The sequence below is a fragment of the Adiantum capillus-veneris genome, chromosome 12, assembly GCF_014529385.1.
Source record: "Adiantum capillus-veneris isolate H3 chromosome 12, ASM1452938v2, whole genome shotgun sequence".
Taxonomy (NCBI): Eukaryota; Viridiplantae; Streptophyta; class Polypodiopsida; order Polypodiales; family Pteridaceae; genus Adiantum; species Adiantum capillus-veneris.
The window spans coordinates 95,511,904-95,633,799 of NC_140942.1; the positions used below are offsets into that span (position 1 = coordinate 95,511,904).

General features: G+C 42.8%; 2 protein-coding genes and 1 pseudogene across 2 annotated transcripts; 2 read left to right on the plus strand and 1 right to left on the minus strand.

The window, feature by feature from the left end:
* The first annotated feature begins 29,733 nt into the window (after positions 1-29,733).
* LOC147446166 (putative pre-mRNA-splicing factor ATP-dependent RNA helicase DEAH5) lies at positions 29,734-40,012 on the plus strand (annotated as a pseudogene).
* Positions 40,013-40,734: 722 nt separating this feature from the next.
* On the plus strand, positions 40,735-45,356 carry LOC147446167 (aquaporin NIP1-1-like). Its single transcript, XM_086526185.1, has 7 exons — positions 40,735-40,893; positions 41,808-41,871; positions 41,969-42,204; positions 42,460-42,684; positions 43,236-43,436; positions 44,123-44,184; positions 44,336-45,356. Exons 1-7 carry the CDS (start codon positions 40,744-40,746, stop codon positions 44,547-44,549), a joined length of 1,152 nt encoding a protein of 383 aa, XP_086382311.1. The 5' UTR covers positions 40,735-40,743; the 3' UTR covers positions 44,550-45,356.
* An 11,685-nt stretch (positions 45,357-57,041) lies between these two features.
* Positions 57,042-121,017, minus strand: LOC147446168 (uncharacterized). Its single transcript, XM_086525448.1, has 2 exons — positions 120,563-121,017; positions 57,042-58,018 (listed from the first exon to the last, which is right to left on the minus strand). The coding sequence occupies exons 1-2, from the start codon at positions 120,827-120,829 to the stop codon at positions 57,389-57,391; spliced, it is 897 nt and encodes a 298-aa protein (XP_086381574.1). The 5' UTR covers positions 120,830-121,017; the 3' UTR covers positions 57,042-57,388.
* Between the last annotated feature and the right edge of the window lie 879 nt (positions 121,018-121,896).

The following is a 121,896-nucleotide window of genomic DNA, read 5'->3' on the forward strand; positions in this document are numbered from 1 at the left end:
CTCTAACTTTGATGGATCCATACGAATACCATCGTGAGAGATAATATGGCCTAGATATTGAATCTCTTGAATGAAGAATTCACTTTTCTTTTGGTTGAGAAAAAGTTTGTTCTCCCTCAAGGCTTGAAAAATCACTTGGAGATGTTGCTTATGTTCCTCCAAAGACTGGGAGTAGATGATGATATCATCGAAGAACACTCCAGTGAATTTTTGATATGGTCTAAAAATTTTCTCCATCAAACGATTGAACGTAGCTGGTGCATTAGTCAAGCCAAAAGGCATGACTAGATATTCATAAAGACCAAATGTTGTGCGAAACGCGGTCTTTTAAGATATCCTCATCCACTATCCTTATTTGATGATAGCCACTCTTAAGGTCAATCCTACTGAAGTAGGTAGAGCCTTGTAGCTTATCAAACAGATCTTCTACCTGAGGTACGGGAAATCTGTTTTTGATAGTGATATGGTTTAGTGCTCGATAGTCCACACACATACGGTATGTACCATCTTTCTTTTGCACTAAAAGGACTGGAGAACAAAAGGGAGAGGAACTAGGCCTCACCATCCCTTTGTCTACCAGCTCTTGTACTTGCCTCATGATCTCCTCTTGTTGAGCTTGTGAGACTCGATAAGGAGTTTTGTTAGGCGGTGAGCTTCCTGGAAGGAGCTCAATACGATGGTCATCATCCCCTCGTTTTGGAGGTAGGTCCATAGGGATATCATCGATGAACACATCTTGGAATCCTTTTAGAAAAGTAGACAAGTCTAACTCTTCTTTATTCCTATCATTTTCATTTGATGAAACATTATTAGCTTTTAGAGACTCTTTGACATAAATCATGTACGCAGAAACTGAGCTCTTCATTGATTTATCAAAAGAAAGAGGATTTACAAGTGGAATAGTGCGACCACACTCACTAGCATCTATATACATGTTCTTTCCCCTGTAGGTGAAGTAAATTCTCCTTTCAGGGAACTTCATGTTGGCAGCCATGCGATCAAACCATGGTGCCCCTAGGATAACATCCTGATGTTGGAGGGGAGAGATGAAGAAGTCTTCTTTGTCGACATAGCTTTGGACATGAAGCCTCAACTTCCCAATCAAGGGAGTAACGGAGGCTTGTTGTCCCTTGAAAGCTGCATCAGCTGTTACTATATCTCCTATCTCAAAAGCTTGAATGCCCAACTTGGTGGCCAACTCTATTGATATGAAGTTGAGAGTAGAGCCAGGGTCAAACAAGATGAAGGCATCATGCTCTCTTACCTTTCCCCAAGCATAGGAGAGTGATGATCCTTTGCAATGAGCATCCTCTTTTGGAGCTTCGATGGTGGAAGCCCTAGGAGTCTCATTGCGAGTATTCTTCTTGGGGCAAGAACGATAGCCATGTCCTTGCTCCCCACACTTGAAACACTTATGGTCCTTGCGAAAAGCTTCAAGCTCTTCAGGAGAGAGTTTGTTTTTACCTTTGTAAACTCCCTTCTCCTTGGACCGATTGTTGTTGTTGTTGTTGGAAGTGCCTTGGGAATTATTTTGAGCATTGGATTTCCCCTTTGCATCATTTTTATCTTTGTTTTCCATGGGCTTGACATTACGTCTAGCCCCTTGATGGAAATTGATGCGTGAAGCAACCATGGTGTGGTGGATTACTTCGGTAATAGTACCGGGCCGTTGAGAGTTGATATATTCGGCCATCTCTTCAGGTAATCCCGCACAAAATTGTTGTCTTTGCTCGGCAAAGTCTATCTTTTGAAAGACAGTAGCTTTGAGATGTAAATCCCAAAACTTATCTACATACTTGTTGATAGACTCATGAGAGAGGAGCTTCAAGCCGCGCCATTCGGTAAGAACTTTATCTTTAGTATCGCTTGGAAGAAATTGCTTCATGATGGAAACTCGTAGAGTTTTCCATGTCTTTGGGGCTTCTCCATTGCCACGAAGGCTAGCCCACCATTGACGAGCTGATTTTTGGAAGTGCATAGCTACATGGCGTAGCTTGGAGGACTCTGTGAAGCCCTCGTCCCCAAAGGCCGCATCAAATTGGTGGATGAAGGCCAACACTTTGTCGGTAGCACCAAAGGTGCCATCGTAGGTGAGAAAAGAGATACTCTTTCCTCCCTCCTTGAACTTCTTTAGCTTTTGTGACCTTCGCCATGCAGGAAATGATTTGCGATGTCCTCCCCTCTTGTATTCTCTAGGAGAATAGCCGTAACTTTCATCGGAAGAGAAGGAAGGTGAAGAAGAAGGAGAAGAGGGTGACCTCTTCCTAGCCCTTTTCTTCCTTTGTTTCCTCTCTTGCCTTTGAGAGTGATGAGGAGAAGGACTATGGGTTGCTCTTTTCCTCTTGGGAGGAGTAGGCGATCGTCTGGACCGCCTTCTTCGTGGAGCCACATCTTCAGAAGAACTTAGACTTTCATTGCTTTCTTTCTCTTTGGATTCCTCCTCTCGAATGGGAGAGAGTCTTATTTTGGGGGTCTCTTCAAGAGGCCTCCTAAGCTCTCTCTCCTCTTGGAGAGGAAGGGAAATTCCATAGGCACGAAGTTGTTGAGTAACTTCGGCTTGCAAGGTAGGGTTGCCCATAGCTTGTTGCAACCTAGTCACAAGATAATTCACAAACATGGAAGCATCATCATTAGCACCTTCATGTGCAAAATCAAAGCTATCAATGTTCATTCTACTCTCTTGATTATTGTCATCCATGTTAACAAAATTTTATGTATGTACTTAGTGTATGCTTTGGCAATTCAAAACCTTAGTTGCCACTCCTCTTAGCCTTTGAAAATCGGCTCTTAAGTATCTACACCCACGGCTCAAAGTGGTTAATTATAGAGAGTAGAGGAGTAGGTCTAACATAGCAGAGTTGCCAAGGGCTAGCTCCTTTCGGACTTCTTATGGCTCAATAATGGTAAAGCCGTAGGCAAGTCTAAAAAGACTCCATTATTAAGTCCAAAGCTCCCGAGGTGTGCACCATCCCCCACATAGTGGGCTTAACAAAACCGGTATTAGATCCCAGTTCCACTTACTCTATTATAATTAACAACATCAACCATTTATAGGCTACTTAAGGACCTCTCTTCTTAAGCAAGAAAAGAGAAACCAAATGCTCTGATACCAATGTAATGGAATTTGCCTATTCAATTTGAGAATAGGGGAATTTAATGAGAGTACTTTCAAGAAATGATTTTGTGAGCATAGCGGGTAGACATAATTGAAGATAGCAACATAATCATAGCAATTAGTTAACTTGGCATAGACAATACTTTTGCAAGAGAGAGAGTTTAGAGAACATGACAACAATTGAGGACCGGATTTATGTGGAGCCGGTACCCCTCCAATAGGCATTTGTATTATGATTTCTCCCATAAAGAGAGACTTGTTACAATACAGTCTTTGTGTTCCTTGTGACCTAGGTGATGCCATGAAGATGGAAGGCTTCATGCACCACAAACATAACATAAACTTGAAGAAAGCTTTAACTATCCCAAGCCTCAGTCCCAAGACCTCAAACACCTTCGAAGGTGGAGAGAGCTAGCACGGAATGAGGGTAGGGAAGAGGAAGAAGAAACGTTTCGTAGGAGAAAGAATTAGTTCCTCACTTATCATACTCTTGTTGCTAGCATACATAATAGCATAGTAATGAAGAAGAAGGAGATGGCAAGCTTAAGCATTGAAGCATGGCTCTTGGTTGGATTTGCACTCCATAGCCAAGAGTGTTGGTGTAGGCTCTCAACCTCTACTTGCTTGGAGAGGGAGCTCTTGCACTTTGCATATCACACAATGAGAGTGCTTGTGAGTGTGTGTGGGTGAGTATACCCCCTAGGCACCCCCCTAGCTTGCTTGGGTCGACCCCCCCTTGTAGCTCATGCCTGAAGCTCATTGGACCCCTCCAGGCCTAGCCAATCACAAGCGAGAGCCATTACAAGCAACATGGGTAGCCTTGGGACAAGTGTCCCCCTTTCCCCTTTGAGAGAGAGGACTTGATAAATGAAAAATCAATTAGATAATTCAAGTAATTTATCATTGGACCCCTTTGAAGCTTAGCCAATAGGCTTCAAGCAACACATGAAGGTAACATGGGTAGGGGCTTGACATGTGTCCTTGCTGCCTCTTCAAGTTGGGGCTTCCCTTGTGTGTGTGAGTGGGTGTTCTCTCTCTAGCTCCTAGGAAAAGGGCTCGCCCCCCCTCTTGTAGGAATGATTTTGACTTTAGGTGATCACGCACCTTACTCATCAAGCATGACAAAGCACTTGAACTAGGGGGTGTTCCCACAAGCATCTCAGGCAAGCTTCTCAAGGCACCTCAAGCATGAAAAACACCTTAAGCATGACAAGCACCTCAAGCAGGACAAGCACCTCGAGCTTGGGCCGGGTTCCCACCTCAAGCTCAGGCCTAGCTTACTTAAGGTCAAAGGACTTTTTACATAAATTTATTGGAGGTCTTCAATGAAGCTAACCCTAAGGTCTTATGCTCCATTGGTTAGCCTTGCTCTTTGATAGACCATCTCCCTTTTGGGCCCCTTTACCATTGGCCCCGTGTTGAGATAGATCTATAAGCACACACCTATATCTTAACACTTGTTCCCGTTTATTCTCCCATATTAAGTGATCAATTTAATATGAGAAAATCATTTGGGTTAGTTAGATATTAGATTTTATGACATTACCTCTCTCTTGAAATCATAGTCGTCCTCGACTATGAGGTAGAATAGATAAAGTCTTAGTCATTAGTCAATCGTACTTAGCGGGTAAAGGATCCCTTTTTACCCTACGACATCTTTCCAAGATGGATGACTAATCCATTTGGTGCTTGGGAGACATAGCTGCCGCAAGCATGTCTGCTCTTTTAGTCCATTTCATTCTCCCATAGTAGAGTGACAAATTCTACTTGGTGTTTGAGAGACGTCGTCATCACAAACATGATTCTAAGCATGCATACTAGTTAAATTTGTGCACAATTAAAAAAGAGGACTAGTCATATAAGACAAAAACATGAGTTATTTAAAAGAAATTTGTACATTTGCTTACTCTAATGTAGCATTGTAAGCATTGACAAGGTTCATACTATCCTTAAGTTGTACTCCTTGCATCCATTTAGCATCTTCAAAAGGATAATTTTTGAACTTAATAAGATACCGTCGGATAATCTTACCATGTCGTAGTACTTTGTCTTCATGCCGAAGGATAGCTTCGGGTTGTAGCACCTCTTCTTGGTCTTCAACTTCGGGAGGGTCTTCAATAATTGGTTCAATTGGTGGCTCTCCTTTGTAGGGCTTAAGTAAGCTTACATGAAAGGCATTGTGTATAAGCCAATGGTTGGGCAACTTGAGTTGATAAGCCGTCTCATTGATAGGCTTCAAGATTTGGAAAGGACCATAGTATCTTTTTGCTAGTTTAGCATAATACTTTTGATGGCCCGTAGGATTTTTGCCCGTCGTTTGCCTTAATCGAGCCTTAGGAAACTTGAGTAAGACCCAATCATTTTCTTTGAACATTAAGGCTCTTCTGTGCTTATCAGCAGCAGCTTTTTGCCTTTGTTGAGAGATGGCTATAGCCTCCCTAATCTTTTGAAAAGATTCTTGTAGGTCACGGCTATACTCATCGGCGGCGAAGATCTTCCCATGTACTTTCAGTAGCAAGGGACTTTTAGGTCTTCCTTCTATGATCTCGAAGGGTGCTTTGCCCGTAGAAGTATGTACAGTATTATTGTAGGCATACTCTACTAGCGGTAAATACTTTTCCCATTGTGAGCGTTGATCTACTTCGGTAACATAAGTCTTGAGTAGATCGAGTATCGTAAGATTGGCTATCTCACTTTGGCCATCCGTTTGTGGGTGATAGGCCGAAGAGAAATTCAATCTTGTTCCTAGATTTTCAAAGAGACCTTTCCAGAAATTACTGGTCATTCTAGGATCTCTATCTGACACGATGGATGTGGGTAATCCATGGTGTTTGAAAATCTGAGATATGAAGAGAGTTGCCATTTGATGTGCCTTAATAGTCTTTTTGACAGGAATAAAATGTGCTTGCTTGCTAAACCTGTCGACTATTGTCCATATTCCTGTATTCCCATGGATAGACTTGGGTAATCCAAAGATGAAATCCATGGATATACTCTCCCATGGTGAATTTGGAATAGGCAATGGCTGTTGTAATTGAGGTTGCTTCCCTCTATCATACTTGGTCTTTTGGCATACTACACATTTTGAAACATACTCTTGTATGTCCACTTTCATGGTAGGCCAATAGAAATACGTCTCTACTCCTCGGAGAGTAGGTTGAATACCTCTATGCCCTGCATATCGAGGAGCATGGGATTCATACATAACCTTCTCACGAATCTATAATACAAATGCCTATTGGAGGGGGGACCGGCACCACATAGATCCGGTCCTCAACTATTGTCATTTTCTCTAAACTCAATCTCTCTCTTGTCATAGTACTTAGTTAACTTGTCATGTTCAGGCCAAGTTAACTAAGTACTATGTTTATGTTGCTACGATCAATTAAGTTCACCCCTCTATGCTCACAAAGTAATCTGAAAAAAGTGATTTTATTAATTTCCTAGTTCCGCTATTCTCAAAGTTCATAGGCCATTTCCATTACACAAGATGAGCATCCAAAGGTGCATTTAACCCTTGGCAGAATTGGGCCACTTGTTATTCGTTTGTCAAAACCGGTACATACCTCCTCAATGTAGAAAACTTGGAGAAATACTCCTCCAAGGTCAACTCATTTTGTTTTAAATCAAAGAACTCATTTATCTTCAAAGATTGGTGACCAAGGGGTAGATATCTTCCTCTAACTGTCTGTTTAATTTCATCCCAAGACTAGGAATCTTCCACAACACCCTTTTCATGGTAGTACAGTTTCCACCATAACTTTGCTTCTCCAATCAACCAAAACATTCCTAGCATGGATCAATTTTATTGCACCATCTTAGCGGCACTAAAGTAGTCATCCATGGATTCTATTCATGCCTCGGCATCCTTTTCAACATTAGCCCCTTCACCCTTGAAAGAAGGGGGTTGCATCTGCTTCAAAAGCAACTTCTTCTCCTGTACTTCCGTGTAGAGAGCCTCTTGTGCTTCCATTTGTCCTTGGTTCTACTACGCAAGATAGAAGTCAAGTCTTTCTTCAACGGGTTATCCATTAATCACTTCTAAAAATTGACCATCAGTGACGTAATAATTTTACTAAAGCTTGATACATCATTTCACATACATCAACAGGCTCTCAGCCTGCAGCATTAGTTGCACCAGTGACTATCTTAAAACATACAGGGATCACAAAATCCCAACAAGCTCATAAGTAAACCATTTATCACCACTCAAGAGAAAATTTACAAGAAAATTGATGTCTTATATTTATGTAAGAACCTTTTACAACGATGGGGTCCATGACCTTATTACAAAATTATAATACAAATTTTAATTTTTTGGCGTATAATCATAGCCATGATATTTTTGTGCCTCTTTAGATAGAAACACGGGGGTTCTCGAGCAAGGGCTAGGAATGGATAAATGGCGGGGAGTTACAGTAATCCTGTTGTCCATCCCTTGCCCCAGAAGTGGCTATTTCTCCCCATAACAACCACTCTATCTTCTAGAACGCTTGCAATGACCTTGTCATAGACCCATCGATTGAGGTTAACGCTTTCTTCTGTGATCATTTTCGTGAAGTTGGTTGGCCAAAAGATATAGTAATGGACGAGCTTCAGCTACCATTTGAGGCGGAGGAGATCAATCCTCAAATTTCCTAAGCTTCCGAACCTAATGGTGAAAATGCCTCCACGAATCCATTAGGTTCTGTACCATCCTTGCTGGATCCTGGTAAAATGTGGAGTGGTTAATACTTCTAGAATCCTCATGACTGCTTCTCAAAATTCATAGCCGTTTGATCGGCACACACTCAGATACATGATGTTGAATGTTTGAAATGGCATGTATGCCTCATGCTGATCATGAAATGTGTTATACATATATACGTAGGAATATGAAATCGATTCATTAGAGTAGTTTAGAAAACATAAGCAGACAATAGTGGTATTAAAATAATGCCTTTCTATCTACATCCTATCATTAACCTAGGTTTAACCTAGGCTCTGATACCACCTATAACTTCCTTGACCTTCTAAGATTGGTGACTGGGAGAGATCAGCACCTCCACTCCAACTCTCCAATGCAAAGAGGAGGAAGGATCAAGTGAGTTGTCCTAACTCTACGTATCCTTTAGCGAGGTAACCCTAAAAGGGGTTGCATATCCGTTTTGGAATTGCAAATAACTAGAATCCTTGGTTCATAGACTGATGATTTTTTCCTCATCGGGTGTGAGGCACAACCGTCAGTCGATCCCCTAAGTTTAGGACTTAGTTCTTTGTTATCTATCTAAGTCCACGTTCGTGGAGAGCACCGACTTATCGGGTCCACCCATCCAATGATTGGTTCAAGACCAATCCCCTGCTTTCTACCCCACACACACCCATATCTTTGTTTCCTAATTACTACCACATTGGTGAAACATTTACAAGCAATTCCTTAATTAAGTTTCCACATATTTTTGTTCTAATAGTTATTTTTTCAAACATCACCAAGAGAGTCTTTCATTAGACAATTCTACTAAAAACAACCTACTTATTCAACTTAACGGTTGATCATGGCCGGCCTGCAACAACAGGGTTTTCATGTGCACCAATAGAGTCTTTGTACAAAGATTTTCTTATTCATAATCAAGCATTCAGTTCATGGCAACAACCCTCTTTGGGCAGCAACCCAGCATGGTGCACCAACACGGCATCGCGCACCAACGTGGCATCAAGCTGCCATCCAATTGATTTAGTCTCTATTCCAAAAATTCAATCCAATTCTCTTTCACCCAAACTTGATGCCAATAGTATCTTTAACAAAAGAGAGTAATTCCTATTTAAGTTTCCATGAACAAAGCATGTGTTTTGGTTTATACAGCCAGTGTTTTGTTTATGGTTTCCAATGCTCATCTAAGTCATGCTTATCTACTATGCATGAATTTTAAAATAATTGGTACCTGGTTTGGATTTTTCAACATTTTGCTACTACGGTGGCTGGTTTGCTTCGGCTATTGGAGCATGGCTTGGGCGAGCTCCATCATTGTTCTTCTTTGCGACTTTCAGGGCCATCGCGCAGCTCAAAGATTAAAATTAGTAGGAAATTTTCTCGTGCTAAGCGCAAGTCCAAGGGCTTGTTTAGTCAACATCCAAATAGTTTGATAACCTTAAACTATAGGGTCTAGTGGACCTAATTTTCACAAAAATTACGTGAAAAGTCGATTTTTTATGTAATTTGATAGAAATTCATTTATTACAAATTATGCATTCACATAAAAATCACAAACAAAAATTCAGAGATGGAACAAGTCTGACAAAGTTCTATAAAATATATATATATATATTTACTAATGTTTTCTAATTATTTTAGGCTTAAATTACCTATTTTTAGTGTAAATTCTATTTATTTCTACCTAAAAGTTTTTTTTTAAAGCTAGAGAATCTCTTTTAAAAAATAGAAAAATCATAGTTACTTCTTCATTCAGGAAGTAATTTTAAAATTTATAATCTCAATGATACAAAAACTTTGATTGGATGCATATTTAACCCTTAACTAGCTATTGATTAGTAAAATTTATGGTCTTAGCTGATTTTATAGTGTCTACTTACTAATTAACTGAATCTAATGACTCATGAATTATTATGTTCAATTTGCTTGATGATAGAGCAACTATGAGTGCGTAATGAGCATGCATGCAAGATTTCTGAAATTTTCAGAGATTCTTATCATTCCTAGAGGCTTTATGCATGTGCGAATCATGCATGCAAGAGTTGCATGTTACATAACATGAAAGCTTACAAAAGAGAGAGAGACTCTCTCTTAGAATATGTGCAAAATTTAACTTGAAATATACCTCTAATTAAATGAGTAACTTCCCTCGTTGCTTTGTTTGTCGCGTTATCTTTGTCTCTTTTGTTGCTCGTGCGTCGCCTCATTCGTCGTGATTGCGTTCTCCACGCGAACTTCCTCTAGCTCAGAGAGAGAGAGAGAGAGAGAGAGAGAGAGAGAGAGAGAGAGAGAGAGAGAGAGAGAGAGAGACAGAGAGAGAGTCTACGTGTGTGCAAACCGGTAGTGTTTCCTTCTTGGACCAGCCGAGAATGTGTGGTAGCTTGTGAGGGGGAGGCTAGGTCTTTATATAAGGGGGTAGAGATGATGAGGATCTGCCAAATGTCAGGTGCAGGAGGAGGGGGCTCTCTCAATTAACTAAATTCGAAGTCAATGAACTAGGGTCTTTTATGCATGTCCAGATACTTTTCAGGTGAGTGCATGGCCCTTTAAGCCTTCAATTTTTTCATAATAATAAAAATTGTCAGCTTAAATGTGAGCTAAGGTGCACATTCCGGCCCTATTTTGGACGTCGTCAAGTGCGTTAGAAAGCTCTCTTTAGTGACTTCAAGATGCACATATTGTTACACATGTTTTGTTTATTACCTGCATCTAGACTAAAAAGTTTTACAAAAACGAACACGTAAAGCTTAGGGTGCTGCTCCTTCAATTAATGAACGAGGTACAAAACGTCGTTGAGGCAGGTACAGTACATGAGTCGTCTCCTCATGGTGTGATTGTTGATTTTGAGGGGAGTCCAGGATTAAATCTAATTTAGTTTTCTTTTGTCTCTTAGACTCCTCCTCTCTCTTCAACTTTTGCTTCAACATCTCATGGGTTCTTTGTCCAAACAAACCAATCAGTTTGATTTCTGCTTGAGCTTTTTGTCTTCTTTCTTCTTTAAGTTTCTTGAGCCTTGCATCTAGCTCGGCATCATCAGTGTCAGATGTGGAGGACTCTTGTTGTGTTTCTTCTTGTTTCTTCAAGCAGCAAGAATCATTTTAATTTTTGCTTGAGCTTTTTGTCTTCTTTCTTCTTTAAGTTTCTTGAGTCTTGCATCTAGCTCCGCATCATTAGTGACGGATGTGGAGGACTCTTGTTGTGTTTCTTCTTTTTCTCTGCCCTCTTTGCATGTCAGGCCAATGGTAGGACCGGGAAGAAGGCCAAAGGCCAGGGACTAAATGGATTAGTGCAACTAGGAGCCGAGGGCTAGGCATAAGTTAAGGGGTCCTACTTGCAAGTGCCAAGGTTTATAAATAGGGGGGTTGGGAGGAGAACAATATGCCAGTCCACCCTTTGGCATTTCACTGGTATTAGAGCTCGCTGGAGGAGGAAGATATTGAGGAAGGGGGAACGTATTGCATGCTCAATGCATGGCGTTGCATGTTCTCTCTCTCTCTCTCTCTCTCTCTCTCTCTCTCTCTCTCTCTCTCTCTCTCTCTCTCTCTCTCTCTCTCTCTCTCTCTCTCTCTCTCTCTCTCTCTCTCTCTCTCACACACACACACACACACACACACACACACACATACACAGCCAAGGAGGTTGAGGCTTTGGGAAGCGACCCTTGTCTGCACAAGGGAGAAGCAGGGTAACCATGTGCAGGGTCTCTTATGTCGAGAAGAGAGAAAGGGTTGATTGTGGCAGAACATGGCGAGCTTGGGCTTGATGGAGTTGCCATGCAATGCAGGTGCTTTTTTTTTCATACTCGGCCTACGAATGGAGAAACACGGAGTACCCTCTCTCTCCATCTCTCTCTCAGTGCATTATTTTTTACTGCTCGCCATCGTTGGACCAAGGGATTTCCACATGTGGGTACCCAAAGCCACCAACGTGAGGTAAAAAAAATACAATCGACACAGTTTTTCATAGCCCTCCGTATCGATTTCATAGCAATAGGTGGGAAAATTGGCAGCAAAAGCACATGAAGAAAAAATCAGCAACAACAAAAGCACATGAAGCAATTCGATTGCTTATGGAAGTTAGGATACTGTATTAGAAGGACATGGAAGCTCCCACACAGGGTGTGCAGCTAGCATGCAAGAGGCATTGGAATCAATCATCAATGCCAACGATGAATGACATTTTTCTATGACCTTCAAGAGCAAGGTGCATCAAGGGGTCAAACAGGATTTTCCACAGGTAAGATAACCCAAAAAAAAACCAAGATTGCATGCCTAATGCATGCGCAATCATGCATGTAGAGATTGGTTTCTCTACAATATACAATGAATGATTGGCACACGACTAGTGCCAAGGTTTTATAACTTTTCCAATCAAAGTGATCATATTTAGCAAGTGAGCACAATTCACAAGCAAGCACAACATATTCATGCAAGATGTTAACAACCTGAGTGGGTCCCGGGGCGGTCACTTTTTAGAATGTGTATGATATCACGTGAGTTAACCGGAGAGGATTATTAAAAGACCAAAATGTATAAAAATGTATACATACAGAGGGGGGTGGGGGTTTTTTAAATAGGCTCACAGTGTAAGTATAGTATGTATATTGGGGTATTAATTACCTCTTGAATGCACGTGATATAGGGGTCTTTTGATAAGTGACTACCCCGGGGAGTGCGTAAACAAGGTTGCCAATATGCAGATTTATTTAAAGCTAACTTGCTTCTTAGTTTTTTATGCAGAATCTTTTTCATTTGTAAAATCAAGCTTCAAGACCATGACTTATGGTGGAAGGGGAGTTTGTTCCAAGGGATGTTTGTCAAGGACAAATGTCACAGTGTTCAGGCAAGGCATGCGGCATGTAAGGAGAACGTTATTCGGCATGATGGACTCATTGTTTTGTGTTTACAAAACTGCGACAAGTAAAGGAATTTCAATAAAAGCATGCAAGGCATGCTCAAATTAAACCAAGCCACGACGGCAAGGCAAGTCGGTGCAAGTACTTTAGAAGGTATGTATGCTGCTGTGAAATTTTCTAAGTTCCATGCTTGTGCAATTTCAACACTTAAGGCACAAGCAAGGCTTGTGAGCATTACCAAAAGCATGATAATTTTAATTTTTTTTAACACACGGTGAGAAACAACCACTCAAAGTCAAGCAAGGCTTGAGTGAGCAATGTTCTCCTTTCAAAGCCATGCTTCTTCCCAGGTGTGGCAAAGGTCAAGGCATGGTAGTGCTTGAGAATCTCATGGAGATCGGAACGGCCTGTTGCTAGCCTTGACAAAGGAGGCATAGGTACCTCGGCAAGACCAACCATTACCTACAATTTGACAAGGTCGATTATCTAATGTGAATGCTCGACAAGGTCGACTTTCTTTTGTTACAACATTGTAAATTAGCAAGAGTGTATTAGCTATGAGCACCAAATTTGCAAAGATACTTATGTGAAGCAAGGCTTCCCTTTCAACATTTGGTATAGTGGTTTCCAACATTTAGAATATGCTAAGAGCATATGAACTTGGGGAAACTTGCCAAGATGTTTGCCGATTTTTAAATCACAAGATGGTTTATATGATACATACGCTAACTCACTTGAGTAGTGCATATGGCTATGAACCAGATTCGAGCGAATTACCAGAAACCTAGCCATGAGTGAGCGATAAGGTTACTAAATTTTTAGTTATGTTTGTTTTTCTCTATGTTTTACTTTTCACTTTGGAAAAGATCTCTCTGTTGTGCAAAGCAAAGTGCTAGGGCAGACTCCATAAGAAGCCACTATGCAAAGCAAAGTGCTTTGTCAGACTTCATGTAAAGCAAGGATTTTCTTAGGCCCCCAGGATATTATTAATTGACTTTCAATAAATGCCAATGGCATACATCTTTGGCACTATGTGGATATAAGCTCACAGTTTACGCAACGGCGCACTGTGATGTATCCATGCCAATGTAATCGTGTAAGGCACGTATAGAGGTGGCTCACATGGTTGAGACTATCATTGAAGACAAGGGCTTATTATTCTTTTTCTTTTTAGATGTATGCATGGCGTACTAGTATGATTAATGACATCCCATCATTATATACGCTTCTGCTATAAAACTAGCTACTCTGTCAAGGACGAGCTCAATTATGGATGTTTTAAAACATTTTCTTTTATGTGTATTCACACGCAAATTGCCATGCCTAAGTCACTCTGGTACAGTTATGACCACATATATGCCAGGTGAGTCCAGTTCTGACTTTAGTACCTCTCTCTATAAGAGCATTGTACATGCACCTTGTTGTATACTTATAAGATAATCTATGACATAGGCATGGTCTACACTGAAGCATATGCAAGGGGCATACAACACCTTAGCATAAGGGGTTTCCTCATCCCGGCAATCTCTCTTCTCTTTTCTTTCCACCTTCTCTACGAGAAAAGTGAAACTAGGCATGATTTTACTAAAACCTTTCTATGTCAATACGGTAATAGGAAGGTCTAAGAGCCATCTATTGCCACATATTTTGGAATGGATAAGAGTCATCTATTTGTAATTCATCAGTGATTGTTTCAAGATCGAACAATTCTATTCAGTTCAGTACCCATCGATTCTAATGGACAAGCAAGAGTCTTGCCATTAGCAATTTTTTGGGCATTATTTGTGCACTACACACTTTGAGTGTGAGGATCAAGTTGAGTTTTTGAACATATTAAACTCGTAAGGGCTTATCTCTACCATGGTGTATCGATGAAGCCAACATTTCAGACAACATGGCTGTTCACAAGAACCCAAGATTATGGATTTTTGGGTTTGGAAAAGATCTAGTTATGAATATGATTCCAACTTCAGTGGATCTCCTATTTTATCTATGGCACTAAGAGTGTCTATATGAGTACATTTTTGGGAAAAGACCCAACTGATGATTACAAATCACTTATTAAGTGTGATGGTCAATTCTTGGAATCTTTACACTTGCACTTTCAAGGAAAGAAGTCCATAAGTTGCCAAGGGCTAGTGGATAATTTCAACTTCCAAAGTTGAATTCAAATATTTTTGGCTGCTACTTGAGAAATTTCCCTACAAAAGTCTAACCAAGGGGTTTGGCAATGTCGATTTTAACCGAGGGGTTTGGATTTCCAAGGCAACACCCAAGGTTACATGTGCAATACTACTTGCATGTCACTAATTTTCAATTAGTGCTCCCAGGCTTTTGCATGTAAGAAATTTGGGTAGGTGCCTTTCACTATGGAGTGAACACTATGTTCAACCTCCAGGTATACATATGATTTGGTTTCATTTCTTTTTTTCTATTTGATTTTCCAAGTAGGATGCATAAACTTTTACGTTTTCATCCATTTTTGCTCTTTAGAGAAATGACAAGGTCGTGTAAGAGCCAAGAAATTTGGGTTGTAGTGTCCAAAATACGTTTCTGCATTACGCAGTTATAGACCCACTTGTAGGGTTGGATTTTGCACATGTTCTCACATGGGATACAACATGGTCTAGGAACTCAAGGAGTTCGGTTTAGACAGTGTGGAGTAAGGATAATGAGGGTCCCTCTCACTCATGTTGTGGAGTGTTTGCAGTTACCTCCAGACACAAGTACATCTCGTACTTAACGGATGTTTTTTTTTTAGACATCCTTACATGAGACATATTCCACATGTGGAGAATATGAATCTTTGGGATTGACACTGGCACCCACTATTTCAATTATGTGTCGCGACAAAGTCCCTAGGTGCTGGTTGAATCCGTTTTCTAGACCATTTTCAGCACCGTATCAAGAACAATTTCACTGGCCAAAAATTGTTGAAGACACACACATAACAACTTGTTAAGGTTACAAGTGCGGCTAAAAAACATTAACGGATGGTTGTTTATGCATATAGCAAGGGTTTCATTGTTTGTACCTAGAAGTGATTAATATTTCACCTTCTATTATGGTTCACACGTTTTAGTAAGGCTTGCAAATGATTGTAGCAAAAAGTAATTAGTTTCTTTTCAGAACTATTTACAATACGTATTAATGTGTGCTAGGAGCATCACATTTTCCATAAGTATTGGCAAGGATGATCATGGACATGTAGGTTTGGATGTGTTTTTGCTAAATGCATGCAGACTAGGTGTTATGGGCCCTAGTGTTTAGCAAAGGCTGATTTTGAGCGTAGTAAGGGCTCACTGTAGCAGGGTGGCTCCTATACCTTTAGGTGTTGCGAGATGAGTCTTAAGGGAAACTTTGTCTCTAAATATTTCAAATCTTTGTAATGCAGCTTGTGTACTTGTTGCTTTATGAAATTTTTGTCATTCTCTAGGGATTTGGTCTTTAAGAGCAAGTTGTGATTGCCTGCTGATAGATGGAATGCCTGGCCTATAAGGTTTCTTGTAATCTTTATTCGAACAGTGGTTTTATCCTTATCTAAGAGTGTAGCTTTGCCGCACTCTTACCTTCCTTGCCTTGATTGCTCATGGAATATCACCTACAGCTCAATGACTCGTCATTTGGACATTCGATCATTTTTTTCTCTCAATTCTATGAATTTGACATGTCCTCGATTGGCCAAAAAAATTGATTTTCATCTTCTTAACCTTGACAAAGCTCTTGCTTTGTTGATATGGAGTTTGCTTTTAAAACTTGATTTTGGCTCTCCTAGGTATTTTATTAATCTTTTATCCTTATTAGCTTAAAAAATAAGAAATATTTTTTAAAATTATTATTATTTGGCCAAAATTATTTCGTAGTCATATACACAAGCTCTCACCCTAGGCATCATGACTATCAAACTTTTTTCTCTCTATGGCTCATTGTTATGCCTGATAAGAGGTAAAAACTTGATAAAAAGCAAATAAAAGAAAAATTTAAGCAAAGGACCCACTTTATACACTATACACATGAATTCTCATTATCTTGCAACGCATCATCTTGTAATAGACTACTACTCTCTCCTTCTCATTTTGAGTCGTTGATTGGGGTCTGGTCGGATGCGCCAAAGGCATCTTCCGACTACCCCTCACTTGTACATACCTTATTCTTCACTAGATAGAATAATAAGAGGCTCTCTCTCTCCCATAGTGTAGTGAGTTTCTCCATCCACACAGTGTGCCTTCTACTCTTCTCCTCCTTTGCACTCTCCATGCATTGCACATCGCTTCCGCACTTAGTAAACTCACAAGTGGTATGAGAGCTTCGGTTTCATGCGGGTGTAGTGCAACAATCAAGTTGATGGCTTTGCAATGACAAGTGAATTGACATTAGAAAATTTCAGAGAAGGGGATAGATTGGCAATGTGTGTGCATTATAGGCTTGCAAACAATTTTTCTCTATAAACAGAAGCTTCTATATCGGCATTGTGTGCACGCAGATTGCAGTGCAAGAGAATCCCATATTACAAATCTGAGCTTAGGCATTTGCATTTAGCTTTATAGAGATTATGCAGCAATCCATTTCTGATTTTGGTAGAGAAGAAGCAGGAGCAAAAAGTGTTGCAGCTTGCTTTTGCTGTTTTTGTCCCTCAAACAGTGTTTTTTGCATATCTATGTCATACGGAGTATGATAGATATGATTAAAGAGTCTATACTAGGGATTTGCACGTTTGAAACACGTTGATTGTATTAAAATTTGAAATTTTTGAGCCTTGATTTTTCTGTAGCAATCTCAATGTATAGAAGCTTGGCAATTTGGAGTCCTACATTGTAGAGTATTCTATGGTTTACATCTCTGGCTATGTATGTTACTCTATGGTGCTATTTGAGAGAGAATTTACCTTGTTTTTTGTGTGCAAGTGATGTTTTGGGATGAGATTTTTGGATTGTTACACATCAAGATGCCGTTTTGTACGCATTGTGACTGTGTGAACTTTTTTGGAGAGATTTATGCACATGCTTTTGTGCAAATTTTATATGTATGCATGTACAAATATGAATTGAGCTATACATCTTACAAGTGATAGGTTCACAGTTATATAGTTGTTTCAAATAGGTGGAGTTTTCCATAGAGCTCCTCGTGTGGGACTGAACTCGATTGCCGTTGTGAGCAGGATTGGCCTCTATAATCACCCGACACACACTCTTGGGATAATACACACACACACACATACACTATGGGGCACGACTCTGCTTACACAACCCACCTGACCAAGACAAGAAACACATCGATGGAGTGAGAGGAGAGAGACATTCCATTTGTCCACTCAACACACACACACACACACGCGTGCACACACACAAAGCAGCTCAAAGGAGGAATATTTTTTATGCTTAGATATAATTGAGCTTGGTCCAACACCAATGGGGAAAATAGCTCACATCATATGGATGAAATATACCAGATACAATCCAAATTTGAGTAAAGGCTTCGCTCACACAAGAAACATACACAGCCAAAACAGAAGGAAAACGGTGAGGAATTTGGAAAAATGGACAAATTCATTGTGTTTGGAACGGCCAAAAACCCTCGTCTATAACATCAAAGTGCTCAAATCCGAGCTCGGAAGAGCAGTTTATGGCCAAACTAGGCTCGAAAAACAACAAAAACTAGGTAGCAGCTCTTCATCCTCTTCTCTCCACGTTTTTTTGGTTTTTTTCTCAGGTTTTTTAGTTTCTGCACTTCACTTTATCCCTTGGGCACCTTTGGTCTTTTGATTGACCTCATATGGACCCCGAACAGGCCAAAAAATGGCCACGCAGTGCGTTTTTGTTACCTATCTACATCCATTCACAAACCTAGCACTCAACTTTTCCCAATAATGCATTCCGCAATCACGTGAAGTGGCCTCCATATATAGTTCTCATGATGACCTTTATGCATAATTCATCAAAGAAAACACTCCCGTTGTGTCCTAACTTATCCACATGCAAGTCCTGATCTCATTTTACCTCTTGACACCACTGGATGTCATCTGACGCACCTGCTTACCTGATGGCGTGATCTCGCTGATAGCTTCCTCAAGAAGTTTTATGCTCCACCAACTGCTCATTATTATAGGAAAACACACTGATACTAATGAGACAATGAAAAGATGTACTATGTACACGTTGTCCTAGCTGTACACATATGGGCCCCATGTAACCACCTGGCTCTGGACAATGGGAAATTCTTTATTCAATGCACCATGCATGTGTATGTACATATGTGCAATAAATTCTTCCAAAAAACTCCTAACGTAAATTGCCCATCCCCTAGCTTGCTAGATCATTCATGATCAGCAGTATAGCAAAAAGAGATATGAGACTCGCCGCGTCACAGGTCTCCTCATCCCTTACAGACATTACTTGTTCTGCAGACAGCTCATTTTGCTCCACCATCATTAATCTAGCATGATATAATCTAAGACGCAATCCATTTACCCTTGACTTATGTAGAATCCCATCCAGGTTAGCCAGCTGATATGTACCATTTGAAAAACACTCAACTACCTTGAAAGGTCCTTCCCACTTAACTTGAAACTTATTTTGGAATGTCTTGTCCATTTTACTGTTGTAGCACAAAACCAAGTCATCTTTCTTGATACCCTTACTTTTGAACTTTTTTGCTAAAGCCTTATCTTGCATCTATCCATAATGTTCCAATGCGTTCATTCTATCCAGCTGAACCACTTGTAATTGTAAGAGCCTCTCATCACTGGGCTGCCCAAGCAACTTCTCTAACATCTTGACCGTAGGCAACTCTACTTCCACACAAAATAGTGCGTCCTTTCCATGTACCAAATGAAATGGAGTAAACCCTGTGCCTATCTTCACCGAAGTACGGTAAGCCCATAATGCACTAGGCAATTCCAAATCCCAATTCTTTCCTTGGTGCTCTATCACTTTCAAAAGAATTTGTAACAACTCACCATTGAATCTTTCATTTAAGCCATTACATTATGGATAATAAGGATTGGTATATTGGTGCCTAATCTTCATCTTTGCGCATAGAAAGTCTAATAGTTTAGCTCTAAATCCTGGCCTCTTATCCGAATGTAGCTCCAGTGGCACCTCAAACTTGCAACATATTTCATCATACACAAATTTTGCCACATCCTTTGCAGTGATTTGTTTTACTTCTGTAGTCTCTACCCATCTAGAGAGATAGTCCATTGCAGTCAAAATATAGCTTTTGCCCCTACTTGTGATAGGTAATGGGCCTATTGCATCAATCCCTCATTTTTCAAACACATCAAATGCCATAATAGTTTTTTGTAGCTCTAGCTTCAACACTTTCTTCCCAAATTCTTGACATCTACTGCAAGACCTACACCAATGGTGAACATCCTTGTGCAAACTAGGCCAAACATACCCCTCTTGCAAGATCTTTTGCAAGGTGATCTTTAGAGAAAAATGTCCGCCACATGCACCTTTATGATTCTCTTCCAACACTCTATAAATATCCTCTCGCCAAGGTACACATCTCAACACGAGATCAGCCCCTTTCATGTACAAGACATCACCAATCAATTTGTACTTGGATGCTCTACACACAAAACCATACTCCTTAGACTTTTGAATGTCCTTCGGAATGATCTCTGCTAGCAAAAACTCCTCTTCTTGAGCCAAACTTTTCTGGCCATGATAAAGAGGTAAATTAGTTCTTAACACAAATAGCTCCCCAATCATGCTTTGAGCCTCCATGCTTCGAACTTTTTTAACAGGCCTTTAATTTTGAAACACATTTCCTTCAATGAGGTGTTCTTGCTCTTCCACACACCCAACACTTGTTTCACAACTAACAAGGCATCACCTTTTATGCTCAACCTTCTAATCCCATGCTTCAAACAAATGTGTAATCCGTCTTCCAAAGTAGCATATTTAGCCTCATTGTTACTATGAGCATCCAATTTGAACCCTCTCTTGCATACTAGCTTCCCCTTTGGATCATAATGTGCTATACCCCCTAAAGCCAGATCATGGATCTTTTTGTATGATCCATCAAAGAAAAACACATATGCATTACTTATCTATGGCACTTCTTCAACTACCCTTCTCACCACCTCTTCCTTAACAAGAAGGGGATTCTCATTGTAAGTCAACAAATCAGCTAGGGTAGCTCTTGTACTATCTTCCACTAAAAAAAAGAACTCAAACTCTTGCAACTCAATCACCCATTTCTTGACCACATTTGACATGTTAGTGCCATTAATTAACTATGGCAAAAAGGCATAATTCGTTAAGAAAACAAAAGATCATGGTAGCAAGTAATGACAAAATCGTCCACAAGCAAATATTACACTTGCCATCACTAGCTCTACTTCCAACACTTTTCTTTTTGCTACCAACTTCACTCGGCTTGCACAATACACTGGCCTCATATAATGGTTGCCCTTTCCCTTTTGCAATAGCATGGCTCCAATGGCATCATCCCCTACTGATGGATTTACATGAAACACTTGCTCCCAATCAAGAGCCTGCATGGCCGACAACCCCCCTAACACCTCTTTCACCTCTCGAAGCACTTCTTAACACTTGTCATCCCATTGCAATGGATCGTGCTTTACCACTTGTTGTAATGGATAAAGGAGCTGTGAAGACAATGGGATAAATCACGCCATGTACTTCACTTTGTGTATAAAGGTTGCCAATTGCTTTGTACTCTTAGGTGATGGAAGAAGAATAATAGACTTAACCTTGTCTGGATCAGCCTCAATGCCATTTTTTGACACCATATGGCCCAATAACTTCACCCTTGGTTGTGCTAGACGATATTTCTTTGGATTTAGTTGTCCTCCACATTCATCATATTGAGCCAATGCCATCTGTAGCTTCTCATGGTGCTCAGTCCTACTGCTGTAGACACAAAAGTTGTCCATAAAATCTTTCACACAGCTACCAATGAATGGTGACAATACCCAATTTGCTCTCTCTTGATAGAAGGATGGTCCAATTGACAACCCAAATGGCAATACCGTGTAGCAATAACAACCCCATGGCATAATGAAACTTGTCTTTGTTCGGTCTTTAAGAGCAATCTTCAATTGAAAATAGCTTGAAAAACCATCACACACTGTACCTCTCATAACCTGCCATTGAATCCGAGATCTGATTGATGAATGGAAGAGGATATGGGTGCTTCTTAGTGGCTATATTTAAGGGTTTAAAATCTACACAAATCCTCCACTTTCCACCCTTCTTTGGGCTGACCACTAATGGACTCACCCATTTTGTAGTCTCCACTGAGACTATGAACCCTGCCTTCAATAACTTGTGCACCTCTTCCCGCAAGGCTTCCATCTGCTCTTGAATCATCCTTCTTAGATTTTGCCACACTGGCTTAGCACCTTCATTTAGCTCTATATGCATCTCTTCTCCTTTGAACCTCTAATCTCTTCATATTAAGTAATGAACAAATCAGGAAAACTAGCCAGCTTGTGAAAACATATATCTTCTTCTCCATAGCTGAGAGGTCTCCACTAATCATTTGTGTCATCAACTCCTTCATCTTTGAAAATTCAACCTTGGTTTGCATCAGCCCTTGAATCACTTTATAAGGCCCTTCACTTTCATCTTCAATCTCATTTGCAAATGCAACTAAACTAGACTCATGGATTTCGTTGTCCATCAGAAGAAATGCAACATCAACATCCTCATCACTACTGGTAGTACTATCACTGTCCTCGTCAGACACTGTGGAATATTCTTCATCACTAGACTCATCCTCATCCTCATAAAGTTCCTCCAATAGTTTCCTTGTGTCCATATTCTTGGCACATGTCTTTCCATAGAGGATAATCATACCACGTCTCCAATCTTGAACAGCTCCCATTGCATGTAACCATGGTCTACCCAATATAATAGGATATGATCCTAACCCTGCTGGCATCACATGAAAATCAACCACCACCTTTGCATCATATGCCTCCACTTCTAAGATCTTTACAACACCCAAACATTTTACTTTCTGATGGTTTGCCAATCTGATCCAAAAGCCTGACACCCAATCACTATAAGACCCATCTTCTCAACGCATGAGTGTGTTATGACACATATTTGGGCTCTGCCATCAACATAACCTGTCCCATATCTTTTCTTCTCTACCACACATGTACTATTGGGCAAATGTATGGTAGCTCATCCATTGTCAACACCTTCAATGAACCTCTCCCTGGTTCTTTCTCAATTGGGCTAACCATCATCTCCCCACGCAATGCATTTTTGCTACCTTTTTACATCCATCCGCACACCTAGCACTCAACTTTTCCCAATGATGCATTCCGCAATCACGTGAAGTGGCCCCTAGATATAGTTCTCATGATGACCTTTTTGCATAGTTCATCACAAGAAAACACTCCCATTGTGTCCTCACTTATCCACGTGCAAGTCTTGATCCCATTCAACCTCCTGACGCCACTGGATGTCATCTGACGCACCTGCTTACCTCATGGCGTGATCCCGTTGATAGCTTCGTTGATAAGTTTTACGCTCCATCAATTGCTCATTATTATAGAAAAACACACTGATACTGATGACAATGCAAATCGATGTCCTACCTATACGCATGTGGGACCCACGTAACCACATGGCTCTGGGCAATGGGCATTTCTTTACTTGATGCACCATGCATGTGTATGTACATATGTGCAATCAATTCTTTCAAAAAAAACTCCTAACGCCGCCATGTTTATGGTACATGTATGCCATATGTGGATATGTGTTTAAGATGGATTGGTCTCAGATCGGTTTATGTGCTTTTGATTATGACCCACAAATTTTGTCATGCTTCTCTTCATTGGTTTGAGAGCGTTTAATCACTTTTGACTTGGTGTATGACATCTATGGATGAGAGACCAAGTCTCTATTTTTGCGCATTGTCAGAACGGCTTCATTAATGCATTTTACACATTATTTGCGTTGTTGATTGTTTTTGGCTGAGATTATACTCAGTTTTTAGGGAAAAATCCACCAGATTTTTCCCAAATTCTTGCCATGTTTTATGTGTATATGCAGTTTACTCTCTGATGGTTTAGTGGTCGAACATGACGCCCACTTTGATAGTGATCAAGTTTAGACTCTCACTTTGACAGGTTTTGTCAATTGTATATGCTTGTGTGGCTACATATTACAGGTACTCATAGGCTTTATGGTTTTTTGTAGATCTTTGTAGATAATTTTCTTATGAGATGCGTTTTGAGCCTGTTGCTCACTACTGCATACATGGGTATGCGCTTTACGCTCAGTTGATTTTTTTGTCCTAGATTTGGTTCACTTGGTTTAGTGACATTATTTATGCCTGCAAATTGTAGAGCCATTTTATGCATATGTGACTATCAAATTTGATGTGATTCATCATGATTTTCATGATTGTATAGTGGTCGAGTGATCTCCCACTTTGTTGTTAGTTTGGCATAGTTTATGGTTGAGATTTTTGTCAATTTACAGATGAGACTCTACCATTTTATCCCAAGATTTTCTAGTTTTGGAACTATATTGCAAAAATGTGTGACACTTCAGAGTCAACAATGATGACTCATGAGAGACAGTAGCTTCATGGTTACAATATATGCGATGTTTGCATTGTGGTCACACTGGGCACATTAGGCGCTGATGTTTCAGATGTATGAGACAGTAGCCAAGATGTATGCGAGATGCAAATGAGGTTTTGATACATTCTAGAGTAGCGGCTTTATATGCAAGTGATGATGATGTCACATTTACCTTTAGAATTCCTCGTTTTTACATATCTTGGAGAGGTGACACTTCTCCTTGTTGGTTGCTAGATTAGGATGCAATTTTCCACGTCACACCACATCATGACTGGCTCCCACTTTCTCTAGTGGGATCTTTGGTTGTATGCACTTGGCTAATGCTTTAGAATTTGAAATTGGAGGTGCAAGAGATGTTTACTTATCATTTCCCAATGGTACATCCTATATGTTACGATAACTGGGAGATTGTTGGGGTTAAGGCAGTGTGCCTCTTAGCCCGATCGGATGTGCCAAAGGCGTTCGACTGCCCATCACTTGTACACACCTTATTCTTTACTAGATATAAGAATAAGAGGCTCTCCCTCACACATAGTATGGTGAGTTGCTCCACTTACACGGTGTATCTTTTGATCTTCTCCTCCCTTGCACTTCGCATGCACCACGCATTGCTTTTGCACCTAGTGCACTCACATCATCCTAGACAAAGGTTTGTGCAATGTGCATGGGCAATAACACAGTGTCTATGCAAGGCCATGTAATGTGGCCCTATTATGCCACTAGAAGAGATGCATGGGGTAATAATAGGTTATGAAAGGTGTGGGTATTGTATGGATTGTTCAATGGTTTTTGTTGACGAGACTCCATTTATAGTTGGTGGCTCGAACAAAGTATTTGAAGATATATGTCACGCTCTTCTTTGATTGGTTGTTGGAATACCATTGGCGTAATTTTCACATTGTATGGTTTCTTTGGTACCTAGTAGGACTTTGTAGTCGTGTTTGGTGGAGACAATTGATTAGCTTGTTGAGTTGGTTGTTTCGGTCTTCGTTGACAAGTTTTCTTGATTGGGTGGTTTGGTTTTTTTTTTAAATCTTTGGATACTTGTGTTGGCTTGCTGTAGGTTTTGGTTGTTGTTTGGGCTATAATTTCCAAGTATAATTGCATCGAGGTTGTCAATACGTTTTTGAAGAATGACGCCACTATGGTTTATAGTAGGCCCTTGTGGAGTTGGTGGCTTGGTATCCAAATCTGAGTAGGTTTATTGGCCATGATGGATTTCTTCCCGCATAATTGTCTTGTGGTATGTCCGTTGAAGTGTCATATAGGCATAGGCTTCACCACTGGTTGTGGTTTCATAACAATAGGTTTTACTTCCCACATGTGATCACTTTGTGCCAATGAAGTGACATAAGAGGTTTTAAGGCTAAACTTTAAAGTATCCTCTTGCCAATCTGGAATTGCCTTGTAAGTTCACATCCATGGAACACCTAGGATGACTACTTCATTGAGATCTATGTCTGACATGCCTCTAAGCTAGTTACTAGTGATTCTCAAGATATAGAGCCAATTGCTACTTAAAGTTCAATCCAAATTGATGATGGAAAAAAACCCAAGAAACATCATATTTTCAGTGTTGCAAGCCTCAACCAATGTAGACATGTGGCAGAAGATCAATAAGATTTTTGATGATAGAAGTTGTATTGGGTTAGCCGGACTAGTTATATATGAAAAGTATCATACATAAGGACTTTTGTACACAAAGGAAATCACAGTTGCCCTATGTGATTCGGCACTTGGTGCTTACAAATGTTGACCATTGTTAGAGAATGTAGAGACCAAGCTTGTAGAAGAGTTTGGGACAATGCTAAAGCCATGCTCCTTTACATGAGACCTTATGTCATATAATTCAGAGACAAAAGAACCAATTAAATTGAAATAATTTAAGGAGAAACTCAACAATACAGGTATTGGATTCTTGAGGATCAACACTCAATCATGGATACAAAGATTTTCACAAACATAAACGATCCTCAATATGCAGCACAAAAAACAATTTATCAGACACGCTTGGCAAGATTTGTGGTTGATTATCCACCACAATCTTGTGTCAAGATCTCTTTAATGGAAAATCTAGAAAATCAACCTCTTCTAAAACACAATCAGCCCTAGAACAGTTAAAGCATGTAAGGAGGCAATGGGAGAGTTTTGGATCATCCGAGAAACCTCCCGAAGGGATCGCAAATCAAGTTGCTTGTGGCAATTGGGACGTAATTACCTCTTTTGTATGTTACCTCTTAATTAATATTGTGATTTTTTGGATATTTTGTTGCTCATATGTGCTTAATGGGATCTTGCATGCTTGTACAAGATCTTCCAAAATAAGTCATTCATCCTAGCTCATAATTAGTAAAAGAGCTTGCACTTCAATTAGAAGATGTTTGCTCGTGTGTAATCTAGATTCAGCTTCTCTCCTTACCATGGTGAGCCTGTTGAACCATGAAAACACAAAGAATGAAGGCTACTACATATTTTATCAACTGAACACAGTAGTAGCATGATATGATGGCAAACAAGAGTCCTACAAAGTCCATATTCAAGAGCATTGAATGACTTTATGCATCTAAAAATTCATTCCTTTTGATGATGTTTTGGGCCTCGGTTGCACTCGCTTGATGGTATCCGCCTAACCCTCTAAGCTACCCTCTTCCCACTTCCCATAGTGTCTCTCCTCATATTCAAAGGAGATTTTGTAACTCAAGGAGATTGACTCCTCATGCTCTTATCACCTCAATGCCATCATCTTCAAGTGTCTTGAGAGTCACTCTTCATGAAGAGCACACATCACCAATCCCAAAAGATGTATGTAGATCTTTCAACCTGGTTTGGATATTGCTCATTACAAGATGTCTCCAACAAGACAATCTCCAATGAGACAAGCTAAGAAAAGGGCAAGCATTTTCACAATGGGATTGGGCCAAGCACAAGGTTTTCAGAAAATGATGCTATGCTTGGTATTTCCTTAGTTGACATGCATGTCAAATGTAATTTCTTCACAAAATCATAAAATGTGTTTCGTGATATCATTGCAAGCTATCCCCAAGAAGGGAAAGGTGAGTTCATGTAGAAAAAATATATAGTCCTTTGGTTGACATGTTTACGAGGTGTTCTTTATCATGACAAAAAAATAGCTTAGAATATTTGTTTAAAATTTCACCTTTTGCTATCTTCAATTAATGTTGTGCTTTGTGTGCAAGATATATACAACCAGGGCATGACCAGCCAGTTTCAAGCCTAGCTTTTAGAGGATGAGACATGAGAGGCTTTCTCCAAGTATGATCACTTTTTCTCACAACTTGGTATTTATTATGAGCAAAAAGAGCTTACAAGATTCTTATTTAAAATCTCTCCTTTTTAATCTTCAATGCATGTATTTAAAATTGTTTGCAAGATATATCCAACCAAGGCATGGCCTACCAATTTCAAAATTAGCTTTTAGAGGATGGGACATGAGAGTCTTTCTCCAAGTATGCACACTTTTTCTTACTACTTAGTAGCTTGTGGAATGACACAAGGTGGCAAAAGTAATCATATCCATGTTGTGATTATTCATCAAGGGAAATTGTGGAAAAAGACTTAAACAAATATGTTGCACATTTGAGCCATTTTTTTCTTTTGTAGTGAAACAGAAGCAATTCAAGCAACATGAGAAAATAGCAAATATTGACACTCACGATTAAACATGTACGCCTTAAGGTTTTTTATAGGCTTTTGAAAAAAATCCTCTTTCAAAATTGGAAGCCCAGACTCGGCTCTTAACACTAGGAGTCCCCCATGCTAACAAAAAGGAGGATGTGTCTTTTTATAATTATTTTAATAAAGGAGAATAGTGCCACCTCCCATCAAACACTCATCTATAACGATCATGTGTTCCATATGTCCATACTCACTTGAAGCATAAAATATGTCACACATGTGACTCTTATTTAGTATGTGTCATCAGATAAGTTCATAAATTGATATCTACTATATTGTTCATTGTTGTCCATGTGCAAGGACAATAACATACAATCCAAAGGACTTGAATCATATGGATCCCTTCTTCCAATTGAGAGATGACCTTTGCAAATTTATGCATAATCAAGGTAAGACAAATTACTACCTTTGTTCTCTCTCTCTCTCTCTCTCTCTCTCTCTCTCTCTCTCTCTCTCTCTCTCTCTCTCTCTCTCTCTCTCTCTCTCTCTCTCTCTCTCTCTCTCTCTCTCTCTCTCTGTGTGTGTGTGTGTGTGTGTGTGTGTGTGTGTGTGTGTGTGTGTGTGTGTGTGTGTGTGTGTGTGTGTGTGTGTGTGTGTGTGTGTGTGTGTGTGTGTGTGTGTGTGCGAAGAGATATCATGCCATCTTGGAGCTAGGATACATACTAACATTGACAATCATAAAAAGTTTCTAAGAAAACAGCAAAATCAAGGAGAACATTATTAGTAATTAGTGGGGCATGAGAAGATAGGCAGGGCAAAGAAGCTCTTCATTATTGTCATCAAGTAGATACCCAAGGCTTTTGACAAAGCCATTAAAGTACTTGAGATGATGCCACTGTCAAAATATCATTCAATTTGGTGTTCTGTTCTAGATATTTGGCATACATGTCCTCAAGAAACATACACATGATGCTCCAACAACCTTAGCACCCATTTTTTATCGTGAAATTCCTTTGCCCTTTTGAGTTATTTCTATAAATGCTACCATTGTTTAAAAGACTTTAGAACCAATTATACACATCTTATGATTCGTGCATTCCATAGGATGCATTTTTATTTACTTGGTTGGCCTAAGGCAATTTTGTGAAATAAGGCCTCACAATCGTCCATGTGGCCTAATAATCAGCCATCAAATTTACAAATCCTACAGATGGTCAGGATCTCATACTCAACGGTGCACAACAAATTATCGGGTTTACGCAAGTTCGCTTTTTAGACACTACTTAAATCACATATGTTGTAGAGTAGGAGAAACATAGGAAAATTATTTTTTTTGCTCTTGTTCACTTTTCAAACACTATTTAAATCACTCACACTACAAGCTAGGAGAAACATAAAGTAAAGCATTCAGATTTAGCTTTCCTTTGCCACCTAACTTCTTCAAAATTTGCCGGCGTGTGTGACAAATCTAAAGGAGCTCCACATACGTTCACCATCAGTGTCCAATCACCTTGCTGCACACAAAATAGTGCACCCTCATATTCATGGCTATAGATAATCCTCTCTCAACTCCAGCACGTGGTCACCCTCCCTCCCCTGATGAAAAAGGAGCTTGAGCATGAGGCTAAGTTGAACAAAGAAGAACAACTCAAAAGCAGTGGTGAAGGAATACATGATAAGTAGAAGTGAACATCACACTTGATACAATGGCAGTTCAACCACACAAGTGATGATGATGGAGATTGCAATGGACATGATCAACACAATGGTGGAGATCATGGTAGACATGATCGACATGAGAGAAGTTTGAAAGACGAAGAGAACATGACAAAGAGGATGAATATACAAGGGATCGTAGCCACATGGATGATCATCAAAGGACTCACAATGACCATGATTCTTGCAAGGATATATACAATGGATATCTTACGAGTGAGGATGATGATGATGAACATAGAGATAGGAGTAGGCGGGATTGAGATGATAGAAACCCTAGGTCTTTGAAAGGGCATCACCCACGTGATCTTGAGCTATAAGGTTTCACGAGTCATGGATCATAGCTTCTTTGTGAACTTGTAGGCTTTCATGATTGAAAGGAAGGTATTGTGCATGTGTCACAAATTGCCACATGTATGATTACTAATGCAAAAAAGGGTTGTCAAGAGAGATTACGAGGTATGGATTAAGATAATTTCCATGATTGAAAATAAAATTCTCCTTTCCATGACAGAGGTGGACCAAAAGATAGGGCAAGATTTTCTATTGATGAAAACCCTCTAGTATAAATCAGCCTTCAACAGGCTGCAAAGGGCTTTTTGGGACTATCGTGACATAGGAGGATGAAAATGGCTCTTCTAGGTGACCACTAAGGAGAATGAGTTCACCTAAGAGATGGGAAGCTAAGCAGGTAATAGCGTGAGGGGTCTTGGATGTGATGGATTAACCTAGTTATGAGCCTGATGGATGTCATAAAATCTAATATCTAACCAACCCAAATGATTTTCTCATGTTAAACTGATCATTCAATGTGGGAGAATAAACGAGAGCAAGGGTTAAGATATAGACACGTGCTTATAGATCTATCTCAACATGGGGCCAATGGTAAAGGGGCCCAAATGAAAGATGGTCCATCAAAGAGCAAGGTTAACCAATGGAGCATAAGACCTTATGGTTAGCTTCATTGAAGACCTCCAATAGTTAGTGTAAAAGTCCTTTGACCTTAGGTAAGCTAGGGTTGAGCTTGAGGTGGGAACCCGGCCCAAGCTTGAGGTGCTTGAGGTGGGAACCCGGCCTAATCTCAAGGTGCTTGAGGTGCCTGATGACTAAGATGCTTGAGGTGCTTGATGATTGAGATGCTTGAGGTGCTTGTCATGTTTGAGATGCTAGGGTTGTAGTTCAGGTGAGAACCCAGCCCAAGCTTGAAGTGCTTAAGGGCCAAGCTTGTGGTGGGAAATGGGCCTAAGCTTGAGGGGCTTGAGGTGTCAAAAGTCAAGATCCAATTCCTACAAGGAGGGGGCGATCCCTACATGAAGGGGGATGAGAGAGAACACACACACACACACACACACACACTGACACTGACACAAGGCATGCCTAGTACAAAGCAATCAAAGGGGACACTTGTCAATTTCCTCCTCATGTTGCCCTCATGGTGTGCTTGATACAGAAACACTCTTGGCTATGGAATGAAAATCCAACCAAGAGCCATGATTCAATGCTTAAGCTTGCCATCTTCTCCATCTTCATTACTATGCTATTATGTATGCTAGCAAGGAGAGTTATCATAAGTGAGGAGCTACTTCTTTCTCCTATGAAATGTTTCTTCTTCCTCTTCCCTACCCTCATTCTCTACTAGCTCTCTCCACCTTGAAAGGTGTTTCAGGTCTTGGGACTGAGGCTTGGGATAGTTAAAGCTTTCTTCAAAGTTTATGTTATGCTTGTGATGCATGAATCTTTCCATCTTCATTGCATCACCTAGGTCACAAGGAACACAAAGATTGTATTGTAACAAGTCTCTCTTAATGGGAGAAATCATAATACAAATGCCTATTGGAGGGGGGACCGGCTCCACATAAATTTGGTCCTCAACTGTTTTCATGTTCTCTGAATTCACTCTCTTGCAAAAGTATTGTTCATGCCAAGTTAACTAAGTGCTATTTCTATGTTGTTATCTTCAATTATGTTCACCTGCTATTCTCACAAAGTAGTTTCTCAAAAGTAATCTCATTAATTCCGCTACTCTCAAGTTAATAGGCCAATTCCATTACATTGGTATCAGAGCATTTGGTTTCTCTTTTCTTGCTTAAGAAGAGAGGTCCTTAAGTAGCCTATAAATGGTTGATTTTGTTAATTATATTAGGGTAAGTGGAACTTGGATCTATTATCGGTTTTGTTGAGCCCACTATGTGGGATATGGTGCACACCTCGAGAGCTTTGGACTTAATAATGGAGTCTTTTTAGACTTGCCTACGGCTTTACCATTATTGAGCCATAAGAAGTCCGAAAGGAGCTAGAGCCCTCGACAACTCTTCTATGTTAGAGCTACTCCACTACTCTCTATAATTAACCACTTCGAGTCGTGGGTGTAGATACTTAAGAGCCAATTTTCAAAGGCTAAGAGGAGTGGCAACTAAGGTTTTGAATTGCCAAATCATACACTAAGTACATACATAAATTCTTTTAACATGGCTAACAATAATCAAGAGAGTAGAATGAACATTGATAGCTTTGATTTTTCACATGAAGGTGCTAATGATGATGCTCCCATGTTCGTGAATTATCTCATTTCTAGGTTGCAACAAGCTATGGGCAACCCTGTTTGCAAGCCAAATTTAACAACTTCGTGCTTATGGGATTTCCCTTCCTCTCCAAGAGGAGAGAGAGCTTAGGAGGCCTCTTGAAGAGACCCCCAAAAGAATACTCTCTCTTATATGAGAGGAGGAATCCAAAGAGCAAGAAAGCAATGAAACTTTAAGTTCCTCTGAAGATGTGGCTCCACGAAGACGGCGGTCTAGACGATCGCCCACTCCTCCCAAGATGAAAAGATCAACACATAGTCCTTCTCCTCATCATTCTGAAAGGGAAGAGAGGAAACAAAGGAAGAAAAGGGCTAGAAAGAGGTCACCCTCTTCTCCTTCTTCTTCATCTTCCTCCTCTTCTGGACGAAATCTATGCTATTCTCCTAGAGAATACAAGTGGGGAGGACATCGCAAATCATACCCTACATGGAGAAGGTCACAAAAGCTAAAGAAGTTCAAAGAGGGAGGAAAGAGTATCTCTTTTCTCACCTATGATAGAACCTTTGGTGCAATCAACAAAGTGTTGGCCTTCATCCAGCAATTTGATGCAGCCTTTGGAGACAAGGGCTTCACAGAGTCCTCCAAGCCATGCCATGTAGCTATGCACTTCCCAAAATCAGCTCATCAATGGTGGGCTAGCCTTTGTGGCAACGGTGAATCCCCAAAGACATGGTAAACTCTACGAGTTTCCATCATAAATCAATTCCTTGCAAGCGATGCAAAAGACAAAGTGCTTACCGAATGGTGCAGCTTGAAGCTTCTCTCTCATGAATCTATCCACAAGTATGTAGACAAGTTTTAGGATTTACATCTCAAGGTTACTGTCTGTCAAAAGATAGACTTTGCCGAGAAAAAGCAACAATTTTGTGCGGGATTACCTGAAGAGATGGCCCAATACATCAACTCTCAATGACTTGGTTCTATCACCGAAGTAATCCATCACACCATGGTTGCTTCACGCATTAATTTCCATCAAGGGGCTAGACGAAATGTCAAGCCCATGGAAAACAAAGACAAAAATGATGCAAAAGGGAAAACCAATGTTCAATATTCTTCCCAAGGCACTTCCAACAACAACAAAAATCGGTCCAAGGAGAAGGGAGTTTACAAAGGCAAAAACAAACTCTCTCTTGAAGAGCTTGAAGCTTTTCGCAAGGACCATAAGTGTTTCAAGTGTGGGGAGCAAGGACATGGCTATTTTTCTTGCCCCAAGAAGAATGATCACAATGAGACTCCTAGGGCTTCCACCATCGAAGCTCCAAAAGAGGATGCTCATTGCAAAGGATCATAACTTTCCTATGCTTGGAAAGGTAAGAGAGCATGATGCCTTCATCTTGTTTGACACTTGCTCTACTCACAAATTCATATCAACAGAGTTGGCCACCAAGTTGGGCATTCAAGCTTTTGAGATGGGAGATATAGTAATGGATGACACAGCTTTCAAGGGACAACAAGCCTCCATTACTCCCTTGATTGGGAAGTTGAGGCTTCATGTCCAAAGCTATGTCAACAAAGAAGAATTTTTCATCTCTTCTCTCCAACATGAGGATGCTATCTAGGGACACCATGGTTTGATTGCATGGCTGCCAATATGAAGTTCCCTAAAAGGAGAATCTACTTCACCTACATGGGGAAAGAACATGTATATAGATGATAGTGAGCACGGTCATACTATTCCACTTGTAAATCCTCCTGCTTTTGATAAGTCAATGAAGAGCTCAGTTTCTGCTTACATGATTTTTGTCAAAGAGTCACTAAAAGATCCTAATGTTTCATCAAATGTAAATGGTAGGAATCAAGAAGAGTTAGACTTATCTAATTTTCTAAAAGGATTCCAAGATGTGTTCATCGATGATATCCCTATGGACTTACCTCCAAAACGAGGGGATGATGACCATCGCATTGAGCTCTTTCCAGGAAGCTCACCACCTAACAAGCCTCCTTATCGAGTCTCACAAGCTCAACAAGAGGAGATCATGAGGCAAGTACAGAAATTGGTAGACAAAGGGATGGTGAGGCCTAGTTCCTCTCCCTTTTGTTCTCCAGTCCTTTTGGTGCAAAAGAAAGATGGTACATACCGTACGTGTGTGGACTATAGAGCACTAAACCATATCACTATCAAAAACAGATTTCCAGTGCCTCAGGTAGAACATCTATTTGATAAGCTACAAGGCTCTACCTACTTCAGTAGGATTGACCTTAAAAGTGGCTACCATCAAATAAGGATAGTCGATGAAGATATCCTAAAGATCGTGTTTCGCACAATGTTTGGTCTTTACGAATATCTAGTCATGCCTTTTGGTTTGACTAATGCACCAGCTACGTTCAATCATCTAATAGAGAAACTTTTTAGACCTTACCACAAATTCACTAGAGTGTTCTTTGATGATATCATCATCTACTCCAAGTCTTTGGAGGAACATAAGCAACATCTCCAAGTGATTTTTCAAGCAATGAGGGAGAACAAGCTTTTTCTCAACCAAAAGAAAAAGCGAATTTTTCCTCCAAGAGATTCAATACCTAGGTCACATTATCACTCAAGATGGTATCTGTATGGATCCATCAAAGTTAGAGGTAGTAAAATCATGGTCTAATCCAAGGAATATACATGAGCTAAGAAGATTTATTTGTATGTGCACATACTATAGACGCTCCATAGAAAAATTCTCTCAAGTAGCAAGACCACTACATGACTTAACTAAGAAGAATGTTAAGTATGTATGGACTGGTAAGGAGAAAAATGCTTTTGATAATCTCAAGGAGAAGCTTACCTCCCAACCAATCCTCATGCTTCCGGATCTCTCAAAGCCATTTGAGGTCCAATGTGATGCTTGTGGTGATTGCCTTGGAGCAGTTTTGCTTCAAGAAGGGCATGCCATAGCATATGAGAGTCGAAGGTTCAATATGGATGAACGAGTCTTGGGCATTTATGAGAAAGAACTTTTAGCTGTTCTACATGCCTTACACACATGGAAGCACTATTTATTGGGGACTCCACTTATTCTACAAACCGACTACCAAAGTCTCAAGTATTTCATGACGCAAACCAAGCTTTTCGCTGAGGTGGGCAAATTTTCTTTTGCAATTTAATTTCCATATTTCTCACATTGCTCATAAGCACAATCAAGTGGCCAATGCACTTTCACGACGATCAAAAGTTAATGCGATGTCTATAGCTACTCACAAAATGATTTATCCTCTATGATAGATGAGTATGCTACTGACCCTAACTTTAGAGACATAATGTTAGCCCTTGCTTTGGGGAAGAAAGAGGAACCATTCACCTTGCACGATGGTTATTTTCTCCATGGCAATAGGCTATGTGTTACCCATTCCCTTCGTGAGAAAGTTATGTATGAATCCCATGCTCCTCCCTATGCGGGGCATAGAGGTATTTAGTCTACTCTTCGAGGGGTAGAGACATATTTGTATTGGCCTACCATGAAAGTGGACAAGCAAGAGTATGTTTCAAAATGCGTAGTATGCCAAAAGACCAAATATGATAGAGGGAAGCAACCTGGATTACTCCAGCCATTGCCTATCCCAAATTCACCATGGCAAAGTATATCCATGGATTTTATCTTTGAATTGCCCAAGTCTATCCATGAGAATTTGGGAATATGGACAATGGTCAACAGGTCTAGCAAGAAAGCACACTTTATTCCTATCAAAAAGACTATTAAGGCACACCAAATGACAACTCTCTTCATATCACATATTTTCAAACACCATGGATTACCAACATCCATCATGTCAGATAGAGATCTTAGAATGACCAGTAATTTCTGGAAAGATCTCTTTGAAAATTTAGGAACAAGATTGAATTTCTCTTCGGCCTATCATCCACAAACGGATGGTCAAATTGACATAGCCAATCTTACGATACTCAATCTACTCAAGACTTATGTTACAGAAGTAGATCAATGCTCACAATGGGAAAAGTACTTACCTCTTGTAGAGTATACGTACAATAATATTGTACATACTTCTACGGGAAAAGCACCTTTTGAGATCATTGAAGGAAGACCTAAAAGTCCCTTGCTACTCAAAGTACATGGGAAGATCTTCGCCACCGATGAGTATAGTCGTGACCTACAAGAATCTTTTCAAAAGATTAAGGAGGCTATATCCATCTCTCAACAAAAAGGCAAAAAATTGTTGTTGACAAGCACAGAAGGGCCTTAACGTTTAAAGAAAATGACTGGGTCTTACTTAAGTTTCCTAAGGCTCAATCAAGGCAAACGACGGGCAAAAACCCTATGGGCCATCAAAAGTATTATGCTAAGTTAGCAAAAAGATACTATGGTCCTTTCCAAATCTTGAAGCCCATCAATGAGACGGCTTACCAACTCAAGTTGCCCAACCATTGGCTCATACACAATGCCTTTCATGTGAGCTTACTTAAGCCCTACAAAGGAGATCCACCAAGTGAAGCAATTATTGAAGACCCTCCCGAAGTTGAAGACCAAGAAGAGGTGCTACAACCCGAAGCTATCCTTCGGCATGAAGACAAGGTACGATGACATGGTAAGATTATCCGACGGTATCTTATTAAGTTCAAAAATTATCCTTTTGAAGATGCTAGATGGATGCAAGGAATACAGCTTAAGGATAGTATGAACCTTGTCAATGCTTACAATGCTACATTAGAGTAAGCAATTGTACAAATTTCTTTTAAATGACGCATGTTTTTGTCTTATAAGACTAGTTCTCTTTTTAATTGTGCACAAATTTAAATAGTATGCATGCTTAGAATCATGTTTATGATGACGACGTCTCTCAAACACCACATAGAATTTGTCACTCTACTTTGGGAGAATGAAATGGACTAAACAGCACACATGCTTGCGCGGCAGCTATGTCTCCCAAGCACATGCATTAGTCATCCATCTTGGAAAGATGTCGTAGGGTAAAAAGGGATCCTCTATCCACTAAGTAAGATTGACTAATGACTAAGGCTTTATCTCCTCTACCTCATAGTCGAGGACGACTATGATTTCAAGAGAGAGATAATGTCATAAAATCTAATATCTAACCAACCCAAATGATTTTCTCATATTAAACTGATCATTCAATGTGGGAGAATAAACGAGAACAAGGGTTAAGATATGGACATGTGCTTATAGATCTATCTCAACACAGGGCCAATGGTAAAGGGACCCAAATGAAAGATGGTCTATCAAAGAGCAAGGTTAACCAATGGAGCATAAGACCTTATGGTTAGCTTCATTGAAGACCTCCAATAGTTAGTGTAAAAGTCCTTTGACCTTAGGTAATCTAGGGTTGAGCTTGAGGTGGAAACCCGGCCCAAGCTTGAGGTGCTTGAGGTGGGAACCCGGCCTAAGCTTAAGGTGCTTGAGGTGCCTCATGACTGAGATGCTTGAGATGCTTGTCATGCTTGAGATGCTAAGGTTGTACTTGAGGTGAGAACCCAGCCCAAGCTTGTGGTGGGAACCCAGCCCAAGCTTGAGGTGAGAACCCAGCCCAAGCTTGAAGTTCTTAAGGGCCAAGCTTGTGGTGGGAACTGGGCCTAAGCTTGAGGAGCTTGAGGTGTCAAAAAGTTAAGATCCAATCCCTACAAGGAGGGGGCGAGTCCTACATGAGGGGGGATGAGAGAGAACACAAACACACAAACACACAAGGCATGCCTAGTACAAAGAAAGCAAAGGGGACACTTGTCAAAAATTCCTCCTCATGGTGCCCTCATGGTGTGCCTAAAGCCTATCGGTTGGCCACCAAAGGGGTCCAATGATAATTTAGGAGATTTAATCATTGATTTTGCATTTATCAAGTCCTCTCTCTCAAAGGGGAAAGGGGGACACTTCTCCCAAGGCTACCCTTATTGCTTGGTATGACTCCTGCTTATGATTGGCTAGTCCTGGAGGGGTCCAATGAGCTTCAAGCATGAGCTACAAGGGGGGGGTCGACCAAAGCAAGTAGGGGACTTGCTTAGGGGGGTATACTCTCCCACACACACTCTCATTGTGTGAAGTGCAAAGTGCAAGAGCTCCCTCTCCTTCTCCAAGCAAGTAGAGAGGTTGAGAGACTACACCTACACTCTTGGCTATGGAATGCAAATCCAATCAAGAGCCATGCTTCAATGCTTAAGCTTGCCATCTTCTCCATCTTCATCACTATGCTATTATGTATGCTAGCAAGGAGAGTTATGATAAGTGAGGAGCTAATTCTTTCTCCTATGAAATGTTTCTTCTTCCTCTTCCCTGCTAGCTCTCTCCACCTTCGAAGGTGTTTGAGTTCTTGGGACTGAGGCTTGGGATAGTTAAAGCTTTCTTCAAATTTTATGTTATGCTTGTGATGCATGAAGCTTTCCATCTTCATTGCATCACTTAGGTCACAAGGAATACAAAGATTGTATTGTAACAAGTCTCTCTTAATGGGAGAAATCATAATACAAATGCCTATTGGAGGGGGGACCGGCTCCACATAAATCCAGTCCTCAAATGTTGTCATGTTCTCTAAATTCTCTCTCTTGCAAAAGTATTGTTCATGCCAAGTTAACTAATGGCTATGTCTATGTTGTTATTTTCAATTATGTTCACCCGCTATGCTCACAAAGTAATTTCTCAAAAGTACTCTCATTAATTCCGCTACTCCAAGTTAATAGGCCAATTCCATTACATGGATATGTACCCTTGTATCAAGATGAAGGCACTAAAGAGGAGCTTGAAATTGAGCTCAATGAGGATGAATTAGCATTCTTAAGAGGGCAAACAAGGTACTCCATTGATGTGTCACCCATGAAAATTGAAAAGGCAACAAAGGAGCATGCTTGATTCCATCCCAAAAGATCTAAATTATCTGTGGGAAGATCTCATGCCAAAACAGGAGAGTGGCATAACACTTAGGAACTTCGTGATGCCGGAGTAGAAGAAGGATACATTTGGTAATAAACCCACATTTTTCCAGGGTCAAAGCTATCAATATAGGAGTACAAACAAAGTTTTTCCATATACAAGCTCAAAAAGTGAGTTGGTTAGAGCAATCCATGAGAACCACATTTTAGTTGTGATCGAAAAAATTGAATCAAGGAAAATAGCACAAGTTACACAATATCTAGCAGAAGCGGGGGTCACAACAGAAGGAAAGATTGTCTACACACAACCTCGAAGAGTGGCCGTAATGATTGTAGTCGAGAGGGTTGCTCCAAAATTGGGTCGCAGGCTTTGTGAAAAGGTTGCTTATGTAATAAGGTATGAGAATTGCACGAAACTTGAGAGAGGTGCTTGTAGATAGCCAACATATATTGTAATCGTGCTTGATGAAGCACATGAAAGAATAATACACACTATTGCCCTCTTTGGGCTATTGTCAATTGAAGGACCTAGTAAGGCGGCAAATAGATTTGCATCTTTTATAGTCACCTTAGCTACACTTGCATTTTTTGGGTGTTTTTTTTTAATGCAACATTTTTACCATTCTACGATAAACATTTTCTGTCGATATTCTGTATGCAAAGCATTCAAAAATTTACTATCTAAATGTTGTACTTATTACTGGTATATGGATGTATTTAGGTGAGCCAGAAGGTGGTATCCTTCTCTTTTTAACATGACAAAAAGAAATTTAATTTCAACATGTTGTACGTATTACTGCTATATGGATATATTTAGTTGAGCGAGAAGGTGGTATCCTTCTCTTTTTAACAGGATAGAAAGAAATTGATACCATGTACCAACTTGTATGTTCATTTGGAGAAGTTTGCATTATGTACTTATTACTGTACGGATATATTTAGCTAAGCCAGAAGGTGGTATCCTTTTCTTTTTAACAGGACAGAAAGAATTTGATACCACACGTACCAAATCTTGTATGTTCATTTTGAGAAGGTTGCAATCCAAAATCTTGCCTTTGAGAAACGACACAAAAAAAAACCCACTTAAACTTGTCGTACTATGAAAAAATTTCGAAGTTATAAAAAAGTAGATAGTGCACAAATTAGGTGAGTTCTACAGAAGTATGGTGAAGAGCTGGCACAATGTCTCTCCAAAATTTATAAGAAACGGAAGCCATGCCTTGCCTCGTAGTCCAATTCCTATTTCATAGTCATGGTATGCAAGAACGAAGTTACAGACGTGAAATTCACGTTGATAAGTTGATTTGGCACCACAATTAGTTATTATTGTTAGTGCTCATGTCATTGCAATTCAATTATATAGCAAGCCGAGATTTGTAGATTGGGAGTATAATCAAGTCTGGAACATTGGAATGGACACAACCGCTTACGGTCAATGCTATGATCTTTTGATAGATAGATTGTGCTTGTTCTTTATGCAAAATTTGTAATGGATGCGTGTTCACGTGTACTTATGTTTGTCTGAGTTTACACCTCGGATGTCCGAGTTTACAAAATTTACTTTTTAAACAACCGATAACATGGCATGACCCGCCGTTGTTTTTTTATTCGTCGTCCGATCACCTCGAGGACCCCCCGTTTGCCGTTGATCCCATGGTGGGGTCTTTATTCAAGACCCAGTGCCATTTAGTCACGAGAGTAGTTTGTGACGGTGGGCACTTTTGCAGATGGGTATAGAAGGGAGAGCATCTTTTGGAGCAATGGAAACAACGCTGGTGAGCTTTGGCTGGTGGGATGGGGTTGGATATAGCAGGACGGCCAAGCACAGTACTATTCTATGCATCAAAGACCACCTGAGCCCTCCCCTATCAAACGCCATTCGGGTTCAAGGAAAGGAAGGCCAGAGAAAGGTAAGCCCGCTTCAATCAATCCGTTTATTTACGCTTATAACACCAGATGCAATACCTCAAACTTCAGCTTGTTGTGGGATATGGGTCAGCAAGCTGGCAAGCATTTAATGCGCTTAGCCTATTAATGCGCTTTTGTCATCCATTTCTCTGTTACCATGGTCAACATACTGTAATTTGTAAGCATAATTAAGCTGTATAGACCTCAATCATACTCCTGGCTTCAATAAGCTGTTGTAGAGAATGGGTCAGCAAACACTTATGGGCTGACAAGCATTTAATGCGCTTTTGTCAGCCCGTTTCTCTGTTACCAACCTCAAGCATCCACCATGGTCAGCACCAGCTTGTTGTGGAAAATGGATCAGCAATCATTCAATGGGCTGACAAGCATTTAATGCCCTTTTTTCAGCCCATTTCTGTGTTACCAATCACAAGCATCTACCGCGGTCAGGCTTCACTATTGCAAATCTAGTGTTGAAAGTTCTGGTGAACTTTTAGAGATGTTAAATCATTTTTTTCCTCACAAAAGACACCTTTTCTATCTGTGGGCCCGAAAAACAAAAAGACCTTGACAAATATGTAGATACAAACCAGGGGGGCACTCTACTATCAGCCATTGTGTGCTTAACGCGCGCTAATGGACCCTTGAACACTATTATATGGGTATTAATATGGCATTCCATGTTGTACTAGTGCACTGATTAATATCATGTATCATGTATTGTTTCATGTTAGAGCACTAATCGACAATTCACTATGGTATATATTCATTTAATGGACAAGTCTTCATTTGTTGATGCCTTAATTTGATGTAGGTGTTTTGACATTTTTCATGGTGGAAACTAATAAGTTTAGTCGTCTACATGGCATGACATGGTGCTATTATCTTCTCACACTTCTTTTATGTATGGTTAAAGCATGCTAGGTGCCATCATGACCATCTAGTTGTCTCCGAGAGCGGTGGCAATGGGCACTCGCAATGTGAGATTTACCATGGCAGATGTGCATAATCCCTCCCAAGACTCGATTGATGGTATGCAATCAGTGGGTACTCTTGGTGGAAAATATATCATGGCAGATGTACATAGGCCCTCCCCAGACTCGTTTGATCGCATGCTGAGAGCGGCCGCCATAGCCATGTCACCTGCAAATAGCAACACAGTGATGCAAAAGAAGCAACGCCTTGGTAATACTAATATTGAAATTGAGAAACTCAACCACTCCATGGATTCCGCTGCTATGGGAGCAAAATCCATGGAAGTTACAACCGCAACCGCAGATGCACCCGTGGAGTTACCTAATTTAGTCCAGAAGGTATGTATATTATAGTCTAGTACGTTGGAACATTTGAATTAACGGTTCATGATTTTGTATCTTTTGTATATCAAACGAGCTTCGAGGTATTGAAAAATGAATTTGTCATGTAAGATAGTGCTACCTATGGAGAAAAACGCACATGTATTTGCAGATATATAATTTGAGTGTAAATGTTACAAAGCTTTGTTAAAGAGGTATCCCTGTAAACATCATCCCACACAAGCTTTATGCTGAAGATGAAGGTCTTTGCAGGTGCTAGCGGAATTTGTCGCAACGTTCTTCCTGGTATTTGCTGGTTGTGGAGCGATTTTGGTTGATGTCAGTCATGGAGGAAACATTGCCCATGTAGCCATTGCTGCAAGCTTTGGGTTGGCAGTCATGATCATGATATATTCCATTGGGCATGTTTCAGGAGCACACCTAAATCCAGCCGTTACAATAGCTTTCGCATCGGTGCAAAGGTTTCCACTTGCCGAGGTCAGTTATCAGAATTTTAAATTTATAGATTCAAAAGTGCACCATGGCTCAAAAGTCATAGTCAGGCTTAATTTAATTACACCCACTCTGCATTGAATGCGCAAAGGTAGTCACACTTGAGCGTTCTCGGGAAAAAGTAGGTTTATTTCATGTGACATTTCAAATTTGAAGGTGAGAAAACATTTTCAAATGTAGAATTAACCTCTGAATTTTATTTCTATAATTTCAAACTTGAAGGTAAGGAAACAGATAAATATATTTCTAAATTTCAATTTGAAGGTGAGAGTACATGTCAAATTTAAGAGAAATTTAGCGGTAAACCCATCAATTATGGTCAATTTATCTCTAAAACTCAAATTTGAAGGTGATAAAAATTCAGAGAAATTTTAATGTCAAAGCTATCATTTATAGTCAATTTACCTCTACATTGTTCCATGTAAAGATTTTCTAAAGTTTTGGAAAAAAATTTATATGGAGAGCTGATGGATATTACAGAATATCTCTTATTATCAATTAGATTTCTGATTTTGAATCTTTAACGTGCTGTGCAGGTTCCAGCATACTTAGTCGGTCAAGTAGGCGGCTCTTTACTTGCCTCTGTGTTATTGAGAATGATCTTACATGACTCAGTGCTGATGGCAAAGGCTGTGAACCTGCCATCAGATGGGGATTTGCAAGCTTTCGTGGTTGAAGTAGTGATCACCTTTGTGTTGATGTTTGTTATCTCTGGGGTTGCAAGCGATTCTCGGGCGGTGAGTAGCTTCTCTGACATGCATGTCCTTTTGTAGATGCCACCAAGGATTCAAGTGAAGCCACTACCAATGAGCAATAGCCCACTTGAATGGGAATCTGTAATGAGTTTGGTGTGGTTGTAGGCAAGATTGCTTTTTCTTGGGCATTTTACCCAATTTTGGGTAATTTTTTCAGTTTTTCACGGGTCAGAATGCGAGCTGCCCTGAAAAAAATATTATCACTAAAATCATAAAATTATTGAAATTGGAAGGGCAAGCGCACCCATCAAAAATCAACCCTGTTGTGGGTTCAATCTATATAGCCTTGCAATGTCATAGCTTGGAGTGCTTCACTTTAAGGTCCAATGTTAACCTCAGGAAAGACAAAGACAACAAGTCTTGTTGTGGGGTGCAATGAAGGGGAAGGGTGTTGTAATCTATTCTGTGAAGTGATTGTGCGGCTACGTCGAGTTCGAGGTTTGATACCCAACTTCCTTTCAAGCTAATCAAAGGGGAAAGAAAAACCATTACTACTTCCTTTTGAGTGAATCAAAGGAAGAAAAAAACCATCACTACTAATGGTTTCAAAATGAGGTTTATTCCGGATAGGTTCATAGCCTAGTGGTTTAAATGATTGTGTATGTATTATATTTGCCAATAAAGTTAATATTCTATCCAAAAACCCAGAATCTGTAATGGCCATGCAGGTTGGAGAAATGGCCGGAATCGCAATCGGTTCCACAATTGCTTTGAATGGAGTGTATGCAGGGTAAGTCCAAAAATGAAAATGCTTGATTGGCATAAACTGACTAGAGAGATAAATCTACAAGAGGCAAGCGCATACACTTTAGCAATTACTTTCTTATTTTCAATGAGTTGATGTTCACTTTATTGATGTGTTGATGATGTAATATATGCAGACCTTTGAGTGGAGCTTCAATGAACCCAGCAAGATCAATTGGACCAGCAATTGTGGCACAAAAGTTCACATCTATATATGTGTATATAGTCGGTCCAATTCTCGGAGCGATAATCGGAGCATGGACATACAACACTATCCGGCTCCCTGGAGCAGCTAACAAGGATTTGCCTGTTAAGAAAAGCTTTCTTAAAACTTGCTTCAATTTCGGTTAACCTAATAATCATGGATTCACACATGCAACCCCATGCAACAAAAGTAGACCTTGGAGTAGCCTCAAGAGGGGGCTTTAGCAATTGTGGGTTGGAATATATACCTAATAATTAAAATTATACACACTACCAATAATTGAACTCTTTAGTTGTTAACACTTTTTTGAGAGCTACAAGTGTGTTAGCCCCTCCTCTTTAGGGTGAAAAGAGTGTTACAACTAAGCAGAGCTCTCTAGCTCTCGCTCTCTCGCACAATTCTTGAACATTGAGAGTTACTTATCAATTCCACACACCACATGATATGAATCTTTTGGTTCCCTAGGTCATATTTAACCTCCAAGGATGATAATGGAATCTCTTCTCCAATCTTTCTAGGAATACCAATATCAATGTCATCTTGAAGTGGAATGTACTGATAATAAAGTACGTGATTTTTTCTATAAGCCGACTTTGGCCTCAACTGGATGTTAGTAGAACTTTGTTTCTTTCTTTCTTCACTCCATTCTACACTCAATATGTGTCTCTTCTTACAATCCTTATTCTTCTACTTTCTCTCCAGGTACCCTTTCATGATCATGCACCCAATTGTGAAAGGTGCTTTGTTGCCATACATGAAGCACTAATCTAGCCACCCAATGATAAATACTAGGTGTCCAATTTCTCTTCCTTCACATTTTCTTGAATAAGAGAGACTAGAAGGGAGATGATCCAAATTTCCATCATGCAAGAATCAACTCTATTTAATCGAATACCTTGAATAGGATAGTGGCATTCTATCCAAAACAGAAGCCCTCAATCATCCCAATATCTATACCTACATATCCTAGTGATTCAGAAACAAAAAAAAAAAAAAAAAACTTAGTACATACATAGGTAGTGCAAGGAAACTCTAAAGCAAGAAAAACGCTAAAAGAAAGGTAAAGATAAAGAAGAATATAAAAGTAAAATCACACATACACACACACACACACACACACACACACATTGCATGAATGATCGACCACCTCTTTATATAGAAATGCAGTCTTTTGACTTCCACTTTCATGAGGCTTTTCATTTCCCAGACTCGAATGGCTTTAAAAAACTTTTAGTCTTTTGAAGTTGTGGAGACCTGATGAGAAGACCTCAATCATCCCACAATGAAATGTAGAAGAACCTGAAACCTTTGGTACCAAGTAATGGGCCACGTGGCATAGGGAGCATCCAACATTGCACATCTTGCCTCTATGCCCACCTATGTAAAGAAAGATGCCACAATTTGGTCCTTTTAAACCCAACCAAAAAAGAACCTTAGTAAAGCCTTAGGGTGGGTGGGTGTGAAACAACCTCATGGATTTCTCATTCAATCTCCACCCTGCACCATCATCTTCTACTTGGGTGAGAACTCTCCACCGCAAGGTGAAATTCTAGTTGTCAAAAGTTCATATGAAAATTCATTTATATCCATGTTATAGTGTTCACCTAGATCAATGATGCAAGGCATGATGTAAAAAGTGGTGATCGCATATGATGTCAAAAAGTGGGATAATATCTTGGATGGAATACAGCAAGCTTCCAAGCTTCAATGTCTCTATGGGTGATCATGCTTGTACGTGGCTATTAATGATAGGTGATCCTGTATATATTGTTTATAGCACTTAACTTCTCTCTCTCTCTCTCTCTCTCTCTCTCTCTCTCTCTCTCTCTCTCTCTCTCTCTCTCTCTCTCTCTCTCTCTCTCTCTCTCTCACACACACACACACACACACACACACACATTCATACATACATACATACATACATACATACATACATACATATATATATATACATATATATATATAAAAGGAAAAAGATAAGTGTTCATAAACATCAAAGTAAAATTCAATGTACTTTCTCAATTCTACGTGCTTTCTCTTATTCAACCTCTCTCTCTCTCTCTCTCTCTCTCTCTCTCTCTCTCTCTCTCTCCTACAGACACATTCACAACAGCATCTACAATTTCCAAATTGTGCCACTGACAAAAAGGAATGAAACACATATACTTACATGCTATGAGCTAATAAAAAAAACCCCTTTTTCTTCATAAAAAATCCCTTACTTTGAACTCACATGCCAGCCTCTTATTGCAACTTCAAACTGCCCAACATAGTGTAGCCTTATCACCTAGGATAAGAAGAAGTTTGACAATAACACCATCATAAGTGCTTAAAGTGGCTTGATACAAAAATTAAACAATGCTTGGGTAATGCCATAGTCGTAAGAAGGGAAGCAGAGGAGACCAATCACAAGCTAACAAAAGAATTGAAAGTTATGAAGCATGTGGTGAAATCCACCAAAATAATTATAATAATAAAGTGCTAACGAAACAAGGGCTACAAAGTGTTGACAGTTATGAAGCATGTGTTGAAATTCACCAAAATCATAATAATAATAAAGCGCTAAAGAAACAAGGGCTACAAGGGATTTAATAGATGATCTAAATGTAGATTCTTAAATGATGATGGCATGCCTCCTTTCATTATTGAAACGAAAAGTACTTTCAATGCTAATATTGAAAGAGAATGGGTAGACTGGAAAGCCACCAATCTAGCAAATGAGAGTGAGCTCGAACAGTCAAAATCTTGTAAATAAATAATGACCATGGATTTCAGACAGATGATGCCAGAACGGTGCAAGGAATGGTTTAATAAGCATCACAATGAAAAATACATCTCAATTGATTCACTAAATAATAGGAGGATAGATCCTACATTCTGCCTAATGAGAGAAGATGCTCCAAGCTATCTCATGACATGGACTTGAGAACAAGTTCCTAGTCTATCAATTTCTCGACTATTCCAAAGCGATCACGGAATGACCAATATTCTGCCTAATGAGAGAAGATGCTCCAAGCTATCTCATGACATGGACTTGAGAACAAGTTCCTAGTCTATCAATTTCTCGACTATTCCAAAGCGATCACGAAATGACCAACAAATGAAGCTTGAATGATATATGCAATGTTTAAAATACCAAAGATTCTTTTTTGGAGTCCCTAACATTCCTCTGCGGAGATACTTGTGAATTTCTTGAGGATATTACTCTTTTGACAAGTTTCGACAAAGTAAAGAGATTCCAACCAACCTTACATAGGTTCAATCAAGGCATAGAGTGCATGTATTTGCCAATTATCTTTTGGAGGCTTTGGAAAACATGACATAGACAGTTTTCATCACCATATTTGGAATTTCCATGACTTTATCCACATTTCAATACTGATGCAATGCTATATTGAGCAATAATGGCTAACAAATTTTGCTCCCAATGTTTTGAGGCATGGCATGCCTGAGCTAACAAGAAGGTACAAGAATTCCAATTGGCTATTGCTAGGTTACAAGAAGATATGCCCCAGGTAGTTCAAGTCTGTAACATTTAATGGTCTAGTAACTTGTGTGTAGCAAAAAAAAACATAGACATAGTGAGCATTTCATTAGAATAGATTCCTAATGAGCATAGCAAGAGTGCTTGGATGGAGAGAGCAACATTAAGCATAGCACCTAGTTAGATAGGCATGAACAATACTTCAAAAGAGAGAGAAACTAAGCTATTGACAATAGTTGAGGACCGGATTTACATGGAGCCGATCCCCCCTCCAAAAGGCTGTTATAGGTTTCCCCCATCAAGGGAGACATTTTACAATACAAGACTTTGTGTTCCTTCAATAACTTGCTGGTGCAATGAAGATGGAAGCTTCAAGCACCAAGATAACACTTGTAAAACACAACATCAATTCCCTCCCGGTCTCAGACCCAAGACCTCACACACCTTCAAAGATGGTGAAAGCTAGCGGGGTATGAGAGTAGATTGAGAGGAAGAAGGAGTATTCTTACGAGAAAGAAGTATGTCTCCTCACATAATCACTCATAATAGCTTAGTAATTATCATGATAGAGGAGATGAGCATGCATTGGAGCTTGGCTCTTGGTTGGATTTGCATCACAAAGCCAAGAGTTATTGGTGTAGGCCTCCCTTCTCACAAGCTTGGAGTAGATGATGAGCTTTCCATTAAAGCTTGAGAAGGAGAGAGAGTCTTCTTTACTTCACACATGAGATTGTGTGAGTGTGTAAGTAATAATTCCTTTCAAAAATCATCCCCCTCTCTCTCTTGGTCGACCCCTCATGATTTTTACTCATGCTGACATCCCATTGGACCCTGCAAAGCTTAGCCAATGATAATTAAGAAGCATAAGTGATAGCCTTGTGACATGTGTCCCCCTTTCCCCTTTTGTGAGAGCTTTAGGTAATTAAATAATGCAATTAAACTCTCATTGGACCCCTTAGTCTTGTGGCCAATAGGAATCAGGCAAGCCATTGGCTGTTGAATGCTCATTGGACCCCTTAGGAGACTGTCCAATAGTCTTCTAGAGAGCTTAATTTCTATTGGTTCTTTTATCAAGTGTTTTAAAATGAATTAAACTAAATGTACTCTAGCCTAATTCTCATTGGTCCACCTCTATGACCATCCAATAGGATTTGAATGCACCTTGGGGGCAACTGGGCTAGGGAGCTGACATGTGTCCCCTATTCTCTTTGTGTAAAGGGAACTGCTAGAGAGAGAGAGAGAGAGAGAGAGAGAGAGAGAGAGAGAGAGAGAGAGAGAGAGAGTGTGTGTGTGTGTGTGTGTGTGTGTGTGTGTGTGTGTGTGTGTGTGTGTGTGTGTGTGTGTGTGTGTGTGTGTGTGTGTGTGTGTGTGTGTGTTTCTCTCTCATCCCCTACTAAAAGGGCTCGCCCCCTCCAAGATAGGAATGTGAGAAGACTTTTGAGTCTTCCCACAAGCATCCAATCTTTCCTAGGTTTTAACCATTGAACTTAACCTTTGCCCATTGTTGCACATTGCTCTTTTGCAGATGGGCCCCTCTTTGGATCCCTATTTTCTCTCCTTTGGATCCTGCTGTGGCCGGTCTGCCAGCTTAATCAATATTCTAGCTTTTTCTCCCCTGGTACTTTCCCATATTAAATGATCAGTTTAACATGAGAAAATCATTTAGGAGAATCAGATATTATTTATTATGACAAAGTCACTACACAAGTAATGAAGGAGCTACAAGATTAAGTGTGAGAAATGCACCAAGACTAACCATGACAAGCTGCCAACATTAAAAAAATCATCCTTCCACCATGTTCTACAATAGGGAGTCTTAAGAAATGCACCAAGAGAAGTCCTAGCAAGCTGCCAACAAAGGCAAAATCATATGACCATCATGTGCTCGATTCATGGCATACCAAATATGTTGTACATAAGGGAGGAGGTGGAGTTGTAGTACATCAAAGACCTCCTCCCAAGGAGAAGGAGATGAAGAAACAACCTCCCAAGACATGCAAACCATCTCGCAATTGAATGGTGTGAGAGGACAGGACACCATGTCATCAAGGAGTTGTGAAACCACAAGACATATAAGAGCTTTAAAGGGTTTATGGGGTTAAGAGAGCCAAGGAAGAGACCTCAAATTTTGCAAATGTTGGCCTAAAGGCAAGAAAGCAATAATAATCAAAAAATACTCAGCAACAACTACATCATTGCCTTTATTTTGTAATTTCCTATTAGAAACCGAGGGAAGAAATCTACTATGGATTTTCTACCTCAAATACCCTCTATAAGTCTCATCTTTTGTTAATTCTTTGTAAAATTCCTCTTTTGATGTGACATGTCTGCCAAATTGTGAGCCATAAGGGAGGATTGTATCCATCTATAAAAGTGATTTTTACTGAAGAATTAGGGTTCTTCTTGTCATATCAAGCTAACTTTAAGGAGGCAAGGATTAAAAAAATATCTTTATAATGCTCTCTTATCCAAGCCTTCCATGCTTGTGAGAAGGTGATGATTCTAATGATGTTCTTCACTTGAATCTTGAATGCTTTGCTTAATATTGTGTGTAATGCCTAATCTTCATGCTTGTTTCTAAATTTTTCTTATCTATGCAAGGCTTAATGTGTAGATTGCAGTTGAATCGTGGAGGGAGTTGAGTTTGGGATTAAAAAAATATTTCTTTAGCTTGGGAAGGTACTACATTTCCTTTCTCAAGTGCGGTTTGAAGCTTACATTATTAACATATTACCTGCATCAGGTGGATTGACAAGGGTGGATGAGAATGGGGAATTTTTGTGAATGTAGATTATAGTGGGAGGGAGATAGCTTCCTTACCCAGTTTTGTCATGTTGAAGGGAGGACCTGACATAGCTATTTTGGGGTCACTAACTTCGGGTTCATAATCCTAGGAATTGAAAGGAAACCACGAGTGTATGCTATGTTACATAGGCGAAAATTCCCTGTGTCCTCACTACACAAGAAGCACCTTTAGCCTTACATCATGTCGCACCTAGGTGACCTCAAAGCAAGAGGATATGGCCATGGAAAACTTACCATACCACATAAGTGCAAGGGGGAGGGATCTTTTCTAAAGCCAAGTAAGTGTATACATTAGGGGTTGGCCCCTTTCCCCTTCTAGACTTATTTGGGGGTTTTTTTATTATAAAAATTTGGGGGGGGAGGGGTATAAGTATTACTAGAGGGGGGAGGGGAAGGAAGAAGGAGATAAGATAGATATGTACTGAAAAGAGAGGAACATATATTCTTTCTATATATTCTATAAATAACAGATTTTCATTGATATTTTACATATATCAATAAGAGTTTTATGCATACAACATTGTTAGAGAAATATTTGCAATTCCCACGTGATGTCATTTGCTAACAGTGCTAGCGAAATATTTGTAATGCCCATGAGATGTCATTTGAAAGTTAGTCTTTGAGACTACAAAACCTAGACCCTTCATATCAATCAACTCAAGTTTATGCATACTCACATGTTGCCATCAAGAATACCTAATGACTACTTGATTTGTAGTCCTCTTATGGTGTTATGTGTTAGGGTAACTTGAGGCTTAGGAATAAGAAGAATCCCATCAAGGTAATTTCCTCAACACTAACGCTAATTCAACACTAACGCTAAGAAAATGTGAGAGAGAGTTTTACTACACGGCAAATTTAGTCATAGTGTGTCTTCAAAGAACCATACAATACCTTCTATCTACAATTGTGGTATAATAATTTTTTTCACTACAACTCCTATAAGCGTAAGAAATTAATCATGATTACTACATAGTAATTGTAAATAGGGAATTTTCTAAGATTTTCCACTCGCAAAGTGGCATGCCCATTTCTATAAGGAGTGGATCCCTCAAATTGAAAGTCTCTCACTAGGGCTTTGACCTATTTAAGCCACTAACTCAAGGTGGATTTGTTTCGTTTGAATGTTCCTTAGGTTTGTCTTATTAGTAAGAGAGCACCTCTTGCATAAAAAAAATTTAAGCCAACCCATGAATGCTTATAGCCTAGGTTTTACATAAACAAACTCACTATCATTGTAAGGGTGAACATTTATCAAGGTAAAACTTTCATCGTCTTCTTTTTTGCACTCACAATTATTAGTCCTCCCATTGCTTTGTCATGTTGTCGACAAAAGGCTCCATCAAAGCACAAAGTATAAGCACCTTCAATCTGCACTCCCTACAATGATGTTGGACTCTTCTCTTCATTAGGAGAGGACTTCTCTAGTACTATATTCCACACAAATGAGTAATCAAATTCTTGAAACTCAAAAACCTACTATAGGGAACCTGATGTGTTGCATCGCAAATGTTTGATTCCCCAAATTAATAAAAAAGAATTGGTTATAGGAGATACGGTCTAAACTTATTTGTCGCAAATATGACAGAAAATACCACCTTCGCCATGTCAATGTAGCCCTTCTTTGTAAATTCGTCACTTTGCTAGCAAGCTTCGTGTACATTCTTGAAGATCCTTTTGCATGAAAAGTTAACCCCATGGCTTCATGCCTAACACTTACTGAGAAATAGGATATATTGGGATCTCGTGGCCTTATGTTTTGGAGAGAGCTAATTATACTTTTATCTCAAAAAAACATAATGCAAAATCTCCTCCCGATTCAAACATGGATTGATGTGCTAATTTGTGCAAGGGAAAAATTTTGTCGGCGTGAAGATGTATGAAGTGAGACATCTACCTAACTTAATGAATAAAGGTAATTAATACCTTTACTGACTTAGTTCTACCTTTGTCGACTTAAGATATAGGAGTGATAAGATGGCTCCACTTTACAAGGGTCTACTTGGATACCTTAAAAAGGAATATATGGCCAATAACAACACTTACAATCAACAATGTGTCACTTGTCTTCGGTTTGAGCTAGTCGGCACCATGGTGATGAATTTGCAGGAGAATTTCCTCCAACTTTTGACCGATGAAGCACGCTACCCCTATTATAGATGAGAACAAAGCACATGGCCCAATAACACCACATGCTATTGTGTAATACATCACTTATGTTGGGTTGGGTTGAGTTGGTTGCTATTACGGTGACGTACTTTCAAGACCTTCCTCCAAAGTACTTTGGAGACCTTCCTCCAACTTTTGACTAATTAAATGTCTTTTGTTGTTGTAGATACAAAATTAATCATTGACAAACATAGCTTGTGAATCTTTTAAAGTTGTTCGGACTACTAGTAAGCCCAAATGTTGTACCTTTATGTGCAAAATAGCCCCAAAATATTCTATACATGTTGTTGTGTTGGTCCCCTTCTATTATGTCAATTTAAAAATAGTCGGAGTACCTAGCACACATAGTGGTCTCTTTTGGTTGTGGCATCAAAGGGTTTGTAGTCAACACATACCCTGCATATGGGTTACCGAGGCACCTACTATCAGTTAGAAATGAAGTAACTATGTTTTCTCTCAGTAGTCTATTTACCTCTGTTAAGAGAGCCTTTTGTTGCATTCCTGACAATAGCCTTAGCTTTTTAATCATAGGGTTTCTATACACTTTTTGAATGCACATATTGTTAAAAAACGACGTACTTAACGACCATAATGTATGATTGTATGATACAACACCCATATGATATGAAATAGAGTCTTCAAAAAAACATACCATACGAATTTAAACAGTAAGATACGGATTTTAATGCATTGTATTTTCCCATACAAAGCCGTACTATATGACCAAACGATGGCAACCTCGTTCTGAACCACAAGCTTTAGCTCCTAGCATCAAAACAAAGTGCTTCCATCACACCCCCACATATATTTGTAAGTACTGAACAATAGAGACGTTGGGATACCTTTTGAGCATGTTGAATGAAATTCATCCTCTACAATAGCGTTTCTGTAGAAAATTTCAGCATGTGTAAAAGTTTGGAAGCTCCTGTTATTTGTGTGTAGATAACAAGTGAAAGGAGCAAGGAACATAAATATGGAAGCATTTGGGAGCATAGAGTTGGACATCCACTCTTTTGCAACGTGAAGAACCCTCTGCTTGAAATTTTACTTGAGAAATTGTTTGAGAACACTGTTGGAATTTGTTTGAAATAGAATTGATCTGTTCTGCACTTGTTTTGGTGCCGATTTGAGATTGCTTGATTTTGGTTTTGCTTAATGATTTGTAATTTACTCATGGCTCATGCTTTTCTTGGGAGGAGTTTTGAAGAGAAAATAGGTGTTTGTTAATGTCTGAATATCTTCGGCTCAAGATTTCCTAAGAGGAGTGTTCATGTTAGTTGTAGAACCTCGCAACAACATAAAACAATGGTCTCGGAAGTGTTTAGTTGTAAGCTAGTAACCTCAGAACGATGCATACGTGGTCTGTGGAGTGTTTAGTTGTACTTCGAGCCTCCATGCGATGCAAGCTACGACGGTCTGGGAAGCGTTTGGTTGTAGCAATCCTCTATATCTCATGGCCCGAATCTTTTTAGGTTATTTGCGGGAAGAGTGATGAGGTAGTCGTTGAATATCTTCATGCCTAAGACCGTTTGTTGGGATCGGCGTTGTTTGTTTTTATGTCATATAACATGCATCTATAAGTATTAATCTTGCATCATGATGTGTCCCCTAATTGGGTGAGATTGCTTGCGTATGTAACTTTAGTGCATCGAAACATCTCTTTGAAGATCAACACGGTCTAGGTATAATGGCTAATTTTGCTACACCAAAATATCAAGAGCTTTAATATGGAATGAGACAATTGAATGACCCTCATATAATTTTTTGTCTAACTTGAGTTGTTTTGAAAATATAATCTGTGAACGATTACTCTTCTTTCAAGAGAGGGGGATGTCACAAATTGCTCATGTGTCAACCACTGAAGACCAAGGGGGTTAAGACTCCCTGAGCCTAACCCTAGCCAACCTAGAGATCTCCACCGAGGGACCTAAACGCTAGCAAAAGAATAAAAGACCAACTTACTAAAGAGGGCCGAGGGGCCTACAAGACAAAGGTATTAGGCTTTGTAGTCCTAACCCAACCAACTTACAGATCATTGGCCAAAGGGCCTACCCTAAAATAAAGCAAGGTGCTTGCTTTTAGACCAAATGCTCTTAAAACTAACGCTTTTCGTGTGAGATGGCCAAGAGCCTTTAGATATGATGTGTGTGTTCTCGAGCTTGTACTTTGTGGAAGCAATATAAAGAAATACCGAAAGGGACGCAAGGGTTTGGGGCCAATGCTCTCTCTCTCTCTCTCTCTCTCTCTCTCTCTCTCTCAATTCACAAGTGTTTTGAAGTATTGAAAATTTGTCCCATTTTGTTCTTTTCAATTGGCACGTGGTACCCTCCCGTAACAATAGAGATCCATATAGGGAAGACCTCCATGTGCACAACCATCGGAAGGCTAAATACAGAGACAAAAAAGTCATGTAGCTTGAAAAGCAATCAACGTATCACCGCCACCATCGCTGAACCATTCATGGAGCCGGTGTAGACAATCGTCAAAAAGGTTAGATCCATCCCAAGCATATTTCCTATCCACCCTGAAACCTTGCATGAGGTGCCCTCTCCAGCTGCCAAGACGGAGCAAAAACTAAGAGGATTGTCCGACCGCAAGTCTAGAAGGGGAAACCGCAACCGGAGTCAAAGTCGCACTACGAGAGGAGGAACCCAATGGCAAGCTGCCTCGTCCATGACCAAAAACACACCGATAGAGGCTACAAGTCAGCCCACCAATTGTAGATCTAGAGGCAATGAAAAGGTGGGAGAGGGCAAGTAGGTCAAGCAACACCAGAAAAAACGGAACCAAGTGTCCAGACACCCCATCATATTTACTAACACTAGCAGCCAGAAGTTGAGCCGATCTGGATCGCAGGCTGATGTCTCCCTAACATTTTCTTTCAGGAAAAAAAGTGAGAAATCTGATGGGGAACATGGGATCACCTAGGAAAGGGGAAGCAACAGGGAGCTCTGATACCATGTGTGGAGACACAAACTAATCACCTAAAAATGCATCATGTGAGTGGAAAGCAAAAGCAAAATGGAGAAGAGAGACGTGAAAGAGAGGACATCAAAGGGAACAAAGAGCAGCATGCCCAAGACATGGTGAACCCCCTCTACAAACACAACCATATGTACAAGTTCTATGTAACCAGAAACATTTTGTGTGTGCCATCATTTCGTTGTTTCGAAAATGCGGAGACGAAACACAATATAAAACCTTTCGCGTGTTTCATTGTGTCGAAGCGTTTCGGTCTATTTAGTTTCAAAAATGCCAAGACTGAACACAATACGAGCAATAGGAAACCTATTTAGGAGCCTTGTAGGTGAATATATCATACACTATATGGCTAATTTTTAAATTTTTAAATTAGACCTTGTTTTTTGTTCAGCCTCAGACACGTTTTCGCCCCCCTGTTTGTTTCATGTTTTGTTTTGTTTCGAAGGGACAAAATGCGTATTCATGTGGCACTGCGTACAACTGACAAGGGAGGGGCACCTATAAGGTGTCAACAAGCCTCTTAAACGAACCCACACCCTCCAAATCCTGAAATGAGGAAAAATAGGGCACCTACAACAAAGGGTCCAATAAGGGTGGACAATGTCGAACCGGTCAATGTGGCCCAGATGCAACCTAAATATGCAAGAGCATGTGGGTGGCAGGCCCAAGAGCACAGTAGTCATACAAGTATACAAAAAATATGTGAAGCGGAAGAGTATTGTAACTCTTAACAAGCATGAAACACAAAGGGAGACCACACGTGTATGCTAGATAGGTTTTCGTATGTTCAACGATTTTCTTCTGATGAGGAGCCAATCTCATAAAATCTGTCCATTGTCACTATATCAATCTCTCAATTTTCTGCTCTTTAGACCAATTTTCTTGATGCTACTATTATTCTCATTGTAACAATCAATATTGTACAGGAAGTCTCCCAACACCTCTTTACCAATGACATGATTGTATCCACATATAGGTGTTCGCTCAAATAATATAGCATACCTTCTGCCCACCCCCGAGAAAGTCGCTGCTGGACAATTTCTGTAACCACAAGCAAATACATGGTAGGGGCAAGAAAAAACGAAAACAAGGAGGTACTCTTCTGTACATAAAACGTAGCTTTATGAATGTGATACTAATTGTGTTCGCCGAGTCTACAATATTATGAACCATAAGTCCGAAACAGATAATAAGATCATTCCACAGCAAATGTCTTTTAAATGGAAAATGCTCTGTCGTATATGTACATCATTGTGAAAGCTGTCTTAGGCCAGTGTCACAACCAGCAATAAAAAGGCATACAGGCCGATCAGTCGTAAAATTGACTGCCCTTCCAAGAGCATGCAGCTCACCATTGGGCAGTTACCTTGTCTGACAAGAACCTGAGTTGTGGTTTTCAAGCTTACACCATATTCATTACACAACTTTCATTGTCATACGTGTAAAGGTGAACAGGGAAGCTCAAGATAATATGCGCGCATACATAAAGAGTCAAGTGGAGGCTAGAATTGGACCTTTACTCTCAATAAACTTCTTAGCAAATTGTCAAGGGCACATTTCAAAGCACTCTAAAATCTCAAAGTGCATTTGTAAACTTGGCTTTCTAGCTTCAAGGTAAATTTTCTCAAAAACAACTAGTTTGGCACTACCTTCCTCTTCAGCCTTTGTTCTTAAATATCTGACACAAAAATCTTTTTCAGTAGCTATCCATGGGCGTTGTAGGTCTTTCCATTGCCTTGGAGTTCCATGGAATCCCAAAACCAAACCTGAGCTTGAAGCATCAGCTGCTTTTACAACATCTTCAAGAAGGCGAGTATTTGTTAGATAAGCACCATGACAATTGAGACCGACATCAAGAAAATGGAATTCCACAATGCTAGCCAGAAAATCACGAGCCGTTGTAGGACAAAAAGCTTGCTCTGGAGGACAACTTTCAGCTTCCTGTATTTCAATCCTGCATTTTGTATTGAGCAAAGAGTTGATCACACCTGGACCATGTTTTGCCATGTAAGACATCTCAGAAAGGAGCTGATTTAACACAATACCGCCCTTGCTGAAGCCAAAAAGTAAGGTCTTGGGTAATCTATGCCGAGCATCTTCTCTGTGGTCTTGTTGGTTTCTGTTTTCCTCATTACATTCTTGCGATCCCCTAGTTTGGGCAAGCTGTGTTCTTGCCTGCAATTTTGGTGTGAGCTTCTCTATGTTCCAGAAAATCTTTCAATCAATGTAAATTAAAAGAAACTTGCAGAACTGAAAAGGTCTTCATAGCATTACTTCTAGCTATCTAAACTATTCGCTTTGACCTGAAAAGGATAATTAACTACTCAAAACACATGCAGAAGTGTTTGCAATTCGAAGTAACATCAATGGGCTGGCAATGGGTTCTGAGAGAGATTTTAACACAAAATTCAACCCGTAGTTGCCTAATTTAAACCCTATATATGCCTAGAATCCTTACCAGGCGGGTGAAACAGTGGGAAACCCACAACCGAGGGCCGGAGTGCCTTTAGTAGCCTCAAGGAATAAGATTGAGGGAGCTCGCATTGGAGCTCCAGCTATACTAGATCATTTCTAGAATTGTACAGATGAGAAAACAATTTTAGACATGATCTAGTGTGTTGTGCCTCAGTGACCGGCTGCGTAGGTCAAAGTGACTGTGTCACAAAGTGATGACGTGGCGGACAGCAGAAACCCTAAAATTCCTGCAAACCCTAATTTTTGCCAAAAACCCTAAATTCCGGAAATCGCGGAGGCGGATTTTTTTTTTTTTTAATTATTTTTTTTAAAAAAAATAAATTTTTTTTTTTTTTTTTTTGGAAAATGATGAGCGACGCGAATTTTGCTTTTGCTTTTTTTTAAAAAAAAAGAGAAAAGACTCTCTAAGAGAGAGAGAGAACTGATGCTTTTGATTTTAAAAGCTTTTGGGGCTCTGCTTTTGGGCATCCCTTGTAACCTTTAAATTAGTGGTGAGGGCCTCACTTCTCAGAGCATCTGGACGCACTTCTCAGAGCATCTGGACGCAGAGTCTGAGAGTGAAACCCTAACCGCTCTCTTGTACTTTGATGATTGATTAATACAAAAAGAAATACCGAAAGGGGCGCCAGTCTTTGGGGCCAATATCTCTAGGCACGAAACTCCGCCGGGCCAGTGCAAATCTATTGTGATCTGTGAATTGTGTTGAAGTGGTTATTTGGTGCTGTCGCGGTTGATTCTTGACTTGGAGTGTCCAAGCTTGTTACAGTGGTATCAGAGCACGGCCGATTTCTCTTCTACGGGAAATCCGATCCCCAAAATTTTTTTCCGCGGCACCTATGGCTTCAGGCAATGATCAGTCGACTCCCTCTGCATCTGGAGATGCGGGCTGGGATCACAACGAAGATTCAGACAAAGAGTATGGCCCGCCTTGGCCTACTTAGGCGGAGCGGCGAGAGATAGAGCGTCGCCAGTTGATCGGCGATGCAACAAAGATGATGCTCAATTTTGCCAAGGACCCGAAGATGGCAAAATATATGAACCAGACCTCTTTGGAAGAGGTACAAATGAAGTGGCAGAGAACCACAACACCACTCCCGAAACCCGCTCTCAAGAAACCTTCTGCCTCCAAGAAAATATACGGAGCAGGAACTGGAGAACGTGGTTGATGCACAGATTGCTCAGCTTTTCGACGTGCAAAAGAAAGGCAAAAAGCACGGTAAAAAGCAGAACAAAGGTACTGACTTCCCGGGATATTTGGGTTGTCAGTCGACATTCGACAAGGCAAAGAAACAGAAGAAGCGTGTTCGATTTGAAGGAGTGCCCAGTTCTTCTTCTTCTTCTTCTGACAGTTCTTCTAGCTCCTCGGATTAGAGCGAAGAAGACAGAAAAAGCAAAAAGCGAAGCAAGACACAAAGCTTCGGAAAGGGCAAGAAAAAGGCAAAGAAGGCTACATCTCGCCCAGAGACTGACAGTTCTACTGAGGACTCGTCTACAGACAGCTCAGATTTCGATGACGGAAAGTTTTATGCGAACAAGAAGAATTTTTTACAAAGCCAACCAGTATGACTTTCTCGAAGATAAAAGCAAGAAAGTCCGAGAGTTTAAGGAAGGTGGCCACTCGATCAAGTTTGATACTTTTCATGATACTCAGATGCTTCGAAGGCTTTGTCTTTTATACAGCAGTTTGACATCGCTTTCGCGGGAGGACGCTATTTAGAGCACTCCAAGATTCGGAGAGCTGCCTCTTACTTTAAGGGGAATGCTCGTACTTGGTGGTCCACGCTTCTATTAAGCAAGACTGTGCCAGTTACATGGCTGAAATTCAAGAGGCTTTTTATTTCTTCTTGGTTGACTCAAGAGTTTGAGCGAGATATACGAGCTGCTTGGAACCATCTCCGGATGACCAAGAGCGATACAGTGAATTCTTATTGTGAAAGATTCTGGAGCTCTTTTCTACCCGCCTCTTCATTCAAGAAGATCTCGTTCAGAGAACAGATTGAGCGGTTTACCTTGGGTCTACCTACAGAGATCCGAGATCACTGCTTGGAACAGAAGTCAGCTTCTATTCAGGAGTTGATGAGTCATGCGAAGCGGGGCTTTGCCATTCACTCTGGCAGTCTGACCTACCCCACAGATGAGGCCATGACACAACGAGCCGAACAGACTTCTGGGAATGAAAGTAGAATGAAAAAGAGCAACCCAGAGAAAAAAAAAAGGATGCACGACCCAAGCTTACTCCTGAGGAGAGAGCTCGCTTCATCAGAGAGGGGAAGTGCTTTGGATGCGGGAAACATGGACATATTTCCGCAAAGTGCCCTGATAAGGCACAGAAAGAACAGAATGATAAAGACGACGACAGGTCTGAGAGTTCGAGAGCAGCTGAGGAATGTGGCAGAAAAGGCAGATAGAAAAGCAGAACTGGTACCACATAGCGTGGGACTTGCACCGAATCAAATGAATGAAAGTACAAACTTTGCCGTTTTTTTTTGGGGCAAAGTGAAGGATCAGGAAGCTCTTTTGAAGGAGCCAAGGCCAACTTCTTTTCACTTGGAATTGGCGGCTCAATTTGGAACTACGCCCGACAGACTGACGCCACAGGCGGAGGTAGTTCGACTGGCACCCGGATGGGATGTTGCCATTACACCGAGCATTGGCAAACTTTGTTTGCAATGACAGGGGTGTTCAGGGCACGCGAGTGACGTTCTACTCGGGATCCCTTGGTACCACAAGAACTACGCCGTGGTTGACTACCGGGCCGAGAAAGCGACTTTGATAAATGAAGGGCTTAGAGATTGTACTTGATGAACTTCAGTTTTCTTACTCATTCTTTTGGGAGAACTAAACGATGGATAAAGGTTGAATATGTTTTGACCTGAAGAAACGAACGCCAAGATTTTTTTTTCTCCACGCTCATGCCGATTGCTTTTGAGAGGGCCTGAAGATCATACCATTGATCTGAAATCTGGAAGCACGCCACCGAATCGGCCACCTTATCGTGTGAGCCGAGTACAGAATGAAAAGATTATGAATTCAGTGAAAGACCTCTTGGAAAAGGGTCTTGTCCAGCCTAGTACTTCACCGTATTGCTCTCCAGTGTTGTTGGTTTTGAAGAAAGACGGATCTTAGAGAATGTGCATCGATTATAGCACTCTCAACGAAATCACCATCAAGAACAGATTTCCGATTCCTAGGATCGATGATATACTCGACAGGTTACAGGGATCCTCGTGCTTTAGCAGGATTGACTTGAAGAGTGGATATCATCAGATCAGGATAGCGCCAGGAGATGTCTACAAGACAGCTTTTTGGACGACTTTTGGGTTATTTGAGTTTTTGGTGATGCCTTTTGGCTCCTGCGACATTTAACCGGATGATGGACAGGATTTTTCGAGAGTACAGGCTATTTGTTGGCGCTTTCTTTGACGACATCATTGTTTTCTCGAAGAATGAGGCAGAACACAGAGATCATCTGCTTCAAGTCTTTCAGGCAATTACGAGATGACACGTTAGTGATTAATGCTAAGAAAAGTGAATTTTTCCTACTAGAGATACACTTTTTGGGACACATTGTGTCAGCAGCAGGAGTGCGAATGGACCCGACCAAGATAGAGACTATCCGTGATTGGCCCGATTTGAGGAATGTCCATGAAGTTAGAAGCTTCTTGGGACTGTGTTCGTACTACAGGCGGTTCATACGAAAGTTTGCAGAGGTTACTTCCCCTTTGCATACCTTGACACAGAAAGGAGTACCTTTTTCGTGGGGACCCACAGAGGTGACTGCCTTTCGGACATTGAAAGAGAAATTGACTACGAGACCTATTTTGACTTTGCCGGAATTGCAGAAGTCATTTGAAGTATATTGTGATGCTTGTGGTCGTAGTCTGGGTGCGGTCTTGCTGCAAGAAGGCCATGTCATAGCTTACGAGAGCCGTTTGTTCTCTAGGCCGGAGATGACAACACAGATCTATGAGAAAGAGCTTTTGGCGGTTATCCATGCTCTTACTCAGTGGCGGCATTACGTACTCGGAGCGGATTTTACTGTCTTTACAGACCATCAGAGTTTGCGCTACTTCTTGTCACAGAAGCAGCTTTCGGAAAAGCAGATGCGGTGGGGGAACATCTTGTCACAGTTCCACTTCCAGATTGTCCATGTGCAGGGACAGAAGAATGTGGTGGCAGATGCTTTGTCTCGGAAACCGTTGGTTCTGGCTATTTCCGCGATACATCATAGGAGCTTCGAGGATATGGTCGATCAGTGTGCCACAGATACAGGTTTTGCAGATATTTTCACACGGATACGGGATGGGGAGACAGTAGCTGGATACACCCTTCGGGAAGGCTACTTGATGAAAAAGACTATGTTGTGCGTTACACAGCCGTTGAGGGAAAAGGTTATGACTGATTGCCACTGTCCACCTTTGACGGGTCACCGTGGCATTGCTACCACCATGAAAGGGGTAGAGAGAGATTTCTTTTGGTGGAGACTGAAGAAGGATGTGGAAGAGTTTGTGCGTAGTTGCTTGGTATGCCAGAAGGTCAAGTTTGACAGGCATAAAGCATAGGGATTGTTACAGCCTTTACTCATACCCACCCGCCCCTGGGAAAGTATTGAAATGGATTTCATTTTTTTTTTATCTCCCGAGAATACAGAATGATCACGATGATTTTCCGATTACATGGCACGCCTGAGACGATTGTCTCCGACAGAGACCCTAGATTTATGAGTTTGTTTTGGAAGGCAATTTGGGAGAACATTGGCACGCGGTTGCAGTTCTCGTCATCGTTCCACTTGCAGACTGACGGGCAATCTGAGATTGCCAATTCAGTGATTTTAGATTTATTGAAGTCTTGTATCTCGCATCAGAAGACTCAATGGGAAAAGAACTTACCTTTGGTGGAATTTGCCTACAATAACACGATACACTCTTCGACGGGGAAGACGCCATGAGAGATTGTTGAAACTGCTACGAAGGTTCCATCCTTCCTGAGCACGAAAGATTAGAAATTTGAAGCGGATGAATATTCGCGAGATTTGGATACGACTTTTGCCAAGGTTCGCGAGACTTTACAGAAGTCTCAAGAACGACAGAAAAAGGCAGCGGATCCCCATCGTCGCGACTTGAAACTGAAGGAGGATGATTGGGTGCTCTTACTTTTGAGAAGGCACGCCTAAGAAAGAAGAAGGGAAAGGAGAGGCTTTTTCCAAAGCTTAGTATGTGATACTACGGACCTTTCCAGATTACTGACAAGATAAATGATGTCTCCTTCCCATTGAAACTGCCAGATACTTGGAGGATTCACAATGCATTGCATGTGAGTCTCTTGAACCCTGTTAAGGGTGATGTGCCTGATGATGGGGAGCCTGATGAGCAACCCAAAGTGGAAGAAAACGAGGAGATCCTTGTTCCTGAACAGATTTTGGCACATAATGATACGAAGAAAGGTAAAGTCCGAAGGCGGTTCTTGGTTAAGTTCAAGAACTTTCCTGCATTTGATGCGAAGTGGATGGAGGAGGAGGACCTAGCAGATACTCCTCGGATTGTGAAACTTTACCTCGATGTTTTGGTTTAGCATAGTCTACTCCAAACGGAACCCAGAATTCAGCTTGGCCGGAGATCTGGTGCAGTGGGATGCACAAGAGGGGAGTCACTCCACTCCTTTGTCAACAGATGCCTCGATTTTGATACTAAAGTCACTGATGTCTCTTTGAGCTTCAGGGATACTGAGAGCTGACAGTATTCTGCTGGATGACTTTATGAAATGGAATTCCTGATTATGATACTGATTTGTTCTTGACTTCTTGTGAGTGCAGGAACTGATGCCGAAATGACTGCAGCATTTTGGTCTGATTGATCTCGAATAGACATGGTTGCAATAGGGGTTAGTCAATCGGACATCGATGAGGTCCCGATTGGACCTAGATGTGATTGCTAGCTACATTGCCGATAAATCATGGTCTAAGATCCGAATGAATGTTGAATGTCATGTGATGTCCTATGATGTCTGGTGATATCCTGTGATGTCGTGTGATGTGACTGTCGATTTTGTACATGTGCTAGATGTGCGTTCCTAGTACGTAGGTACTAACAGTCAGTGTCTGCTAAGACGGTTTATGGCTTTTGTCGGTTTTGCAGGCGTAATCGCGGTCGATTACAATGCTTTCAAGAGGGGGGTATGTCACAAAGTGATGACGTGGCGGACAGCAAAAACCCTAATTTCTGCCAAAAACCCTAAAATTCTTGCAAACCCTAATTTTTGCCAAAAACCCTAAATTCCGGAAATCGCGGAGGCGGATTATTAAAAAAAAAAAAAAAATTTGGAAAATGATGAGCGACGCGAATTTTGCTTTTGCTTTTTTTTAAAAAAAAAGAGAAAAGACTCTCTAAGAGAGAGAGAGAACTGATGCTTTTGATTTTAAAAGCTTTTGGGGCTCTGCTTTTGGGGATCCCTTGTAACCTTTAAATTAGTGGTGAGGGCCTCACTTCTCAGAGCATCTGGACGCAGAGTCTGAGAGTGAAACCCTAACCGCTCTCTTGTACTTTGATGATTGATTAATACAAAAAGAAATACCGAAAGAGGCGCCAGTCTTTGGGGCCAATATCTCTAGGCACGGAACTCCGCCGGGCCAGTGCAAATCTATTGTGATCTGTGAATTGTGTTGAAGTGGTTATTTGGTGCTGTCGCGGTTGATTCTTGACTTGGAGTGTCCAAGCTTGTTACAGACTGGCACTTGTTTGAATGATTTTGTATTGCTTTTGAATGTGGGATTTTATACACATCGAAAAGGGCTGAGCATGAGTTTCACAATCGGAAAATTGAAACAGCCTTTCTTGTTGCCATGGTTCCACACGTTAGGACCGTACGGAAGAGACTAAGTTGAAGTTAGTGCAACAAATACAATGAAAAAAAAATCAAGGCACCAAGTAATCGTTTCAGCCTAGACTTTTGACTCAGAAATCAAACTAAAAATCACCTTCATAACTCGTGAACTTTGAGACTTTGATTAACAATGGACAGGAAGTATGCAATGAGCAGTCTGGACAATGCGGGCAATTGGGCATCATGATTCATGTTGATCCAAGATGCTTATTATAACATCACATTGTTTGCCGCAGGGAAGATGCTATGAGTGGCAAGAACCAAGAAGAAGCTGGGCCTAGGCCCTTTTGACTCTTGACCCAAGTTGGCAAGGATGGCCCAAGAAACCATCAGCAAAACTACCCAATAGATCCTACCCTCCACGTGGCAAAAACATATGGTGTTGCAATCAATAGGCCAAACCAATCGGATGCCATCAAACAGATTACCTGGGATTATAGACCTTCATAAGGTTATATAAGTTTGAACTAGCGTATTATAAGAGTGGCTAAAACACTCACAAAAACGCAAAGAGCAAGGCACACAAGAAATTGAACAAAGCAAGCCCTCAAGTCGAGTGCCCTTGGCAGTATTTCCTTATTATATTACAAGAGAGTTTATGACTGTGTGCACCCATGCACTGATCTGAGTCATACAATGGCCTCATGCCTTTATTTATAGGCACCTAGCCTTGCAAAAGCGTCTTAAAAACACTGTTGAAACAAAGGCTCAGAAAGTCTCCTACTTTCAATAACAGCACCCAACAAGTACAATTTAACTGGTTCAAAAAATTGTCGCCCAAGAATCAGCCGAGTGTAAATAAACTGCCCCGACAGCCGCAGCTGCCGTACGGATTCATGTTTTGCAGCACGAAAATCCGTCGTGATTTGCGGCAGGTTTCACGAGCTGCTCAAACCGGACTTTGGTGCCTTGTCTCGGGACCCACCGGCTACACCTATGGCTGCTACTCTCACCTACAGCTCCTTTGGCTCCTAGCACCGGCCGGTTACCAAGCTTGTCACATACCCCTCTTATAAAGAAATAATCATCCTCGAATACACCTGCATACACTAACATAGCACCAATGTTGTTGGGGAGGGGGGGAGGATAAGATGCTACGAGTGGCAAGGACCAAGAAGAAGCTGGACCTAGGCCCTTTTGACTCTTGACCCAAGTTGGCAAGGATGGTCCAAGAAAGCATGGGTAAAACTACCTGAAAAAAGACCCTACCCTCTACATGCAAAAAACATATGGTGTTGCGATCAATAGGCCAAACCGATCGAGCGCCATCAAACAGATTACACGGGATTCTATACCTTCATAAGGAGAGAGCACCATGGGAGAATATAGGCACTCGGCTTAAATTCTCGGCCTCGTTTCATCCACAAACAGATGGGCAATCAAAGATAGCCAACGCAGTGGGAGAAGTACTTACCTCTGGTAGAATTTGCTTACCATAATTCATACGTTTACGAAGAAGGCACCATTTGAGATATACGAGGGCATCAAAAAGGTTATGCCCATTCTGAGCACCAAGGACAAGATTCTTGAAGCAGATCAATATACACGAGATCTAGACACTACTTTTGCCAAGGTAAGGGAGGCTTTGTAGAAGTCTCAAGCGCAATGTAATAAGGCAACGGATAAGCATCGACGTGACCTGTAAGCATCGACGTGACTTGCAATTGACGGAGAATGATTGGGTGCTACTTCGATTTGAGAAAGCACGCCTACGTATCCAGAAGGATAAGGAGAGGCTTTTTCCAACCAAAGCTCATTATGCCATACTATGGACCCTTCCAGGTATAGGAAAAGATAAATGATGTATCCTTTAGGCTGCAGGTACCACATACTTGGAAGATTCACAATGCATTCCATGTGAGTCTATTAAGACCTTTCAAAGGTGAAGTGCCAGTGGACAGGGAGCCAGATGAGCACAACCAGAAGTGGAAGAGACGGAAGAGATTCTCGTTTGTAAGATGCAACAGAAGTGAATGTTGATATTGCTCAAGATGAGTGCTCCGAACAGTGCTCAAGGGTTCCGGAAGGGAGAGCCTTCCGTTTCTTTAGAGAGAGTGCAATGATCACAAACAAAGTGAATGCTACTATGAATGAAAGTGCTGAGACTGAGAGAAAGAGAGAGAAGAATACGACACCAGACGGTTCTCAAACCCTCCTCCAAGGGCCCCCCTCTCTATGGCGAGAGAGGTCTATGCCATGGATTGCACAAATCTAATACAATGGTCTAGATGCAATGGTCTTGCCGACGATGTCGACAACAATGATGACGACGGCGAGAACAGGCGGAAATCTGAAAACGCTAGGCTTGAAATGCTGAAATCTGGAAACGCTGACTTTCTACTGAATACTGACACTGTGTCGGCGGGGATGGCGATGACGACGATGCGCTAAAAACGCAGATGCTGAAATCTGAAAACAGCGGGCTGAAACTGTAAACGTTGGCTGACTCGACGGTACGGTGAGGATCTACTGCAGGTAGGTGAGATTGCGAAGCTAGGGGCTAGGTCTGCAAAGGCTAAATGCTGAAAACTGAAACGCTACCTGACTTGGCTAATGTGGCGCCGGGAAATTGAAAAACGCAAGGCTAATCTGCTCTTGTAGGAAACGCTAGGGAGGATCTGCTGCAGAAAACGCTAAGGGATGGGATCGAAAAACGCTCGCTGCTTCTGTTGGCTGAAAACACTAGGGCCTTCTGCTAGTCTTGCTGAGAAGGTGCACTGCAAGTCGCCTGAGCTTCTCCTGCTGGAAATGGGCGCCCCTTATCTACTTATATACCAATCTCTTGCTGAGTCGAGCAAGCTCCCCTACAACCCCACGACCCTGGAAAATGATGAATTTAAATATAAAAATGCCAATGCCTGTAAAATGTTTTGTTCCCAAACTGACCGGGATTTGGACCTTCTGCTTAGATAATACATATGCTGGGTGGTACTAGGTGTGCAATCAGAGGATATGTAACTACTCTAAGTGCCTGGACATGCACGGCCTGCTCACAGGCTAACAAAGGTACCAGAACACTTCCTAGCCTGACCTGAACCCTAGACCTGAGATAGCTTGTCCACATGCACATAGGGTTACATGTGCACGTGACATCGTTCCAGAACACGTCCTAGCACATGAGGAGAGGAAAGTAAAAGGAAAGCTGGTCCGCCGATATTTGGTCAAGTTCAAGAACTATCCGGGTCGTAATGCAAAATGGATGGAGGATGAGGGCTTAGCAGATACTCCTCAAATATTGTTAGCTTTACCTTGATGCTTTTGGTTTGGCCCCGACCATTCCGAGAGTTACCAATGAATCAACAGGTTGAACCTGATGCAGTGCGGACTAGACAAGAGGATAGTCACTCCACTCCTTCGTCCCAGGTTATCTCGAATTGAATAAAGTCTGTCACGGGGATGAGGCACCACGTGCCGACGGAAAAGAACAGACTGAACAACTTAAGCACTTCAAATAACAACTGAAATAATAGATAGATAGTGCAAGACACACGAGACGGGAGTCGCGGAGTTCCACCCCAAGAGAGCCCTAGCCCCAAACTGTGTGAGTGCGCGTGTGCGAAAGCGAGAGAGAGAGAGAGAGAGAGAGAGAGAGAGAGAGAGAGAGAGAGAGAGAGAGAGAGAGAGATGGTGAAGAGGGGGCGATCAACCCCCCATGACTACCATGAGCAGAAGACCCAATACAATCAGATGTGTGATCTTTGTGAGATGTGGAAGTGGGTACCCCCCTGGCCCTATAAATAGGTGCCCAAGGGGAGGTAGGGCAAGGCCTGTTAAAATTCCCCACAACCCAACAAAAAAATGATATATGGAAATATATGTGGACGCCCGGACAAAAGTGGGCGATCGGCCCCAAACTCCGGCGGCCGGACCAACATAATCACCACCCAAAACGGAAACAAAAAAACCGGTGTTTCGGAGTTTCGCCCCAGGCAAAAACGGTTGAAAAACAACACTTTTTTTTCAATTTATAAACAATGTATTTCATAAAACAAGTAGCCTAGTGGGTGTATTCAGAATTGAAAAATGAGAAGACCTAATTCAAAGGTTTCAAACTTAATGCTCAAACACAGAAACGGTAAACCTACTAATTACAAGTTTACAACTTGCCACTTCATAGACTGTTTTCAAACTAGAACCTAGTACTTCATGGTGTGACGAGTCAAACCAAGATACAATCACACATATGATACATGTAAGTTTGTAACATGTGACATGTCAAAATGTCAAGAGCCATGACTTATAGTATCCATGATCCACAACATCAATGTTATAAAACACGATCAGAGGTGAGAGTTCTAATATGTCTAATACATATCACGGAAATCACTACAAACATAAGATAGGGTCCATAATCAAAATAGTAGTCCATAATGTGAATGATCATGCTAAATACTCTTTTTAAAAAATTCATACTCAAGAACCTTTTTAAAAAATGACATCCCGAAACGCCATTTCAACCTGTCCAAAACGATGGGGAACTCCGTTTCCGTTCCCCCCCCCCCCCCCCTCCCCCGAAACGCCGTTTCGTGTGACTATGCGGACCAGGTACAACCTAGACTGTGGGTGGCCAACCCGGAGACATACTAGCCGTACTAGCCGTACAAGTATGCCCTAGACTTGTGAAGCAGCAGAGTGGTATAAGTCTAACACCCCCTCAACACCTGATGCTGAATAAACCATGTGAAGCGGAAGATGTGAGGCAAATGATGAAGATGTCTGTTGCGATGTCCACTGAAAGACATTACTCTGGCGAACTCCGCGAGTGTAGCAGCAGTCTGGGGTGTCCCGATGTAACAAACTTGGACACTCCAAGTCAAGATTCTACTGCGACACAGCAGAGATTCACTTTTAAAACAGTTCACAAAAGACGACACGGCCCAACGGAGTTCCGTGCCTAGAGATAATGGCCCCAAAATCTGGCGCCCCTTTCGGTATTTCTTTTTATATTAATTGTCACAAACTGCTGACGTGTCAAAGCCCTGAAGAAGGGAGCCAACTTGCAGATGGCGGCCAAGGGGCCTAAACCCTAAGAAGAATAAGTAACAGAAGAAGAAGTCCTACCAACTTATGGGGACCCCGTCCGATGGGGCCCCAAGTGACATAAAGAATTAAAATAAAGCAGGACTCACACACACACACACAAGAAATTGCGAAGCGGGCTGATGACGTGGCAGATTTTCAAAAATCACACTGGCTGATGACGTGGCATGCTGTACGGATTTCCACATTTTGCGCTGATTGCTGACGTGGCAACTATACGGAATTCGGATTTTACGCTGGCAACTTTTGAGCATTGCTTTTGGACCATATGCTTTTGAGTTTAAAGGCTTTTCACTGTAAACTGTTTTTGGAGCCTAGTGCCTTTAAATACGAGGTTAGGGCTCATTCTCTGGCATGCTTCCTGGAGAAGGTGTAGAGTCTGGAGTACCGGCTTGTACTGAGTAGATGCAATCTACAGAAAAACCGAATGTAAGGTGCAGCGGAATGAATGTTGAACTTTGCTCAAGATGAGTGCTCCGAACTGTGCTCAAGGTTCCTTTTACTTAGGGAAGGAAGAGTATCCGTTCTTTAATGAGAGAGTGCAATGGACACAAACAAAGTGAATGGACACTGTGCGTGAAGGTGATGCGACTGAGAGATAGAGAGAGAGGAGAATACGACACCAAAAGTGTTGTCAAACCCTCCTCCGAAGGCCCCACTCTCTATGGCGAGAGTGGTCTACTTATGATTGCACAAATCTCTACAATGCTTTGGACTTGCCGATGATGTCGACGACGATGAGGACGACGACGAGACGGGCTGAAAACTGAAAATTCTAAGGGCTGAAATCTGCAAATTTTTATCTGCTGAATTCTGCGTCCATGTCGATGACGATGTCGATGGCGACGGTGCGACGACGACGCGCTGAAAACGCAGATGCTAAAATCTGCATTTTTCGGGCTGAAACTACAAACTATGCTGGATCTGACCGTGCGGCGAGGATCTGTTGCGAGAAGGTGAGATCTGCGAGGTTTGGGGGTTCTACTGCGGTATCTGACTGCGGAAAACTGAAAATGCTAGTGTTTCTTGATGTTCCGCCGCGGTGAATCTGCAAAACGCTGAAGTGTCTTGCAGATGCAAAAACGCTAGGGCTGAAAATAGTCTTGCTGGAGAATCTGCTAACGCTGGGGCTTCTACTTGGTATGTTGTCGCCAAGAATCTGCAAGAGAAAAAACGCTGGCTGATCTGGTCCAAAAACGCTAGCTTCTTGCTATGATGCAAAAATGCTAGGGCATTTGGGATTCTGCTGAGAAGTTGCCTGTTGAGCGAGTAGTCCTGTTGCCTCTTCTGCCAGAAAGTGCTAGCTCTAGAAAGTGCTAGCTCTGGTTTGCTTATATATTATCTTAGCAAAATTGCCCTACCTAGTTCCCAACAAAAGTCACTTAATAAATAAGTGAAAAATATCAAAAATAGGGAAAATAGGTTTTAATACACTAGAAAATTCCCCGGATGGATTCTGATGAATTCTGATGGGAATGCTTATGATCATGATGTGTGCAACCGGAGGATATGCATCTACTCTACGTGACTGGTCATGCACGGTCTGCGAACAGACTCACAAAAGTGCCAGATCACTTCCTAATCTAGACTGACTGGTCTGAATTGAACCCTGGTCATGCTCAGCTTGTCCACGGACGCACAGGGTTGGATGTGTCATGTCACATCCCCTCCTTTTCAAAATGAGGTACTGGTACCGAACTGTATGGCGTCGAGGGAGATCGCCAATACCATCCGGAATCCTGGAAAGGACTCTTCGCCAGCCCACTTTGATGCGTGGATCATGCGATACTTGGAATTCATGAAGGTCTGCAACGCTTGCTTCTTTGGACAGCACCGAAAGCGACACAAAGTCATTGGCAACTCCTTCAATGCTTCAACTTTGTCTATGGACGTAGGTCCACGTTCTTCAAGAATCTCCATGGTTGAAAATTCCTGAAACCACTTTCAACACAAAAACATGAGCATACCTACTCCATATAAAGTGACTGGAAAAAATATTGTCTTCCTAAAAGACTGTGCATGCAATGTAGATGAACAACAGACGGAGTGCCAAACTGTTCACCACACACACGCAAACAATGAGATCAAATCTTGTCTTGTTGATCTAAATCAATCAATTGTGACAATTCACAACGGAAATGTCCATGCTTGGTGCTCATACTTTCTTGTGCGCTTTCTACAACTGTGGCGTGCCAAGGAAGAGACATAAAATGTGACATCCTTGAATGCATACTTTTCAAGTTTTCATGAATAATCCGCATACATCCGTTCTCATTAATGAGTGAAACGTGCTCGACATACAATATGTCATCCCTAGGAAAATACAGGAAACGATCACGAACGAAACACTCGAACAATGCGTGCTGACGAATCATTCAAACACATAATACTTCCTGTAAGGGTTCTTTGGACCTAGGCTCGAGAGCCAAGATCGGTTCGTCGTGTTTGATCGAATATGCCTTGGGGGGTGTTCAATGTTGTGGACCTCGACTCGAAAGCCAAGATCGATTCTTCGTGATTGATCGAATCTGCAACGAGGTTAGGTTCGCTAGAAAAAGCATCAACTAAACCATCATCCTTGTGAACAATCGTGTCTTGATCATACAAATAATCATGCTTGTGAGAAATCACGTCGTGATCATCATGCAAATCATCATGCTTGTCGTTATCATGCAATTTATCATGCTTATCATAATCATGCAATTCCTGCAAAGAAGAGACTGAGAGAGTCTCCTTCTCCTGAATCCTTTCAATCTTTGCCTGCACATTAGAAATGAGAGATGGAGAATGAACAACTTGCTCTCCACGAATGACAATGGGAGAGTCACTTTTGGCATTGAAAGTGAACGTATTTTCCGCCCAATCAATGAGAGGGTTATGCTCACGAAACCATCGAATGCCCAAAATCGTATCACATCCTGAAAGAGGAGAGACGAAAAATTTTCTACGGAAAGCATCTAGTTGAACTGTAAACAACACATCAAGGCACTCTTTCGTGACGAGAGAATCCATACCGGGAGCGAAGCCAAAGACCTCGAGAGGAGATTTCTGACTAACCTCTAGGCAGCTCTCTCAACAAGAGAGAGACTAATCACATCGTGCATACTGCCTGGGTCAAACAATATGACAAAAAGCTGCCCCATCATATGACCATAACATTTAATGAGAGACTCATCAATGGGAGGGTCATGAGAAACTTGGGGCACACTCGTGTTGTCATTTATTGCATTGACAGAGGAAGTGGGTTCTCTGGATTCTTTAGATTCATTAGAGTCAAGCTTAGGACATGTTCTTTTTATGTGACCCTTAATGTGACAATGGAAACAACGACCTTCCTTAGAATAAGTGCTTTGCTCTTCCGACGTGATGTATCCCTTGTGCTACCTTTTCATCTGGAGAGAGCTTAGGTTTAGCAATTGTGTTAGCTTTACCCTTAGGTTCATTGAAAGAGTTCTTTTCTGAGACACTATTGGAAGATTGGTTAGAAGAGTTACCGTTCTTACCGTGCTTACCGTTCTGAGGGTTTTGAGAGGTCTGAGAGGTACTTGTCGAAGTCTTGTTTTCCTTAGGCTTTCCCTTGTTTTGCTTCATCTCCTGTGCGAAAGCAATCGCTACCGCCTTGAGATCGATTGGATCGAGCACCTCGACATCATACTTGATATACTCGTCCAATCCATAAAGGAATGCCTCCTTGCGCTCCGCATCCGATTTGCGTAATTGAGTGCCGAGCTGCAAAACATGATTAGAGAAAGACATAACTGGCATACCATTTTGCTTGAGACCGCGCCAATCGTCCTTCAATCGTGCGAGGTACTGAGGAGGCATAAACCGCACCTTGAGCTTGTCTTGGAAATCGGCCCAATTGAAGGAAAGGGGCGTGAATTCGCCGGCTTCCTCTAGGTGTGCGGCTAACTGTGCCTCTTGCCATGCGTGGTACCAATTGATGGCATCACCGGCAAGGTACATAGCTGCCGTCAAAACCTTGCTATTTCCTGTCTTCTTAGTTGTCACAAAATAAGCATTAAATTGATGCAACCAAGAATCAATAACCATAGCATCCATCTTACCATCATAATCTTCTTTGTGACTGGGTTGTTAGAGTTCGAATCTCGGCTTGCGCCACTTGATGAACTACCAACATCTTTGGCTGGTTCGGACTTCGAGGCGAGAACCTGTTGAACCAATTCTTGCGTGTGTGGGTCTCTCTGAACCTCACGATCGGCCTCCAAGGCCGCTCATCTTTCTTCGGCCGCGAAGCGCGCAGCATCGCGCTCACGCTCCAAAGCTGCCTTTCTTTCTGCTTTTCTTTCTTTTTGTTCCTTGTCCGCCAACCGCGCTTGTTCACGCTAGCGAATCATCCGTTCCTCGGAGCCTGCCTGCCGTTCTTGTTGTTGTGCCATCATGTCCATCATCGTCTTGACCAAAGCCTCCATAAGATTTGGTGCAATCCCTGGCGTAGATGGCGAAGGGGGAGGGTCAGGAAAACCTCCATGGTGAGGAAATTCTTCTTCACTACTTTCATGCCCATCACCTCCATGCGAAGTATCCATTCCACTTCGAGTGATGACCATCCACTGAAGTCGTGGGTTCTTGTGGGTTCTTGTGGTCTTGGGTTCTTAAGTTCACGAGGAACTTGGGTTCTTGGGGGTCTTGGTTCTTGGGTTCTTGAGGATCTTGAGGTTCTTCTTTCACTAGCAATCTGTGTTAGAGAAGGATCTTCTCTTCTCCCGAGTTCTGCTATTTTCTACGGGCGCACCCCTTGGCGGCCTTGCGCTCACACCAAAGTTGCTTTTTCCCACCTCACGTCGATTGGCCGGCCGCTAAGTGCACGGTCCGCTCTCAATGAGTGAAAAGAGGCACATGTGGAGGCTAGACAAGCCCTTCTTTCTTGGGTTTCCTATCACTCTTCAAAAACACGATTAGGAATCGACACGCCCAAGAGGTCTTGGGTTACGTGCGACCGCAACAAGCTGAAAAAATTCTTGTGGTTCTTTCCTTGAGTGATACAGAACACTGCCAAAGCTCTGATACCAATGTAAGGTGCAGCGGAATGAATGTTGAACTTTGCTCAAGATGACTGCTCTGAACTGTGCTCAAGGTTCCTTTTACTTTGGGAAGGGAGAGCCTTCCGTTCTTTAATGAGAGAGTGCAATGGACACAAACAAAGTGAATGGACACTATGCGTGAAGGTGCTGAGAATGAGAGATAGAGAGAAGAGAATACGACACCAGAAATGTTGTCAAACCCTCCTCCGAAGGCCCCACTCTCTATGGCGAGAGTGGTCTACTTATGATTGCACAAATCTCTACAATGCTTTGGACTTGCCAACGATGTCGACGACGATGAGGACGACGACGAGACGGGCTGAAAACTGAAAATGCTAAGGGCTGAAATCTGCAAATCTTTATCTATTGATTATGACTCTATGTCAATGACGATGTCGATGGCGACGGTGCGATGACGACGCGCTGAAAACGCAGATGCTGAAATCTGCATTTTCCGGGTTGAAACTGCAAACTACGCTGGATCTGATCGTGCGGCAAGGATCTGTTGCGGGAAGGTGAGATCTACGAGGTTCGGGGGTTCTACTGCGGTATCTAATTGCTTAAAACTGAAAACACTAGTGTTTCTTGATGTTCCGTCACGGTGAATCTGCAAAACGCTGAAGTATCTTGCAGATGAAAAAACGCTAGGGCTGAAAATAGTCTTGCTGTGGAGAATCTGCTAACGCTGGGGCTTCTACTTGGTCTGCTATCGCTAGGAATCAACAAGAGAAAAAATGCTAGCTGATCTGATCCAAAAATGCTAGCTTCCTACTGTGATGCAAAAACGCTAGGCCATCTGGGGTTCTGTTGAGAAGTTGCCTGTTGAACGAGTGCTCCTGCTGCCTCTTCTGCCAGAAAGTGCTAGCTCTGGTTTGCTTATATATTATCTTAGCGCCCTACCTAGTTCCCAACAAAAGTCACTTAATAAATAAGTGAAAAATGTCAAAAATAGGGAAGATAGGTTTTAATGCACTGGAAAATTCCCCTGATGGATTCTGATGGGAATGCTTATGATCATGATGTGTGCAACCGGAGGATATGCATCTACTCTACGTGACTGGTCATGCACGGTCTGCGAACAGACTCACAAAAGTGCCAGATCACTTCCTAATCTAGACTGACTGGACTGAATTGGTCATGCTGTAGCTTGTCCACGGACACATAGGTTTGGATGTGTCACGTGACACCGAAAGGGGCGCCAAGGCTTGGGGCCAATACTCTCTAAAGTGGAATTCCGCCACTCCGTGTCGCGTGTCGTCTCTCTCTTTTAGTTCAGTTGTTATTGAAGTGTTAAAAGTTTGTTCAGTTTGTTCTTTTCTGTTTGCACGTGCTGCCGGTCTTGTGACATTAATCTTCGAGCGAGGTACAACTTCCACGCGTACTCTCTATCAGACTCTGCGTCCAGATGCTCTGCAGGAGGGGGCCCCCTTGGGTTTCTTTTAAAGGTTACAAGGGATGCCCAAAAGCAGAGCCTCAAAAGCTCACTTTTAAAAATAGGCTTAAAATAAAGCAAAGCCCAAAAGCTTCTCAAAAAAATTGATTGCATAGAGTTTCTTGCACAAAAGCAAGTTCCATACAGGCCCGCAAATCACAGAATTCCGTATGCTCTGCCATCAGCCAGCTTTTCCGCTTTTCCCGGCGCAAATCACGGAGATCCATACGATGCTGCCACGTCAGCCATGTAACGTAATTTCCAGGACTGTTTTTCCGGCCAGCCGGGGTGTATATGCATCTGCTACCCATAGCCAAGCCATGCCACGTCACCCATTTGTGACATACCCCCCTCTTGAAAGCATTGTAATTGCCCTCGATTACGCCTGCAAAAACAGACAGAGGCCATAAACTATCTTAGCAGACAGTGACTGTTAGTACCGACGCACTAGGAACAACACATCTAGCACATGTACCAATCGACACTCACATCACAGGACACCACATGACAAATCACATTCAAAAATTCATTTGGATCTCAGACCATGATTAATCAGCAACGTATTTAGCAATCGCATCTAGATCCACACGAAACCTTAAAGATGCACGATTAACTAATCCTTATTGCAAACACGTCTATCGAAAACTTTCAGACCGAAATGACTGCAGCATTTCGTCTATCAATTCCTGTACTTAAACAAGTCAGTATCATGTTCGGAAATTCCAGTTCATAAAGTCATACAGCAGAATACTGTCAGCTCACAATATCCTTGAAACTCGAAAGAGACATTAATGACTTTAGTATCAAAAGTCGAGGCAATCTGTTGACAAAGGAGCGGAGCGACTCCCCTCTTGTGCATACTCGCTGCACCAGATTCCGCCCAAGCTGAATTCGGGGTTCCATTTAAAATAGACTATGCTAATCCAAATGCTTCAAGGTAAAGATTCACAATCTGAGGAGTATTTGCCAAGTACTCCTCCTCCATTCACTTTGTATCCAATGCGGAGTAGGTCTTGAATTTAACCAAGGACCGTCTTATCGCTTTACCTTTTATCTTTCTATCTTTCAGTGCCAATATCTGTTCTGGAACGAGTATCTGCTCGTTTTCCTTCAATTCGGGTTGCTCATCTGGCTCCCCATCATCGGGCACATCGCCTTTAAAAGGCTTCAAGAGACTCACATGAAAACATTGTGAAGTCTCCGAGTGTCGGGCAGCTTCGGTCTAAAGGAGACACCATTTATCTTTTTGGAAAATCTGGAAAGGTCCACAGTATCTCATGCTAAGCTTTCGAGAAAGCTACTCCTTTCCCTTTTTCTTTCTCAGGCGTGCCTTCCCAAAATGTAAGAGCACCCAATCGTTCTCTTTCAATTTCAAATCGCAACGATGTCGATCAACTGCCTGTTTCTGAAATTTCTCCAAAGCCTTCCGAACCAAGTCGGAGTCTCTCGTGAGCTGGTCGGCTTCAAAGAAAAATCTTATCTTTCGTGCTAAGGAAGGGTGGACCCTTCGTAGCAAATTCAATAATCTCAAATGGCACCTTCCCTATCAAAGAGTTAATCGTGTTTTTGTAGGCATATTCCACCAAAGGTAAAAACCTTTTCCCATGAAGTCTTCAGATCCAAAGAAGAAGACTTCAACAAATCTAGTACTACTGAATTAGCAGTTTCTGATTGCCCATCAACTGCGGGTGGAACGATGACGAGAACTGCAACCGCGTGCCAATGTTCTCCCAAATAGCCATCCAAAACAAACTCCTGAATCTGGGGTCATTGTCGGAGACAATCGTCTCAAGCATGCCATGTAATCTGAATATCTGGGCAATAAACAATCGTGCCCACGCTATGTTTTCGGGAGATCACACATGAAATCCATTGCAATACTTTTCAAGGGGCGGGTGTGTATGGGTAAAGGCTGTAACAATCCCTGTGCTTTATGCCTGTCAAAACTTGACCTTCTGGCATACCACACAACTGCGTACAAAATCGTCCACGTCCTTCTTGAGTCTTGGCCAAACAAAAGTATCTCTCCACACCTTTCAAGGTGGTAACAATGCTGCGGTGACTCGTAAAAGGTGGACAGTGGCATTCGGTTAGAACCTTTTCCTTCAACGGCTGTGCCACACACAACATCGTTTTCTTCATCAAGTAGCCATCCCCAATGGAATATTCCGCTACTATCTCCCTATTCTGTATTCAACTGAATACATCTGCAAAAATTTGTATCTGTGGAGTACTGACCGACCATATCCTTGAAGCTTCTATGATCTATCGCGGAAATAGCCAGAACCAACGGCTTCCGGGACAAAGTATCTACCACCAATTTCTTTTGTCCCTACACATGGACAATCCTGAAGTAAAAGTGTGACCAGATGTTTGCCCACCCCATCTGCTTTTTTGATAGCTGCTTCTGTGACAAGTAGCGTAAACTCCAACCATCTGTGAAAACCGTAAAATCGGCTCCAAGTAGGTAATATCGCCACTGAGTAAGAGCATGGATAACCGCCAAAAGCTCTTTCTCATAAATCTATGATGTCAATTCCGACCTTGAAAACAATCTGACTCTCATAGGCAATGACATGGCCTTCTTGCATTAAGACCGCACCCACACTTTGACCACAAGCATCACAATATACTTCGAATGACTTCTGCAAATCCGGCAAAGTCAAAACTGGTCCTAAAGTCAATTTCTCTTTCAATGTCTGAAAGGCAGTGACCTCTGTGGGTCCCCACGAGAAAGGGACTCCTTTCTATGTCAAGATATGCAAAGGGGAAGCAACCTCTGCAAACTTCCTAATGAACCGCCTGTAGTACGAACACAAGCCCAAGAAGCTTCTAACTTCATGGACATTCTTCAAATTGGGCCAATCACGGATAGTCTCTATCTTGGCAGTTCATCTACACTCTTGCTACTGAGACAATGTGTCCCAAAAAGTGTATCTCGGGTAGGAAAAAAATTTCACTTTTCTTCGCATTAATCACCAACTTGTGATCTCGTAATGCCTGAAAGGCCTGTAGCAGATGTTCTCTACGTTCTACCTCATCCTTGGAGAAAACAATGATGTCGTCAAAGAAAGTGCCAACAAGTGGTCTGTACTCTCGAAAAATCCTGTCCATCATCCGGTAAATGTCGCTAGATCATTGGTTAGGTCAAAAGGCATCACCAAAAACTCAAATAACCCAAAAGTCGTCCGAAAAGCTGTCTTGTAGACATCTCCCGACGCAATTCGGATCTGATGATATCCGCTCTTCAAATCGATCCTGCTAAAACACGAGGATCCTTGTAGTCGGTCAAGAATATCATCGATCCTAGGTATCGAAAATCTGTTCTTGATGGTGATTTTGTTGAGAGCTCGATAATCGATACACATTCTCCAAGATCCGTCTTTCTTCAAAACCAACAACACTAGAGAGCAGTACGATGAAGTATTAGGCCGGACAAGACCCTTTTCCAAGAGGTCTTTCACTTGGTTCATAATTTCTTCATTCTGGGCTCGGCTCACACGGTAAGGTGGTTGTAACAGACTTGGACACTCCAAGTCGAGATTCTGCCGTGATACCACAAAAATTCACTTCAAAACAATTCACACTTCACAATTAATTCGACACTGGCCCGGCGGAATTCCGTGCCAAGAGATATTGGCCCCAAAGACTGGCGCCCCTTTCGGTATTTCTTTTTATATTAATCTGTGTTCAAAGTACAAGAGAGTAGACAGGCGCTCAGTCTCAGACTCTGCGTCCAGATGCTCTGAGTTGTGAGGCCTTGCCCACCTATTTAAATGTTTACAAGGGATGCTAAAAGCAAAGCCCCAAAAGTTGAAAACCAAAAGCCTTGCCAACAATAAAGCAAAAGCTTTCTGTCTCTCACTATTCACAAGCTTAGTGGAAAATAAAGCAAAAGCTTTCTGTCTCTCACTATTCACAAGCTTAGTGGAAAATAAAGCAAGTCCCAAAAAGCCCCAACGTAGAGTTTTTCAGCCAAAAAGCAGCCAGTAAATTTCCGCAAAAAGCGGACGTCTGTACACGTTGCCACGTAGCTAGTCTTCCACATATTGCGCCGCAATTTCCGAGGGCTATCCATACGGTACAGCCATGTCAGCATTTCAACAGCAGCATTTCTGAAGGTCATTTTGCGGAGACTGTCTATGCCTAGGGGTAGCCACATCACCAGTTTGTGACAGTGGCCGGTTCGGTGGTGTGCTTCCAAGTATCAAATCAATGGTATGATCCTCAAGACGAGCGGGTGGTAACTCGCTTGGCAGGCCCTCAGAAAAGCAATCAGCATGAGTGTGGAGAAAATCTTGGCGTTCTTTTCTAGGTCAAAACATATTCGACCTTCAATCATCATTCAGTTCTCTCCAAAAAATCGAGGAAAGAAGCTGAATTTCATCAAGTACAATCTCTGTGCCCTTCATTTGTCAAAGTCGCTTTCTCAGCCCGAGTCAACAACGGCATTGTTCGTATGGTACCAAGGGATTTCGAGAAGGACGTCACAACCTCCCAAAGGCATTACGTAGAAGTCCTCATGCCCTAAACACCCTTGACATTGCAAACGAAGTTTGCCAATGATCGATGTAATGGCATTATCCCTTCCGGGTGCCGCTAGAACTACCTCCGCCTGTGGCCTCAACCTGTCAGGCGTAATCCCAAATCAAGCCGCCAATTCAAGTGAAAAGAAGTTGGCCTTGACTCCTCCGTCAAAGAAAATGAGGGCTTCCTATTCTTTCACTTTGCCCTAGGTGCGGCAAAGTTTGTACTTTTGTTCATCTGATTAGGTTCGGGCCCCACGCAATGTGGTACCAGTTCTGTTTATATCTGCTCTATGGCTTCTTGTTGTGCTTATTGAATCTTGCAATCGTGTTTGTTTTTCCTATTTTTGGCTGCATGTGCCCTTTCAATCATCTCTTGGGTCAGTGGCAAGTGATATTTTTTTAACCTACAATCATTGATCCAATTGGGCATTTCCTATTCACCAAATGTAGCAAGCTTAATGGCCCCACTTGGTAATATAGAATGAATCACAAATGGTCCCATTCTTCGCTTTTTTATTTTCTTTGGTTTTTCTTAAGAGTGTAAACAAGCACATAATCTCCTAGAGCAAAGTCTTTAGACTTCACATGCTTGTCATCAAACTCTTTCATGCGTTGTTTTTTAGCATATATTGAGACAATTGCCTTTAACTTAATTTCATCCAAGGTGACAATTTTTTATGGATTGCCAAAAATTTATCTAACAGATACTTGATTGTTAAGAAACGTCACTTGATTGCTAATTATTTCTATGGACAAGTTATCTGGTAAAGACATTCTCATACAAGAATTGTGGGTTCCTTCTTGCATCATTTTTTGTGTGGCTTTGGATTCTACCCATTTGGTAAGATAATCACCAAAAAAATAATGTACTTGGCATGCATTCAATATGCAGGTGGGCCTATGGGTAGTTCAAAATCAATTCCCCACTTGGAAAAATCTCTTGCTCCCATCATTCATCTTAGGGACATTTCATCTTTTTTAATTGGTATTTTGGTTTGTTGACATTCATTACACATTTTGACAATGTATCTTTCTTTTCTTTGTTCTAGGAACTCTTTCTCTTTCTACTTTCATTGTGAGAGGTTTGTTGGGTTCTCTGAGTCAAGATCTCATCCGTGGGGTAAGTCAAATTTCCCAAATGTATCACAAAAACCCCGTTTCACATGACCCATCAATTCTTCAAAAGAATTCAACTTCTGTTCGAAGCAGTAGTCTCGGATCTCTGTAGGAAGTCCGCAGCAAAACGGCTCAAACTGTTCCTTAAACAAGACCTTCATAAATGAAGAGGTTGTAACAAACTGTTGACGTGTCAAAGCCTAAAGAATGGAGCCAACTTACAGATGCCGGCCGAGGGACCTAAACCCTAAGAAGAACAAGTAACAGAAGAAGTCCACCCAACTTATGGGGACCCCGTCCGATGGGGCCCCAAGTGACATAAAGGATTAAAATAAATCAGGACCCGCACACACGCAAAAAAAAAAAAAAAAAAGATGACGTGGCAGATTTCCGAAAATTGCACTCGCATGATGACGTGGCAGGGGGTACGGATTTCCATAAATTACATTGGCAGCTTTTAGCATTGCTTTTTGGACCAGAAGCTTTTGAGTTTTAAAGGCTTTTTACTGTAACTGCTTTTCAGGCCAAGGGCCTTTAAATATGAGGTTAGGGCTCATTCTTTGGCATGCTTCCTTGCGAAGGTGTAGAGTCTGGAGTACCGGCTTGTACTGTGTTGATGCAATATAAAGAAATACCGAAAGGGGCGCCAAGGTTTGGGGCCAATACTCTCTAGGGTGGAATTTCGCCACTCCATGTCGCATGTCGTCTGTCTCTCTTTCAGTTCAGTTGTTATTGAAGTGCTAAAAGTTTGTTCAGTTTGTTCTTTTCTATTGGCACGTGGTGCCCGTCTTGTGACAGAGGCCGGTAGAAAAGAGTTCCAAAATCTCTCGCAATAAGCGTCCAAAGAATCTCCCTTGGTCATCCGAAGATGAGTTCAAGCAATTTGTATTATCTCGTTCGCACTCCCAAGTCAGCCAAGAAGAATAAAAAGCCTTTCAACCATTTAACCGGAGCAAAAGAGTGAACCGCCATGTTCGAGCATCACGGAACCCAAAAAAGGATTCAAATCAACTGTCCACCTTCTTTAAATTCTTTGACCTTCTTGCTTTTATCTTCGAGGAAGTTATATTGGTTGGCTTTTAAAAAATGTATCTTCTTTGCATAAAACATATGATTGTCGGAGTCCGAAGTATCTGAGGATGAGTCCTTGGTAGAACTGTCAGAAACTGGGCGAAATCTAGACTTCTTTGCCTTTTTCTTGCCCTTTCCGAAGCTTTGCTTTATGCTTCGCTTGTCCATGTCTTTCTGCGAGTACAGGTTCTGCTTTTTTGCACTAGTCTGTCTTTTCGGCTTTACTCCCTTCCTGAGAGAGAAAGCAATGGCCACACGCCATCTCTAGTAAATAGGATCAATCAGGTAATTCTTCAGGTGTATTACCAAGCTCGGGTTCCTGGAGTACTTAATCAATCTGTTCACACATATACCAATCTGCAATTGACGTTTATACTCCTTTTCTGGCAAACTTGTCCCAAAAAAATTTGCCCAAATCTTCATTCTTTTCTTCAGTTCCCGTGCCGAATCTTCAACTTTTCTTTGCCTTCCCATTGAGAGGTGTCATCTCTGTCAGATTCTTTACCAAAACCCATGTGTAATCTGGGATTTTTAATGGCTTTGTGCCTTGTAAGACAAAGCGATGAAGACGAGAGCGCGACCGATGCACGATGTATGAAGGGTGGCAGTGGCACGAATATTCTTTCCTAAAAGCTGTGTGAGCTGTAAAAGAAGATGAGATCCTCCGTAGAAGAAGAATATTTCTGCCCTCTGATACCACTGTAACAAACTTAGACACTCCAAGTCAAGATTCTTCTGCGACACAGCAAAGATTCACTTTTAAAACAATTCACAAAAGACGACACGACCCGGGCTCCAAAGATTGGCGCCACTTTTGGTATTTCTTTTTATATTAATCTTCAAGCAAGGTACAACTCCCGCAGGTGCTCTCTCTCAGACTCTATGTCCAGATGCTCTGCAGAGGGAGCCCCCTTGGGTTTCTTTTAAAGGTGTTAGGTGCATCGGAATGAAAGTTTGCGCTTTGCTCAAGATGAGTGCTCCGAACTGTACTCAAGGTTCCTTTTGTTCTTATGGAAGGTAGAGCCTTCCGTTCTTAGTGAGAGAATGCTATGATCACAAACAAAGTGAATGGACATTGTGCGTGCAAGTGTATGAGACTGAGAGATAGAGAGAGAAGAGAGATACGACACCAGAGACATTGTAAAACCCTCCTCCGAAGGCCCCACTCTCGTCGGCGAGAGTGGTCTACTATTGATTGCACAAAGTGGTACAATGACGATGTAAGGTGCAGCAGAATGAATGTTGTATTTTCTCAAGATTAGTGATCTTTATTTCTCAAGGTTCCTTTTAGTTCTTAGGGAAAGAGAGAGCTTTCCGTCTTATGGAGAGTGCTATGATCACGAACAAAGTGAGTGGATATTGTTCGTGCAAGTGAATGAGACTGAGAGAAGGAGAGAGAAGAGATACGACACCGAGAGGTTGTAAAACCCTCCTCCGAAGGCCCCACTCTCGTTAGCGAGAGTGGTCTACTTTGATTGCACAAAGGTGTACAATGCGTATGCAATGGACTAATGCAACTTGGACTATGCCGATGGCGACGACGGTGATGATGACGATGACTTGATGGCTGAAATCTGGGATCTTCTAATTGCTGAATTTCGGGACTGTTTCGGTGGCTGAAAATGACTGTTTTGACTGCGTTTTTATGGCGGAAAATGGGGGAACATCTGCAACCAACTTAGGGGGGATCTGCTACTGTGTCATAGGCTGAAACTGTGTGTATTCTGACTGCTGAATTTTTGATCCCAAAAACGCTGAGATGGCTGGTGCAATGCTAGCGTTTTTGGCTGGATTCTCTTCTGCTCTGCAAAGGTTGGAAACGCTGATGACTTGCAAGGAAAACGCTGATCTGCTGAGGTTTCTGCAATCCCAAAACGCTGGAATGGCCAGCATGCCCTAGCGTTAGTAGTTGCAACAAAAACGCTGAAGTTGCTGAGCCAGAACCGCTACAGGGCTGAGGTAGCTAAGGGAGAAAACGCCAGACAATGGGGTTTGATGACGATGGCTTGATCTGGGAAAACGCCAAGGATGGGGTGAGAGGTATGGCGAGGCTACGTGCTGAGGGAGGTACTGCTGAGAAGTTGCCTGTTGAGCGGGAAGCTTCTGCTGCCTCTTCTGCCAGAAAGTGCTAACTTGGGTTTGCTTATATATTAAATTAGCAAAATTGCCCTATCTACTTTTGTTGGAAAGTCACTTAAAAATAATAAGTGAAAATAACCAAAAATAGGAAAATAGGCTAAATGCACTGAAAAATTCCCCTAACTGATGCTAATGGATTCTAATGGATTCTAATGGGAATTCCGATGATCATGCTGTGTGCAACCGGAGGATATGCATCTATGCTACGTGACTGGGCATGCACGCTCTACGAATAGACTCACAAAAGTGTCAAATCACTGCTAATCTAGACTTGACTGAATTGACCGAACCCTGCTGTGGTGCAGCTTCTCCACGGACACATAGGGTTGGGATGTGTCACGTGGCATCCCCTTCTTTTCAAAGTGAGGTACTGGTACCGAACTGTATGGCGTCGAGGGAGATCGTGTTAGGTGCACCGGAATGAATGTTGTATTTTCTCAAGATTAGTGATCTTTATTGCTCAAGGTTCCTTTTAGTTCTTTAGGGAAAGAGAGAACTTTCCGTCTTGTAGAGTGCTGTGGTCATGAACAAAGTGAGTGGATATTGTGCGTGCAAGTGAATGAGACTGAGAGAAGGAGAGAGAAGAGATACGACACCCAAGAGGTTGTAAAACCCTCCTCCGAAGGCCCCACTCTCGTCGGCGAGAGTGGTCTACTTTGATTGCACAAAGGTGTACAATGCGAATGCAATGGACTGATGCAATGGGACTATGCCGATGACGACGACGGTGGTGACGACGACTCGATGACTGAAATCTGAGGTCTTCTAATTGCTGATTTCGGGGACTGTTCAGTGGCTTAAAATGACTGTTTTGGCTGCGTTTTTATGGCTGAAAATGGGGGATCATCTGCAACCGTCTTGGGATGGTTCTGCTACTGAGTCGCAGGCTGAAAACCTGAGTTTTCTTCAAGGCTGAACTGCAGATTTCCTAGCGTTAGTAGATGGGGCTGAAAACGCTGGAGAAGCTGAAGGTTGGGCTGGCGTTTTTGCATGAAAAACGCTGGCTGATTTGGTGCTTTTCTGCAAATGAAAAACGCTGGCTGAAATAGCATTGTAGGGCGATCATGCAAGGGGGGACAACACGCCAGAAGGTAGAAGCTTCTAGGCGATGCTGATGTTGTGCAAAAACGCCAAGGCTAGGCAAGGATGGCGATGGATCTTGATGGTGGGGGGTACTGCTGAGAAGTTGCTTGTTGAGCGGGAAGCTCCTCCTGCCTCTTCTGCCAGAAAGTGCTAACTTGGGTTTGCTTATATATTAAGTTAGCAAAATTGCCCTACCTACTTTTGTTGGAAAGTCACTTAAAAATAATAAGTGAAAATCCCACTAAATAGGAAAATAGGCTAAATGCACTGGAAAATTCCCCTAACTAATGCTAATGGATTCTGATGGGAATTCCGATGATCATGCTGTGTGGAACCGGAGGATATACATAGATGCTTCAACTTCGTCTAGAGTCCTGCTTCTTCCGTCTTCAAGAATCTCCATGGCTGAAAATTCCTGAAACCATCTCCAACACAAAACCATGAACATACCCATTCCATGTAAAGTGAAGGAAAAAATCTTGTCTTCTCTAAAGACTGTGTATGCAATGTAGACGAACATAGAGACGGAGTGACAAACCGTTCATCCAACACATGCAAACAATGCGATCGAATCTTTTCTGTGGGATCGAAATCAATCAACTGTGGCAAATCACAATGGAAATGCCCCTGTTTGGTGCTTACACTAGCATGTGCTCGTTCCGAAACTGTGTCATGCCAAGGAAGAAACATGAAATGTGACTTCCTGTCATGCAAACTTTTCAACTTTTCATTAACAATCCGCATACATTCGTGCTCATCCATGAGAGAAGCGTGCTCAACACACAATATGTCATGCCTAGGAAAAGGGATCACATAACGATGCTGACTAAAATACAGGAAACCTTCACGAATGAAACACTCGAACAATGCGTGCGTATCAATCATGCGAACACACAATACTTCCTCTGATGGTTCTTTGGACCAAGGCTCGAGAGCCAAGATCAGTTCTTCGGGATCTAGAAAATCTTCTTGCGGGGGATCTGTGGACCTCGACTCGAAAGCCAAGATCGATTCTTGGTGATTGATCGAATCTGCAACGAGGTTAGCTTCGCTAGGAAAAGCATCCACTAACACATCATCCTTGTGAACAATCACATCATCTTCATGCAATTCATCACGTTTGTCTTTTGCATCCAAATCTTCATGCAAATCATTATCAACCAAATCATCATGCTTCTCATAATCATGCAAATCCTGTGTGTCATGCTTTGGAGAAAAAGAGATTGAGAGAATCTCCTGATCTCGAATCCTTTCAACCCTTTCCTGCATATTAGCAATGAGAAATGGAGAATGAGCAATGTCCTCTCCAAGAATGACAATAGGAGAATCACTTTTGGCATTGAGAGTTATAGTGTTAGTCAGAAAATCCATGAGAGCGTCATTATCACGAAACCATCGAATGCCCAAAATCATATCACATCCTGAGAGAGGAGAAACAATAAATCTTCTAGTGAAGGCAGTCTGTTTAATTGCAAATAACACATCAAGGCATTCCTCGGTGATGAGAGCGTCCATACCAGGACGAAAGCCAGAGACCTCGATAGGAGATCCCGGACTAACTTCGAGACGGGCTCTCTCAACAAGAGAGGAACTGATCACATCATGCATACTACCTAGGTCAAACAATATGACAAAACGGTGCTCCACATACGACCATAACATTTAATGAGAGAATCATCAATGGGAGGGTCCTGAGAAACTTTGGGTACAATCGTGTTATCATTCATTGCATTGACTGATATAGTGGGTGTTGTGGGTTCTTTAGATTCATTCGATTCAAGCTTAGGACATGTTCTTTTTATGTGACCCTTAATGTGACAATGAAAACAACGACCTTCTTTAGAATAAGTGCTTTGTTTTTTCGACGTGATGTAACCTCCTACAATTCCTTGTGCTACCTTTTCATCTGGAGTAAGCTTAGGTTTGGCAGTTGTGTTAGCCTTACCCTTAGATTCATTGGAAGAATTCTTTGATGAGAGACTGTTGGAAGATTGGTTAGAAGAGTTATCATTCTTACCGTTCGGAGGGTTCTGAGAATTCTGCGAGGTACTTGTGGAAGTCTTGTTCTCCTTAGACTTTCCCTTGTTGTGCTTCATCTCCTGTGCAAGAGCAATCGCTACCGCCTTGTTGAGATCGATTGGATCGAGTACCTCGACATCGTACTTGATATACTCGTCCAATCCAAAGAGAAAAGCCTCTTTGCGCTCTTCATCCGACATGCGTAATTGGGCACCTAGCTGCAAAACACGATTAGAAAAAGACATAACCGGCATACCATTTTGCTTGAGAACGCGCCAATCGTCCTTCAATCGTGCGAGGTACTGAGGTGGCATAAAGCGCGCCTTGAGCTTGTCTTGGAAATCAACCCAACTAACAGAGAGGAACGTGAAATCGTCGGCTGCCTCTAGGTGCGCGGCTAGCTGTGCCTCTTGCCATGCGTGGTACCAATTGATAGCATCACCGGCAAGGTATATAGATGCCGTCAAAACTTTGCTATTTCCTGTCTTCTTAGTTGTTGCAAAATAAGCATCAAATTGATGCAACCAAGAATGAATAATTGTAGCATCCATCTTACCGTCATACTAACTGAAAGTCAACTTTTCTGTCACTGGATGGTTGGAATCCGCGTCGTGGATTGCGCCCCTTGACGAACTTCCACGATCTTTGGGTGGTTCAATCTTCGAAGCTAGGATTTTGGCAATAAATTCTTGATTGCGAAGCTCCCGTTGAGCTTCACGCTCGGCGTCCTTTTCTGCTTTTCGTGCATCTCGTTCATCGTGCTCGCGTTCGAGAGCAAGTCGATGTTCTTCTTGTTTTGCGGCAAGAGCAATGCCCTCACGTTCCTGAGCAAGTCGATTTTCTTCTTGTTGTGCGGCCAATCTTGCGTTTCTTTCGTCGCGCTCGCGATCCTTGGCTCCTTGTGCACGGTCCTTTGCTGCTTGTTCTTCTGCTTTGCTTGCGAGTTGTGCCAATGCAACTCGATTCGGTTCTTGTTGTTGTGCCATCATGTCCAACATCGACTTGACCATCATCTCCATAGGAGTGAGGACAACTCGTTGCGTAGATGGCGAAGGGGGAGGGTTGGAAAAATCTCTTGGTGGGGAGAAACCTTCGTCGCCTATCTCATGCTCATCACCTGAATGCGAAGTATCCATGCCGCTTCGGGTGACGACCATGCACTAGGATCTTTGGTTCTTAAGTTCACGAGGAAGTTGGGTTCTTGGGGGTCTTGGGTTCTGAAGTTCACGAGGAACTTGGGTTCTAGGGGATCTTGGGTTCTTGAGGTTCTTGAGTTCTTGGGTTCTTGAGGTTCTTGAGGTTTCTTTCGCTTGCAAACCGCGTTTGAGAAGGATCTTCTCTTTACCCGAGTTCTACCCTTTTCTGCGGGTGCACCCCTTGGCGGCCTTGCGCTCATACCAAGGTTGCTTTTTCCCACCTAACGTCGATTGGCCGGCCGCTAAGTGCACGGTCCGCTCTCAGTGAGTGAAAAGAGACAAGGGGAGGCTGGACAAGCCCTTCTCTCTTGGGATTTGTCACCATTGTGTGACTACTATCTATCCTTTTTGTTGATTTCTTTCTTATTATCTATTTACTTTCACTTTTTGGAAACACCCCTCGGGAAATCTAACTGCCCTGCATTGCATAGCTAGTGTGAAACTGTCCAGAGGGAGTCCAGGCCTGAGGGCAAGAGAGCACTAAAGTTGGACAAGGACTATGGTTAGCCAAGTGGGGTCATTGACTAGCCAAAGTGGAATCCTTTGCTACAGAGGCTACATTTCAGTTCTGGATGTGGCCGCAGTGTACAAAGACGGTTGGATGACCTAGAAAGATACAATGGCAGCATCTCCTAAAATTTAGGGAACTGCTATTTTGGGACCTGAAAATGTGTTGACGTCATTACCTCCGGAATGACAAAGGGAACATTTTCTTACTCTGCCGTGAAGTCAACTGGGCAGCCGGTTGGGAGATTTTTAGGCGGCAACCCCGAAACGGGAAAATGCTTGTAAATGTGCCAAGTGGCACCTTCTGGTGCACTTGTCTCATGCAACAAGAAGTGGCGCTGAATTTAGGAGGGGGAGAGCCTCATTTTCAGATTTGTCACAGGTTAAGAGCTATGGAGTGCTTGCTTTCCCTCTTATGCACAGTGCGGTGCCAGGAGTGATGCCCTGCACGCTACGCACTGCCCTCTCTCTCCCCTTTGGCAGTATGTTATGCCCCACTAGTGGGCTCTTCATTTGACCAATGTACAGTTGTGTGGGTTCATGCGCGATTGCCAAGGCAAGAGCCTCTTGCACAGGTACTGGATTAGCTAGCGGCTAATCCCCCCGCAGGTACAGGTGAATTCGGAGAGGTTTCACGCCAGAAATCTCGTCCGATTCAAAGGGCAACTAGCCCTACAGGTGCGGGAGCTTGAGGACTTGCTACGGATGCGACCGGCCCGCGAAACGGAGCCCGAAACAGTGAATTACAGCCTGCTGTGTATTTTTGCAGGTTTAGGGTTTTGGCCCTAAACGGACCCTGATACCCCCAGGAGGTTCGGGGACGCAAGGGGACCGTTGGACAGGTGATCTGGCGCATTTTCAGGGCTGAAAACAGAGAATTCAGCGTGCTGCAGATTCTCGCCAGGTTTTGCAAAGTGCCCGTATGCGTCGGGAAAGTCATTTAATGCGTGGGAATATTGACCGTGAAGGGTTCTAGTACAGTTATGCTGTCGAAATCAGGCTGGAACAGTGGAAATTCAGCCGAGTTTGTGCGGGGCAGCTTGTAAGGAACCACAACGTTTATTCCCTCTTTTGAACAATAAAGAAATACCGAAAGGGGCGCCTAAGTTAGGGGCCAATCTGGTGTCCGTCTACTCATACAGGTGCAATCTAGCAACCTGTATCCCTCTCCCCTTTGTTGTGTCTTGAAAGTACAGGTAAAATAGACGACTAATAATGGGTGAAAGCTAAATCAAGGTTTGAAGTGAAGTCTACCGCCCTTTTTGGATTGAACAGGCCGGTTTCATGGTTCCATCGACGGGATTAAATCACTTTTTCCCATAGAAGTGAGCCTTGGTCAGTGTTGGGCTTGAAGACACAGGGGATCATAGACCAGACACAGGGAATTGCAATTATGGCTGACAGACCAGATGATGTGACTGAAGAGGTTTCCTCTTCACAGGGTCAACAGACACATGAAGTGGGTGAGTCCTCAAGACCACCACAGACAGATGACGATATATTCAGGACCCAGTTGGCTACTGCTGTGGCTATGTTCACACAAGTAATGCAGAACCCGAGGTTTTTAGCCTTTGTGCAACCTCCTGTTCCGTCTCAACAAGTTGGGTCACTGGATCATATTCAAAAGCCTGTTAAGGCTCGAGCACAGGTGATTCATACCGCACAGTCAATGGAAACACCTGTACACTTGACGGAGAACATGCAGTCTTCACAACCTATGCCTAAGGTGCAAGAACAGGTGGCTAAGATGCCAGTTTTTCAAGCTGTACCAGTTCAGCCCGCCACCTTTCAGCAGCCTATAGTTGGTTCTAATGGGCAGGGAAGCAACCTATAGGCTATGCAACAGGTTTTCCCACCACCTTCAGTACACCCTAGCTATTTTGGAGGTGGATCGATATTCCAGAGCATGGCTGGTCATGCACCTGGAAATCAGTTTTACACGCCAGGAACAGTGTTTGGGGGTGCTCAAACGATGATGCCTAACCCCATGTATGGTGTCATGGGTATGCAACCAGGGTTTCAGAGCACTTAGGGCCAATTTGGGATGCCACAAGCAAATTTTGGTATGGCTGGAATTACAAATCAGCAGCCAAATATGGCGTTTCCAGGTCAAGTTAATAGCGGCCAAGGAACACAGATGAACCCTAATAGTGTTCCCATGTTTCAGTCACTTCCATATGACAATTTAACGCCGCTGGAGAGGCCAACTCCATACAAAGAAGGTGGCAAAGGTGTCATTCACGACCTTTACAGGGTTTGATGACAGGAAGAAGGCTCTCTCATTCCTCCAGCAGTTTGACAAGGCCTATGCAGGGGGAAATTTTACAGAGGCTTCAAAGGTCCGCAAGGCAGCCACTTTCTAGACAGGGAATGCGGGACAATGGTGGACAACTTTATTGCTTCAAGGGCAAGCTCCGTCCACATGGATTTACTTCAAGCAGATTTTTGCAGCAGCATGGTTATCTGATGACTTTGAAGCAGATGTCATGACAGAATGGCACCAGCTAAATGCTGCCACTTGCAGAAATCTGGATGATTACAATCGGAAGTTTTGGAAAGCTCTACTTCCAGTAACTTCCTATAGGTTTGTGCCATTGACAGAACAGATTGAAAAATACTGTTGTGGCCTACCCAAAGGATTGAGAAAATACTGCACGAAGACAAAAGTCACTACTTTGACGCAGCTCATCGAGGTAGCAAACACTGGCAATGGTTTGCTCAAGGGAGAAGATTGTGAATTTAACACTGGCATCAAGGCAGGATCAGGCAAGAAAAATTCAGCCAAGAAGAACGTTCCCAATGAGGCTCCTAAAGGGGCTCAGGAGTCAGCCAACGCAGGGAAAGACAAAGCTACGGCTGAATCAGAAAAAGGACCAGCAAAGAAATGGAAAAGACGTTTTCCTCGCAAGTCAGAAGAGCAAAAGAAGGTCCTGAGGACAGAGAACAAATGCTTTATATGTGAGCAGCCTGGCCACATTGCTTACAATTGTCCTACAAAGAAAAGGCCAGCTGATTCTGATGACAAGGAAGACAAGAAAGGAAAGAAGCCCATGGCTGGTCTAGTGCCAGATATGGTGGGCGACAAGCCAAATTCAGATGCAAGTGAGCTTTGCAGAGCATGGGGAAAGGTCAGGGATCAAACAGTGCTTATCTTCTTTGATCCAGGTGCCAAAGCCAACTTTATTTCCCCAGAATTGGCTTCAAAGTTGGAAATCAGACCTGAAGAGATGGGGTATACAGCAGAGGCAGGTTTGGCATGTCCTGGCCATACAGAGGCTGTGACACCCATCATTGGAAAGTTGCGTCTACATATCCAATCCTATGTAGATGCTGAAGAATTTTACATCATGCCACTGGACAGATGTGATGTGTTGTTAGGTATTCCTTGGTTGTTTCGTGTACAGGGAATCATGGATGCCTACAACAAAAAGATCACTGTACAGAGCAGGGGAAAGACTCACATTCTGGATGTAAAGCTTAAAGGGGAGTCTATTCCTACTGTATCAGCTTCTGCTATTACTTCTGTAATGAAGAAGCATCTTTCTGCGTACTTGGTTTTTGCACGTGAAGTGTCAGATTGTGATGAATCAAATTTATCTGTGCTAGATAAAGAAAGGTCAATGTTTTTACAAGAGTATAGTGACTGTTTTTCCGATTCATTACCGTCTCAATTACCGCCAGAGAGACCCGAGGACCATGCGATAGATTTGGTGCCAGGCAATAGCCCACCAAATAAGCCTCCGTACAGGGTTAGTGCGGCTCAGCAGAAAGAGATAATGGGCCAAGTACAGGAGCTGTTAGAAAAGGGGCTGATTCAGCCCAGTTCATCTCCATTCTGTTCTCCAGTGTTGTTGGTGCAAAAAAAGGATGGCTCATGGCGTATGTGCATCGACTACCGTGCACTGAACAAGAATACCATCAAGAATAGGTTCCCTATATCTAGAATTGATGATATTATGGACAAATTAGAAGGAGCAGCTATGTTTAGCAGGATAGATCTAAAGAGTGGGTACCATCAAATCCGCATTAGATCAGAGGATGTGCACAAGACTGCTTTTAGAACGACGTTTGGCCTTTACGAATTTTTAGTGATGCCCTTTGGTCTCACAAATGTTCCTGCTACGTTCAATAGGATGATGGACAGAATTTTCCGTCCACACCAGCAGTTTGTTGGTACGTTCTTTGATGACATGATAGTCTACTCAAAGAATGAAGAGGAGCATAGGCATCACTTGGCCATTGTGTTCAAAGAGCTACGCAGTCATAGGTTGCTCATCAATGCAAAGAAAAGTGAGTTTTTTCTGGAAGAGATTCACTTTCTGGGACACATTGTCTCAAAGGATGGTGTCAGAATGGATCCTGCAAAAGTTGAAGCGATCAAGTCATGGCCAAATTTGAAGACGGTGCATGATGTCCGAAGCTTTTTGGGACTATGCTCCTATTACAGAAGGTTTATCCGAAATTTCGTTGAGATTGCTTCACCTTTACATGCTCTTCAAAAGAAGGCAGTCACCTTTAGATGGACACAAAAAGAGATTTCAGCTTTTAATCTCTTAAAGGAAAAGATGACTTCAGATCCAGTCATTGTGTTGCCAGATCTTAGGAAGTCATTTGTGGTCCAGTGTGATGCCTGCGGTAGTAGCATTGGTGCAGTGCTAATGCAAGATACCAGGGTAGTAGCCTATGAGAGCAGAATTTTGCAAGGGCCAGAGATGACCATGCAGGTCTATGAGAAAGAGTTACTGGCTGTGATTCATGCGCTCTTAAGTTGGAAACACTACCTGCTAGGTGCAGACTTTGTTGTCCAAACGGACCATCAGACCTTGCGATACTTCTTGACACAGACAAAGTTATCTGAGAAGCATATGCGATGGGCAAATATCTTGTCCATGTTCCATTTTCAGATTGTGCATGTGGAAGGCAAGAAGAACGTTGTGGCTGATGCCTTGTCAAGGAAGCCACAAATTTCAGCTGTGTCGATTCCTTATCATCATGAACTTGATGATATGAGAGAACAGTATGCAAATGATGAAGATTTTGCAAGGGTCTTCGAGCAACTAATGGATGGACAACGTCATGAACACTATCTTCTTAAAGACGGGTTCATGATGATGCATGGCAGATTGTGTGTCACAAAGCCATTGCGACGCAAAGTTATGGAAGAGAGTCATGTCCCACCGTATGCAGGGCATCGTGGTATCGATGCTACAGTTAAAGCGGTTGAGACATTCTTCTGTTGGCCTACATTGAGAAGGGATGTGGATGCCTTTGTGCGAGAATGCCTAATATGCCAAAAGGTCAAGTTTGATAGGCAAAAGGCACCAGGGTTATTGCAACCACTACCTATTCCAGATAAACCATGGGAAAGTATTGCTATGGATTTTATCTTTGATCTTCCGAGAACACAGACAGGAAACGATGGTATTTGGACCATTATTTGCAGATTCAGTAAACAGGCTCATTTTATTCCTGTCAGGAAGAAGATAAAACCAGATCAGATGGCACGCTTGTTTATGAGCAATATTTTCAAGTATCATGGCATGCCACAGTCGATTGTTAGCGACCGTGATCCACGCATGACAAGTTTGTTCTGGAGAGGCTTGTTTGAGAATATGGGCACCACGCTCAAATTCTCTTCGTCATTTCATCCTCAAACAGATGGGCAGTCAGAAGAGGCAAATTCTACTGTCCTAGATCTGCTGAAGTGCTATGTGTCAGAGCATAAAGGAAAGTGGGAGCAGTATTTGCCATTGGTGGAGTATGCATACAATAATACAGTGCATTCATCACCTGGCAAGGCACCCTTTGAGATAGTTGAAGGTGGCAAGAAAGTTCCTCCCATACTACATACAAAGGACAAGATATTTGAAGCAGATAAGTATGTTCAGGACATGGATGAAATGTACAAGAAGGTCAAAGTGGCCTTAGAAAGGACTCAGGCAAAACAAAAGAAAGCAGCTGATCGTCACCGTCGTGAAGTGGTATATTCACTTGGTGATTGGGTGCTTTTACGCTTTGAAAAGGCAAGGTTAAAGAAGATGAAGGGCAAGGAAAGACTGTTTCCAAAGCTCAGCATGCGTTACTATGGGCCTTTTCAAGTGTGCGACATAATCAGTGATGTTGCATATAGGCTGAAATTGCCTGACAGTTGGAAGATTCACAATGCGTTTCATGTGAGTCTTCTCAGACCCTATGTGGGTGATGTGCCAGAAAATATGCCAGCTAAAGATCAGCCAGAAGTCGAGGAACTTGACGAGATCTTGGTCCCGGAACAGATTTTGGCACACAAAGAAAGGAAAGTGAAAGGCAAGGTTGCTAGGCGTTACTTGGTAAAGTTCAGAAACTATCCACCAATGGATGCTAAGTGGATGGAAGAAGGTGAACTTGCAAAGTCACCAACTGTGTTATCACTTTACCTGGAAGCCTTCGATTTGCAACCTACCTTGACCCCTTGAGTTTCAAAGCTAAATGGATTGTCAGTGTGACAATGGCTTCTGAAACAAATGATGTACATGGTATTTAAAGTGAGTTCAAATCAAATACCTGTTACATGAATGTTAGAGCTGTACAGATTGTCAGTTTGGCAATTGCTCTTATGGAATGTCCAAAAGTTTGGTTAGTGCTATAGAAGTGAGTATTTCTTGTCAGTTTGTCAAGGATACAGTAGTTGCTTCTATTAAAGAGTACATGTGTAACTGCATTCTTAACTGTCGGTTTGGGTATGCTCGAAAGTGTTACTGGATCAAACGTGTACTATAAGACAGTGGCAAAATGTGCAGCTACCATTTTGTCATTGGAAAGTTAGTGACTCAAAGCAATGGCAGAGTGCGAAGCTACCACTATGTCATTGGGACAGGGTTCACACGCAAGCAATACATGAGTCGACAAGGTGTTCAATACACCAGGGTTGACAATGAGCATGTATGTGTCGTACATGTGTCGACAGGTGTTGAATACATCAGTGTTGACTAGGAGCATGAACGACATAGATGCAAACGAGGACGTTTGAGATTTCAAGAGGGGGGTATGTCACCAGCGTGTGACTACTATCTATCCTTTTTGTTGATTTCTTTCTTATTATCTATTTACTTTCACTTTTTGGAAACACCCCTCGGGAAATCTAACTGCCCTGCATTGCATAGCTAGTGTGGAACTGTCCAGAGGGAGTCCAGGCCTGAGGGCAAGAGAGCACTAAGGTTGGACAAGGACTATTGTTAGCCAAGTGGGGTCATTGACTAGCCAAAGTGGAATCCTTTGCTACAGAGGCTACATTTCAGTTCTGGATGTGGCCGCAGTGTACAAAGAGGGTCGGATGACCTAGAAAGATACAATGGCAGCATCTCCTAAAATTTAGGGAACTGCTATTTTGGGACCTGAAAATGTGTTGACGTCATTACCTTCGGAATGACAAAGGGAACATTTTCTTACTCTGCCGTGAAGTCAACTGGGCAGCCGGTTGGGAGATTTTTAGGCAGCAACCCCGAAACAGGAAAATGCTTGTAAATGTGCAAGGTGGCACCTTCTGGTGCACTTGTCTCATGCAACAAGAAGTGGCGCTGAATTTAGGAGGGGGAGAGCCTCATACCAGATTTGTCACAGGTTAAGAGCTATGGAATGCTTGCTTTCCCTCTTATGCACAGTGCGGTGCCAGGAGTGATGCCCTCCACGCTACGCACTGCCCTCTCTCTCCCCTTTGGCAGTATGTTATGCCCCACTAGTGGGCTCTTCATTTGACCAATGTACAGTTGTGTGGGTTCATGCGCGATTGCCGAGGCAAGAGCCTCTTGCACAGATACTAGATTAGCTAGCGGCTAATCCCCCCGCAGGTACAGGTGAATTCGGAGAGGTTTCACGCCAGAAATCTCGTCCGATTCAAAGGGCAACTAGCCCTACAGGTGCGGGAGCTCGAGGACTTGCTACGGATGCGACCGGCCCGCGAAATAGAGCCCGAAACAGTGAATTACAGCCTGCTGTGTATTTTTGCAGGTTTAGGGTTTTGGCCCTAAACGGACCCTAATACCCCCAGGAGGTTCGGGGACGCAAGGGGACCGTTGTACAGGTGATCTGGCGCATTTTCAAGGCTGAAAACAGAGAATTCAGCGTGCTGCAGATTCTCGCCAGGTTTTGCAAAGTGCCCGTATGCGTCGGGAAAGTCATTTAATGCGTGGGAATATTGACCGTGAAGGGTTCTAGTACAGTTATGCTGTCGAAATCAGGCCGGAACAGTGGAAATTCAGCCGAGTTTGTGCGGGGCAGCTTGTAAGGAACCACAACGTTTATTCCCTCTTTTGAACAATAAAGAAATACTCATACAGGTGCAATCTAGCAGCCTGTATCCCTCTCCCCTTTGTTGTGTCTTGAAAGTACAGGTAAAATAGACGACTAATAATGGGTGAAAGCTAAATCAAGGTTTGAAGTGAAGTCTACCGCCCTTTTTGGATTGAACAAGCCGGTTTCAGGATTCCTGTCACTCTTCAACAAAACACGATTAGGAATCGCCACGCCCAAGTAAACTTGGGTTCATGCAATCGCAACAAGCAAAAAAAATTCTTGTGGTTCTTGTGGTTCTTTCCTTGAGTAATGCAGAACACTTCCAAAGCTCTAATACCAATGTTAGGTGCAGCGGAATGAATGTTGTATTTTCTCAAGATTAGTGATCTTTATTGCTCAAGGTTCCTTTTAGTTCTTTAGGGAAAGAGAGAACTTTCTGTCTTGTAGAGTGCTCTGGACACGAACAAAGTGAGTGGATATTGTGCGTGCAAGTGAATGAGACTGAGAGAAGGAGAGAGAAGAGATACGACACCCGAGAGGTTGTAAAACCCTCCTCCGAAGGCCCCACTCTCGTCGGCGAGAGTGGTCTACTTTGATTGCACAAAGGTGTACAATGCGAATGCAATGGGACTATGCCGATGACGACGACGGTGGTGACGACGACTCGATGGCTGAAATATGAGGTCTTCTGATTGTTTTGGCTGCATTTTTATGGCTGAAAATGGGGGATCATCTGCAACCGTCTTGGGATGGTTCTGCTACTGAGTCACAGGCTGAAAACCTGCGTTTTCTTCAAGGCTGAACTACAGATTCCCTAGCGTTAGTAGATGGGGCTGAAAATGCTGGAGAAGCTGAAGGTTGGGCTGGCGTTTTTGCATGTAAAACACTGGCTGATTTGGTGCTTTTCTACAAATGAAAAACGCTGGCTGAAATAGCACTGTAGGGCGATCATGAAGGGGGGACAACACGCCAGAAGGTAGAAGCTTCTGCAATGCTGATGCTGTGGAAAAACGCCAAGGCTAGGCAAGGATGGCGATGGATCTTGATGGTCGGGGGGGTACTGCTGAGAAGTTGCCTGTTGAGCGGGAAGCTCCTGCTGCCTCTTCTGCCAAAAAGTGCTAACTTGGGTTTGCTTATATATTAACTTAGCAAAATTGCCCTACCTACTTTTGTTGAAAAGTCACTTAAAATAATAAGTGAAAATCCCAATAAATAGGAAAATAGGCTAAATGCACTGGAAAATTCCCCTAACTGATGCTAATGGATTCTGATGAAAATTCCGATGATCATGTTGTGTGCAACCGGAGGATATGCATCTATGCTAAGTGATTGGGTATGCACGGTCTACGAATAGACTCACAAAAGTGCCAGATCACTGCTAATCTAGACTTGACTGACTGACTGAACCCTGTTGTGGTGTAGCTTGTTCGCGGACAGATAGGGTTGGGATGTGTCACGTGACACATCGCCAACAGCATCCGGAACCCTGGAAGGGACTCTTCTCGGCCCACTCTGATGTGTGGGTCGTGCGGTACTTGAACTTCATAAAGGTCTGCAACGCTTGCTTCTTTGGGCCACGCCGAAAGCAACACAAAATCTTCTGAATCTCCTTCCTTGCTTCAACTTCATCTAGGGATCTGCTTCTTTCGTCTGCAAGAATCTCCATGGCTGAAAATTCCTGAAACAATCTTCAACACAAAACCATGAACATACCCATTCCATGTAAAGTGAAGGAAAAAAATATTGTCTTGTCTAAAGACTGTGTATGTAATGTAGATGAACAAATAGACGGAGTGACAACCCATTCATCAAACACATGCAAACAATGAGATCGCATCTTTTCTGTTCGATCGAAATCAATGAATTGTGGCAAATCACAATGGAAATGCCCATGCTTGGTGCTCCTACTATCATGTGCTCGTTCGGAAACTGTGTCATGCCAAGGAAGAGACATGGAATGTGACTTCCTTACATACATACTTTTCAGCTTTTCATGAACAATCCGCATACATTCGTGCTCATCCATGTGAGAAACGTGCTCAACATACAATATGTCATGCCTAGGAAAAGGGATCACATAACGATGTTGACTAAAATACCCGAAACCGTCACGAATGAAACACTCGAACAATGCGTGCGTATCAATCATGCGAACACATAATACTTCCTGTGATGGTTCCTTGGACCAAGGCTTGAGAGCCAAGATCGCTTCTTCGCGATCTATCGAATCTTCTTGTGGGGGATCTGTGGACCTTGACTCGAAAGCCAAGATTGATTCTTGGTGATTGATCGAATCTACAACGATGTTAGCTTCGCTAGAAAAAGCATCAACTAACACATCATCCTTGTGAACAATCACATCTTCTTCATGTAACTCATCATGCTTGTGAAAAATCACATCTTGATCATGCAAATCATCATGCTTGTCATTGTCATCCAAATCATCATGCAAATCCTGTGTGTCATGCTGTGGAGAAAAAGAGATTGAGAGAATCTCCTTATCCCGAATCCTTTCAACCTTGTCCTGCATATTAGCAATGAGAGATGGAGAAGGAGCAATGTCCTCTCCATGAATGATAATAGGAGAATCACTATCGGCATTGAGAGTTATAGTGTTAGCCGAAAATTTCATGAGAGCGTCATTATCACCAAACCATTTAATACCTAAAATCATATCACATCCTGAGAGAGGAGAAACAACAAATCTTCTAGTGAAGGCAGTCTGTTGAATTGCAAACAATACATCAAGGCACTCCTCTGTGATGAGAGCGTCCATACCGGAACGAAAGCCAGAGACCTCGATAGGAGATCTCGGACTAACTTCGAGACGGGCTCTCTCAACAAGAGAGGAACTGATCACATCATGCATACTACCTGGGTCAAACAATATGACAAAACGGTGCCCCGAGGTACGACCGTAACATTTAATGAGAGAATCATCAATGGGAGGGTCCTGAGAAACTTTGGGCACAATCGTGTTATCATTCATTGCATTGACAGATGTAGTGGGTGCTGTGGGTTCTTTAGATTCATTCGATTCAAGCTTAGGATATGTTCTTTTTATGTGACCCTTAATGTGATAATGAAAACAACGACCTTCCTTAGAATAAGTGCTTTGTTCTTCCGACGTGATGTATCCTCCTACAATTCCTTGTGCTACCTTTTCATCTGGAGGAAGCTTAGGTTTAGCAATTGTGTTAGCCTTACCCTTAGATTCATTGGAAGAATTCTTTGATGAGATACTGTTGGAAGATTGGTTAGAAGAGTTATCATTCTTACCGTTTTGAGGGTTCTGAGAGGTCTACGAGATACTTGTGGAAGTCTTGTTCTCCTTGGGCTTTCCTTTGTTGTGCTTCATCTCGTGGGCGAGAGCAATTGCTACCGCTTTGTTGAGATCGATTGGATCGAGTACCTCCACATCATACTTGATATACTCGTCCAATCCGTAAAGAAATGCCTCCTTGCGCTTTGCATCCGATCTGCATAATTGAGTGCCGAGCTGCAAAACACGATCAGAGAAAGACAAAACCGACATACCGTTTTGCTTGAGAGCGCGCCAATCGTCCTTCAATCGTGCAAGGTACTGAGGTGGCATAAACCGCGCCTTGAGCTTGTCTTGGAAATCAGCCCAACTAAAAGAGAGGGGCGTGAAATCGTCGGCTGCCTCTAGGTGCGCGGCTAGCTGTGCCTCTTGCCATGCCTGGTACCAATTAATGGCATCACCGGCAAGGTACATAGCTGTCGTCAAAACTTTGCTATTGCCTGTTTTCTTAGTTGTCGCAAAATAGGCATTAAATTGATGCAACCAAGAATGAATAACAGTAGCATCCATCTTACCGTCATACTTACCGAAGGTCAACTTCTCTATGACTGGATTGTGTGAATCCGCATCGTGGCCTGCGCCACTAGACGAACTCCCACGATCTTTGGGTGGTTCGGTCTTCGAGGCAAGGACTTGGGCAAGCAATTCTTGAGTGCGTAGCTCTTGTCGAGCTTCATGCTCGATCTCCATAGCCAATCTATGAGAGGCACGATCGGCCTTCAATGCCGTGTTTCTAGCCGCCGCTTCCTCCTTCCTTAGTTCTTTTCTTTCTTTTCTTGCGTCGCGCTCGCATTCTAAAGCAAGGCGCTTGTCTTCCTGTTTATCCATCATGGCCATCATCTGCTTGACCATTGCCTCCATAGGGTCAGGTGCACCTGGTTGCGTAGATGGCGAAGGGGGAGGGTTCAAGAAACCATCTCCGGGTGGGGACGAGTCTTCGTCGCCTCTCTCATGCTCATCACCTGTATGCGAAGTATCCATTCCGCTTCAGGTGACGACCATGCACTATAATCTTGGGTTCTTAAGCTCGTGAGGAACTTGGGTTCTTGAGGGTCTTGAGGTTCTTGAGGTCCTTGATTCGTGAGAATCTAAGGTTCTTCAGGTTCTTGAGGTTCTTGAGTCTTGAGGGTCTTGGGTTCTTGGGGTTCTTAAGGTTTTCTTTCGCTTGCAAATCGCGTTGGAGAAGGATCTTCTCTTCACCCGAGTTCTACTCCTTTCTGCGGGCGCACCCCTTGGTGGCCTTGCGCTCACACCAAGGTTGCTTTTTCCCACCTCACGTCGATTGGCCGGCCGCTAAGTGCACGGTCCGCTCTCAATGAGTGAAAAGAGACACAACGGGAGGCTGGACAAGCCCTTCTTTCTTGTCACGTGACACATCCCAACCCTATGTGTCCGTGGACAAGCTACACCATCGCAAGGTTCCCGTCAGTTCAGTCAGTTTAGATTAGCAGTGATCTGGCACTTTTGTGAGTCTATTCATAGACCATGCATGCCCAGTCACTTAGCATAGATGCATATCCTCCGGTTGCACACCGCAGAAGCATAAGCATTTCCATTAGATTCCATCAAAGTCAATTTGGGAATTTTTCAAGTGACTTTATCCCATTTTCCCTATTTTTGACATTTTTCACTTATTTATTAAGTGACTTTTGTTGGGTAGTCAGTAGGGCAAATTGGGTAAGTTAATATATAAGCAAACCCAAGTTAGCACTCCACAGCAGAAGAGGCATCAGGAGCTCCCCGCTCAACAGGCAACTTCTCAGCAGTACCCCCTCTCAGCACCCTAGCGTTTCCAACCTAGGCCATCTTGTGCGTTTTCCCGCGACCAACCACCCTCAACCATTAGCGTTTCAGCATTCCCTAGCTCCAGGAAACCTCAGCAATCCCAGCGTTTCCACCCTCAACAGATACAGCACCAGCCAGCGTTTTCATGCAAAAACGCCAACCCTAATTGCAGACATCCAGCGTTTTTCAGCATGTGCAAAAACGCAGATTGCAGCTTTTGGAAAACACAGATTTCAGCCTTTGCAAACGCAGGTTTTCGGCATAAGAACAGTAGCAGAACCACCTCAACTTGGTTGCAGATTGCTCCCCCATTTTCAGCCATAAAAACGCAGCCAAAATAGTCATTTTCAGCCACCGAAACAGTCCCCGAATTCAGCAATTAGAAGATCCCAGATTTCAGCCATTAAGTCGTCGTCGCCATCACCGTCGTCGTCATCGGCATAGTCCCATTGCATCAGTCCATTGCATTCGCATTGTACACCTTTGTGCAATCAAGTAGACCACTCTTGCCGACGAGTGGGGCCTTCGAAGGAGGGTTTTACAACCCCTCGGTGTCGTATCTATTCTCTCTCCTTCTCTCGGTCTCATTCACTTGCACGCACAATATCCACTCACTTTGTTCGTGACCACAACATTCTACAAGACGGAAAGCTCTCTTTCCCTAAGAACTAAAAGGAACCTTGAGCAATAAAGATCACTAATCTTGAGAAAATACAACATTCATTCCGCTGCACCTAACATTGGTATCAGAGCTTTGGAAGTGTTCTGCATTACTCAAGGGAAGAACCACAAGAATTTTTTTTGCTTGTGATGATCGCACGAACCCAAGTTTACTTGGGCGTGGCGATTCCTAATCGTGTTTTGTTGAAGAGTGACAAGAATCCCAAGAAAGAAGGGCTTGTCCAGCCTCCCCTTGTGTCTCTTTTCACTCATTGAGAGCGGACCGTGCACTTAGCGGCCGGCCAATCGACGTGAGGTGGGAAAAAGCAACCTTGGTGTGAGCGCAAGGCCACCAAGGGGTGCGCCCGCAGAAAAGGGTAGAACTCGGGTGAAGAGAAGATCCTTCTCCAACACGATTTGCAAGCAAAAGAAACCCTCAAGAACCTCAAGAACCCAAGATTCTCACGAATCAAGGATCTCAAGAACCTCAAGACCCTCAAGAACCAAGTTCCTCGCGAGCTTAAGACCCCAAGATCATAGTGCATGGTCGTCACCCGAAGCGGCATGGATACTTTGCCTTCAGGTGATGAGCATGAGAGAGGCGACGAAGGATTCTCCCCACCAGGAGGTTTTTTCGACCCTTCCCCATCTACGACAAAGATTGCACTAACTCCTATGGAGAAGTTGGACCAAGAAAGAGAAGCAGAAAGAAAAGCCTACGAAGAAGATCTGGCAGCCATCGAGCGTAAGTACCAAGAAAGAAGGGCAGCCATAGAAGCAGAATTTTATCGCGAGAACAAAGCACAAATGCTAGAGTTATTGCGACTCTTTTCTCAAGCTCAGGCACAGATGCAACAGAATCGGAAAAAGGAGACTCTCTCAGTCTCTTCTTCTCCAAAGCAAGATACACAGGATTTGCATGATTGTTTGAAGCACAATGATAAGCATAATGATTTGGATGACAATGACAAGTATGACGATTTGCATAATCAAGATGTGATTGTTCACAAGGCTGATGTGTTAGTGGATGCTTTTCCTAGCGAAACTAACCTCACAGATTCGATCAATCACGAAGATCCAATCTTGGCTTTCGAGCCGAGTTCTAAAGAACCCCCACAAGACGATTCGATCATTCAAGACGAACCGATCTTGGCTCTCGAGCCTTGGTCCAAAGAACCATTACAGGAAGTATTATGTGTTCGCATGATTGATACGCACGCATTGTTCGAGTGTTTCATTCGTGACGGTTTCCTGTATTTTAGTCAACATCATTATGTGATCCCTTTTCCTAGGCATGACATACTGTATGTTGAGCACATTTCTCTCATGGATGAGCACGAATGTATGCCGATTGTTCATGAAAAGTTGAAAAGTTTGTATGTCAGGAAGTCGCATTCCATGTCTCTTCCTTGGCATGACACAGTTTCCGAAAGAGCACATGATTGTATGAGCACCAAGCATGGGCATTTCCATTGTGATTTGCCACACTTGATTGATTTCGATCAAACAAAAAAGATTCGACCTCATTGTTTGCATGTGTTTGATGAACGGGTTGTCACTCCGTCTCTATGTTCATCGACATTGCATACACAGTCTTTAGAGAAGACAATATTTTTTTCCTTCACTTTACATGGAATGGGTATGTTCATGATTTTGTGTTGGAGATGGTTTGAGCAATTTTCAGCCATGGAGATTCTTGAAGACGAAAGAAGCAAGACTCTAGACGAAGTTGAAGCAAGAAAGGAGATTCAGAAGACTTTGTGTCGCTTTCGGCGCGGCCCAAAGAAGCAAGCGTTGCAGACCTTTATGAAGTTCAAGTACCGCACGACCCACACATCAGAGTGGGCCGGCGAAGAGTCCCTTTCAGGATTCCAGATGCTGTTGGCGATCTCCCTCGACGCCACACAGTTCGGTACCAGTACCTCCCTTTGAAAAGGAGGGGATGTCACGTGACACATCCCAACCCTATGTGTCCGTGGACAAGCTACACCATAGCAGGGTTCCCGTCAATTCAGTCAGTTTAGATTAGCAGTGATCTGGCACTTTTGTGAGTCTATTCATAGACCGTGCATGCCCAGTCACTTAACATAGATGCATATCCTCCGGTGGCACACCGCAGAAGCATAAGCATTTCCATCAGATTCCATCAGAGTCAATTTGGGAATTTTTCAAGTCACTTTATCCCATTTTCCCTATTTTTGACATTTTTCACTTATTTATTAAGTGACTTTTGTTGGGTAGTCAGTAGGGCGAATTGGGTAAGTTAATATATAAGCAAACCCAAGTTAGCACTCCACAGCAGAAGAGGCATCAGGAGCTCCCCGCTCAATAGGCAACTTCTCAACAGTACCCCCTCTCAGCACCTTAGCGTTTCCAACCTAGGCCATCTTGGGCGTTTTCCCGCGACCAACCACCCTCAACCATTAGCGTTTTCAGCATTCCCTAGCGCAAGGAAACCTCAGCAATCCCAGCGTTTCCACCCTCAATAGATACAGCACCAGCCAACGTTTTCATGCAAAAACGCCAGCCCCAATTGCAGACATCCAGCGTTTTTCAGCATGTGCAAAAACGCAGATTTCAGCCTTTGCAAACGCAGGTTTTCGGCATAAGAACAGTAGCAGAACCACCTCAACTTGGTTGCAGATTGCTCCCCCATTTTCAGCCATAAAAACGCAGCCAAAATAGTCATTTTCAGCCACCGAAACAATCCCCGAATTCAGCAATTAGAAGATCCCAGATTTCAGCCATCAAGTCGTCGTCGCCATCACCGTCGTCGTCATCGGCATAGTCCCATTGCATCAGTCCATTGCATTCGCATTGTACACCTTTGTGCAATCAAGTAGACCACTCTCGCCGACGAGAGTGGGGCCTTCGGAGGAGGGTTTTACAACCCCTCGGTGTCGTATCTCTTCTCTCTCCTTCTCTCAGTCTCATTCACTTGCACGCACAATATCCACTCACTTTGTTCGTGACCACAACATTCTACAAGACAGAAAGCTCTCTCTTTCCCTAAGAACTAAAAGGAACCTTGAGCAATAAAGATCACTAATCTTGAGAAAATACAACATTCATTCCGCTGCACCTAACATTTCTTGGGATTCCTGTCACTCTTCAACAAAACACGATTAGGAATCGCCTCGCCCAAGCGAACTTGGGTTCGTGCGACCGCAACAAGCCAAAAAAAAAAATTGTGGTTCTTGTGGTTCTTTCCTTAAGTAATGCAGAACACTTCCAAAGCTCTGATACCAATGTAAGGTGCAGCGAAATGAATGTTGTATTTTCTCAAGATTAGTGATCTTTATTTCTCAAGGTTCCTTTTAGTTCTTAGGGAAAGAGAGAGCTTTCCGTCTTATGGAGAGTGCTATGATCACGAACAAAGTGAGTGGATATTGTGCGTGCAAGTGAATGAGACTGAGAGAAGGAGAGAGAAGAGATACGACACCGAGAGGTTGTAAAACCCTCCTCCGAAGGCCCCACTCTCGTCGGCGAGAGTGGTCTACTTTGATTGCACAAAGGTGTACAATGCGTATGCACTGGACTAATGCAACTTGGACTATGCCGATAACGACGACGGTGATGATGACGACGACTTGATGGCTGAAATCTGGGATTTTCTAATCGTTGAATTTCGGGACTGTTTCGGTGGCTGAAAATGACTGTTTTAACTGCGTTCTTATGGCTGAAAATGGGGGAACATCTGCAACCAACTAAGGGGGGATCTGCTACTGTGTCATAGGCTGAAACTGTGTGTATTCTGACAGCTGAATTTCTGATCCCAAAAACGCTGAGATGGCTGGTGCAATGCTAACGTTTTTGGCTGGATTCTCTTCTGCTCTGCAAAGGTTGGAAACGCTGATGACTTGCAAGGAAAACGCTGATCTGCTGAGGTTTCTGCAATCCCAAAACACTAGAATGGCCAGCATGCCCTAGCGTTAGTAGTTGCAGCAAAAACGCTGAAGTTGCTGAGCTGAGCCAGAACCGCTACAGGGCTGAGGTAGCTAAGGGAGAAAACGCCAGACAATGGGGTTTGATGGCGATGGCTTAATCTGGGAAAACGCCAAGGATGGGGTGAGAGGTATGGCGAGGCTACGTGCTGAGGGGGGGTACTACTAAGAAGTTGCCTGTTGAGCGGGAAGCTCCTGCTGCCTCTTTTGCCAGAAAGTGCTAACTTGGGTTTGCTTATATATTAACTTAGCAAAATTGCCCTACCTACTTTTGTTGGAAAGTCACTTAAAAATAATAAGTGAAAATAACCAAAAATAGGAAAATAGGCTAAATGTACTGGAAAATTTCCCTAACTGATGCTAATGGATTCTAATGGGAATTCCGATGATCATGCTGTGTGCAACCGGAGGATATGCATCTATGCTAAGTGACTGGGCATGCACGGTCTACGAATAGACTCACAAAAGTGTCAGATCACTGATAATCTAGACTTGACTGAATTGACTGAACCCTGCTCTGGTGTAGCTTGTCCACGGACACATAGGGTTGGGATGTGTCACGTGACAGACGATGCATGGAACTGATGCAACTTGGGACTGTCGGTGACGACGACGGGGATGGCGACGACCACTTAAGGGCTGGAATCTACGGTCTTCTATCTGCTGTCCATAAAAACGCTATGGCTGAAAATCTGGGACTGTTTCGGGGCTGCTGAAAACTGCTGTTTTGGCTGCGTTTTGAGGGCTGAAAATGGCGATCTTCTTCAAACATCTAGGGCTGAATCTGCTGTTTTCCTAATGGCTGAAAACGCTGGTCCATCTGCTGTAAATGCGGCTGAAAATCAAAAACGTTGATGTTCCTTGTAGCGTTAGTGAAGACGTTGGGTCCTTGGAAGTGTTGGCGATGAGAGGAACTGAAAACGCCAGGCTAGGGGCTTGAGGTTGACCAAAACGCTAGGCTGAATGTGGGTGTTGAAGGTATGACCAAAAACGCCAAGGGGTGTAGGTTTTCTTGCTGAGAGAGAGGGAGTACCTGCTGCCGGGGGGCCTGTTGTGCTCCTTGCTCATCTGCCAAAGATTGCTAGCTTTGGTTTGCTTATATATTTTCTTACCCAATTTGCCCTACCTACTTTTGTTGGAAAGTCACTTAAATTAATAAGTGAAAAATGTCAAAAATAGGGAAAATAGGCTAAATGCACTGGAAAAATCCCCTAACTGATTCTAATGGATTTTGATGGGAATACGGATGATCATGCTGTGTGCAACCACAGGATATGCATCTATGCTAAGTGACTGGGCATGCACGGTCTACGAATAGACTCACAAAAGTGCCAGATCACTTCTAATCTAAACTGACTAGACTTGACGGAAACCCTGTTATGGTGTAGCTTGTCCACGGACACATAGGGTTGGATGTGTCACGTGACAAAAGGTTACAAGGGATGCCCAAAAGCAGAGCCCCAAAAGCTTTCACTTTTGAAATAGGCTTAAAATAAAGCAAAGCCCAAAAGCTTCTCAAAAAAATTGCTTGCGTAGAGTTTCTTGCACAAAAGCAAGTTCCGTACAGGTCCGCAAATCACGGAATTCCGTATGCTCTGCCGTCAGCCAGCTTTTCCGCTTTTCCCGCCGCAAATCACGGAGATCCGTACGGTGCTACCATGTCAGCCGTGCAACGTAATTTCCGAGACTGTTTTTCCGGCCAGCTGGGGTGTGTATGCATCTGTTGCCTATAGCCAAGCCATGCCACGTCACCCATTTGTGACACCCGACCGCCAAGAAATCTCCTTGGTAAAGTGCCGTCACGAGCAGTGTAACAAACTGTTGTACTCCGCCCGAGCAGTGTAACAAACTGCGTGAAGGTCCCGAGCTGAGTGTGAAAACAACTCCTTGTCATAAAAGAAATGCCAATAGACGTGCAAGTGTCCCACCCAATAGGGTCTGTGGTGTCTATAGTCAAAACGTCCGAAGCAAATGAGGAAAGCCCAGAAACCGTCATGAGAATGACAAGAAGCCTGTCAATGCATAAACCTGCAACCCAAGGTGGACAGATGGCTAAGCTGTGTAAAACTCCAGGAAGGCTAGATGTAGCAATCTGCGCCGTAAATTCCTCCGAATCAAGGAAAACCAGATTAAACAGTCTGCACTGTAGAAGCTACCGTAAGCTGCAGCAGTCACTGGGAGACTGCACGGACCACCACCGGATGGTGTCCTGTCAGTAGGTAGGGTAATCCAAGATGAGGGAAAGCCAAACTCAACACTCTCTGCTGTGAAGTGCCTCTGAGAAGAGGGGTGGTCAGACCAAGCTGTCTGTACCATAGTCATCCTATAGAAGTAGGGGAGCCAGACTGAGAAGGAGAATCTAGGAATCAGTGGCCAGACCAAGATGTCTGCGCCGACCTGCGTGTGACTCTCCCTCCAGCGTTTTCGGCGCGCGTGGGCAACTGTACTACCGTCCAAGCCAAGCTCCGGGTGACTTCAAATGTAGTCGCGTAATGCCTGATCTCCTACATCTCGCGAGTAAACTCTCCAAGAGAGTCCAAAGCACTGAAGTCCAACTCCAGTTTGTAGATCCAAGCAATGAACCTGTCCAAGAAGAGATCCAAGATCCTCTCCCTAAGTCCATGTAGATGCTCATGTGTAAGCAAGTGATCTGACGTGTCGAGGTCAAGAGGTAAGTGTCTCCACCAAAGTTGGTGGTGTCTTCTCTGGGAATGTCCGAATCCCATATGCCATGAGCATGTCCATATCTCATGTGACAAAGGTGTGTCCAGCACAACCCACAAGTTGCCACCCCCTATGGAATGCGCAACCACCGAATGATGGCTGGAATGAATGGATCTCCCAAGGATCGTACGTCTATAGATGATTAAGCCGATGTCAAAGATACCATTTACTGCATCAGTCACTAAGAGACCGCACGGACCACCACCGGATGGTGTCCTGGCAGGAGGTAACTTCATCCTCTGTGATAAGCACAAGCCAAGAGGCTGCTGTCCACCCAAAAACGCAACTGCGAGGTGATGAAAACGCTGCTGTCCAATGAATTTCAGCGTGCTCGTACGCTCCCGGCAGAGGGAGGGTGAGAAATCAATGTAGCAACCCAAAACAGGTTGAAAACAGAGAAAACAGCAGGGGTAGTGGCTGAAGACGGAGAGGATACTCGCCGGCAATGCACCAGATGCAAAGCTGGGTAGATGGTGGCGGGATCCGGGGTGCGTTGCCCTCCTGCTACAAAAACGCAAGTCAATTTGTAGCCCACTTTAGCTGCACTTTTTGGCACCAAAAAGCTTCTGTTTGCTGAAAAAACAAAGGCTTGACGGGTACCCTAAGTGCCTAGCAACTCGTGGAAGGTGTCAACAACACAAAGTGACCAATAGAACCGCCGAAAATGGGTTGAAAACCCAAAAACGCAGATCTGGCTGAAAAACGCAGATGGAGCAGAGGAGGTTTCCGACGATGAAATGATCCTAGATGTAAAGCGCTGGCAGCCTGATGCAAAAACGCTCACCTAATCTGCAAAAAACGCAGGTAGAGGGGAATCCTCCGCCACGAGAAACGCAGATCTCATCGCGCACCTAGTTGTTTGCAAAACCCCTGGCAGAATTTGCATGAAAACGCTGGCTATGTGGATCTTGGGAGGAGAGACTACTGCAGAGATGCGCTCTCCCAGGCCATGAAAAGCCTAAGCTGCTGATACCATGTGCCCTGGCGACTGATACCACCTGAGCGGGGCTCTGATACCATGTGAGTGCGCGAGAGAGAGAGAGAGAGAGAGAGAGAGAGAGAGAGAGAGAGAGAGTAGACACAAACGCGAGAGATGGTGAAGAGGGGGCGATCAGACCCCCATGACTACCATGAGCAGAAGACCCAATACAATCAGATGTATGATCTCTGTGAGATGTGGAAGCGGGTACTCCCCTAGCCCTATAAATAGATGCCCAAGGGGAGGTAGGGCAAGGCCTGATAAAAATCCCCACAACCCAACAGAAAAATGATATATGGAAATATATGTGGGCGCCCGGACAAAAGCGGACGGCTGGCCCCAAACTCGGGCGGCCGGACCAGGTACAACCTAGACTAAGGGTGGCTAGCCCGAAGACATACTAGCCATACAAGTATGCCCTAGACTTGTGAAGTAGCAGAGTGGTGTAAGTCTAACAATCTCGTGTCGTCTCTCTCTCTCTCTCTCTCTCTCTCTCTCTCTCTCTCATGCACTATTGTTTTGGTCATTGCACATTCTCTCACTAAGGAAGGTTCTCCCTTCCTCTTAAGTAAAAGGAACCTTGAGCACTCACCGATCCCTCATCCTGAGCTTACACCATCATTCACTTCCGCTGCACATTATATCCATGGCGTGCACAGTAAAAAGTCGGACCGAGTCTTCTCTAGAAGAAGAATCGACTCAAGCTTTGATACCACTATAACCGGCAAGACACATGCAAGGTGGCAAATCCACAACAGACACACGAACAGAACTGAACTTAAACTTGTAAACAATGTAGCAGTCAAGACACAAAGGAGTAAAGTTCCACTTCTTGATTCACTCATCCTATGCGCCCCTTTCCATACTTTTTATATTAATAGTCACAGAGTCCAAAGTATAACTGCCAAGGAGTCACTCTGCAACTATGCAACCATCTCTCTCTCTCTCTCTCTCTCTCTCTCTCTCTCTCTCTCTCTCTCTCTCTCTCTCTCTCTCTCTCTCTCTCTCTCAGCGCTGTCGAACCTCTGCTGGGGTTCTCCTCAAACCTCTTGTCACGTGACACATCCAACCCTATGTGTCCGTGGACAAGCTACAGCACGACAAGGGTTCAGTCAGTCCAGTCAATCTAGATTAGCAAGTGTTTTTGGCACTTTTTGTGAGTCTGTTCGTAGACCGTGCATGTCCAGACACTTAGTATAGATGCATATCCTCTAGTTGCACACAGCATGATCTTAAGCATTCCCATTAGAATCCTTTAGGGGAATTTTCCAGTGCATTTAGCCTATTTTTCCTATTTTTGACATTTTTCACTTATTATTTTTAAGTGACTTTTGTTGGAAAGTAGGTAGGGCAAATTGAGTAAGTTTGTACATAAGCAAACCTAAACTAACACTAATTGGAAGAAGAGGCAGCAGGAGCACCATCGCTCGGCAGGCAACTTCTCAGCAAGAACCCTTGGTGGCGTTTTTCCTCCAAGCAAGAGGACTTCACATTCTAGCATTTTCATCAACAAATCACCCTCGCCATAGACCCCCCAAGCATTGACGTTTTCCGCCATAGCATCATCGCAGACAACCACAGTATCTAGCATTTTTCCTCCAAGTCTGCATTGCAGCCTAGCATTTCCAGAATCCCCAGATCGCCCTCCCATTGCATGGCGATTTTCAGCATTTGACAAGATAAGTAACCAGCAGATTTTCAGCCATTAAGAACCAGCCATATCAACGTTTCTAGGAGCAGAATCTTCAGCGATTTCAGCCAACAGAATTCAGCCTATCAGTGTTTTTGGACAGCAGTACAAGAACAACAAATTTCAGCCCTTAGATCCGTCTCGTCATCCCCGTCGTCGTCGTCGATCTAGCCTAGACTTGCATCAGTCACATGCATCCACTTTGTACCCGTTTGTGCAATCAATAGTAGACCACTCTCGCCGACGAGAGTGGGGCCTTCGGAGGAGGGTTTATGTTAAGTGCAGCGGAATAATTGTTTGCGCTTTGCTCAAGATGAGTGCTCCGAACTGTGCTCAAGGTTCCTTTTGTTCTTAAGGAAGGGAGAGCCTTCCGTTCTTAATGAGAGAATGCTATGATCACAAACAAAGTGAATAGACATTGTGCGTGCAAGTGTATGAGACTGAGAGATAGAGAGAAGAGAGATACGACACCAGAGACGTAAAACCCTCCTCCGAAGGCCCCACTCTCGTCGGCGAGAGTGGTCTACTTATGATTGCACAAAGTGGTACAATGACGATGCAATGGACTGATGCCACCTGGGACTATGTCGGTGACGACGACGACTTTAGGGCTGAAATCTGTGGTCTTCTATCTGCTGTCCATAAAAACGCTATGGCTGAAAATATGGGACTGATTTCATTGGCTGAAAATGACTGTTTTGGCTGCGTTTTTGAGGGCTGAAAATGACGATCTCTTCATGCATCTAGGGCTGAATCTGCTGCTGTGTGGAATGCTGAAAACGCTGCTGCAAAGGCTTCACTTCAGGCTGAAAATGAAAACGCTGGCAGATCTGGGGATCGTTAGCAAAAACGCTAGGCAATCTGGGAACTGCTGGCGATGGTGGTAAACTGGAAACGCCAGGTCAGGGGGAGGTGCTAGCGATCTGCAAAAACGCTAAGGCTGAGTGGGAAAACCAAAAACGCCAAGGGGTGCTAAGGGTACTGCGGGGTTCTTGCTGAGAAGATGCCTGTTGAGCGGGGAGCTCCTGCTGCTTCTTCTGCCATTTAGTGATAACTTGGGTTTGCTTATATACAAACTTAGCAAAATTGCCTTACCTACTTTTGTTGGGAAGTCACTTAAAAATAATAAGTGAAAAATGTCAAAAATAGGCAAAATAGGCTAAATGCACTGGAAAAATCCCCTAGCTGATTCTAATGGGAATACTGATGATCATGCTGTGTGCAACAAGAGGATATGCATCTATACCAAGTGACTGGGCATGCACGGTCTACGAATAGACTCACAAAAGTGCCAGATCACTTCTAATCTAGACTGACTAGACTGATTGAACCCTGATCATGATGTAGCTTGTCCACGGACACATTGGGTTGGATGTCACGTGACATCCCCTCCTTTTCAAAAAGTGAGGTACTGGTACCAAACTGTATGGCGTCGAGGGAGATCGCCAATAGCAGCCGGAATCCTGGAAGGGACTCTTCGCCGGCCCACTCTGATGTGTGGGTCGTGCAGTACTTGAACTTCATAAAGGTCTGCAACGCTTGCTTCTTTGGGCCGCGCCGAAAGCGACACAAAGTCTTCTGTGGCTCCTTCAATGATTCAATATCATCGAGAGTCATGCTTCTTTCTTCTTCAAGAATCTCCATGGCTGAAAATTCTTGAACCCATTTCCAACACAAAACCATGAACATACCCATTCCATGTAAAGTGAGTGGAAAAAATCTTGTCTTCCACAAAGACTGTGCATGCAATGTCGATGAACAAAGATACGGAGTGCTAAACCATTCACCACATACACGCAAACAATGAGATCGAATCTTTCTCTTATGATCTAGAGCAAGCAACTGTGGCAATTCACAACGGAAATGCCCATGCTTGGTGCTCATACTTTTATGTGCTCTTTCTTCAAATGTGTCGTGCCAAGGAAGAGACATGGAATGTGACTTCCTTACATACTTTTCAGCTTTTCATGAAAAATCCGTGCTCATCCATGAGAGAAACGTGCTCAACATACAATATGTCATGCCTAGGAAAAGGGATCACATAAAGATGCTGACTAAAATACAGGAAACGATCACGAATGAAACATTCGAACAATGCGTGCATATCAAGCATGCGAACACATAATACTTCATGTGAGGGTTCTTTGGACCTAGGCTCGAGAGCCAAGATCGCTTCTTCTTGAATGCTGAACGAATCGTCCTATGGGGGTTCTTTGGACCTCGACTCGAAAGCCAAGATTGGTTCTTCGTGATTGATCGAATCTACAACGAGGTTAGCTTCGCTAGAAAAAGCATCAACTAACACATCATCCTTGTGAACAATCACACATCTTCATGCAAATCATCATGCGTGTGAGAAATCACATCTTGATCATGCAAATCATCATCCTTGTGAGAAATCACATCTTGATCGTGCAAATCATCATGCTTATCATTGTTCTTCAAATCATCATCATGCTTCACACAATCATGCAAATCTTGTGTATCATGCTTTGGAGAAGAAGAGACTGAGAGAGTCTCCGTCTCCTGAATCTCTTCCATCTGTGCCGGCACTTGAGACAAGAGTCGCAAGAACTCTTGCATGTGTCGATCGCGCCGTTCTTGTCTTGCCTTTCTTTCGGCTTCTCTTTCTGCTTTGTCTTCTGCATGTCTGCATTCCATTTCTGATTTTCTTTCTTTGCATTCACGATCAAATTCTACCATTCTTTCTGCATTTCTTGCTTCGCGTTCTAAATTCTGTTTCAGAAACCATTGCTCCAAAGCCTCCATAGGAGTTAGTGCAATCCTTGACGTAGACGGGGAAGGGTCTCCTGGTGGGGAAAATTCTTCTTCGCCTCTCTCATGCTCATCACCTTCAAGCGAAGTATCCATTCCGCTTCGAGTGATGACCATTCTGAAGTCGTGGTTCTTGTGGGTTCTTGGGTTCTTGAGGGTCTTGAGGTACTTGAGGTTTTCTTTCGCTTGCAAACCGTGTTTGAGAAGGATCTTCTCTTCACCCGAGTTCTACTCCTTTCCGCGGGCGCACCCCTTGGCGGCCTTGCGCTCACACCAAGGTTGCTTTTTCCCACCTCACGTCGATTGGCTGGCCGCTAAGTGCACGGTCCGCTCTCAATGAGTGAAAAGAGACACAAGGGGAGGCTGGACAAGCCCTTCTTTCTTGGGATTCCTGTCACTCTTCAAAAACACGATTAGGAATCGACACGCCCAAGCGAACTTGGGTTCGTGCGACCGCAACAAGCAAAAAAAATTCTTGTGGTTCTTTCCTTGAGTGATACAGAACACTGCCAAAGCTCTGATACCAATGTTAGGTGCAGTGGAATGATTATTTGCGCTTTGCTCAAGATGAGTGCTCCTAACTATACTCAAGGTTCCTTTTGTTCTTAAGGAAGGGAGAGCCTTCCGTTCTTAATGAGAGAATGCTATGATCACAAACAAAGTGAATAGACACTGTGCGTGCAAGTGTATGAGACTGAGAGATAGAAAGAAGAGAGATACGACACCAGAGACGTAAAACCCTCCTCCGAAGGCCCCACTCTCATCGGCGAGAGTGGTCTACTTATGATTGCACAAAGTGGTACAATGACGATGCAATGGACTGATGCCACCTGGGACTATGTCGGTGACGATCACGACATTAGGGCTGAAATCTGTGGTCTTCTATCTGCTATCCATAAAAAAGCTATGGCTGAAAATCTGGGACTGATTTCGGTGGCTGAAAATGACTGTTTTGGTTGCGTTTTTGAGAGCTGAAAATGACGATCTCTTCATGCATCTAGGGCTGAATCTGCTGCTTTGTGGAATGCTGAAAACGCTGCTGCAAAGGCTTCACTTCAGGCTGAAAATGAAAACGCTGGCAGATCTGGGGATCGTTAGCAAAAACGCTAGGCAATCTAGGAACTGCTGGCGATGGTGGTAAACTGGAAACGCAAGGTCAGGGGGGGGTGCTAGCGATCTGCAAAAATGCTAGGGCTGAGTGGGAAAACCAAAAACGCCAAGGGGTGCTGAGGGTACTGCGAGGTTCTTGCTGAGAAGATGCCTGTTGAGCGGGGTGCTCCTACTGCTTCTTCTGCCATTTAGTGATAACTTGGGTTTGCTTATATACAAACTTAGCAAAATTGCCCTACCTACTTTTGTTGGGAAGTCACTTCAAAATAATAAGTGAAAAATGTCAAAAATAGGAAAAATAGGCTAAATGCACTAGAAAAATCCCCTAATTGATTCTAATGGGAATACTGATGATCATGCTGTGTGCAACCAGAGGATATGCATCTATACCAAGTGACTGGGCACGGACGGTCTACGAATAGACTCACAAAAGTGCCAGATCACTTCTAATCTAGACTGACTGGAATGACTGAACCCTGATCATGCTATAGCTTGTCCACAGACACATTGGGTTGGATGTGTCACGTGACAGTTTTACGTCTCTGGTGTCGTATTCTCTTCTCTCTCTATCTCTCAATCTCACACATTCTCATGCACAGTGTCCATTCACTTTGTTTGTGATCATTGCACTCTCTCATTAAGAATGGAACGCTCTCCCTTCCATAAGAACAAAAAGGAACCTTGAGCATATTATGGAGCAATTATCTTGAGAAAGAACAACATTCATTCCGCTGCACCTTACACCTCTGCTGCCACAACTCCCCGCTGGGCGCAAGGCAGAGCCTTGTGGGGGGGTTACATTCTAGCCTCTGTCCTCCTCACACCAACGAACAGTAATTCTGCCAACTCTACCCAGCTCGTCACTGCCGACTCTGCCCAGCTCATCGACGACAAGGCAGAATCTCCACAGCTCGTTAGTGGCAACTCTCCCTAGCTCGTCAGTGGCCACTCTGCCCAGTCCGTTGATGGCACCGACTCGGCCGATTAAACTCTGGTGACTCAACTAATTCTGCTCGAGTTCACACAGAGAACATAAGGAGAACAAGGGTAGTGGTTTTTCATTAAAGATCGATCCCACAGGGACCGACAATGGGAGACATTGCACTCTGAAGCTCACCACTAGGCCAAAACCTAGATTTGCCGCTGTCCTAGCAGCCCCAAGCAAGTTCAATCGTATCGAACACTTACAGACAGCTCTTGATCGAGTGATGGAGGAAAACCGAGAACTCAAAGAACGATTTAACAAATTGGAAGCTCGCTTCGATTCAATGGTGCAATCGACAAAGTAAAGGAGGTCGAAACAAAAGTCACCCAAGCTCATACGGTGGCACTTGCCAAGGTACGAACATGCGAGATAAAGGAGCTCCGAGAACGACGGCTTCAAGAAGAGAATGTCCTCAAGGTTCGCATTAAAGGGTTACCTCAAGTGTGGGACACGTACAAGGAACACTTCACCGAGCGCATCAACTTTATCAACGACACCCTCAAACCCATTCATGTCGACCATGACAAGTAGAAGTCGTCACTTGCAAGGGCAACAACGAACACATGCCAAAACGACATGCCATTCTCCAATTTGGGGACAATGAGGGGCGGATGCTGCTTCTCCAACAATCACGTCTTCTCAAAGATACTAAATTTTGGATTGCAGAGGAACTCACCCCGCTACAACTCAAATGCAAAAGTGAGGAGCTCAAGAAAATGCACGCGGCACGGGCCAAAGGCAAGTGGGCGGTATATCGCAGAGGAAGGCAATCATACAAGAGTTCCGATCTCCCAAGCCCCCCATCACTCCTCTAAATTCCACCCCCTAGTCCCTAGTTTCCTTTTTTCCCTCTTTCTATTTTTGTACCGACCTTAGGGTCATCCATCCCTATGTAACAATTTCCCTCTCCCTCGAGAGAGGAGACACCCCTTTTTGTACGCATGTTTTGGTCCCATAGGTCATATATGACCTCGGAGGACAATAAATCAATCTATCTATCTATCTCTCTCTCTTCCTTCTTGTCAGGTGGGCTGCCATGACATCATTTCGTGACCCCACTTAAAACCAGGGTGCCTTTGAAAGGCACCTCTAAAAAGCACACTTGGCATGTGTGAGAGAATGCCAAAATCAATTCAGCCCTGCTATGCTTTAATCCTAGAAAACCTTTGTCTGGCCATGCTTTTTGATACACGCCCCAGCCTGCATTTCCGGGTGATCAGCCCTGCCTTTGTCGTAACTGATCACCCAGCCTCCACATAGCCCCTCCCATACCTGGCTGCCCTCAAGGCTGCCACGTGGCAGCCTGCCTTGTCATCAACTGCCACATAGCTGGTGCCACATCATCCCTGTCTTTAGTTGCTTCTCTGCAGGTCAGCACGACACCCTGGCTGCCAAGTCAACCTAATTTGCCATGTGGCAACATGCCTGATGAAATCTATCCTCCACTGTATTGACAACATACTGTGCCACCCAGATTCACATCATCAAAGCCCAATCAAAACAGCTGTGTATCAATTCATCACACCACATACACAAGCATACATTCATATGAAGCTCTGCATATTATGTTTTTTACAGGGCTCAAGAGCTGCAGAGAGGACTCAGCCATGAATGAGCAACAAAAGCAGTGGAAAGAAACAATTAACACAACAAAAATGTCGTTGATAGGGCATGTGCAACACCAGTGGTAGAAAATATACACAACATTATTGGTGGCAACTATGAGCACTTGCACAATATGACTCAACAAAAAAATATGGTAATTCATTCTCTACAAACTTAACTCGTTCTCATTTGTATTAATAATTGTTCTGATTTCTGATTTCAAATGTACTCGGTTGACACAAGTGTAACACCATCCCACAAACGAATCTTTCCCTAACAAAGATATCATCCTGACAAAAACCTATTTATAGTTAAATTCTTCACAAAAAGTAGGGTACCTCTGCAAGGCAACTATAGAGCATGGATGTCGTGGCTTGTGATGAGGGATAGTTATGGGGGTCATAAGATGATGGTTCTCCATGAGAAGACATTGATGACAAGAAGCCTTCATAGCAGGCAAATGCACCATTAAATTTGGAGGCCTCCACCACCCATATATTTGCTAGGGGATCTCCAAGCTTTGATAGAAGAATGTTGCAAACTGTTTGAAGCTTCGAGAGCCTCTCAATGGTAGGGTTCCCACTACCACGCACACAATCTCCCATGAAGAGTATTGCATTTTTTGAAGGTTGCTTATCCGTTTCCGTTGCAAACGTACACAAGAAATAATATCACCAACATCAGCAACGCCACAGTTGGCCCAAGAAGCGGAAAGCCATCATAGACATTTAATGACCGTCATGGCCAGTTCTGTGTGTGTGTGGTTTTTTTTTTTTTTTTCGGCCCGGGGGGGGGGGGGGGGGGGGGGGGGGGGGGGGGGGGGAGTGATGTATGTGAGACGTGTAAGGACTGACGAGAAGCGAAGCCATGACTCTGGCCGGGCAGCTGGAGCCAGAGAAATATGCTCGTATAATGCCCTCCCATCGATCCGCCATTTCAGTCGGGCAAACACGCACCAGCGAAGAGGAAGGAATCCCAAGAAACCAAACTGGAGTTCAGGCTGCTGTCAAAGACTCTGCAATAGATAAAGGGAGAGCGAATTCCGCCCCCCCCCCCCCCCCCCCCCCCCCCTGCATCCGGTGGGTGTCGCCTGCAGCGTCCGGGAAGACAGTGATGATGCACACACACACAGAGAGAGAGAGAGAGAGAGAGAGCCTGCTCACATGCGGAGGTCCCGGCCGTTCCTCTCACCAAGGAATCTGTACCGGTCGAAAGCATTGTCTCACGCACATGCAGGGCGGCAGCAGCCATACCGGCCGCCAACAGTTGTCATTTAGCGCACATGTGGGCCAGCAGCAGGGCAAACGGCGCCTAAACTTGGCAGGGGAGCTGCAGGTCGATGACGTAGGCTGACGCACACGCTAAACATAGAAGGCCACCATCTAGGCCCTGTTGCAAACGACTAGGGGAGACCTCAGACTTTCCGTTGAAAGCGGCAGCCGCTCGGTGGGTTGGCAATTCATTGCAGTCCAAAAACGTGGTGGGACAGCATGGAATTTCCACCGGTCCGGGTCCATTTCTTGGTGCATGTGTGCACCCTAAGAGAGAGAGAGAGAGACAGAGAGAGAGAGAGGCGGCTACTAGTGCATGTATAATGTCCTCTCATCGATCCACCATTTCAGTCGCGCAAATACGCACGAGCGAATCCCAAGAAACCAAGCCAGGGAATCTA

Bases quoted from the DNA above. Each gene is read 5' to 3' on its own strand.
- LOC147446168 (XM_086525448.1), bottom strand. From the start codon at position 120,829: ATGGGAGATTGTGTGCGTGGTAGTGGGAACCCTACCATTGAGAGGCTC. The intron at 58,019-120,562 runs GTACCCTACTTT...CCAAAATTGCAG, and splicing joins TCTATAGTTGCCTTGCAGAG to GCAAGAACACAGCTTGCCCA.
- LOC147446167 (XM_086526185.1), top strand. From the start codon at position 40,744: ATGGAAACAACGCTGGTGAGCTTTGGCTGGTGGGATGGGGTTGGATAT. The intron at 41,872-41,968 runs GTGAGATTTACC...ATATCATGGCAG, and splicing joins TGGCAATGGGCACTCGCAAT to ATGTACATAGGCCCTCCCCA. The intron at 43,437-44,122 runs GTGAGTAGCTTC...ATGGCCATGCAG, and splicing joins TTGCAAGCGATTCTCGGGCG to GTTGGAGAAATGGCCGGAAT.